Source organism: Bradysia coprophila, unplaced genomic scaffold (genome assembly GCF_014529535.1).
Source record: "Bradysia coprophila strain Holo2 unplaced genomic scaffold, BU_Bcop_v1 contig_70, whole genome shotgun sequence".
Classification (NCBI taxonomy): Eukaryota; Metazoa; Arthropoda; class Insecta; order Diptera; family Sciaridae; genus Bradysia; species Bradysia coprophila.
This window is the reverse complement of record NW_023503941.1, coordinates 1,298,005-1,421,875: the sequence shown is the minus strand read 5'-3', so window position 1 is coordinate 1,421,875 and position 123,871 is coordinate 1,298,005. Positions and strand designations below refer to the sequence as shown.

The 123,871-nt window shown below is 37.5% G+C and overlaps 11 protein-coding genes, 4 long non-coding RNA genes and 1 other non-coding gene across 17 annotated transcripts; 9 read left to right on the top strand and 7 right to left on the bottom strand.

Annotated features, from left to right (window-relative positions):
- The first annotated feature begins 8,060 nt into the window (after nucleotides 1-8,060).
- On the top strand, nucleotides 8,061-14,874 carry LOC119083626 (aldo-keto reductase family 1 member B1-like). Its single transcript, XM_037193361.1, has 5 exons — nucleotides 8,061-8,272; nucleotides 8,488-8,633; nucleotides 11,816-12,221; nucleotides 13,987-14,205; nucleotides 14,452-14,874. Exons 1-5 carry the CDS (start codon nucleotides 8,192-8,194, stop codon nucleotides 14,485-14,487), a joined length of 888 nt encoding a protein of 295 aa, XP_037049256.1. The 5' UTR covers nucleotides 8,061-8,191; the 3' UTR covers nucleotides 14,488-14,874.
- A 5,008-nt stretch (nucleotides 14,875-19,882) lies between these two features.
- On the bottom strand, nucleotides 19,883-27,118 carry LOC119083628. Its single transcript, XR_005088908.1, has 10 exons — nucleotides 26,979-27,118; nucleotides 26,516-26,566; nucleotides 26,268-26,344; nucleotides 25,914-25,985; nucleotides 25,647-25,717; nucleotides 25,024-25,164; nucleotides 23,357-23,419; nucleotides 20,952-20,984; nucleotides 20,664-20,734; nucleotides 19,883-20,035 (listed from the first exon to the last, which is right to left on the bottom strand). It is a non-coding gene; the product is annotated as an uncharacterized LOC119083628 (long non-coding RNA).
- Nucleotides 23,214-23,299, bottom strand: LOC119083944. The gene has a single exon (XR_005088974.1). It is a non-coding gene; the product is annotated as a small nucleolar RNA R38 (small nucleolar RNA).
- Nucleotides 23,818-24,629, top strand: LOC119083627. Its single transcript, XM_037193362.1, has 2 exons — nucleotides 23,818-23,968; nucleotides 24,021-24,629. Exon 2 carries the CDS (start codon nucleotides 24,037-24,039, stop codon nucleotides 24,577-24,579), a length of 543 nt encoding a protein of 180 aa, XP_037049257.1. The 5' UTR covers nucleotides 23,818-23,968; nucleotides 24,021-24,036; the 3' UTR covers nucleotides 24,580-24,629.
- Nucleotides 27,119-29,169: 2,051 nt separating the features above from the next.
- LOC119083624 (transmembrane protein 120 homolog) lies at nucleotides 29,170-45,495 on the top strand. The gene is made up of 8 exons (XM_037193359.1): nucleotides 29,170-29,453; nucleotides 29,532-29,565; nucleotides 29,633-29,717; nucleotides 44,076-44,211; nucleotides 44,283-44,640; nucleotides 44,713-44,990; nucleotides 45,053-45,151; nucleotides 45,225-45,495. The coding sequence occupies exons 1-8, from the start codon at nucleotides 29,388-29,390 to the stop codon at nucleotides 45,309-45,311; spliced, it is 1,143 nt and encodes a 380-aa protein (XP_037049254.1). The 5' UTR covers nucleotides 29,170-29,387; the 3' UTR covers nucleotides 45,312-45,495.
- Nucleotides 39,595-40,677, top strand: LOC119083625 (lectizyme-like). The gene is made up of 2 exons (XM_037193360.1): nucleotides 39,595-39,908; nucleotides 39,980-40,677. The coding sequence occupies exons 1-2, from the start codon at nucleotides 39,641-39,643 to the stop codon at nucleotides 40,588-40,590; spliced, it is 879 nt and encodes a 292-aa protein (XP_037049255.1). The 5' UTR covers nucleotides 39,595-39,640; the 3' UTR covers nucleotides 40,591-40,677.
- Nucleotides 45,496-46,111: 616 nt separating the features above from the next.
- On the bottom strand, nucleotides 46,112-51,164 carry LOC119083617 (augmin complex subunit dgt5). 2 transcript variants are annotated; one of them, XM_037193355.1, is made up of 6 exons: nucleotides 50,719-51,164; nucleotides 49,723-50,647; nucleotides 49,542-49,640; nucleotides 49,318-49,481; nucleotides 47,981-48,247; nucleotides 46,112-46,122 (listed from the first exon to the last, which is right to left on the bottom strand). In XM_037193355.1, exons 1-5 carry the CDS (start codon nucleotides 51,092-51,094, stop codon nucleotides 47,985-47,987), a joined length of 1,827 nt encoding a protein of 608 aa, XP_037049250.1. In that variant the 5' UTR covers nucleotides 51,095-51,164; the 3' UTR covers nucleotides 46,112-46,122; nucleotides 47,981-47,984. The 2 variants fall into 2 exon arrangements, with proteins under 2 accessions (XP_037049250.1, XP_037049249.1); XM_037193354.1 differs by lacking the exon at nucleotides 46,112-46,122 and having other exon boundaries at nucleotides 47,934-48,247.
- A 9,224-nt stretch (nucleotides 51,165-60,388) lies between these two features.
- Nucleotides 60,389-61,501, top strand: LOC119083619 (ceramide-1-phosphate transfer protein-like). The gene is made up of 3 exons (XM_037193356.1): nucleotides 60,389-60,653; nucleotides 60,710-60,921; nucleotides 60,994-61,501. Exons 1-3 carry the CDS (start codon nucleotides 60,532-60,534, stop codon nucleotides 61,287-61,289), a joined length of 630 nt encoding a protein of 209 aa, XP_037049251.1. The 5' UTR covers nucleotides 60,389-60,531; the 3' UTR covers nucleotides 61,290-61,501.
- A 1,727-nt stretch (nucleotides 61,502-63,228) lies between these two features.
- LOC119083621 lies at nucleotides 63,229-63,754 on the top strand. Its single transcript, XR_005088905.1, has 2 exons — nucleotides 63,229-63,334; nucleotides 63,391-63,754. It is a non-coding gene; the product is annotated as an uncharacterized LOC119083621 (long non-coding RNA).
- Nucleotides 63,755-66,050: 2,296 nt separating this feature from the next.
- Nucleotides 66,051-66,675, bottom strand: LOC119083622. The gene is made up of 3 exons (XR_005088906.1): nucleotides 66,569-66,675; nucleotides 66,339-66,502; nucleotides 66,051-66,269 (listed from the first exon to the last, which is right to left on the bottom strand). It is a non-coding gene; the product is annotated as an uncharacterized LOC119083622 (long non-coding RNA).
- On the top strand, nucleotides 66,662-67,600 carry LOC119083620 (ceramide-1-phosphate transfer protein-like). The gene is given in 4 exon segments (XM_037193357.1): nucleotides 66,662-66,900; nucleotides 66,902-66,927; nucleotides 66,988-67,199; nucleotides 67,272-67,600. Coding segments are annotated over 4 exon segments (630 nt in total). The 5' UTR covers nucleotides 66,662-66,804; the 3' UTR covers nucleotides 67,568-67,600.
- On the bottom strand, nucleotides 67,587-68,202 carry LOC119083623. The gene is made up of 2 exons (XR_005088907.1): nucleotides 68,042-68,202; nucleotides 67,587-67,979 (listed from the first exon to the last, which is right to left on the bottom strand). It is a non-coding gene; the product is annotated as an uncharacterized LOC119083623 (long non-coding RNA).
- A 254-nt stretch (nucleotides 68,203-68,456) lies between these two features.
- On the bottom strand, nucleotides 68,457-70,221 carry LOC119083616. Its single transcript, XM_037193353.1, has 5 exons — nucleotides 69,860-70,221; nucleotides 69,510-69,802; nucleotides 69,258-69,444; nucleotides 68,910-69,197; nucleotides 68,457-68,843 (listed from the first exon to the last, which is right to left on the bottom strand). Exons 1-5 carry the CDS (start codon nucleotides 70,103-70,105, stop codon nucleotides 68,523-68,525), a joined length of 1,335 nt encoding a protein of 444 aa, XP_037049248.1. The 5' UTR covers nucleotides 70,106-70,221; the 3' UTR covers nucleotides 68,457-68,522.
- Nucleotides 70,222-77,145: 6,924 nt separating this feature from the next.
- Nucleotides 77,146-95,993, bottom strand: LOC119083615 (ETS homologous factor). The gene is made up of 3 exons (XM_037193352.1): nucleotides 95,233-95,993; nucleotides 77,772-77,952; nucleotides 77,146-77,535 (listed from the first exon to the last, which is right to left on the bottom strand). Exons 2-3 carry the CDS (start codon nucleotides 77,935-77,937, stop codon nucleotides 77,312-77,314), a joined length of 390 nt encoding a protein of 129 aa, XP_037049247.1. The 5' UTR covers nucleotides 77,938-77,952; nucleotides 95,233-95,993; the 3' UTR covers nucleotides 77,146-77,311.
- A 3,507-nt stretch (nucleotides 95,994-99,500) lies between these two features.
- LOC119083908 lies at nucleotides 99,501-100,286 on the top strand. Its single transcript, XM_037193720.1, has 2 exons — nucleotides 99,501-99,631; nucleotides 99,712-100,286. Exons 1-2 carry the CDS (start codon nucleotides 99,604-99,606, stop codon nucleotides 100,284-100,286), a joined length of 603 nt encoding a protein of 200 aa, XP_037049615.1. The 5' UTR covers nucleotides 99,501-99,603.
- A 16,340-nt stretch (nucleotides 100,287-116,626) lies between these two features.
- LOC119083614 lies at nucleotides 116,627-118,515 on the top strand. Its single transcript, XM_037193351.1, has 2 exons — nucleotides 116,627-116,726; nucleotides 116,788-118,515. The coding sequence occupies exons 1-2, from the start codon at nucleotides 116,649-116,651 to the stop codon at nucleotides 118,141-118,143; spliced, it is 1,434 nt and encodes a 477-aa protein (XP_037049246.1). The 5' UTR covers nucleotides 116,627-116,648; the 3' UTR covers nucleotides 118,144-118,515.
- Nucleotides 118,516-123,871: the final 5,356 nt, after the last annotated feature.

Sequence of the window (123,871 nt, the reverse complement as noted above, 5' to 3'; positions counted from 1 at the left end):
CACTTGAATAAATATCATCCTCCGTTGCATAGCGACGACATAATAAATCAGATTTTATCTTAAGTCTTCGTCTCCGTTAACTTCCTCCTTAACCAGAACCAGGACTGCCGTAACCAGCTTCTCCATCATAGCCATACACTCCGCCGTACGAAGAACTATCGAAGCCTTCACATGCAACTTTGCCACCAACGACCGACTCTGCGGCGACCGATTTCTCAACCATTGTCCCAATGAATCTTCCACCTTCGTCTTTTGCCTTCCGTCTTCTGTTTTCTTCTTTTGTTCTGTTTATCATCCTCTCCTCCATCTTCTTATTCTTCTTCTTCTTTTGTCTTCTTCTTCTCTTGTATCCTTTTTCTTTTGCTCAAACTTTGTTGCTCTCCGCTCAAGTTCTGTTGCTCAAACTCTGTTCCACTCTTTTCTTTTCCTTTCTTTTCTTTTCTTTTCTTTTCTTTCGTCCGGTAAACTTTGCCAATGTCGATGCCGTAAATAACACTTGTTTCTTCTTATTTCATTGCTCGCAATCCATTCTTTTAGTCCTGTCGTCAACGTTCCCTCTTTTCCAAATCATATTCCAAATCCTACTCCGTTTTCAGTCCATGTCAGCATACTTTCATTCTCGATTTTATTTCCATCTTCATCTTCTACTTTTCACTGCCCTATCCCCGATCTGGGCCCATAACCTGTTAGAGGTTCCAGTTTGCGATGAGGAATAAAAGCAGTGATACAAAAAAGTGATGTTTATTCAATCGCTGATTCTAACAGAATAAACATAAAAACTGTCTTTCCTCAAATGCCAACTTGATTGATTTAACTCAATTAGAATTTATGAGAATGCCAAGTTCAATCTTCAACACCAGCTGCTAAGAATAAACCTGTATGAACGATCAATTAGACTTGCATTTAAGTACGCTTCAAAAGTTGGTTCACTGCGATTATATATCTCCCGAGAGTCGGGGATGTGGTAAGTGCAGAATTTTTATTTACGGTTTATGGTTCAAGAAAATCCATTTCACCATTAGCATGACGAAAAGTAAAATATAGAAAAACAGAGACAAAAAAAACCCTTCGATCGCCACCGAAACGCAGTTACAGAAAGTAGAGGTCCTCGCTTAGGTCAATAAACACACAAAAACGAGACTTTTATCCAGAGTTATGAAATGGGTGTCACATGCTTTTGTCGAAAGTGGCTTATTACCGAGGGGGACCGCACTGAATTTGCAACTATTTCTCCTCGTGCAACTCTTTGTTTCGGCATGCAACTCTTTTGCAACTCTCTTTTTCCGCGTGCAACTCTTTTGAAACTCTTTATTTTTGCGTGACTCTTATTTTCAGATTGCAACTCTTTTCAGTGCGGTCCCCCTCGCTTATTACACACCTAGGTGTAATATTTAGTAATAAGACACGTGTATGTACTCTTGTACTGTATCAGTAAAAATAACTATTTATTCGACATTCACACCATACTACGATACTACATCCACTCCCTCTTTTTCAAAAATTTCAACAGTTTTAAACATCATGCAATGCAAATACGAATATCGACAAACTAAATAAGATCCTTAACACTTCACCCTTTGATCGTTACTGTCACTCTCACTCCTTCATCTTTTCTTCCTTTTCACATTTGGACTTCAGCTTGATTCTCCTTCGATTCGTGAACCACAACTTATGATTCCTGATTATTTTCTAAAAGCAAAATAAAAATAAAAATTAGTAAGCATATCGGCCCATCCTTTTCACCATTCCAGCCAGCCTCCGAACTAACACCCAAACCGTTTTTCCGTTTGAGGCCGTTTTTCGTGTCAATCAAGACCTATACGCAGTCGATCGCTGGGCTCGTGAAAACTCCTTGAAACTAAATGCCAAGAAGTCTCAAGTTATCCTGTTTGAGGATTCTAGATCCTTGTCGCCTAGCCGACTTCCTCCCGTCCTTCTCGGTGGTATAGTCATCCCGTATGCAGACAAGGTTCTGAACCTTGGGCTTGTTATGGATAAGAGGCTGACCTTTAAAGACCAAGTGCGCGAGATTTGCTCGAAGGTGTTTGCCAGGCTTCGTAGCCTATGGCACCATAGCCACGTGTTCTCTCGGAAGGTTCGGATGATGCTGTTCAAGTCGCTCGTGCTGCCTGCCTTTACGTATTGTGACTCGGTTTACTCGACCAATTTATCTTCCGCTGATGCTAGGTCATTGGGTGGTGTTTTTAGTGCCTGTGTCCGTTTTGTCTTTGGATTGAGGCGCTACGACAGCACTCGTGATCGCGTCGACGAGTTATTAGGGTGTGATATTATGACGTATCTGAAGCGTCGGCGTTGCTCGTTCATGCATGGCCTTGTTCTTTCTCGTGAGCCGGGATTTCTCTTTGATAAGCTGACCGAGGGGAGGTCAGGACGTAGCCGCCAGTACGTCATTCCGAGGCATGTTTCGACCCAATATGGCCGGTCGTTCTTTGTGAGGACTGTAGGTGACTATAACGCGATTCCCGTCGGAGTGAGGATGCTTAGCTCTGTGTCGAGGTTCTCCAACGCATGTCGAGATCACGTACGTCCCCATTGAGTCAAAAACGCTTTGCACACGGGGTTTGCTTGTCGGCTCTGTGACTGGAGTCCTTCGTTTCCTTCGTTTCAAGATTATTATTTCTTTTCTTTATATAATGAATGTTTCTGCGTTGCTTGCGGGCGTGGTGTCTGGTAGCACCGTAGGTGAGTTTATTTGTTCATTTATACTCTGAGCTAAAAATCTTATTTTCCCATTTAATGCCGTCACTTGCTATTTTTTTTATATATTTTTTTATCTCAATGTTTATCTTTGTTATGTTTAATTATCGATAGAGAGAGTTGAATAGTGTTTGTTAAATCGAAAGGATATTTGTACAAGGTTTTTCCTTTTTGTCCTGTTGAATAAAGTTGAATTGAATTGAATTGAAAACTAAGGTGATTAAACTTCCCCAGTAATAACAATTTCAAATTCTACTCCGCTTGTAAATTCGATTTTCTGCCTTTGCTCGGCAACTGACATGCTTATCTTTGCTTGGTGGCTTATCTTTGTGTGGTTATTGACCTCGGCTTCGCCTCGTACCAACAAAATTCACACTTGAACTCTACTTTTCAATTTTTCATCACTTGTTATGTCAATAAGTATTTAAACCTTAACCCCAATTTCTTGTTTTCCCTAGATGTGTAACAAGCCACTTTCGACCCTAGGAAAAAACAAGAGCATGTTATAGCACATTACGTCCGAGGTTCATTTTTTTTTTTAACGACTTGGTGATTGTGATCCTAAGCCGAAGGCGCGGATCATAATCCAACTCTTCGAAATAAACATTGGGCGTGTCATTTTTTATGTGTCGATGCAAAGATAAACCCAAGGGGGTAATCACTAGTAAATCAGTAAATCAAGTAAATCACGGTAAATCACAAAAAATTTTGAAAATTTTTTGAAAATTTTTTAATTGTCACTGGATTACATTTCGAAGTATCGTGGCCGTAAACATATAGGATAAATTTCATGAACTAATACAAATTGAAGTAAATAGATTCAAATTTAGTAGAAACTTCATTTTTGATTTACTTGATTTACTGTGATTTACTGTGATTTACCGTGATTTACCGTGATTTACTGAGCTAGTAAATCAGTGATTACCCCTCGGATAAACCCAAACTACCGCTCCGAGTTTTTGCTTAGCGTTAGCCTTACCAATGACATAATAGTGGGTAAGGGAAGAGCATAAAAGCTCTGTTCGTTCTTGCAATCGAGCTTTGACGATTCGTTGGCTGAAATCCCGTACGAATTTCAGTTGTTTAGTTAAACTTATTCGGCATTTCAGTTATTTAGCTAAATTCGTAGGCATTTCAGCGTTTAGTTACTTGAATTTGCAGGCATTTCAGCTTTAAGCTGCTTCAGTTTGTAGGCATTTCAGCTTTAAGCTATTTCAGTTTGTAGGCATTATTAACCTGTTAGCCTCGTGCTGTAGGTGGTAATAGGTTGGTCTTCATCGTTGTTCGTTTAGTTCGTTGCTAAAGCGCAACGTTAAAAAGACCAGAAAGAAGCTTTATAGCTATCTGATGTGAATCCCACTATTATGTCATTGAGCCTTACCACATATAAAATCTACTACTTCATTTGGGCAAGCTATTTTCTAGTGTGCCACCAAACTAGGTGGACTAATCGCCTATTAATGTGGTGTTTATGTAGGATTGAATCAATCCTGTGGTGAGTTCAGGTGAAGTCGACAAGGCATCGGGGAATCTGGCACACGCGATCATAGTATGCGTCCTTTTACGACATGTAACTAAAAGTCATGACTGTGCCAGATTCGCCCCTTAGAGGTGAATCTGGCACACCATCAATTTGTATGGTGTGCCAGATTACCCCACGCCGTCGACAATAAGTAAAAACTTCAAACTTGCAAAACGTTGATCAGCCAATATCTTTATTAGGACGTTGATATCTATACGGTTTGCCTACAATTTACTTTAATCCGAAAGGATGTCATTTATTCAAATATTCTATTAATTCTATGCTATGTCACGGTATCCAACTAATCTCTGTGGAAAGTCACAATAAAATCGTTTTTCAAAAGCATCTACGCCTCGGTTAACGGCAATTGCTGGATATGTATTTTCAGACCACATTTCAGGCTACATTTGAGTCAATCAACTATCAATATGAGTCTCAGAAAAAATCGAATTAGGTGGAAAATTAAGTTTGTTGAACTTTGTTAAATAAGGCTTACAAACAAACAAATAGAATTTGATTTTCGCTTATTAAATACTTGACCTAAGCATTAGTAAATTTTCGATGGAACGCGTTTGTGTCTTCGAATGTGCCGACATTATTTGTTGTCTCAGTTGAAAATGGCAACATAAATTTAGCTTAATGTGGTTTAAGCTAAGCCTGTTAACAAACGTGAATCCAAATGAGAATCGTGACATTGAAATCTTAAAATAAAATTGTTTGTAGGAAATAGAACTGAATATTGAACATAGTTTTGGATTAACAAATTTTTTGTGGAACACAATCGGTGAACAAACGAATGCTGGTGTTTGAGTGAGGTCTTTTTCTGTAATTGTTCGAAGAAGCTGAGAGCAAAATTCCAGTTTATGCAACGCGCGCAAACTAAGATCTTAAAAGACTTTTGGATGAAAATTTAATTAAATATTTCGTTTTTCATGACAAAGACTAATCAAGTGAATCACGCACAGGTAAGGCAAGAACTTAGTCGAGTCCTTGCAAGATGGGGTGTCAATCTATCAATCTGACTTTAATCTATAATTGTACGAACGTACTGAATAACTCGATTGTCCACCGTAAAGTATTTTGAACAAAGAAATAAGACCTAAAAATGTGAAACGCACCTCGTTGTTTTTCTCGATCGTGTGTTTGGGTCTGCTTTTATTGTCGTTTATTACTTATTATTGCATGTTTCAATCGTCATAATTAAAACATTTCTTTTATAATACCAACCCAAAGACGCATAAATCAAACCATATTCACACGTTACTTTCAGGAACCAGCGGCAGTTATTATTTTTAAACAATTAATGTTCATTGCGGCTTAAAAATGATGGAAAAGTTTTTTTTTTGTTTTCTTTATTTTGTGTAAACGGAGACACGGCATACAGTTTTCGTGAGAGAGAAAATCTCATTTTTTTTTTAAATAAACGAACTGCTTTTAACGAAAGGATGGAATTAATTTATATTCGTTGATCACACTGTTGTATTGTATCTCATTTTTGAAATTTTTTCCGCTTTCTTAGGAATTTGAATTTTTTATTTTATTGCTTAAGCTGGTGTGAACTTTTGAGGGTACAGTGGGCTAATACTTTTCTCCAATTTATTTTTTTTTTTAATGATGTATCTCGACAGATTAAATCCAGGCAGGAGAGATTCATTTCTCGGATGTCAAATACTGACATCAATTGAATTAAATTTATATCGCAAAATATAAGGCCACTAGACAATTCAGGTCCCTAGTCAATTCAAGTGTTCTTGCCTGTATTTACTCTGTCGTGCTTTGGTACAGTGGTAACTTGTAACCATTGAGACGTTCCCGATTTTTACCGGTATGGTCCTACAAAAGGGGACAAGAAAAAATTCTCGGTGAAAAAAAAATGAAAATTTTCGTTGATTTTGTCCCAAATATGGAACAGATCAAAAGGTAGTGAAAATTCTAATCGAATTATTAACAAGAAGTAAGACCGAGAGTCTGACGTTCCAGAAGAATTACCAGAGAAAATGAAGTCCTTTCAGTTCAATCAGTTTACACAAACTAAATGAATATGCAACCAGACACCAGAGCTCGGCGGAGTGAGCAAAACAATAAGTGACTTTGGAGCTCGTTCAGAAACTTAAAAATTCGTTACCCAAAGTGAAGATTTTGACATATTTTATATGAAAGAAGTGTCAAAATCGTCACCAGTGAAACTTAACGAAGAGTTGCTGAACGGGTTCTTGAGTTAAATGATTATCCTGATTGTGAGTCGATCAGAACGTTTGTCGGTACGTGATTCATAAATATAGGAGGGTTGGTAGCAAAGACTAGAAAGGTTAGACCGTGTAACGTTAGTTTCGATGATTAGGCTCAAAGCTTCATACAAATTCGGAATAAATTTCGATTACTATTCCAACTGGAATATTACGAAATCTTACTTCAGGTTTACAAGGCATGAACGCCGCCGAAAATAAGCCGCCGGCCATTTTTGAGCAAGCCGCGCCGCAGCCGAGCCGGTGCCAAAAACACGGCTCAAGCCGGCTTGAAACGGCTGGAAAATGAAATAAAGATTTCGAAAGGTGAATGGGTGAAATAATTTTGAAAACCGAGATTCCTGTTGATCCTAAGCAGCTCAAGTACTTTTTGATTTTTTTTTCTTCAAAATTAAGAAAATTTTGAAAATTTTCTTGAATTTTCATGAATTTTCCAGAATGGTATATTACGTCCTCGCTTCTAAGTTTGTTGTTTTGGCAAGTATGACATTTGCGGAACGAGCCGAAGGCGCACAATCAGTTAATTCACAAATTTGAGAAAACTTTATCGATCTTTGCGAATTTTCTCGATTTTTTTTCTTTTCAATTTTTGCTTGATTTTCGTGAGCTTTCGATTTCTTCTCGAAAACCATTTTCTTAATGAGTTAAATGAGTGTACCGGAGCATGATTATCCATTTAGTTCAAGTTTTGAGGCAATAAAAATGGACGTGTTAGTGAACCTTAGACTTAGAGACTTGCTTGTAACAAGACCAGTTCCACTTGCACTTTGAACAACCTAATCTACCTACATTTTCGCTTTCCGTACAATTTCATTTCCATGCTTACTAGTTCATTTTCCATGAATTTATCTAAACGTTTTTATTTAAAAAAAAAGTTAAAAGGAACCTCCAGCCGAGCCGTTTTAAGCCGGCTCAAGCCGACTTTTTCACCGCCACCGAGAAATTTTTTTCGGCTAGCCGCCGCCGAGGTTTCTCCGTCGGCGCTCATGCCTGAGGTTTACTACCACTTAAACCGTCGACCGTGAAAAATTGTTGCACTTGTTGAAAACCGATTGGTCGAATTCCCAAACAACCCTGACCTATTCTTCATTCGTGAACAACAACACGTTATTTCGTGTCCTTCACATTCACAATGTACCGACCGCAAAATTCTGAAAAAGCGATCATTCATCTCGAATTAAATCCAAGAAAAATTCGAAATATCCTTGTGAGCATACCACATATTTGACATGGTCCCATTCCAAAATTTCTGAATTCAAATTGTAAATATTGTTCTGTTTGAGTGGTTTATGATTGTTCGCAGGTGGTTTGCGATTATTTATGGAAGTGTTTTGAATTTTCGTTATGAACACAAATCGCGCGCGCGTTTTATTATATTTTTGGAAACGAAACAATTAACTTTATATTGAAAGAGTGGGATCCAATCTTAAATTGTATGCGTGTCGCTCTGTTCCACTCGGTCACAATTACTTTTTTTTATCATTTGGTTAATTCAAACAACGCAAGAAGACGAAACAAAAAAATCTTTTCTAAAATCTAAATTTAGTTTTTTTCTTTCCCTATTGTCTTTCGGCTGTATAAATAGTTTGCCATGAGGACTATTACGAGAAATCTCTTTCAATAATTGTTGAACTCGCGTCCGATCCGTACACTCCTTAACGGTTTTTTTTCTTCGTTCTTAAAATTGCGATTCAAAAAGAATAGGATGTCGTCTAAAATACCAAATGAAGTTCTTAATAATGGCGCTAAAATTCCAATGCTCGGATTTTCCTCGTGGGGTTGGGGTGTAAGTTAGAGCCTATTTGTAAGGAAAAAATTCTTGAGTTTCCTGGAATGTTTTCTTGCTAAAGAAAAGTTTTTAAAAAATGTCGTGGAATTCAAGAAGTATCAAGTGAATTCAAGAAAATATTTCTTAGAATGGTCGTAAAAAGCCCTTCATAAAAACCCAGTGAATTGTGACAAAAATATTTTTTTTTTTTTGGTTTTATTTATTCATAATAGGAAACTGGAAAAGGAATAATTGAACAAGCTGTGAAAGATGCAATTGATCTCGGATACAGATATATCGACACAGCCCCAATCAATGGCAATGAGGAAGAAGTGGGAAACGCAATTTTAGCAAAGATAGAAGAAGGTGTAGTGAAAAGGTGAACAAAAAAAAACGAAGTAACTATTCGTCCGCGCGGGCGAATAATATTTTATAGACTTTTCGCACGCAAATGCCCGTTTAGTTCAAATGCCCAGTGAAAGAACGAATGGATTTAAAAATTTGGAGTTACGTTTGGTTTAGTGACACGTGGAGCTTATGTTCCTTTTCATAAAATAGATCGCATGCCAGCCAAGGGTCTGACACTATTAACACTATTCACATATATTTTTTGTCGAGTGTCTAGGATGTGATGCCACCCCTTTCAAAAAATGTGACACAATGTGCTTATGTTTCTTTTGACAAACTGTGACCCAATAAACTTATGCCATGGCGGAGTAAAATGAACCAGGCAGTAGCGCTTGTTTGACTGGTGACCTGAATTATCTAGTAGCCTTATTTATTTTGCGAATTAAATTTTTCAATTTGTTTATTTGATTTCATGTCATACGGTGTAATAGGTCACTTATTTGACGTTTCGAAAATGAACCGCTCCTGCCGGGTTTATTTTACTGATGAGGCGACATAACTACACGTCTAAAAAACGATATTATCGTCCAGGACGATAATATCGTCTAAAATTATAAATTTTAAAATATTTTCAGAACGATATTATCGTTTTCTTGGCGATATTATCGTTTAAAAAAAACAATAATATCGTTTTTAAACGATAATATCGTTTTTTTGGACGATACTATCGTTTTTTTGATGTCTAAAAAACGATATTATCGTTCAAAAAACGATAATATCGTTTTTTTGACGATAATATCGTCCTGGATGAAAATATCCGCTGGACGATATTATCGTTATTTTCTTTTTCTGAACAAATTTATCGTTATTTTGGACGATATTATTGTCCTGGGCGATAATTTTTGGGACGATAATATCGTTTTTAATTAATTTGTTTTTTAAATTTGAGACGATAATATCGTCCAGGACGATAATATCGTTTTAAATTTATTTAAAATAAAAATTCTAGACGATAATATCGTCCTGGGCGATATTATCGTTCTGGATGGTTGTTGAAGACGAAACACAAAATCTTGTAGATAAACACCTTTATATAGACGGCAAATATATATTAAAAATTGGTTCATTTGGTTCCATAAATTTAAATTTTATATAGAAAAATTACACAGACTAATTATGAGACGATGCGAGAAAAAAAAAATTAACTCCTAAGTTCCAACACCGTTCCGGCGCCCGGCTCGCATTGCGGCCCTCCGCTTCGCTCCGGGGCAATGGGCCGGATCGCTAGGCGTGTTAAAACGCTTTTTATGTACAATCAAAGTTGGCATTCATTTCGTAAAAAGATGAATTATTTAGGGACGAACTAAACGCCTTTTTTAAACACTGATGTGTAGGTGATTTCCTCTGACAATTGTTTTTCGATATTTTGGAAGAGAATTCGGTTCTTGCTGCACCTCTGAGTAAAATTGAGTCCTGGACAATATTACCACCCAAAACTAAACGATAATCTCGTCCTGGACGATATTATCGTTTTTTTAAACGATAGTATCGTTTTTTGAACGATAATATTGTCCAGAAAACGATACTATCGTCCAGACAATATTTTAGAATTTTTCAATTTAGACGATATTATCGTCCTGTATGAAAATTTTTTGGGCGATAATATCGTTTTTTTGGACGATAGTATCGTTTAAAAAACGATAATATCGATTTTGAGACGATACTATCGTCCAAAAAACGATATTATCGTTTTTTTTGGACGATACTATCGTCTAAAAACGATATTATCGTTTTTTGGACGATAGTATCGTCTAAAAAAACGATAATATCGTTCCTGACGATATTGACGGTGTGGAAATGTCCCGCCACCATTTTACTCTGTCGTGCTTATACTGCTTTTATCAAAATTTAGGACAATGTGCTTATGCTTCCTTTAACAAAATAAAAGTGAGAGCATTCCATGCACGGATACTCTCTTTTATATAATGTCACATATGGAGCTTATATGCTCCCTTTTACAAAATGTGACAAAATGTCATCCTAACTTACGAATAGAAAGATGCCTTTTAGAAATCGTAATGCAATAAGCTGAAAGAGTGAAGTGATTAAGTTTACAAAATATAACGGGAGAAATTTGAAGTTTAGAAACAAACGTTGTTCACATCAGGCATGAGCGCCGACGGAGAAAAAGTCGGCTTGAGCCGGCTTAAAACGGCTCGGCTGGAGGTTCCTTTTAACTTTTTTTAAAAATAAAAACGTTTAGATAAATTCATGGAAAATGAACTAGTAAGCATGAAAATGAAATTGTACGGAAAGCGAAAATGTAGGTAGATTAGGTTGTTCAAAGTGCAAGTGGAACTGGTCTTGTTACAAGCAAGTCTCTAAGTCTAAGGTTCACTAACACGTCAAGTTTTATTGCCTCAAAACTTGAACTAAATGGAAAATCATGCTCCGGTACACTCATTTAACTCATTAAGAAAATGGTTTTCGAGAAGAAATCGAAAGCTCACGAAAATCAAGTAAAAATTGAAAAGAAAAAAAATCGAGAAAATTCGCAAAGATCGATAAAGTTTTCTCAAATTTGTGAATTAACTGATTGTGCGCCTTCGGCTCGTTCCGCAAAGGTCATACTTGCCAAAACAACAACAGAAGCGAGGACGTAATATACCATTCTGGAAAATTCATGAAAATTCAAGAAAATTTTCAAAATTTTCTTAATTTTGAAAAAAAAAAAATTGAAAATGTACTTGAGCTGCTTAGGATCAACAGGAATCTCGGTTTTCAAAATTATTTCACCCATTAACCTTTCGAAATCTTTATTTCATTTTCCAGCCGTTTCAAGCCGGCCTGAGCCGTGTTTTTGGCACCGGCTCGGCTGCGGCGCGGCTTGCTCAAAAATGGCCGGCGGCGGCTTAATCGGCGGCTTATTTTCGGCGGCGCTCATGCCTGGTTCACATACCACTTTTTTCTTGATTCGTTTACATTTCATCTGGCATAGAGTTTCTACGCTATTTTCCCACTTCCTTAGCATTTTCACTGACAGTATAGATATTTATCGCGTAAAAAATCCATTTGTGGGCGAATATTCTATAAGACACTATCCGCACGCGCGAGCGATTAGCAACGTACAAAAAACTCAAATTTTATTTGAATGTCGCTCAATCATCAGTGGACATCAGAAATATATTTTAAAAAAAAATTATTTTCCTTCAGAGAAGAATTGTACATTGTGGGCAAATTGTGGAATCCGAAGGCCTTTCACGACCCGGCATTAATCAAAGACGAACTGTTATCAACTCTGCGGAATCTGAATTTAACGTATCTCGACTTATATGTGATACAGTGTCCCGAAGGCGAAGTGCAGAATGTGAATGATACGTGGCATGAAATGGAAAAGCTAATAGACAATTTCATCATTAAGAGTATCGGTGTGTCGAACTTTAATGAAGATCAAATCAATTATTTGTTGACCAGTGCACGTTGCACACCGGTCACATGCCAATTCGATTGCCATCCATACTTAACGCAAAAGGAGATGAGTAAATTCTGTCGGTCAAAGAATATAGCGGTTACCGTTTACAATCCATTTGGCTCGTCTGCTCTGCTGGAAGATCCACAGGTATGCTAACGTTTGAATGTAAGTTTCTTTTGTGGATGAAAATACTGTTTTGCACACGTAAGAAATCCCATCACTTTCGCATCGAAGCGGTTCACTGAGTTCTATAGGTTTCTTCCAAGGTATAGTGAGGAGGTAATGCCATTTACAACCCAATCAGATGTGCAGTGGCACGAAAGTTATTTATTTATATAAACGCCATCTCTCAATTTATTTAAAACCACAAAATTGCTTAGAAACCTGTGCCATCTGTTTTGTGATAGGCATAACATTTTGAGAAACACAAATAAATCATAGTCAACCATTTTAGAAAAAGGTGTCATTAGCTTCGAACTATTGTGCTAGGCCGCGCATCTGAATGGCATTACCTCCGTTCATATACATTTGCATTGGTTTCTTCCATCGTACGGTAAAAACGATTTTTGACATGCCGAAAACGAACGAGAGCATCCACAGAGCCATAACCTCAACAATTTTTTACCAGAAAATTTTTGGTTATGGTTCTATGGATGACGATTTGACAGCTCAAATAACCTTCTAAGAAACCTATTATTTGTCATTTGAAATTTCATATGAAATGATTGGAACAGCAGTAACTTCTTAAATACAAAAGTTCGATTTTTTACGTGGGCAGAGCAGTACTAAACTAGAACTTCAATTTCCTTTATTGAGAAAAACGTTCTAACCCGGTGCAGCGATAAATAACTATCTTATGTGTTCGGTATAAAAGTGGGTATTATTCAACACAATCAGGGTTCCGGCATAACGTTATTTTTTTTGTTCCGTGATGTGACGCTACAATAACGGTCAATTTATAACTTTTTTTTTACCGAAAATCAAAAGTTACGACTCGTAACGCTATATACATCTGTAACGAACGTCTGTAACGTCATTTGTACTTCAAACGATATTTAAAATTACGGTTTCAGAATACTGGACGATTTTTAGATATAACATTATAACGTGACATATGTGGTTGTGTCTTTTAACGTTAAGAATTGTAGCGAAAAGACAAAAAATTCAAACGATAACGTTACAACTTGAAACTTTTCTAAATTATTACGTTAAGGAACCCTGAACACAATTGTAAAATTTGAAACGTCGTTTCGGCAAGACATGACTTTCTATCACGTCACGGCTTTACCAGTGGTAAATTACCACCAGTGCAGTGATAAAAAGTTATGTGAAAAGAAAATCGAAGCCAAAAGTTGCACAATTGCATAAAACGTTGCGAAAGTAAGTCTATCCGTCACGCATCTACTGACGAGAACCACTTCATTTCGCAACTTGTTGCATATTAATGTCCTTCGAAACAGCATGACATATTTATTTCTGCAACTGCGCTGCGAAAAGTGAACTTTTTCATGCCTACTTTGATGAGCGTAATGAGGGTCTTTTTTTCACTTCTTTTCACAACTAGTTTTAGTGGCGAAAAGTACTTTTCGCAACTACTTTCAGTGGCGAAAAGTACTTCTATGTAAAATTTGCATTTCAAAAGTTCACTTTTCGCGGTTGTTGCAGAAAACGTTGCATGCAACAAGTTGCGAAATGTGGTTGTTTTCGTCACACGATGTAGTCACATCACATCTAGTGTCGAAAACAACCACTTTTCGTAACTAGTTGCATAAATAACTATTATATCACCAAGTTGCATGAAACGGTTTTCTCAATGAAGCCTTTTTCTCGGAAACTACAACAGTCTTTAGTTTAGCTTTGATTTCCGAGCAATTCAACATGACGATGAAGAAAAATCGATTTCCACTTTCAGATCGAATCCATTGCTCAAACATATCGAAAGACGCCCGAACAAATTTTACTGCGATACCAGATTCAACGTGGACACATTGCCATACCAATATCGATATCCAAAATGAAACTGAGAGAAAATATGGACATTTTCAAATTTGAGCTGAAAAGCCCGGACATGCTTGCATTGGGCAAACTGGATCGCAACAAAAATTACAGTTCACTGAATGCGCTATCTTATGTGAGAAAAGATTTTTTTTTATTTCGGCCAGAAAATACGTCATTACTACCTCGCCTAAAACCGGTTTTTCGCATTTTTCTGGTCGCAAGACAACAAACTACCGTATTGTCTTGCTGGGACATTTTTTGTTAAGACGTGTGGAAACCTTATTACCACACGCCTCAACAAAAATGTTCCAGCAACACAGTACGGTACTATTATCGTCGTGTCATTTCGGCACTTATGTTAATGCTTTACATTCTCCAGGAACGAATGAAACTGAAACTGTGCTTCAGACGGTGATTTAGGCGCATAGTATAAGCGTAGGAAAGCTAAGTTTCCTTATAGTGGACAATTTGCTCATTTATGCCAGTCAGTGTTGCGATGACCGTCAAATATAAAGTCGCCAAGGGCATGTTCACTGGACGATGGCAACAATTATAAATGTTTTTATTTTATTATTATTTTCAGCTATTTTTCTTTCTAATTGATGCTGACACTGCTTTATTGTACTATGTCTCATGTGTGTGGGCGATAAAAGACTGTTAAATTTTCGTCTTTTTTTTTTTAAATCGCACATGCCCAACTTGTAATTATAAAACGGAAGTGAAACGAAAACAAACGAAAAAAAAATGTAAAATGAAAAGAAGAAATGAAAATAATTTTTTATTAAAATAAAACCACATCTTTTGGTTGGATTATTATTCTCTTTATCTGCAACAAGGACCACAATTCTGCGGTCCTAAATACACAGCACAAAATTTATGATAAGTGGGGCTATACCAAAAAACAATTGGGTGTGTTAGAAGAGAGTTTTCTGGGATAATTTTTATCCCTTACATTTTCTATGCAATGCCTTTCGGTCGAAAACTTCAACTGCACACATTTCAGTGTGGATGATTTTTAAACCCCACGAAATCTGAATTCCCTGTTGACTCGTAGAAGTATTTCGAAAGATACAAAAATGAGGCCAGACTATCCAGTTCGTATTTGGCTTCGAACACTTCGTCTATTTTATATTTTGGCGAAACTTCGTCTTGTGTTGACCAATCCGATTGGCTCAGTTCGATGCTGAATTTCCAATGTTTCAAGGGAAAATAGGCATTTCCCCACTGGTAAAGTTGGATCACTTCGGCTTGGGTGTTTATGACACCCTGAATTAACTGTCGCAGTTGATCATCCTCTTTAGCTATCGAAACGTACGGATTCATTTGGTAGGTTGAGTCTCTCAGCCACATGGCAAGAATATCTTGATTTAGGAGTATTCGAAAAGTGAGATCCAGTGATGATGTTCGTGTATGGGATTGAGATGTTGCCATTAGTCAATCTTTCATGAAATAATACGGTGGTATCTGCATCGGTAGCCAGAAACATTAATCAGTGTTACGTACATCGATTCAATGTGAATATATTGGTATAAGGTAAGTGAATTGCATGCGATCGATTAATGAGCGAAGAAAAATGGACTTTCTAACGATGAAGAATATAACAATTTCTGCGTGTGTGCGGTGTGACTAACCTTATTTTCTCCACTCAGAAAATATCTACTTTCTCTCCCGTCCGTGGGGAAAAGCGGTTATTTACACCGTACACACACTTCGGAGAAAATATAAAATTCCAACTCCAGCTCTCGCTTCGCTCTGGTCGTAAAACTTCGCTCTTGTTGGAATTTCCCATTTTTCTCCCATTGGTGAACAAAGAACTATCTTTTACATAGAGTACTGGGAAGGAAGTTGGCGAAAATTGTACGAATCGTATCATCCTTAATCCTTGGTCACGCATCTGGAACCTCAGACTGACCAATTTTAACACCTAGAATTTTTAGCAGAGAAAAGAAACAATGAATTTCACTGCTGAGTTTCTCTTTCACAGACGGCAAGATATCGACAGGCACTGAAGTATAATTGTCGGATGTTATCGCATCGAACTTTTAAATATGATTTGATTCCAAGCATTCCTGTAGAGATGTGCATAAGCCTTCCATTGTCTGTTGCAACGGTCATCGCAACAATTCTTGTATGTGAAAGCCAAATATGAAAACTCTGGAATTTCTACTATTTGATTTGGTTTACAGAAAAATAAGAAATGTATCAAAGCGACCGTTGTGGTGGAAGTTGTTTCGATCGTGTTTATTCCGAGTCGTATTGACGAGTATTCCCATGGTATTCCCATGGTATTCCCATGGTATTCCCATGGTATCACCTTCTTCATGGAAATGAATGAGAACAGCGCCTACATGCAATTGCCTCCAAAACTATTAGAATTTTCGGTATTTTTATCGTTGCGCTCTAGCAACGGACTATAGCAGTACATATGAGGAAAGTCTTCTAATGCAACTCATTTAGTCGATAATGCACTGTAGCAACACTTATTTTAGAAAAAGCTGTTGTCCGAACTCGAATTAAGGAAACTAGTTACCGACACTCATTTTTCGTCGAAGGACCCTTGACCTTAGTCAACTGAAAATGTATAGATGAAACCGCGAACATGACCTGTTTTCTCTAGTAAAAGTTGAATAACTTTGGTGAATAAGCAGCCCCAAACTCTGAACTAGCCCTAAACGTTAAACTAAACTTTCAAGCAGACACCCTGTTTATAGCGTTGAAACCGCCAACATGACATGTTTTTTCGAGTAAAAGTTGAATAACTTCAGTATATGAGCAGCCCTAAACTCGAGACCGATTTCAATCGTCAGCCCTAAACTAGCCCCAAATTATAGATCTACTGGAAACTGAAAAACGTTTTGAATTTACGGACAAATGCTTAAACGACATGTTTCAAAACTTTTTAAAACACTATAACTCACGCTGTTCGACAGCCCTAAACTCGGGACCGGTTCCAATCGTCAGCCCTAAACAAGCCCTAAAAAATAAGCCATAACTCGACACAGCCCTAAATGGTGGGGTGCTAGCGACATGTACCTGGTTTGAACCTGCAAATATTTTATTTCGCAGATTTAAACCTGCGAATTTGGAACGTATGAACTTTTATCCAAAACTTCAAACTTCATTATGGTTTTTCGTAAGTTCAAAACTGCGAATTTCTTTTTTCGCATTTAAAACCTGCGAATTATTTGTAATTCCTAAAATCACTAAAAAGTCATGTAAAATGATCGTCACAACGACCGGACTATAATGTAGAATTCACAGGTTCAAGCAAAGTTCAGACAACCAAGGTTCTGAAAGAACAGGTTAAGTCAACCCTGAGTTGATCACGAAGACGGTGCCACACAATTGCGTCAACGGCTGCGAAGTTTATATGTGAAATAGAACTTGACAAAAACAAAATTCTGAATTTTCGAGAAAAATATTTTCTTCAAGTTGATTTCTCCCACTGTCTGTTTATAAAATTTGGTGTCAACCGCCTTCGTTGTTGTCTTAACCTGTTCTTTCAGAACTTTGCAGACAACCACGAAGGCGGTTGACACCAAATTTTATAAACAGATAGTGGGAGAAATCAACTTGAAGAAAATATTTTTCTCGAAAATTCAGAATTTTGTTTTTGTCAAGTTCTATTTCACATATAAACTTCGCAGCCGTTGACGCAATTGTGTGGCACCGTCTTCGTGATCAACTCAGGGTTGACTTAACCTGTTCTTTCAGAACCTTGGGTTCACGTTCGCAGGTACTTCACAGACATAAAATGACGTGTTTAAATCTAGCTTATTTTGATTTTAAAAGTGTCACACAAATTGTGAATTTTTAGACATTACAGTAGATAAATTGCTTTAGTCCGACCTTCCATTTACAACTCATTTTTAGTTCGTCAACCAGCACTGAACTCACATCGTTTATCATAAGAAAAAACGAGCCGTCAGAACAGTCGGAGCGTTCGCTGCGACTGAGCCCCATACGAACCCGTACATCTATTGTGTACGTGACCCTAGTTCGTCGGTCGCCCTATTCTTACCCTAAGCCTACTGAGACCGTAAACGTCGTTAAAGTAAAATTCTTATGAAATGTGCACGTCTTAAAAATTGCGCATGGCGCAATTACGAAGCCCCGTACGACGTTCCTTTCAACTGTAACTAGGCATGGGCGATAATATGAAAATGATTATCGAAAATTATCAAAAAAATATCGATAATCGATAATTATTGATATTTTGATAATTATCAAGATATCGATAATTCGATATATCGATATTTCGGTCCGAAAATCCGATATTTATCGATATATTCCGATATATCGGTATATTATCATGAATTTTCAGATAAATATCAAAATATCGATATTTTGATAATTATCGAATTTCGATATTTTGATAATTATCGATAATTATTAAATTATCGATAACGATATGATTAATCGATTATCGATAATTTCTTTCGATTGATATTATCGATAATTTTGAACGCCTCCCATTCCTAACTGTAACCCATAACCCAAACTTAAAAATTTTTGCAACATTTTACTGATAAATATGCTAGTATATAGCTCAAAAGAACTATCTACACCGTTATATAGCTCAATATAGCTGTATATATTTATAAATAGATATCCATATTTGGGATGCTTGAAACACCCCACACACATAACCAATCACTTCCCACTGATCAGTAACTTTGTAAGTATCATTTTCACCGATTTCTATTGTTTTTACAAAAATCCAAAATGGCGGCCGACGGTCATTTTGTCAGGAGGTGGAAAGTAGTACGCCTGCTTTACATTCGTTAGTACCTTTGCAAACAAAAAAAAATTCATGAAATTCGGTCAAAGTTTACTCGAGATATTGACAAAATACTCCACGTTCACTGTACGGCCGAGTAGCCACATATAAGCTCACTCCAAGAGACCTAGCTCACGCTCCGGTAAACCGAATTCCATGAACTTTTTTTTTCCCTGATTGGTACGGTCAAATCTAATAAAGCCAAATCCATCTAAATGCGTTCAAATTTGGCCAACCTACAAGCAAAAACGTCTTGCCGCCCTGTACCTAGTTCACACCAAGGGGTCTCACTAACGAGTCGGTCATCCGATTTCCATAAACTTTTTTTTTGTCGATCGGTATTGTAAATATCTTTTATTTGACGTATCACTTACATGTGTAGCCTTTGAATGGCCGCAGATATCTTCGGAAAACGTTAAATCACTTATGGGGCCCCAGCTCGGGAAGGGTCGACCCAAAATCGCCCATCTGCGAACTTAGCCTCACTATTTGGACTATCTTTCAGGGATTTTGTTTTTTTGAAATCGGATTTGATTTACTCAAGATATCGACGTGACAGACAGACGGACAGACGGCCCAAATTTTTATTGCGGATTCGTCATCTATGAACATAGGCAAACACTTTGCCCTTACCGTCTGCTTCGAATTCCATCAATTACACACGGCATCGTAATCCTATAAGCCCCTTCGTTCTTCGTACGGGGCTAAAAAATATTTGTCCAGAACTCGGACTGGCCTCATCTTTGACCTTTTGCGGCTAATCGTCATTCGGTAAAACTTCAAAACTTGAAGCAAAACCTTCGTATAATTCGTTCGAGGCTTCACCTTCTAATTAGCTTGTTGTAAAAGACAATAATTTTGTGTCAGCCAGTCAATACAGCCGATCCTTTTTTAGACTCAAACTTTTGATGTCCAAACGAACGAAACATTCGGTGGACGACGAACAGGTCAAAGTTGGGTTGGATGGCTGAAGTCCCAAAACACTGAGTAAAACGAAGTTATTTAGAGAGAAAAAAATTGATTTATTCAGCAATTCGATTTTTTCGAACAACTCTCTTTTTTTGGTCGTGGACGTTGGAGCCCAAACAAGCCTAGCTTCTTGCTGACCTCCAACGATTCCGATAGCTTCTCGTAGGATTCACGTCCATCGATCGCAGCGCTGAATGCCAGAACATAGAATTGCCTGTAATCGAAGAGTAAAAACGGTTGAAATTAGTCCGGAATGCAAATTTGAGGAAAAAAAATCGGTTTTCGAAATGGAAAACATTTCAGAGAGGGCAAGTTGAAATCATTTTTGTCTTTTCGAGAAAAGCAAATATTAATAGCGTATATGTTACGATCATCATTGGTTTGGTGGGTTTACTGTTACAAAAGTTTGATCGCAATTTAATTCAATTCAACTGTCGTCATTCAACGGTTGAGAACAAAACTTATTTGAAGAAATCTTCGTTTCAAAGTTACAGAAAACGGGGTAGGGTAATCTCGCACACCACACAAATTCATGGTGTGCGAGATTCACATCTAAGTGGTGAATCTCGCACAGTCATGACTTTTCGTTACATGTCGTAAAAGGACGCATACTATGATCGCGTGTGCGAGATTCCCCGACACCCAGAAAACATCTAATTTCCAAAGAATGGATTTTTTTGGTAAAATTATCTGATTTCACCATCTAGAGTTCAAATAAACTAAAATTCTGTAGCCGATGAACTACGCGACACTAAATACGAAATGCAAACGCGTTCCCGGTTGAATTGAAATAAAAATGATCCGACAATTGGGTGGAAAAGTGAAGTAAGAATAAAAATTACCTGCACGGTTCTATTCGTTTCCTGTGCGTACGTGTCACACTGCAATATCATTTGACCCATGTAACGGACATCTGTAAACAAACAATTCATTTGAAATGCATCTTAATCGGTGAAATCTGCTTAAAATGGAATGGACTTGAATCAGAGAGGGCAAAATTTAATCAACGTCATACGAGTACGGTGTACGATCATAGCGTATATACTAAAACATCATTTCAAAGGAGAAATCAACACGAGCTTCGTAACTACGTGATTAAGTAGAATGGACAATGGATTTTGAAAACTTACCTCTTGTTTCACTGCCGCAATTCTATCGTCAATCTGCAAACACAGACAAAAAGAAAATGTCATTACGGGACGTTCTTTAACAATTTAGCTTCACATCATGCATTGGTGTATCAACATTCATGAATCTACTTTTGAACGACTTCATGAGCCTGGACGCAACATTATCTTCGTGGTTTATGCAAAATAGAATAACGTCGGCGCTTGACGGTACAAATGTGAAGGTTATGACAGAATATTAGACGCTCTGCTTCACAACAGTAGCATTTTACATAACTAGGGATAAAAAGATGAAAAGTAGAATTTTCGTGAGAACTTTTGTTGATCCGAGGCAAAGCCGAGGTTAATTAACTCACGAAAACGAGACTTTATCCCGACTTATGTAATGGCTTTTACATGCTGAGGGCGCGCCGAAAGAAGTTCTTGAAACATGAAAAGTACGGTTTTCGATGCATGTAGCATGTAAAAATTCTTTTTAAATTGATTTTCCTGAGCAGAAATGTCCTTTCAGCTAAATATATAATTGCCTTTGCAATAACAATAACGGAAGGAGATAAGTCTCTTGTTTCAGTTATCGTCATTTGGCTTCACTTTTCAAAACGAAATGATTTTTTACAAAAATCTTGGCGAATGGAAATTTTCAAGCGATAACCTAAACAAGATGGAAGTTACACTCCAACACAAATTCATCATTGAGTTTGGTCTGCATTTCTTTCGAAATTTGCAACAATAATCCGAGGCCTTAACGTCAAATTTTTGTCCTCTAAATTGTTCCGACTATTGGTGACTATTCACGTCTTTTGGCAATAGGGCGTATCGAATTTTGCAAATTTTAAGGACCGCGATAGCCTGTATGCGGAAAACGTAGATAATCGAAAACTGTGTCCGGGCATGTGGTTGATGAATCCGATGGAGCCATGGAAGAAGTCCCCCCGGGCGGCTTTAAGTTTCCGATGGTCATAATTCGGAAAGTTGAGAGTATTTTTGAAAACAATGTTCTAGCGGGATGTAGAGCTTTGAAAACTCTACAAATCTACCGAAGAAACCTATGGTCCAAAAGGTGCCATTGCCAAGATTGCCTAACATCGAAAATAAGACCTTTTGGTTTTTGACTTATATTTCCTGAGAGACAAATGATTTTTTTTAGCCTGTGGTATGAGGTGGTAGAGGAGGTCGAGCACTACCAGTACACTAGGCATGTCCCGATCGGATATACTCTTGAAATCACTTTTATAACATTTGTGAATGGAATTTTTAAGAGTGGCCACGTCGCCCACGAAGCAAGTGCAGACACTGCAACCGGTGCCACATCGAAATAACAAATATTTTGTGAAAGAGTTCAGCTACTGTCATGGAATATTATGCATACTTACTGGCCAAGGTGTCCTCGACTCACCAGTACCGGTTGCAGTGTCTGCACTTGCTTCGTGGGCGACGTGGCCACTCTTAAAAATTCCATTCACAAATGTTATAAAAGTGATTTCAAGAGTATATCCGATCGGGACATGCCTAGTGTACTGGTAGTGCTCGACCTCCTCTACCATCTCATACCACAGGCTAAAAAAAATCATTTGTCTCTCAGGAAATATAAGTCAAAAACCAAATGGTCACATTTTCGATGTTAGGCAATCTTGGCAATGGCACCTTTTGGACCATAGGTTTATTCGGTAGATTTGTAGAGTTTTCAAAGCTCTACATCCCGCTAGAACATTGTTTTCAAAAATACTCTCAACTTTCCGAATTATGACCATCGGAAACTTAAAGCCGCCCGGGGGGACTTCTTCCATGGCTCCATCGGATTCATCAACCACATGCCCGGACACAGTTTTCGATGATATACGTTTTCCGCACACAGGCTATCGCGGTCCTTAAAATTTGCAAAATTCGATACGCCCTACTATTCACGTCTTTTGGCAATTGACCACTTACAATTTCAATAGAAATTGTACCGACTATCCCAATATTTCCACTATCAGTCACTAATAGACACCAATTGACGAAAATAGGCACTAATAGTGGCCAAAGGAAACCAATAGGCACCATCAGTGCTTATTGTCAATTGGCGCGGCATCTACTGCTGCCCTAGTATCGTCGTTCGGACGTTTATTTGGATTTTGTTGAAAATCTACGAATTAGTGATCACATCACGAATTGTAACCACATTAAACCGTGGGCTACTTTGAACACAAACTCCAAAATTCTAGAGAAGGCCGTAAGAACGAAAGCGTTCGCAGCGTTAATCAATCGACGGGATTCATGAATGTTATAAGTTTCAGAAAACAAATTTCATCAACAAGTCTTATGACAGGGATAACTGTTTGATATAAATATATTCATCACGATAAACACCTCTCCCGTTTCTGGGAAGTAACGAGATAAAAATAAAAATAAAAATATTTGTCACTCACCTCGCTCATAATATTTCTGCTGGTCGTAATGAAAACAACATCTCGTCAGTCATCGATTAAAATCTGCGGAAAACGGAGAAAAAAGACAATTAAAATTCGCTGCGTCTTAAGGCCATTACTCTTAAAAAAAATTGAAAAAATTTTATTCGAAATTTTGTCAGACGAAGTGGTTGTCAACATAATACTTCAGGTATATGCTTGTCTTTAAATAGATCATCATGAAATTCGAATAAAATTTTCTTTGTAGAATTACGAGAGATATACAAGGTCTAGTAGTATGGTCACACCATTGTACATCCGGCCAAAATCATGTGTGAACTATCATCACAGCCGATTACCAAAATTCATCAAGTCCCAGCAAAAAAAACTGGTCGTCTTCTATCGAGTCAGTTACGGTCATATGGTTTTCAAGGTATACGCATAATGATGAAAACAGTAACACCAAGAACAAACACACACACACACACACACACACACATGTGAATGCGTGAGGTGAAGAATAAGAAGTTTGTTGAATTTCGTCATTAATCATCATTCGGTTCAAAATCTTTCACCGGTACGGACCATTCGCGTACACTCGTTGAAAGTAAATTTAAGGCGTCGAATCACAGGGTAACGACTCATATCAAAGGATCCACGTTCCGATAATCAAATCCAATTTTAGAAAACAAAACATTCCAATGCAAGCGTCTTCCGCCACCACGACCAGATTTCGATACGTCCTCGACTTTTGGTTCGGTAAGCCGTCCGACGCGGACTACTTGAAATCAAAATCATTTTGGTACGGTGACGATGCAGCGGATAATCATGTGCGGCAACACTTGTCCGATGATTATGAAAAAGCGAAATGCGGTCAGTACAACGACTGGTCGGATTCGGCCGACGGAGCACTGGCATTGGTAATTTTACTGGACCAAGTGCCGCGGAATATTTTTCGCAATACAGCGCAAGCGTATGCAACAGACGATAAGGCATTGGAAATTGCAAAGAAAATAGTGGCCAGCGGCTGGGATGAACATCAACCGGACATCGTTCGGCGGTATATGTATTCGCCGTTCAATCATTCGGAGAATTTGGAAGATCAGAGACGGTCGGTGGAACTGTTCACGAAATTGGGCGATCGGGAGCACTTACATTGGGCGAAGAATTTCTACGAGACAATTAAAACGTACGGACGATTTCCGCACCGTGATGGAATCTTAGGGCGACGGCCATCTAGTTAGTGTAATTCAAAAGTGTAATGCAATAAAACGGCACAGTTTGACGAACGAAATGTCCCGTCTTTATGAAAAATGAAACCCGATTTTGCACGTCGTGCAATACCCTGAATATGAATTTGATGGAAGACAATGTATTCTGCTGACTAATGCTTTCGTTGGTGCTGCCATGGTTTGCTTACACACAACTGCGTGTGGCCAGCACGCACCATCGAAAAATTTATTTGTGTGCGTGACCTTGATCACTAGAATTTTGTTGTTGGTAGAAACGTTAGAGATTTGAGCTAAACTCACACGATTTTCATGTGAATTTACGACGGGTAAATGCTGTATGGGAACATTATGACATTATGAGTGGCTTTGGAGTGAACCGATTTGTGCTCATCGAATTCAAGCTGGACTGGACAGTCACTCACTTTGTAGATTTTATCTTAGCAAAAATGAACTCACCATCGATCTTGACGAAGACGACCCGTTCCAACGAGAATGAAACATCTGTTCAGCGACGATTCTATCATGTTTGGACCAGATAGGATGGCATACCAAGTTCGCCTCAATCCAGACTCCAGGAGATAAAAGGCAATCTGAAATCTAGACAAATTTCCGCGTTAATTTCATCTGAACCGACGGTCGCCTACCATCGAAATTGGCAACATTTTGGTTTCAGAAATATCCGATTCCGCATGGAAATTCCAATTTTGGTCTGGGGCGGTAAAGTTCATCACTACAAATTATCAAGTCTAATAACTTCCGATAGGTTCCGCGGGTGACACAACACCTCTCGCCACCAGTGCCGCACTGGCCCTACGGGCGTTCGGGCGATTCCCGAATGGCTTTTTGATTTTTGTATGGATAAGGGGCAAAGAAGGGCCTTTTGAACAATTTCTTCATACAACGCCCGAAGGGCTTTTTTGAACCAGTCCGGCACTGATCGCCACCGTGATCACGTGGTGAATTTTTTTGAACGTAAAATCATCAGAAGAGGTGTCTTCCCTCGTATCTAACAAAATGGCAATCTGCGTGACCTCTTCAACGTACACAGAATCGACAAATATATACGACAATCATCTTACCTGAGTGTGACAGCTGTTAATTTCTCTACGGGGTCCATTCAACGGCAAGCTATCGCAAATTGAGCCAACATCTGGAAAGACGGAACAAAAGGGTTTGGGTTACAAACGGGAAATGTTCGCTGGAAAGTTTTCGAAATTTCGCGAGACTTTGTTTTCAGTAAAATCCGATTCCGCAATTAAATTCAAAAATTTGGCCTGGGGCGGTAGAGTTCATCAAGTACAAATGACAATAAAATTGATCTCCCGGAAACAAACGACAACGCTTACCTGTTTATTCTGCAACGAAATGGAACAGCATTTATAAGATCAGCACACTAGACCCCATCACCAACGATTGTCCTGCAAAATTCAATCAAATTATTCATCTGGAAGCGTAGCCCAAAAATCGAACATTTTTCATGCGAATGGAAATGTGATTCTCTGGTTAGTAGGGCATCGTAAACGAATTATACTGACACTCTGTGGAGTGATATGAGAAATCAAATTGCTTTGCCACTTTGTAATTGAAATTGTCGACAGAATAAATCAACAATCTTACTCAACGAAATGGCCTCGTCTTTGCGCACACACACATGTTGGACCATGCGGACATTTTTAGAAATTTTCACTTGTTTGCCTTACCTTAATGAATTCATGCTTAACATCGCGACTGGCGTCTCTCCATACCATTTGTATTAACCGACTGAACCGAACACGGTCTGGAAGGAAGAAAATGCGATTAGGGCTGGGCATTACACTGAGGTAAATCCACGTGTTCGGAAATCATTTTCAGTGGCTTCCGATTCCTCATACAATCAATTTTGGTCTGGGGCGGTAGAAATCATCATTCGAGATATAAACGCGATAGAAACATTGCAGAGTACACCTACCTAGTTATGTGAGTCACGATGCAGCAAACCACATCTCTGGTGCCGGCATTCCTAAAAGACGAAAATTCCTAAATTAGCGAAAAATCCTCGATGTGGAAGACGAGACAGCCTCGTTTCGATAGGTTTTGTGATTCCGTGGTTAGTAGAGCATCGTCAATTTACAATTAATACGACGACACCCTGTGGAGTGATAAAAGAATCTCAATTTTGCTATTGCCATCCTTTTTTTAGGGTTATCGATGTGTGGTTTCGAAAACCCTGACCAAGACATGGCAACCGACTTTATCGGAATCGTTTCTGATTGAACAAATTTTCAATAAAAAATCGAGTTTGAAGAACTCGTTTCTCATCCGGTTTACGAACAACGTGTTTCGTTGGAAAAGTTGGGTTATGTATAAACAACGATGTCATAGAAATGTTCACACACAAAAAAACATAAAGCGAAGCGCCTATTAGGACTTACCGTACGTGATGCGGTACGATGTTGCACAATTGCGTTATTCTCAAAATTGAATTTATTTTATTTATACAAAAGTCGAACCTCACGTTCTTCAACACACGTCTGTTCTGCGCGAAGCTACAAATTGAAAAGAACAAAATATGGTGGCAAGCCTGGCAGGCGTGACAAATAATGCAAAAGACCCAAGCGAAAAAACATTGTCAGCAACTACTGGGTAAATTTCGCCCAGTCAAAATGTAATCGTTACGAACGTGCGGTAAAATTTGAAAATGTTGTGTATGTGCAGGAATTGGCAAATTAAAATCTTATTTACGGGTGTTTGTATAGATCATCTTCAAGATACGGAGCTTTCAAAAGTAACCGCACTTTAGTTTCGTTGAATGTTTCGTATGCGATTTTTTCAACGTAATTTCAAATCAAACGTAATTGAAAATGATCTATGGAAGACATTCATTTATAGATCTATGTTGCTGGCAAAACTGAACCCAGTTCACTCTTTGATGATTTTGATTTTAGAAATTTTCTGTCATGAAGTGACAGTTTTGACACTGGCATTTTTGACATCTGAAAAATTTCGTTATAACCTCAATTTAAAACGTGAACTGGACACAAAACTTGTCTTAAAACAATTAATTTTAAATAACATTACAGTATTATCGTATATTTACGATAATATTTTACAATAAGGATACGATAACACTGTAATATTATTCAAAATTAATTGTTTCAAGAGAAGTTTTGTGTACAGTTCACAGAATATTTTTCATATTCAGGTGGACTAAAAGTGTCACGTCACATTCTCTCACCATGCAGATAGTAACCCAAAACAACAACTTTCTCTCTCATTTTTATTTTTCATTTTTTTTTCCAAGATGTTACAATTTTTGTGTAAGATACGTAAGATATCAACTCGATAATGACAAACATGATTTGATTCTCGCCCTTACATCGCCGAAGCTTGAAAACTAATCGCTATGATTACTGTTTGAAACTGTTTGTGATGAGGCTATTTACGCTATTTACTGAACAGCACAGTTTTTTGTTGTATTGGAGATTTGCAACAAAGGGTTCGACGCAGAAATAAATTGAAAATACTTATGTCCGATGTTCAAGTTTTGTCAACAGAGAAAGTGGGTGTAGTGAGCAAAAGTCAAATTTTTCCAACATAGAAAGTGGTGTCATGTGTGGAACGTGAAAATTGCGGAAAATTTCGAAAATTAAGGAATAGCGATTTCGAAATATCTCGTCAAAATTACTGGCACTTCCGATATACTGTAGAAAGCTTCAATTTTATATGAAAAAGCAAAGATCAGAAGTTGTTGGTCTATCTCATTTTTTCATATATTTTTGACGTATCGTCAAAATCGTCAATCGTCTTTGTTAATAGCGTTGCCAACCTGAAGTGCCATTAGAAGAATTCAATACAAATTAAAACGATCAATTATTTCTGTGTATTAGGGGTTAACTGAGAGATTGATATTTCATTGTTAAACATTTGACGTTGCGGTTGCATTCAAACCTCAATCAATTTGGACCGAAAACGGGGGTTTTGCAAAAATGTTCTCGGATTTTTGGCCCATTAGATGAAAGATAATGTGCGTATCTGTCTTAGCGGTCTTGGCCGGCTGTTTTTAAACATTTTTAGACCCGAAAAAACCTAAAATCCGCTGGCCAAGACAGACACGCATATTACTATTCGTTAACGGTATATTTAAATATAATGTGGTATTTTGGGACCATTTCATAAATCCCGTCCTTTCTTGCAGTTTTTAGTGTCTCTCCCCAAGTAAAAATGAAAGTCTCAAAGGTTCGAAAAGAGACGTCTCACGGTCTCAAATCCTTTGTATTGTGAGACGTGAGACGTCTCTTTTCGAACCTTTGAGACTTTTATTTTTACTCGGGTCCCCTTATCCGCATATAGAAACATGTAGCTTCTCTCAAATCAAGGTTCTGAAAGAACAGGTTACGACACTTCTGAATTGATCACAAATTTTGACAAATAGATGCTTTTTATTGAACAGACTCATTACAGATTGTTTGAAAAGTCAACTTGATAAAAACTATTTTTTTCTTCAAAGTTGACCAAGTTGACATTTCAAAAAATCTGTAATCTGTCTCAAATAACCTAAAATACATCATTCTCTGCAGAAGACAAAATCATGTTGACTGGGACACCGCCAACCGTCATATTTTTTTTCCTTTTTCCGTGTTCTGGCAACACTGTATCAGTGGTAGAGAGCGTAACATCAACATATATTTTTGACATTTTCCAATTTCCAAAAAAAAAATTATATTTAGACATTCCGTTCGGCCTACATACTGTCGCGATTAAGAGCACTTTTACCGAAACAAAAAAACCATTTGTTCGGCCGAACATTTAAATGATATTTTCATCTTAAATTGAACACAACAATGACCAGCCTCGATCAATTAACGTCCGATTGGGAAGAGTTGTCCAATGAATACAAGGATCTCGAAGTAAATTTTCCTTCTATTTTGGATTTTTTGTCGATTTGTTTTTGTGTTCGGCTAATAAAACAGTGATCCTCTTTCCAGGTGGTTAACACCAATTATTTGGAACTGTTAGAAGGTGACATTTTTGTGCTATCGGATTTACTTTGAACAGAGAAATTTACCAATTTGTGTTTTTACTGAAGGTCTATACTCACTGCAACAGAAATGTACAAAAGACATCCAACATCAACGGTATCGGCTTAGTCAAATTTCCAGCAACCTAAAAACGTAAGTGATCCCAAAAAAACGTTGATTTTCACTTTTTCTATTTTTCTGACGGCATTATGCAATGAAGTGTAGCACTAATTACTGATGATAAAGCGGTTAATTTTGACGAGTTGTCAGTCGCGTTATCTCATAGACGGATTTTCGGTCTTTATACCGAACTGTGCTGTGATAAGATAACACTTGTTGTTCGAACATCTGTTATCGACAATAAGTGAACGAAGAGCTGTAGCTAATGTTCTCATAAAACAAACGAAGTAGAAGAATCTGTGCCAACAAATCAGGCGATACTTCCAACCAAAGGAAGTGGAAAATTTATTGCGATACGTATCCGTTAGCTGAACCATGTCAACTGGGTTTGCATTAGAATTTCAGGGACTAATGTCGAAACCGTAATCTCTGATACTTTGCTCCCTGGTTCATGGACCTTATTCATCGAATCTTTAATTTTAGCAAGAAGCTATTCAAACGTACAGTTCCTAATGGTGTTATGTCTAAGTATGAAATTAACGTGCAGATTTAGCAGATCTGAAGAGTAGGCCGTGTCACTTCGACGTTCTTTTTTGTGAAGGTGATCATTAAACTTGCAGTGGCTGGTTATGGCCATAACATCACAACTATACCCGTCTTAATTACCCTAAGTTTTACTCCACAGTACGGTGGGCTTACTTTCAGAAGTCTTCCTTCCTGGAACTTAAATCTATCAAAGACAAAGGGTTTTCGTATACATTTTGCTGTTTATAACGCCTCGACTGTCCGAACTTAATGTTTATATTTTTGCAGTCGTTGTCGATAACAGATTTGTATTCTTGAAGTCACGGCCTCAAAAGAAATGTTGGTGGCCTAACATGAAAATCCGGTCCTAGCACGTCACTGAGAATCTTAATATGTAGAAATTCTGCCGTTGAAGGGCAGCGCATTTTCTTCATTCAAAGTTGAGCTAAGGATTAGGAATTTTTATTTGTATCGAATCCAGAGAACAGCTTGGTTTAGAAACGTACCGACAGTGTATTCGTTGGGCGTATCAGTGTGTGTATCGATGAAATGTTTCTATCTTTTCAATCACGTATGCTACTTCTCTCGAATAAGAGTCCTTTTAGAAAATTAAACAGGGCGTTTAAAAGAGATCTCTCTGTTCGTAAATATGTCTGCCGATATACGCCAAACAAATGTGAGTTTGGCTCATTTTCTACCAATGTGTTTAATGGGGATTTCAACAATGCCGAGAAAAATAAATTTCACAGCATGACTGAGCTAATCCTCTCTATTGTCGTTCTTCTCGCGTTGTTATACTGTTCAACTCGCAATACTTTTCGAGAAAGATTTGAATTCTGAATTCTGTCGATGGTTAAGGTAACACCAGGCCAGTTCATAAGAAAACAAGGCATCAGAACAGTCGGAGCGTTTGCTGCGACTTAGCCCCGTACAACCCGTAATCCTATTTCGTCCGCAACCATAATACGTCCGTAGCCCTAATAAGCCCGGAACCCTAATACGTCTACAACCCTCTAATGCGTCTGTTACCAAAATTCAAGTCAAGTTGGGAATTGTCAAATTTACTGAAAGTGTTCATTTTTAAAATTGCGCATAGCGCAATTACGAAAGCCCGTACGAAGTACCTCTCAAATAAAACCAACAATTTACGACATTATTTTAGAAACCCAAATTTTTTTGCCAACTTTCCATTGGGTATTCAATTACCTCTCAAATAAAACAAAAACTAGCAAAATCGGTTGAGATTTACTCGATTTATGTGCAAAAAGCACTTAGGGCCGAGTAGCGGCCTTAGTCCAAGGGCGCAAATTTGAAACTTTTTTTGCCATCATTCTATTCGGCATTCAATTATCTCTCAAATGAAACAAAAACTAGCAAAATCGGATGAGATTTACTCGATTTATGTGCAAAAAACACTTAGGGCCGAGTAGCGGCCTTAGTCCAAGGGCCCAAATTTGAAAAAATTTTCGCCACGTTCTTTTCGGTATTCAATTACCTTCCATAAAAAACTAAATCTAGCACAATCGGATGAGATTTACTCGATTTATGTGCAAAAAACACTTAGGGCCGAGTAGCGGCCTTAGTCCAAGGGCCCAAATTTGAAACTTTTTTCGCCACGTTCTTTTCGGTATTCAATTACCTTCCATAAAAAACTAAATCTAGCACAATCGGATGAGATTTACTCGATTTATGTGCAAAAAACACTTAGGGCCGAGTAACGGCCTTAGTCCAAGGGCCCAAATTTGAAACTTTTTTTGCCATCATTCTATTCGGCATTCAACTATCTCTCAAATGAAACAAAATCTAGCAAAATCGGATGAGATTTACTCGATTTATGTGCAAAAAACACTTAGGGCCGAGTAGCGGCCTTAGTCCAAGGGCCCAAATTTGAAACATTTTTTGCCATCATTCTATTCGGTATTCAATTATCTCTCAAATAAAACAAAATCTAGCAAAATCGGATGAGATTTACTCGATTTATGTGCAAAAAACACTTAGGGCCGAGTAGCGGCCTTAGTCCAAGGGCCCAAATTTGAAACTTTTTTCGCCACGTTCTTTTCGGTATTCAATTACCTTCCATAAAAAACTAAATCTGGCAAAATCGGATGAGATTTACTCGATTTATGTGGAAAAAACACTTAGGGCCGAGTAACGACCTTTGAGCCCTCCCAACAAGCTCGCGTTGCATCCTACACAAAAACAATGTTCAGCAACTTTGTTCTACTCGTCAATACCTTTCATTTGATATATCACAAGCAGCTATTACGTGCGTATTTCGGTAGATATCGTCGAAAGACTGAAAAACACCTATAGGGCCCTAGCTCTGGAAGGGCCGACCCTACCATGCCCATTTTCGAACTTGACCTTACTTTTGTCGATACCAATCGGGAAAAAAAAGAATTTTGAAAAAAGGTTGTGATTTGCTCAAGCTAGAGGGGTCACGGACGGACGGACGGACGGACGGACGGACATTTTTTTTATTGCGGATTCGTCATCTATGAACATAACCAAAAGCTTTGCCCTTACTGTCTGCTTCCAATTCGACGTGTTACAAACGGCATCGGTCCGTCCGTCCGTGACCCCTCTAGCTAGAGTAAATCACAACCTTTTTTCAAAATTCTTTTTTTCCCCGATTGGTATGGACAAAAGTAAGGTCAAGTTCGAAAATGGGCATGGTAGGGCCGGCCCTTCCAGAGCTAGGGCCCTATAGGTGTTTTTCAGTCTTTCGCCGATATCTACCGAAATACGCACGCAATAGCTGCTTGTGATATATCAAATGAAAGGTATTGACAAGTAGAACAAAGTTGCTGAACATTGTTTTTGGGTAAGATGCAATGTGGGCTTGTTGGGATGGCTCAAAGGTCGTTACTCGGCCCTAAGTGTTTTTTGCACATAAATCGAGTAAATCTCATCCGATTTTGCTAGATTTAGTTTTTTATGAAAGGTAATTGAATACCGAAAAGAACGTGGGGAAAAAAGTTTCAAATTCGGGCCCTTGGACTAAGGCCGCTACTCGGCCCTAAGTCGTTTTTGCACATAAATCGAATAAATCTCATCCGATTTTGCTAGTTTTTGTTTCATTTTAGAGATAAGTGAATGCCGAATAGAATGATGGCAAAAAAAGTTTCAAATTTGGGTCCTTGGACTAAGGCCGCTACTCGGCCCTAAGGATTTTTTGCACATAAATCGAGTAAATCTCATCCGATTTTGCTAGATTTAGTTTCTTATGAAAGGTAATTGAATACCGAAAAGAACGTTGCGAAAAAAGTTTCAAATTTGGGCCCTTGGACTAAGGCCGCTACTCGGCCCTAAGTGTTTTTTGCACATAAATCGAGTAAATCTCATCCGATTTTGCTAGATTTAGTTTTCTATGGAAGGTAATTGAATACCGAAAAGAACGTGGCTAAAAAAGTTTCAAATTTGGGCCCTTGGACTAAGGCCGCTACTCGACCCTAAGTATTTTTTGCACATAAATCGAGTAAATCTCATCCGATTTTGCTAGATTTAGTTTCATTTGAGAGATAATTGAATGTCGAATAGAATGATGGCAAAAAAAGTTTCAAATTTGGGCCCTTGGACTAAGGCCGCTACTCGGCCCTAAGTGTTTTTTGCACATAAATCGAGTAAATCTCATCCGATTTTGTTAGTTTTTGTTTCGTTTCGTTTGAGAGATAATTGAATACCGAAAAGAACGTGGCGAAAAAAGTTTCAAATTGGGTCCCTTGGACTAAGGCCACTACTTGGCCCTAAGTGTTTTTTGCACATAAATCGAGTAAATCTCATCCGATTTTGCTAGATTTAGTTTTCTATGGAAGGTAATTGAATACCGAAAAGAACGTTGCGAAAAAAGTTTCAAATTTGGGCCCTTGGACTAAGGCCGCTACTCGGCCCTAAGTGTTTTTTGCACATAAATCGAGTAAATCTCATCCGATTTTGCTAGATTTAGTTTTCTATGGAAGGTAATTGAATACCGAAAAGAACGTGGCTAAAAAAGTTTCAAATTTGGGCCCTTGGACTAAGGCCGCTACTCGACCCTAAGTATTTTTTGCACATAAATCGAGTAAATCTCATCCGATTTTGCTAGATTTAGTTTCATTTGAGAGATAATTGAATGTCGAATAGAATGATGGCAAAAAAAGTTTCAAATTTGGGCCCTTGGACTAAGGCCGCTACTCGGCCCTAAGTGTTTTTTGCACATAAATCGAGTAAATCTCATCCGATTTTGTTAGTTTTTGTTTCGTTTCGTTTGAGAGATAATTGAATACCGAAAAGAACGTGGCGAAAAAAGTTTCAAATTGGGTCCCTTGGACTAAGGCCACTACTTGGCCCTAAGTGTTTTTTGCACATAAATCGAGTAAATCTCATCCGATTTTGCTAGATTTAGTTTTCTATGGAAGGTAATTGAATACCGAAAAGAACGTGGCTAAAAAAGTTTCAAATTTAGGCCCTTGGACTAAGGCCGCTACTCGACCCTAAGTATTTTTTGCACATAAATCGAGTAAATCTCATCCGATTTTGCTAGATTTAGTTTCATTTGAGAGATAATTGAATGTCGAATAGAATGATGGCAAAAAAAGTTTCAAATTTGGGCCCTTGGACTAAGGCCGCTACTCGGCCCTAAGTGTTTTTTGCACATAAATCGAGTAAATCTCATCCGATTTTGTTAGTTTTTGTTTCGTTTCGTTTGAGAGATAATTGAATACCGAAAAGAACGTGGCGAAAAAAGTTTCAAATTGGGTCCCTTGGACTAAGGCCACTACTTGGCCCTAAGTGTTTTTTTGCACATAAATCGAGTAAATCTCATCCGATTTTGCTAGATTTAGTTTTCTATGGAAGGTAATTGAATACCGAAAAGAACGTTGCGAAAAAAGTTTCAAATTTGGGCCCTTGGACTAAGGCCGCTACTCGGCCCTAAGTGTTTTTTGCACATAAATCGAGTAAATCTCATCCGATTTTGCTAGATTTAGTTTTCTATGGAAGGTAATTGAATACCGAAAAGAACGTGGCTAAAAAAGTTTCAAATTTGGGCCCTTGGACTAAGGCCGCTACTCGACCCTAAGTATTTTTTGCACATAAATCGAGTAAATCTCATCCGATTTTGTTAGTTTTTGTTTCGTTTCGTTTGAGAGATAATTGAATACCGAAAAGAACGTGGCGAAAAAAGTTTCAAATTTGGCCCCTTGGACTAAGGCCGCTACTCGGCCCTAAGTGTTTTTTGCACATAAATCGAGTAAATCTCATCCGATTTTGCTAGATTTTGTTTCATTTGAGAGATAGTTGAATGTCGAATAGAATGATGGCAAAAAATGTTTCAAATTTGGGCCCTTGGACTAAGGCCGCTACTCGGCCCTAAGTGTTTTTTGCACATAAATCGAGTAAATCTCATCCGATTTTGCTAGATTTTGTTTCATTTGAGAGATAGTTGAATGCCGAATAGAATGATGGCAAAAAAAGTTTCAAATTTGGGCCCTTGGACTAAGGCCGTTACTCGGCCCTAAGTGTTTTTTGCACATAAATCGAGTAAATCTCATCCGATTTTGCTAGATTTAGTTTTTTATGGAAGGTAATTGAATACCGAAAAGAACGTGGCGAAAAAAGTTTCAAATTTGGGCCCTTGGACTAAGGCCGCTACTCGGCCCTAAGTGTTTTTTGCACATAAATCGAGTAAATCTCATCCGATTGTGCTAGATTTAGTTTTTTATGGAAGGTAATTGAATACCGAAAAGAACGTGGCGAAAATTTTTTCAAATTTGGGCCCTTGGACTAAGGCCGCTACTCGGCCCTAAGTGTTTTTTGCACATAAATCGAGTAAATCTCATCTGATTTTGCTAGTTTTTGTTTCATTTGAGAGATAATTGAATGTCGAATAGAATGATGGCAAAAAAAGTTTCAAATTTGGGCCCTTGGACTAAGGCCGCTACTCGGCCCTAAGTGTTTTTTGCACATAAATCGAGTAAATCTCATCCGATTTTGTTAGTTTTTGTTTCGTTTCGTTTGAGAGATAATTGAATACCGAAAAGAACGTGGCTAAAAAAGTTTCAAATTTAGGCCCTTGGACTAAGGCCGCTACTCGACCCTAAGTATTTTTTGCACATAAATCGAGTAAATCTCATCCGATTTTGCTAGATTTAGTTTTCTATGGAAGGTAATATAATACAGAAAAGAACGTGGCGAAAAAAGTTTCAAATTTGGGCCCTTGAACTAAGGCCGCTGCTCGGCCCTAAGTGTTTTTTGCACATAAATCGAGTATATTTCATCAGATTTTGCTACTTTTTGTTTCGTTTGACAGATAATTCAATACCGAAAGAAAGTTGGGATAAAAAAATTCGGATTCCTAAGATTACATCGTAAACTTTTGTTTTATACTTGAGAAGTACTTCGTACGGGCTTTTGTAATTGCGCTAAGCGCAATTTTAAAGATGAACGCTTACAGTTTACAATTTGCAAAAATAGACAATGATGTCAAGTACGCAATAAGGTTACGGAAGCATTTTGATATCGGACGAATAAGGGTTACGGGCTTATTAGGGCTATGGACGTATAATGGTTTCGGGCTAAATAGGTTTACGGGTCGTACGGGGCTCAGTCGTAGCAAACTCTCCGACTGTTCTGATGCCTTGTTTTTATTGCGGATTCGTCATCTATGAACATAACCAAATGCTTTGCCCTTACTGTCTGCTTCCAATTCGATGTGTTACAAACGGCATATTAATCTTATAAGCCACCAGTACTTCGTACGGGGCTAAAAACCCAGAAGGGAGCCAGAAAAATCGTCTGAATCAGACAAAAACCTCTTAGAAGAGGAAGGGTGACGCAAGTCCTTTACTTACAAAAGTATTGATATCAGAAAGGGTGACGCTCAAGGCTCCGATACGCAAAAATTTAACTTTAACACCAATTCTTTATATTAAAAAAATTGCGTCACAAATGGCAGATGATTTCGGTTCTATTTCAAAAGTAATTCTACTTTCGACTCTACGAGAATTCAGTTTTCTCTTTTTTTATTTCCATTTATTTAGTTTATTTTCATTTGCTTTTTTTTATTAAAATTAAAATTATAAAGATTGAAGTTAGACGCTTTCAAGAAACCTCTATGGATATTCAAAATGTTTGCGAAGTTTTAAGAGGTATTAATTCGGATTGCACCTGTGTAAGCTTAACTTCTTTTATGTTAAAAATTTATAGTTGTAGAAATAGTTGTAATAGTGCCACGACAATTAATCACTCAGTTAGGAGGATGACAAAAATAATTTTTAATAAATTTGTTGTTTGGTTGTCCTCATCATCTGCCATTTGTGACGCAATTTTTTTAATATAAAGAATTGGTGTTAAAGTTAAATTTTTATGTATCGGAGCCTTGAGCGTCACCCTTTCTGATATCAATACTTTTGTAAGTAAAGGACCTGCGTCACCCTTCCTCTTCTAAGAGGTTTTTGTCTGATGTCAGTACTTTTGTAAGTTTTAAGGTTACAGCGCCAGTTATAACATATCAAAACCACATTTGAAACAGAAAAATCCAACTACCCGACAATTTTCATATTTGCCACTGTTTTCTGCTTCTAAAACACTGAGACTTTGTCGAAGACACCAACCTTAAAATTGAAACACTTTTCCAGTTTTGGTCATTTTAAATGACTCATTTCGCCCGTATTCTACTTCCAAAATTCTGAGACTTTGCCGAAGACACCAATTCTCCATCTGCCATACATTTCGAAAAATGTCTAAAAACATAAAATTGAAACACTTTTCCAGTTTTGTTCATTTTGCCCGTTTTCTACTCTCAAAACTCTAAGACTTTGCCGAAGAAACCAACCTTCCATCTGCCACAGTTCTCCAGATAAATCTAAAAACTGATAGTGACCAAATTTTTCCAGTTTTTGCACATAAGGCCATATTCTACTTCCAAAACTCTGAGACTTTGCCGAAGAAACGAACGTTCCATCTGTCATAGTTCCTGAGATAAATCTAAAAACTGATAGTGACCAAATTTTTGCACATACGGCCATTTTCTACTCCAAAACTGAAAGTAAAAAACATTCCAGTTTCATCTCCAAACAGCCTACATATCATAACATATCGAGAAACACATGCAAATACTTACACACACATATAAAACGTTAATTTTACATTTTAATATATGGGGCTTGTATGGGAACTTCCGAAAGCCCTAGCTCCTAAACGAGATCATGTCGACCCAAATTTTTTTTTGCCAAAAGTCTTAGAATCATGCCCAGAAAGTACTCCCAAAATTTCAGCAAAATCGTAGGCGCCGCTCTCGAGATAGATTCCACAAGCAAGCAAACAAACAAACAAGCAAAGGTTGGTAAAATTCATCATTTCAGAATGGGTCAAATATGACCTTTACCATAGAAAAATCTAGACTTTGAAATGCAATATCTCGGCCAATTTTGAACCTTATGAGACGTGCGATAGCTCGTTGAACTCGTATTGACGCCCAGAAAACGATTAACATACTTTAAGAGTCGTGGGAGCCAAGGGGAAAAAGTCAAAAAGTTGCTGTATATAATATGTTCCTTAGTCCCTAAAAATTTTTTTTTATTTTTTTGTAGTGTGGACTTGCGTCACGCCTGCTTACTAACGTGCAGGCATGATCCCCTGCAGTTCTATGGTTATAAGATAAGGAAGACAGTTGACCATGAAGACGTCCCTTATTCGTTGAAACTTTTTAGAGTTCTGTCCAGATGTTAGTCGAAAAAATGACCAAAAACTTAAGAAATATCGAGTGTCTAGAACAAAGAAGTGGTAGAAACGTCAGGATTCGACATTTTATGTTACACGAAAAAGCTTTTGTAAAAGTGAATTGAAATTTGTATAGGGAAACTTTTCATAATCCTTGAACCGAAATCAGGTAGAGGGGAAGTAGTTGCGAAATGTCTGTGCAAGAACCACTGGTTTTAGCATTCCGAATTGTAGCTTGTAGCCTCGCTTGTAGCTTTCAGATAACAGCACTTTTATGAAAAATAAATTGGAAATGGCCAGGGAAAATGGCCTCAAAGTTGATGAATTTTCCGGGACAACTGATGGTCGTACCATATCAGTGAACGTTTACGAGAAGGGTATGATGGACCGTGTCATAAAATGCATACAATTTTATGCATAAATTCACATTGGCTACCAAATCTCTTACTCTGTGAACTAACACAATTCAGGACCACACTAAATTGTGCATTGATTCCCGTTGTTCCCGTTTCTTATAAGTTAAGCTGTCGTGTATTTTTATCTGCATCATTGCCGACATCATCGTGAAGGAAATCTAATTAAAAACCGAAAATACAAAATCAATCAGTGAACGTGTGGACATTTTCAAGAGATAATCGACACCGATATCACTTTGACAATTTAAAAGCAATCAGATCACATCAATTGAAGTTTCAGTTTATCTTCGTTCACCGTATCGAATAGTCGCAAAGATGAAAATTCAATCAATTCTTGTCCTTGGTGTTATTCTGACAGCACAAGCTGCTCGCTTAACATCCCCACTGTTCAAAATTCACAATGGCATTCTTGTTCCAACTGGTAAAGGATCCGCAAGTGGATCTTCATCGCATGGACGAATCGTAGGTGGCGGTGATGCCGAGATGGGAAGTGCACCGTGGATGGTATCATTACAGTGGGGAATTGTTAGGCCATCTCATTTTTGCGGCGGAACGATCATCAATCCTAATTGGGTGTTAACCGGTAAGGTTCAGACTGCATCTTTCTACTCATGTGGTACATCGACACGTCTTTTTTTCCCCACTCATTGCTAGCTGGTCATTGTGTCCAAGCATTTCCAAGTTACGGAATAGCAGTTGTGATCGCCGGCTTACATAATTTGAGCGAATTTGGGGGAACCGAACAAGTGCGACATGTGACACGAAGCAATATGTGGTCACATGAAGAGTTCAATGACGCTGAGAATTACTACAGTCCTCACGATATCGGTCTCCTGGTATTCCAAACACCGTTCGCATTCGACTACTTTGTCAATGCGATTGCACTGCCTTCACCCAACGAAATGCATACCGGCATGGCCACCCTGCATGGATGGGGCAGTAATTCGAGTTCGTTCTATCCGACTTTCCCAGACATACTTCAAACGGTTGACATGCCCATCATTCCGATCGAAACATGCAGGAGTGCTTGGAATCTTGAGCCGGAGCTGCTGCACGACAATCACATTTGTGGCGGTTTGCTAGGAGGTGCAGTCAGTGCTTGTGATTTGGATAGAGGTGGTGCACTAACACAGAATGAGGAAATTGTTGGAATTGTTAGTTTTGGCCATTTTCCCTGTGCTCAGCCGGATATTCCGTCAGTTTATGTACGTGTTAGCGCCTACATATCGTGGATTGAAGACACCATCGATAATGTTCAGCTTTGAAAACACGCTAGATTGTGACGGACATGTGGTTAAATAAATATGACTCACAATGAAGATATGCCACAAACGGAGTTTCAGTTTCTATTTTTGTAGCATTTTTCGTGCTGTGATGATGCGACAAAACTTTGCCACTCAACATGTAGTAGAAGCTGATATACTTACAGAGAATGATAAATTAGTCTGCCTTACGTTATTCGACGACCAATCTTAACTCTTATGCAACAAACAAGCCATAGTTTTAAATGTTGGATGAGAATCTGTTTAAATTGTTGTGATAAAACACATTGACATGACGTAGGAACTTGTCGGACGTTATCATCTCTACTCTGAATGAAAACAAAACTTAGTAAGCTTTTCTGAAGAATATGTGATAACGGAAACGAGTGGCGACATTTCTACACCGTCAATATCGTCAGGAACGAGATTATCGTTCTAAAAACGATAATACTGTCCCGTGGACAGGACGTTTTTTGGAACCGATTTTGTCATAAAACGATAGTGTCGTTCAGAGAACGATATTATCGGCCACAGGCACAGCACTGCTTCTAGCATGAACATAGAAAAAATTCGGAGGCTGATGAAATCACACTAGGTACTGAGTTTCTCCTGCAAAGATAGATGAAAATGAGTTGTTTCATTGTATGAGTTGGAACATACAAAACAATCCTAAGCGGTAGCTGTTATCACTAAAACTTCCAAATGTGACACTTAAAAATTCAGTGTTCATGATGGGAGCAGTGATGTGTCACAGGCACTATTCACGCTACTCGCCTATATTTTTTGTCGAAGTGTTTAGGGGGTGGTCACAGGACAATTCCAGGTGACGTGCAAGGACATGATTTTCACATAACTTGTTTCTTCATTTGATATCGACAACGACAAGAAAAACATAGCTAACGCCGACCCGTACGAAACACCTATTCGTATCAAAAGCCTTTAATGTGAAACTCTTCATTTCTCTTACTTCATTTTCTTCTCTGCTGAAAAACTATTCTCCCTTTAAAATCACTTACATTATCCACTCTTTGCCTTGTTATCATATACAACTAAATTGCCGGAGGCAATATAGACAGCCCCGTACGAAGACAAATTTCATAAATTCCTATTTAAACAGCTATATACCGCTATATTTAACTATATTTCACTATAAATAAACATTTCACAGAGGAATATATGCTATTATATAGCTCAATATGCCTGTATATAGCTCAATATAGCTGTATATAGGTATATATAGATGTCCGTATATGGGATGCCGAAAACGACCAACACATATAATCAATTCCTTCTCTGTTAACAGAAACTATCTAAGTACCATTTTTCCAAAGATATATCACTTTTACTAAAATCCAATATGGCCGCCGACAGCCATTTTGTTAGGAGACCGGAAGTAGTACTGACGCTTTACATTCATTAATACCTTTCAAACAAAAAAAAATCATGAAATTCGGTCAAAATTTATTCGAGATATTGACAAAATACTCCACGTTCACTGTACGGCCGAGTAGCCGGATGAGAGCTCACTCCAAGAGACCCAGCTCACGCTCCGATGAACTTAATTTCATAAACTTTTTTTTCCCTGTTTGGTACGGTCAATACCTGGCTAATAAAGCTAAAATTGTCGAAATCTGTTCAAATTCGGGTTTATGAGAAGGAGAAAAGAAGGTTTATGAAATTATGTTCTCCGGAGCGTGAGCTAGGTCTCTTGGAGTGAGCTCTTATCTGGCTACTCGGCCGTACAGTGAACGTGGAGTATTTTCTCAATATCTCGAGTAAATTTTGACCGAATTTCATGAATTTTTTTTTGTTTGAAAGATTACAACGAATCTAAAGCGTCAGTGTTATTTCCGGTATTCTAACAAAATGGCTGCCGGCGGCCATATTGGATTTTAGTAAAAGTGAAATATCTTGGTAAAAATGGTACTTTCTGGTAACAGAGAAGGAATTGATTATATGTGTTGGTCGTTTTCGGCATCCCATATATGGACATCTATACACAACTATATACAGCTATATTGAGCTATATACAGGCATATAGAGCTATATAATAGCATATATTCCTCTGTGAAATGTTTATTTACAGTGAAATATAGGTAAATATAGCGGTATATAGCTGTTTAAATAGGAATTTATGAAATTTGACTTCGTACGGGGCTGTCTATATTGCCTCCGGCAATTTAATTGTATATGACAACAAGGAAAAGAGTGGATGTTGTAAGTGATGTTAAAGGACGAATAGCTTCTTAGTAGAGAAGAGTATGAAGTAAGAGAAATGAAGAGTTTCACATTAAGGGCTTTTGATACGAATAGGTGTTTTGTACGGGTCGGCGTCAGCTATGTTTTTTTTTCGATTTGGCATCTCTAGACAACCACAATATGTTTCCCCTTACTCGGGGAGTCCAATTCGACGTGTTACAAACCAGGCATGAGCGCCGACGGAGAAACCTCGGCGGCGGCTAGCCGAAAAAAATTTCTCGGCGGCGGCGAAAAAGTCGGCTTGAGCCGGCTTAAAACGGCTCGGCTGGAGGTTCCTTTTAACTTTTTTTTTCAAAATAAAAACGTTTCGATAAATTCATGGAAAATGAACTAGTAAGCATGAAAATGAAATTGTACGGAAAGCGAAAATGTAGGTAGATTAGGTTGTTCAAAGTGCAAGTGGAACTGGTCTTGTTACAAGCAAGTCTCTAAGTCTAAGGTTCACTAACACGTCAAGTTTTATTGCCTCAAAATGGAAAATCATGCTCCGGTACACTCATTTAACTCATTAAGAAAATGGTTTACGAGAAGAAATGGAAAGCTCACGAAAATCAAGTAAAAATTGAAAAGAAAAAAAAATCGAGAAAATTCGCAAAGATCGATAAAGTTTTCTCAAATTTGTGAATTAACTGATTGTGCGCCTTCGGCTCGTTCCGCAAAGGTCATACTTGCCAAAACAACAAACTTAGAAGCGAGGACGTAATATACCATTCTGGAAAATTCATGAAAATTCGAGAAAATTTTCAAAATTTTCTTAATTTTGAAAAAAAAAATTCAAAAAGTACTTGAGCTGCTTAGGATCAACAGGAATCTCGGTTTTCAAAATTATTTCACCCATTCACCTTTCGAAATCTTTATTTCATTTTCCAGCCGTTTCAAGCCGGCTTGAGCCGTGTTTTTGGCACCGGCTCGGCTGCGGCGCGGCTTGCTCAAAAATGGCCGGCGGCGGCTTGATCGGCGGCTTATTTTCGGTGGCGCTCATGCCTGTTAGAAACGTATGCGTAAACCTATAAGACCCCAGTACTTCGTACGGGTCTAATTATAATATCGGACTGTCGAGACGTTATGTATACGAAAACCAAAAGAGTCACAGACTTTGCATCGACCACTTTAAACAACAGAAGGAACAGATTTACATCTCATTAACCTGTCTGTTTCTCCATTTTTGCAGTCCATTTAATAATCGCTTCTGTACAAGACCAATAAACATTTTCTATCATTCGTTGCAGTTATCAAAACAAAAACATCACAACACCAGACGACCGTGAAGTGTTAGCTGAACTTAAGAAAAATGTAATGAAAAGGAAGGCACAACTGTACGAAATCGAACAATCGTTGCCGCAAAAGAATAGCTTGTATTTGAAGGTATAAATTGAAAACGCTGCCGAAAAAAGGTTCCATTATTTTCCATCCGACAACAATCCATCTGTTTCCAGATCATTCTGGGCAATGTGAACGTTTCCATACTGAATCGCAACGACAAAGTGCGATACAAAGACGACTATGAGAAATTCAAATTAATTTTGAATGGAATTGGCCTGTTCATGGCCATAATTAATTTGCTGTTCAACAACCGGGCTCTGGAGCTGTCGTTCATATTCCTGTTGGTCTGGTATTACTGTACGTTGACGATCCGCGAATCCATTTTAAAGGTGAACGGTTCACGCATCAAGGGATGGTGGCGGGCTCATCACTTCATATCAACAGTCTGCGCAGGTGTATTACTGGTATGGCCTCAGGGTGAACCGTGGCAGCTGTTTCGGCATAAATTTATGTATTTCAATGCATACATCAGTGAGTCACACTCGCATTTCGCTGTCCAATTATAATCGTAATCGGTGGTGCTCCCTTCTCCATTTCACACAGGTTTCGTTCAATATCTACAGTTCAGGTACCAGAAAGGCGTACTGTATCGATTAAAGGCACTCGGCGAACGTCACAATATGGACATTACCATTGAAGGTTTTCATTCGTGGATGTGGCGTGGACTGAGCTTTCTACTGCCATTCCTATTCGCTGGCTACGTCTATCAAGCTTACAATTCCTGGACATTGTATCAATTATCATTCCACAAAGATGCGCCCTGGCAGGTGCTTGCGTTGAGCATTTTGTTTTTCATACTGTTCGTCGGTAACACAACAACGGTAAGTTGAATGTGGGAATAGTTTTCAGCCCACATGCTAATCGATTCGTCTTGAAATGGCAGACACTGCTGGTCGTACCACAAAAGATCCGAGAAAGAATGAAGGAACGCTACCGTCTGATGAGCTTATCATGGTCGATGAAGGCAAGGCGGAAAATTCGGGTTCGTTTTTCAAATAAACAAAAAATGCAATTGAACGGATGGTTGAGTTTTCTGTTTTGTTGGTGACTTGCAGGGAGACAAAGGTCTTTCCAGAACCTCGTCAGATGCCAAAGAAGAACGGAAAGAGTTCACAACAGAAGCTGAGAAGAAATCTTCTTAAATGCAGTGCGATATCAACTTGGTCTTTTGTCTCTATTCTACACAAATTTAATGGTACCGGCGTCGTTTTCTGATCGTAATTTATTGAATTTGGTTTTATTGTAATTTTTATTTCGTTTTTTTTTAACCTGAAATTTGTTTAATGTTTTGCAATTTAAAATACAATTTGAAAGAAACAAAAAATGTCGTTCGTGCAGTTGTTTTCCAATGTTGTTGTGATGGATTCTTTTGAAAAACAGCCTACCGAAATCGGACGCATTTTCTAGTGGAATTTTCTGCATGTTCCTAGAAAGGACTTCGACTCTAGAAGCCAAAACCACTTTCAAAAAAATTCTTCGAAGTTTGTGTAGCTGGTGAAGGGTGAGCAAAAACCGAAAACTTGCACTTTTCTTACAAAGATTTCTCCAGTTACACGAGCCGTACAGGGTCGTGTGTCATTAGAAAGGTATTCACATGTACTATCGAGCCGAATAGGGTCATATTGGGTTTAAAATTCATCCACGCTGAAATATGTGCAGTTGAAGTTTTCAACCGAAGACTTACAGTGTCCTTACAGATATTTCTGGAGGTACACAAAACGTACATGGCCGTGTGTGGTATCATTTGAAAGGTAATTTTATGTGCTTTTGGGCCAAATGGGGTTTTAGGTGGTTTGGATGCATCTACGGTGAAATAGACGTTGAACTGTTTAAGTGCCCATATTTCGTCGCATCCAAACCACATGAGACCATATTTGGCTTAAAAGCACATAAAATTACCTTTCAAATAATACCCCACACGACCCTCGAATTTTTGTGTACCTAAAACTTCAACTGCACATATTTCAGTGTCGATGAATTTTAAACCCAATAAGACCCTACTCGTCTCAATAGTACATGTGAATACCTTTCTAATGACACCCCACACGACCCTGTACGACTCGTGTAACTGGAGAAATTTTTGTAAGAAAGTGGTTTTGGCTTCTAGGGTCGAAGTCCTTTCTAAGAACATGCAGAAAATCCCACTAGAAAATGCGTCCCATTTCAGTAGACTGTTTTTCAAAAGAATCCCTCTGTCTAATCATCACTGTCGTCGACAATGACTTCAAGAATAAACGATAAACTGTTGAAAGTAACTAGACTATTTACTCTCTCTACATTCTGTGGTGAGATTTAGATACTTTGTATTAGGGTAAACTCATGAATATATTTTAGTTCTTTATTAACTTTTTTACATCGAAATCACTTTTCGGTGCCATAGTGCACGACTTTTCTTAGTTCTATATTTCCGATTTTCAAATAATTTTCGACTCTTAATCAAAATTACTTTTCTGGGCCCATAACCTGTTAGCAGGGAGTAATTAAACGACCGATGATTTAGAGTTTTAACAAAGAACTAAAATATATTCATGAGTTTACCCTAATACAAAGTATCTAAATCTCACCACAGAATGTAGAGAGAGTAAATAGTCTAGTTACTTTCAACATAAACTATGCGGTCTTACATAGGTTTCTTCCAAGGCTGTTCAAAATGTCAATCGTCATCCACAGATAGGCCAACACAACCTCACTTTGAACTTTTAACGAACAAAATTTGTTTAAGTTGCGGTTATATTTGCTTCTGTGGATGACGGTCGGTTGTTTTCGGCTTGTCAAAATTCGTTTTTACAGTACGATGGAAGAAACCTATAGCAGAAAGTTGTGTCGTGAAATATCATTTTAAAAAAATCGACGAAATACACGCGCGGAATTTTGAAAACCGACACATTTTTTGTTTCGTGGTTTACTAGTTTTTTGTGCATTTTGTGTCGGTTTTCAAAATTCCGCGAGTGTAACTTTGGAGATTCTTCTAATTTTGGCGAATTCTTTGGTGATTCTTCGCACTTTGTCGATTTAAAAAAGTGCGAATAGCCAAAGACAAATGCTTATATAACTTCTTGCAAAGGCCCGTGAATCTGACACATATAGATTGGCTTTTTAACGTTACAAATTGGCAACGGACTACATGCAACAGTAGAACACACCCACAGCGCAAGGCTACCAAGACTCCCCGGGTGAAAATAAACTATCGAAGACGACAATAAGGACCAATTATTTGTCATAGCCAAATACGCGATGAAACGACGACGAAAACAAGTTTTTCAAGTAATGTTATCTCTAGAGTACCTAAAGACACCGTTTCGTTACGCTAAATTCAAAACGTCGGAGTTCATCTTTACAATTCCAGTGAAATGTAAAGTGAAGACAGACACATTGGGGACGTCAATGCGTGGCAGTTTTTCAATTTATATGCGTTCGACGCGACGGTAAGGTGGGTAAACTTTATTATCAAGAAAGTGAAGCAGAAAGTAAATCCAAAATATCAATCGAAAAAACGTTTTAATTTTAAAAGTTAACGAAATTCAGACTCAGACCTCAGTTTGCGCATCCATTCATTGTGCAAGAGTACAAAAACTCACTTCAGAGGACACTTTTGACAAACTCTTCACATCGAAAAACAAAACTGAAAACTAAATAATTGGAAAATGGAATTTTTGATCCGATAGCGCAAGCGACTTCATTTTTGAACAGCAATTTGGTTCCTCCTGAAATATGGTTTCAGACCGACATGAGGAAGGGATATGCACTTTGCTTAGATACGAAACATTTGTGACAAAATGCAAAATTAAATTTATTTTCCGATGAGCAAGACTTGTTCAGTTTCTTTTCATCGAATTAGCTATCAAACTGCAAGCGAATAGAAACTCTTCTTCGTAATCGCGGAAAGTGCGCCGGTTTATCATGAGACTTTCCGGTATAAGCGATCCCAACGACGTGTCCAGTAAAAATTGTAAATATTTCCGAATTTCCGCAACGGTTTGATTTCCCGTTTGGTACATGAAGCGAATTTCGTCCACGATTTTAGCCATTTTTGTATTTTCTGCATTCAAATTGGCGGCAACTGACTCCGCATCAGCAACTGGAAAACGTAGAGAAAATGATTTTCCTTTTTTGCTCCACAAAATAATTTTGTTTTTAAGAGTGATATCGCCAAATCTTCAGGTGATTGGGAAACAAGCGGTCTCCGATTTTAATGAGTGATAGCTCGTTGGATTCGTCTTTCAATTCTAGGAAACACGTATCTTTCACTTTTTCTTAAAAAAAATTTGTTTTCTGTGAAAAGCGCTCAAAAGTGCAGACATGCCAGAGGGTACCGAAAACAGTTTTTCGGCAATAACTCAAGAAAAAATTATTTTAAATGGTTGTAATGTTGTACGATTGTCGGCCTTGAAAAGACCTACAGGTAGAGTATACGCACCGCTTGGTGCTAGTTGATCCACTAGAGTTATGACTAGAAATATAGTGAATGTTCGGAGAGTCCGCCTTCTCTGCAGCTTCGATGTACCACGGAACTGAGTATGGGGTGTTGTAGCTGGCCTCACCCACTATCGTTGCACATGAAAATGAACCCAGTACTTTTGGGCTGCAAGCCTACAGAAGTCTTGAAAAAAAAGTTGGTGCCAAAATGTAGATTTTTTCCTTCTTTCTGAGGGCCCAACTGCCAGAAGAGCATCTTGCAGCCCAATAGTGCTGGGTTCATTTATATTTGCAACGATAGTGGGTGAGGCCAGCTACAACACCCCATACTCAGTTCCGTGGAACATCGAAGCTGCAGAGAAGCCGGACTCTCCGAACATTCACTATATTTCTAGTCATAACTCTCGTGGATCAACTAGCACCAAGCGTTGCGTATACTCCACCTGTAGGTCTTTTCAAGGCCGACAATCGTACAACATTACAACAATTTAAAATAACTTTTTCTTGAGTTATTGCCGAAAACCTGTTTTCGGTACCCTCTGACATGTCTTCACTTTTGAGCGCTTTTCAAAGAAAACAATTTTTTTTAAGAAAAAGTGAAAGACACATGTTTCCTAGAATTGAAAGACGAATCCAACGAGCTATCACTCATTAAAATCGGAGACAGCTTGTTTGCAAAGTTAAAAAAATCACCTGAAGATTTGGCGATATCACTCTTAAATCGCAGCCTACCGTGAGGAACCGATATATTGACATCTAACGACTGCGTAAGGATTTCGATGGCCTTATGCCAAGTCCATCGATTCTTCAACAGCTTTAAGGATCCGTTAGGTGTCAACAGTGTGTAGAACGGTGAAATTGCTTCGTTGGGTCGTTGACATTGGACATCCATTGAACTGAAACGAACGGAAAATGGTTTGAGCCTGACGTCTAGACACGGGAATAATTTTGCTTACGCAGGCAACTGGTTCCAATGCTTGTGTATCAAATTGGAGAGGAGTAAAAGCTCGTTTTTGTACTCAGCCGATTTCAACGTCATCGAAGATACTACTGGCCTGTGGGATCGGTGAATGTGTAAGTCGAGCTCGATTTTTGTATGGATTGAGACTCGTTGAGATTCTAAAGACTGTCACTTACCCTAATGTAGCATTCAGCAGATTGGTTGATGGATTGAATTTGCTCCGCTGTCCGAAACTGTTGATCGTGTAGATACACAACGCCTGCAACTGTTTCAAGCTCTTGGTGGTGTCGCCCAGCACCACAATATCATCATACGCCGCACTGTACGTCTGTTCGTTTATCTGATACATGTTCGTCAATTCTGATGCCACCACGTCGTAGCCTTTCAATTGATCATCACGCTCCGTGACGCGTTGTTGAAGATTCGACAATTTTTGCTGTTTAAACTGTAGCATTGCCTGATTGCCGATCGACGTACCGTATTCCTTCAGATAATCACCGCAAATGGAATCGGCAAACAGCTCCACGTCCGGCTCGTTGAAGGAATTCATTTCGTTCACCATGCGTTCCAAGTATTGATCGTACAACTGAACGTATTGCTCTACACGAGCTGAGTACTCGTCCTTCAGTTTCTTTCTTGCTAGGTGGTGGTCCACGTACATTCGGACACGCGATTTGGTGAGTGCCACATCAAAGGCTGATGGAATGGGAGCTTTAGGCGGTTGGTAAATTGAATTAAAGCGGGCGACATTCATTTCTTGATAGCTTTTCATTGCTTCGTAAGCTGTCATGACTGGAAAATCGGCCAGGGTCTTCTTGATTTCCCGTTGCACTTCATCTCTGTCGGCTTTGGATAACTCACGGTCGCCAATTTCTGCATAGACACTCCTCAGATATTGCAATGACTTCCTAATCCCGTTCTCAGTTTCACTTTTGCAAGTCGTAGTGACGTCGTTTGGAACAGCCATACCGCTTGCTAATATTTTTTCGAATCCCTTTTCCACCTCGATTTTTTCGATCAACTGAGCATGTTTCTGTTCCATCTGGATGGATTTGGCTTTGGTGCTGCGATGGGTTCTCTTCACTTCCGTCAATTGCTCAGCTAAAGAATAAAACAGCAGATCAAACAATGTGAACCAATTTCGACGGGACGACTGAGCCTGCGTCGTATACCTTTTCCGAACAAAGACGATTTCTTGTCTCTGAACTCAGCCCTTAGCCGCTCAGTGCGCGGTTTCAATTCGTCGATCTGACGGCTAATCTTTTCCTTTCGTTTCAAATCGTTCCAACTATTTGGCTGATTCTGTTGCCTCTCCAACAATCCGTTCGAATTCGGCACACTTGATACCAGCAAGTTGTCTCGACATAGTTTCACCTCAGATCTGGGTCTCCAGCCAGTCATCAACTTTTGCACGTCTACCAGATTCGACTTTATTAATCGATCCAACGCTGCATCACCAGGTAATGCATTTACTGGGCAGCCCATCTGCAAAGCCCATGATTTGAAACCGTCCATTGGTTCTGTAGCGGCCAATAATTCTGAATTCATTTCGAGAGAAAAACACCCGTTAGAAACGAAGTTCAAGACTTTTCAAGATTTGACATGAACGTCATGAAGTTAGCTAAAAATACAAGTTCTTTCCAACCAGTGTTGCCAGTCAAAATATAATTTGATCTTTACTACACATAAAGAGGCAACTGGTGGTTGTGGTCCGTTCACTAGCCAAAAATCAACTTTCATGGTTGTATCAAGGTTCTTTCAGAACCTTGAGTTGTATATACCATGTCTGCTCCTATCAGTATGAAAGTATGGTCTATCATCCGCCCGGGAGACACAATGATTAGAAATTCTTTCTCATTTTCATATTAAAACGAGCCATCAGAACAGTCGGAGCGTTTGCTGCGACTGAGCCCCGTACAAACCCGTACATCTATTGCGTACGTGACCCTAGTGCGTCTGTCACCCTACTTTGACCGTAAGCCTATTGCGCCGGTTAATGTAGTTAAAGTAAAATTGTTATGTAATATGTACATCTTACAAATTGCGCATAGCGCAATTACGAAGCCCCGTACGACGTTCCTTTCAAATGAAACAAAAATTTCAAATCGCCCTAAAAATTTTATTTTTTTGAAGGGCCTAGTATCGGCCTCAGTCCGAGGACCCAAATTTAAATTTTTTTTCACCTACATTCTATTCGGCCTTTGATTACCTTCCAAATGAAACAAAAATTACGAAAAACGGATGAAATTTGCTCGAGTTATATGTAAAATACACATAGGGCCCTAGTATCGGCCTCAGTCCGAGGACCCAAATTTAAATTTTTTTTCAACTACATTCTATTCGGCCTTTGATTACCTTCCAAATGAAACAAACATTACGAAAAACGGATGAAATTTGCTCGAGTTATATGTAAAATACACATAGGGCCCTAGTACCGGCCTCAGTCCGAGGACCCAAATTTAAAATTTTTTTCAACTACATTCTATTCGGCCTTTGATTACCTTCCAAATGAAACAAAAATTACGAAAAACGGATGAAATTTGCTCGAGTTATATGTAAAATACACATAGGGCCCTAGTATCGGCCTCAGTCCGAGGACCCAAATTTAAATTTTTTTTCAACTACATTCTATTCGGCCTTTGATTACCTTCCAAATGACACAAAAATTACGAAAAACGAATGAAATTTGCTCGAGTTATATGTAAAATACACATAGGGCCCTAGTATCGGCCTCAGTCCGAGGACCCAAATTTAATTTTTTTTTTCAACTACATTCTATTCGGCCTTTGATTACCTTCCAAATGAAACAAACATTACGAAAAACGGATGAAATTTGCTCGAGTTATATGTAAAATACACATAGGGCCCTAGTACCGGCCTCAGTCCGAGGACCCAAATTTAAATTTTTTTTCACCTACATTCTATTCGGCCTTTGATTACCTTCCAAATGAAACAAAAATTACGAAAAACGGATGAAATTTGCTCGAGTTATATGTAAAATACACATAGGGCCCTAGTAGCATTTCACTTCTAAGGCCCTAACTCACGGTCCACTCACCCGATTTTAAAAAACTTTTTTTTCCTGGATTGGTATTGACAATACCTATCATTTGCCGTGTCATTTACATTTCCATCGTTTATTTTGGCATAAATATCACTAAAAGACCTTAAATCACTTAGGTGGCCCTAACTCACGAAGGGCCGACCCGAATATGCCCATCTTCGAACTTAGCCTCACTATTTCGACTATCTTTCAGGGAAAAAAAATTTTTGAAATCGGATTTGATTTACTCAAGATATTGACGTGACAGACGGACAGACGGACAGACAAAATTTTTATTGCAGATTCGTCATCTATGAACATAGGCAAACACTTTGCCCTTACCGTCTGCTTCGAATTCCATCAATTACACACGGCATCGTATTCCTATAAGCCCCTTTGTACTTCGTACGGGGCTAAAAATAAATTGTGAGTGCGTTTAAGACGGAATCGGTTGATCGGCCACAAAATCAAGGTTCTGAAAGAACAGGTTAAGACCAAAGTAGATATATGGGCGGATGTAATGTCATATGTCAGATTTTCGTTTCAATGGGAAATGTTCAGAGTCACTTTCATCCCTTACGTGTCCCGAGGATGTTTCGCAACGTTTTTCACAGGACGAACTATAGATCATCAGAACAAAAACATCCTTTTTTTGGAGAGCAAACAAGAGACTTGTATTGCAAACAGTCCAAGGGGCGAAAGCGACTGTTTGCATGCATGCGACTTCTTTTGAATTCATGCATTTACGAAGGTGGAGTTCATTCTCTCACACTCTTCACTGTTTTTGTTTTGTATCTTTCGTATCGTAATGCTTTAGTTTCCTCTTACCAAAAAAGTACTCAGTGTGAGAGACAAAATTGATTTTTTTCAATTTTTCCTTTGTTTATTTGACGGTTCGCTCTCTCACGGAGTACCTTTTGTTGAGTGGAATGGACACTTTATGCGTGTAACAATTTTTGCATAATAAGAGCGATGCAGTATGCGTGCGAATTCGTAAACTCCTAAGTGATGCAAATATCTAGTACGTAACTCGAACAAAAAAAAAATGAAAAGTCCCGTTTTCGCGTGGTTAATGACCTTGGGTTGGTGTTTCCTCGGATCAACAAAATTCAGGCGAAATCTCGACTTTCAACATTTCCGTCCTTGTGACTTAAGTATAGTTTCCACTTAAAAAGAGCACTCCGTTTAGTCTCCGTCTACATGACAGTTGTAAAATAGAACAAAAGAACTGTCACGCAAACGGAGTGGAAATTGAATTTATTTCAATTTTTTACTCCGTTTACGTGACAGTTCCTTGGTTCTATTTTACAACTGTCATGTAGACGCAGGCTGAACGGAGTGCTCTTTTTAAGTGGAAACTATACTTTAAGTTTTCAATTTTCAATTTTCAGCACTGACTTCAGTGACAGATAGTGAGAAATGTCACAATATTTTCATATTGTGTTGTCCATCAATACACCGATTTTTCATATTCTACGTACAGTGTGGGTCGGTGCGGTTCGACCATGTCAAAATCGGCGAGTACTATCCACTCAATGCACCAGCAGACCAAAATTCAGGTGACTTTCAACATATCCGTCCTTGTGACTTAAGTATAGTTTCCACTTAAAAAGAGCACTCCGTTCAGCCTGCGTCTACATGACAGTTGTAAAATAGAACAAAGGAACTGTCACGTAAACGGAGTAAAAAATTGAAATAAATTCAATTTCCACTCCGTTTGCGTGACAGTTCTTTTGTTCTATTTTACAACTGTCATGTAGACGCAGGCTGAACGGAGTGCTCTTTTTAAGTGGAAACTATACTTTAAGTTTTCAGTTTTCAATTTTCAGCACTGACTGCAGTGACAGATAGTGAGAAATGTCACAATATTTTCATATTGTGTTGTCCATCAATACACCGATTTTTCATATTCTACGTACAGTGTGGGTCGGTGCGGTTCGACCATGTCAAAATCGGCGAGTACTATCCACTCAATGCACCAGCAGACCAAAATTCAGGCGACTTTCAACATTTCCGTCCTTGTGACTTAAGTATAGTTTCCACTTAAAAAGAGCACTCCGTTCAGCCTCCGTCTACATGACAGTTGTAAAATAGAACAAAAGAACTGTCACGCAAACGGAGTGGAAATTGAATTTATTTCAATTTTTTACTCCGTTTACGTGACAGTTCCTTTGTTCTATAGAGTGTTATGATGAAAGAGAAAGAGATATTTTGACAAGTACCCCAAGGCAAGTTAAAATAAACTGGTCTTCTGTCCTCTCGCTCTCTACGTACCACGTTGAAAGAGAAGCAAATACTTTGACAAGTACCCCAAGGCAAGTTATAATAACTAGTCTTCGGTTTTCTCTCTCTGATCATAACAGTCTATTTTACAACTGTCATGTAGACGCAGGCTGAACGGAGTGCTCTTTTTAAGTGGGAACTACCCGGGTAAAAAAAAAAGGTGTCGGTGAGACCTTTTTGAGGCTGAAATTTTTATATGGAGATGAGACTCGATGAGGCTACGTATTTCGAACCTTTGAGACCTAAAATTCATCCAAAAATTCATCGGAATTCATCCGAGAGTGATGAGTAGTCTCATTTCCAAAATTTATGGAGGATGTTCGAGACTGGATGAGTGGTCTCATTTTGGATTTGTTAGACGTTGTGAGACTGGATGAGTGGTCTCATTTTGGATTTGTAAGACGTTGTGAGACTGGATGAGTGGTCTCATTTTGGATTTGTAAGACGTTGTGAGACTGGATGAGTGGTCTCATTTTGGATTTGCTAGACGTTGTGAGACTGGATGAGTGGTCTCATTTTGGATTTGTTAGACGTTGTGAGACTGGATGAGTGGTCTCATTTTGGATTTGTTAGACGTTGTGAGACTGGATGAGTGGTCTCATTTTGGATTTGTTAGACGTTGTGAGACTGGATGAGTGGTCTCATTTTGGATTTGTAAGACGTTGTGAGACTGGATGAGTGGTCTCATTTTGGGTTTGTGAGACGTTGTGAGACTGGATGAGTGGTCTCATTTTAGATTTGTTAGACGTTGTGAGACTGGATGAGTGGTCTCATTTTGGGTTTGTGAGACGTTGTGAGACGTTGTGAGACTGGATGAGTGGTCTCATTTTGGATTTGTTAGACGTTGTGAGACTGGTTGAGTGGTCTCATTATGATGAGAAGAAACATACGCTCTTATTTAAACCATTTTTGAGGATAAAAAAGACCGTTTGAGACTTCTCTTTTTTGAGTTTTTTCTAGACTTTTTGAGACTTCTCTTTTTTGAGTTTTTTCTGGACTGTTTGAGACTTCTCATTTTTGAGTTTTTTCTAGACCGTTTGAGACTTCTCTTTTTTGAGTTTTTTCTGGACTGTTTGAGACTTCTCTTTTTTGAGTTTTTTCTGGACTGTTTGAGACTTCTCATTTTTGAGTTTTTTCTAGACCGTTTGAGACTTCTCTTTTTTGAGTTTTTTCTAGACTGTTTGAGACTTCTCTTTTTTGAGTTTTTCCTAGACCATTTGAGACTTCTCATATTGCTTTTTGACCATTGAGACATTTCTTCGTTCGATATTATTTATTGGAAGATTTTTTTTTGTGAATATTTGTAATTCTCTGTTGAGTTCATAGATGGCCACTGCCCTTTACTTTTCTTATAATTCGCTAGACCAAATTGACTGAAATTATGTAGAATCATTAGTAATATTTTTTTTTTACCTTTTTGTAATGTTTTTTCCGGTCACCCATCCAAGTACTAACCGCGACGAATGATGCTTAACTTTCAACTCGGACGGCCATCGATGTTACACGTGCTGCTAAATCAGATATATCTATTTGGAGTTCTAATTTTGAACCGTTGTTACAATTTCCGAGGCTAGATGAGTAGCCTCATTGCTGTCCTGTTCGTAGACCCGACCGCTTGAGCATGAACAAGTAGTCTCTTTGCTAAAACTTTTGAGGTTGGTTGAGTGGTCTCATTTAAAGAAAATATTTTCTTCGACTTTTGAGACCGGTTGAGTGGTCTCGTTTGAAGAAAATATTTTCTTTGACTTTTGAGACCGGTTGAGTGGTCTCGTTTGAAGAAAATATTTTGCTTCGACTTTTGAGACCGGTTGAGTGGTCTCGTTTGAAGAAAATAATTTCTTTGACTTTTGAGACCGGTTGAGTGGTCTCGTTTGAAGAAAATATTTTGCTTCGACTTTTGAGACCGGTTGAGTGGTCTCGTTTGAAGAAAATATTTTGCTTCGACTTTTGAGACCGGTTGAGTGGTCTCGTTTGAAGAAAATATTTTCTTTGACTTTTGAGACCGGTTGAGTGGTCTCGTTTGAAGAAAATATTTTGCTTCGACTTTTGAGACCGGTTGAGTGGTCTCGTTTGAAGAAAATATTTTGCTTCGACTTTTGAGACCGGTTGAGTGGTCTCGTTTGAAGAAAATATTTTGCTTCGACTTTTGAGACCGGTTGAGTGGTCTCGTTTGAAGAAAATATTTTGCTTCGACTTTTGAGACCGGTTGAGTGGTCTCGTTTGAAGAAAATATTTTGCTTCGACTTTTGAGACCGGTTGAGTGGTCTCAATTGAAGAAAATATTTTCTTCGACTTTTGAGGTTGGTTGAGTGGTCTCATTTGAAGAAAATAATTTCTTTGACTTTTGAGACCGGTTGAGTGGTCTCGTTTGAAGAAAATATTTTCTTGGACTTTTGAGACCGGTTGAGTGGTCTCGTTTGAAGAAAATATTTTGCTTCGACTTTTGAGACCGGTTGAGTGGTCTCATTTGAAGAAAATAATTTCTTTGACTTTTGAGACCGGTTGAGTGGTCTCGTTTGAAGAAAATATTTTGCTTCGACTTTTGAGACCGGTTGAGTGGTCTCGTTTGAAGAAAATATTTTGTTCGACTTTTGAGACCGATTGAGTGGTCTCATTCAAAGGAAATATTGTGTGTCCAAGACGAAGAAATGTACACCGATGACGTTGACGTCAACCACTTTTTACTTATGAAAATGCAATCGGCCGACGACAACACCGAAGACAACACCGAAGACAATGCCGAATCCGGATAGGTATTTACGTGAACGACTTTTCCTTCGTTAATTTAAATATGTGAAGAGTTTCAGCTCAAGTAGAGCGTTTATTTATAATTAATAATATTTCTTTGTAGCGCGTTTAGCGTTTTTAGTTTATATGAGAACTTCAGCTTAAATAGCGCCTTCCTTTAAAATATTTAATTTTAATTACTTAGTTTCTTTGTAGCTCACATGGGGCATTTACTTTATGTATTTAATTGTATGGGATAATAATACAAATCGTTCGTCTCAAAAGTCGATTTTTTTTTTGAATGAGACCACTCAACCGGTCTCAAAAGTCGAAGAAAATATTTTCTTCAAATGAGACCACTCAACCGGTCTCAAAAGTCGAAGAAAATATTTTCTTCAAACGAGACCACTCAACCGGTCTCAAAAGTCGAAGAAAATATTTTCTTCAATTGAGACCACTCAACCAACCTCAAAAGTCAAAGAAAATATTTTCTTCAATTGAGACCACTCAACCAACCTCAAAAGTCGAAGAAAATATTTTCTTCAATTGAGACCACTCAACCGGTCTCAAAAGTTGAAGAAAATATTTTCTTCAAATGAGACCACTCAACCAACCTCAAAAGTCGAAGAAAATATTTTCTTCAAATGAGACCACTCAACCGGTCTCAAAAGTCGAAGAAAATATTTTCTTCAAACGAGACCACTCAACCGGTCTCAAAAGTCGAAGAAAATATTTTCTTTAAACGAGACCACTCAACCGGTCTCAAAAGTCGAAGAAAATATTTTCTTTAAACGAGACCACTCAACCGGTCTCAAAAGTCGAAGAAAATATTTTCTTCAAAAGAGACCACTCAACCGGTCTCATAAGTCGAAGAAAATATTTTCTTCAAATGAGACCACTCAACCGGTCTCAAAAGTCAAAGAAAATATTTTCTTCAAAAGAGACCACTCAACCGGTCTCAAAAGTCAAAGAAAAAAATTTCTTCAAATGAGACCACTCAACCGGTCTCAAAAGTCGAAGAAAATATTTTCTTTAAACGAGACCACTCAACCGGTCTCAAAAGTCGAAGAAAATATTTTCTTCAAAAGAGACCACTCAACCGGTCTCATAAGTCGAAGAAAATATTTTCTTCAAATGAGACCACTCAAACTGGTCTCAAAAGTCAAAGAAAAAAATTTCTTCAAAAGAGACCACTCAACCGGTCTCAAAAGTCAAAGAAAAAAATTTCTTCAAAAAAGACCACTCAACCAACCTCAAACGACAAAGAAAATATTTTCGTCAAATGAGACCACTCAACCAACCTCAAAAGTCGAAGAAAATATTTTCTTTAAACGAGACCACTCAACCGGTCTCAAAAGTCGAAGAAAATATTTTCTTTAAACGAGACCACTCAACCGGTCTCAAAAGTCGAAGAAAATATTTTCTTTAAACGAGACCACTCAACCGGTCTCAAAAGTCGAAGAAAATATTTTCTTTAAACGAGACCACTCAACCGGTCTCAAAAGTCGAAGAAAATATTTTCTTTAAACGAGACCACTCAACCGGTCTCAAAAGTCGAAGAAAATATTTTCTTCAAAAGAGACCACTCAACCGGTCTCATAAGTCGAAGAAAATATTTTCTTCAAATGAGACCACTCAAACTGGTCTCAAAAGTCAAAGAAAAAAATTTCTTCAAAAGAGACCACTCAACCGGTCTCAAAAGTCAAAGAAAAAAATTTCTTCAAAAAAGACCACTCAACCAACCTCAAACGACAAAGAAAATATTTTCGTCAAATGAGACCACTCAACCAACCTCAAAAGTCGAAGAAAATATTTTCTGCAAATGAGACCACTCAACCGGTCTCAAAAGTCGAAGAAAGTATTTTCTTCAAATGAGACCACTCAACCGGTCTCATAAGTCGAAGAAAATTTTTTCTCTAAATGAGACCACTCAACCAACCTCAAACGTCGAAGAAAATCTTTTCTTCAAATGAGACCACTCAACTAACCTCGAACGTCGAAGACAATATTTTCGTCAAATGAGACCACTCAACCAACCTCAAAAGGCAAAGTAAATATTTTCTTCAAATGAGACCACTCAACCGGTCTCAAAAGTCGAAGAAAATATTTTCTTTAAATGAGACCACTCAACCAACCTCAAAAATCGAAGAAAAAAATTTCTTTAAAAGAGACCACTCACTCCATCTCATATGGTCTGAAAACTTATCCACAATGAGACTGCTCACTTAGTCTCGACAATTCCACCAAAGAATACTCGAAAAGAGACTACTCGTTCGGACTCACGCGGTCTAAAAACTTATCCACAGTGAGACTGCTCACTTAGTCTCGACAATTCCTCCAAAGAATACTCGAAAAGAGACTACTCGTTCAGACTCAGTAGATCTCAAAAATGACAATTTGTTCATCCAAAAGTTTCATCACAAAAAATAAATAAATTTGAGACTGGATTGAGACTACCAACCATTTTTAGACCGAAATGAGACCGTTGAGAACACTTTTTTCGTGGTCTCATGAGACCGAAATTTTTACCCGGGTATACTTTAAGTTTTCAGTTTTCAATTTTCAGCACTGACTTCAGTGACAGATAGTTGAGAAATGTCACAATATTTTCATATTGTGTTGTCAATACACCGATTTTTCATATTGTGGGTCGGTGCGGTTCGACCATGTCAAAATCGGCGAGTACTATCCACTCAATGCACCAGCAGACCAAAATTCAGGCGACTTTCAACATTTCCGTCCTTGTGACGTAAGTTTTCAATTTTCAGCACTGACTGCAGTGACAGATAGTGAGAAATGTCACAATATTTTCACCATTGTGTTGTCCATCAACACAACAATATTTTAGTAGGTGCGCGAATTTATTTTTTTCGTTAAATTCTTAGTTTTCATTCCATTTTCGTAAACGATTTAATTTTAAACAAACAAAGAAATGGCTCAAGATCGATTCGATTTAAGTTTAGTGCATAAAAAGTTTTCGGAGTCGTTGCACGAAATCAATGACAATGATATTTACGTGGACACCTACCTGGAAGGCTTCACCGAACTGAACAAGTAAATTTTCCATTGTCTTCCTTTGTTGTTCTCTTACAATTTGTAATATAAAAAAGGTTCTTCTCACTAATGGGCACCGTATTCGGCTTTGTCAGCAGCGACGTAAAGTCGAAAATTGAAATCTTAGAAGAATTCCGTAGAAAAGAAAATAACGAAAAATTTGCCACATTCAGTTCGATGTTGAACTACGAAAAGACAACTGGTTTGCTCAATAAAAGTGATTATGTGTCTGGCAGCCGGACATTGCTTCGACTACATAGAGGACTAGGTGTGCATTCTCGTGCCAAAAATATTGTTTTCGTTTCGATGACATCCGTTTCCTTTCTCTCGCTCATTTCAGATTTCATTCGAGAATTTCTGTTTAATTTGGGCAAATTGAATCCATCCGAGAAGACTAGCACGGTGTGCCAAGCCGCCTACACTCAAACACTTGCTCAATATCATCCCTGGTTAGTTCGCAAAGGTGCCATGGTGGCCATGTACACAATGCCGACGAGAGATCAATTGCTGAACAAAGTTTGCTTGGACGTTGAAAGGGCAATCGAATTGCTACCCGAAATGCTCGAAACGACTAGGAATGTGTACGATCGGACTCAGCAATTGTTTACGGATTTCGATCTGCATGGACTGCCCTAGTAAAACGACAATTCTTAGCGCGAAAATGGAATACAAATGTGATCGGCTTGGTATCGCAAACCGGAATGCACCGAAAGGCTGAACCACCAAAAGATCTTGATTCGTTTTATTGCTTTCGTTGACGAGGCACAGTCTTTGGTTGGCCAGTTATTTAGTTGGCTCTTTCAGTGCATTCGGTTCGCTAAACCAAGTCATGAAACGTGTTTGACGAACAGAGGCTTTTAATTTATGAAATTTATGCAAATTGCTATCGCTATATCCGTTCAATAAACCAAAATTTATCCTCGAAATTGAAATTGAATTCGAATTCACGACTTTTATCATCCCTTCAAAGCTTCGTAGGCTGAATTGATCCGTTTCATAACTTCTTGTTTCTTCAAAAGTTCATCGGTAGATAAATCCATGTTTTTATCTGCAACGAATACAGACAAAAACATAGCTAACGCCGACCCGTACGAAACACCTATTCGTATCAAAAGCCTTTAATGTGAAACTCTTCATTTCTCTTACTTCATTTTCTTCCCTACTGAAAAGCTATTCGCCCTTTAAAATCACTTACATTATCCACTCTTTGCCTTGTTATCATCAACAAATAAATTGCCGGAGGCAATATAGACAGCCCCGTACGAAGTCAAATTTCATAAATTCCTATTTAAACAGCTACATACCGCTATATTTACCTATATTTCACTATAAATAAACATTTCACAGAGGAATATGCTATTATATAGCTCTATATGCCTGTATATAGCTCGATATAGCGGTATATAGGTATATATAGATGTCCATATATGGAATCCCTGAAACCCCACACACATAACAAATTATTTCCATGTTAACAAAAACTCTCTAAGTACAATTTTTCACAAGATATTTCACTTTTACTAAAATCCAATATGGCCGCCGGCAGCCATTTTGTTAGGAGACCAGAAATAGTACCGACGCTTTACATGCGTTAATACCTTTCAAACAAAAAAAATTCATGAAATTCGGTCAAAATTTACTCGAGATATTGACAAAATACTCCACGTTGACTGTACGGCCGAGTAGCCGGATAAGAGCTCACTCCAAGAGACCTAGCTCACGCTCCGGAGAACATTATTTCATGAATTTTTTTTGTTTGAAAGGTAATAACGAATGTAAAGCGTCGGTACTATATCCAGTCTCCTAATAAAATGGCTGTCGGCAGCCATATTGGATTTTATTAAAAGTGAAATATCTTGGGGAAAATGGTACTTAGACAGTTTCTGTTAACATGGAAATAATTTGTTATGTGTGTGGGGTTTCAGGGATTCCATATAGTGACATCTATATATACCTATATACAGCTATATACAGCTATGTACAGGCATATAGAGCTATATAATAGCATATTCCTCTGTGAAATGTTTATTTATAGTGAAATATAGGTAAATATAGCGGTATATAGCTGTTTAAATAGGAATTTATGAAAGTTGACTTCGTACGGGGCTGTCTATATTGCCTCCGGCAATTAATTTGTATATGATAACAAGGCAAAGAGTGGATAAGTGATTTTAAAGGCTTTTGACACGAATAGGTGTTTCGTACGGGTCGGCGTTAGCTATGTTTTTGTCCGTATTTTGAGGCTCCATATTTTGTGCGTCCTGACTTTGGCCGGGAGCCGAAAATCCAGCGTAGTATTCACAAATTTGAGCACCTTTTTATGAAAACTGAATTTTATAAATTTTGATTGAAACATATTTGTGAATATTTAAACTTTGGCTGAGTGTTGTGTTAGTTTATTTCACAAATAAACAACATAAAACCAACAATAACATAATTTAGAACAACAAAATTTTTAATTTACAATTTTTTTGAATAACAAAATTTGAAAGTGACCGCCACTTTACAGAATTCACCACTGAATAAATAAATTGTTTTGATTGGTTGTTCGAAAAAGTGTGAACTGTCAAAATTATCTGTATTTGTACGAGATTTTTATTTTATTTATCTATTAATCATTTGAGCCTATCGTATGTTAAATAAAAGTCTTAGAATCAAACTTCTCTACAACAAGATGGCAGGTAAAAAATGAAATAAAAATCTTCACTCGATATGGCATAATTTTTATAATTATTAGCCAGACCATTTGATTTTGTCACCATATCAAGAGAGGTTGAACATTGGCTGCGAACATACCCAATAACAGTTTCACAATGTGAAGAAGTGATGCAGCTTACCCGAGATTGGAATGAAAATACAGAAAGTGATGAGTCATCATCTGCGTCGGATGAAGGAAGAGATTCTCCTGGAGAAACCGCGAACGAATTAGTAGAGGGAAAGGATATACTAATTAAGCAGGTCAATGGAGGCCTTCGACTTCTTCAAACCAAGTCACAAGGCTATCAGGCGACCGGCTTAAAGTGTCTGTATCAATACATCGGAATGGATCCTAAACAATTAAAAACTCGAAGAATTTAATGAATTAAAGATGAAGAAAGGAACTAGATTGTGTTTTTGTGCCTGCCGGAAGCAAGTCTGATACTCTGTGATTGTTGCAGACAAGAATTACTTGGTGCTTGAGACCCCGAAGCAGTCATTCTACTTTGTAGACACGTTTGTTCGACACCGACAGCGTAGCGCAAAGCGTAATTTTGACAGTTTTCTCGCAGAGACCATTTCTGTTTGACGCCACTTATAGATTCTGTACTTTGGTTAATTTAGTCAAAGAAATTTAAGGGCCCATTCATGAAAGTCGTCATTGGTGATTTTCGATTTCGACCTATACCGTACGAAGAAATTGTATTTCGAAAATTACTATGATTAAGGGAACTTAGTCCGCTAGATGAAGAAAAGTTAATTTGTCGCTTCGGTTGATAGTATCTATAAATAGCGTCTACATTGCATGCATACACATCGGACAAATGGCAGGAATTTCATTTCTTACAGGCAATCAAACTAAAACAGCAAAAGCATCACATACTAAAGATACAGGCAGGAATAGTCGATTTGACGAGGGACCTAAATTGATAAGAAGACTTTTGATTTTGGTGTTAAACGCGAATTTCACGGTATTCAGGTCTCTTCTTTGAATGTATTTGCTTCGACTCCTCCTGCCTGTATCTTTACTATATGTCGTGGCAAAAGTGAACCAAATGTTCTAAAGAGAAGTCTACGAGAATCTTGTTTCAGTTAAGTTTTCACACAACTCTGTTTTATTGGCGGATTACTTTTACAATAGGTAGGCAGGTTACTAAAACAGTTCTAAGAAATTATAATTTTCGGTTGATAAAATCGTTGAAGTTCCAATAGTAGCCTGCTCGTACAAGATTTTATGATGAATGCTATTAGGAACATTTTCGGGCAGCGCAAGCTAAGGTTTACCCTACAATCGCCTTTTTTATGTACTCAAGCACTGCATTCCGAGAATATTTCAACAAAAGAACATAGCTAACGCCGACCCGTACGAAACACCTATTCGTATCAAAAGCCTTTAATGTGAAACTCTTCATTTCTCTTACTTCATTTTCTTCTCTGCTAAAAAACTCCCTTTAAAATCACTTACTGTTCTAGAGCAAATGAAAAGAATGTTCTGTCAATATGACGAGCGCATTTCGCATCTTTATCGGGGAGCAGCCATAAATTTGCTTAACACTTCACCGGAATTGATTGGACAAGCGGTGAGCAGAACTATTAAGGACGGTTTTGTGAAACACGCCGAAGAAAATCTTCGCATCACTTTCGATTCCGATTATCAGATGGTCAAAGATTACATGGGGAAATTTGCTCCACGATTAGCAACTGATTATTTCGTATTGGGATTTTGTCCGATTCCAACATTTTACTAAAATAATTCTGTCCAATGCACGGTTCAAAAATTATTCAAATTTATTTGCATTAAAACGTAGCCTATTTGACAACACGTCTATTTGGGTTTGTATTTTCGTTGCTGCGACTTCATATACTCGGTAAATCTCGACAGATTTAATCGAACTGTACAAACAGCCGAATACCGGTCGCTCAAATCTTGTTTCTGTTGCTGAATCTTATTCTTGAGCACACGTTCCAACTGTTTCGCCTTTGCCACCAAGCCCAACTCATAAACAATTTGTTCCCAGTCATTGTCCGAGAAAATGTCCATCGCCTCCGATTTAGCTCAAGAATCCTGCTCTTGTAAACTGGCGTCCACAATGAATGCAATAATGGTTTTGACTAGAACTTCTGCCAATCTCAGCCAATTTGCGCGAGTTTCTGGTTCGGTACAATTTTGTACGCCATTAAGCATAAGCTGCAGGTCGTCGTTGGTCATTTTCTCGAATAAAATCGGACTGTACTTGAGATGATCGAGTGCCCCTCGCATCAGTGATGTGGACGCTTCCAGAATGTCGGTGTTCTGTGTTCCCTGGAAGACCTGTTGACCCAAATCTAGCCAAACATTGTAAATAGCTGTATGTCCACCAAGATCTTCTGTGGTCATCAAATTACACAGATTGTGTAAACAGAGGAGCGACGAAATCCGCATTTTCTTCACTCTAAACTAAAAAAAGGATTCGATTCGTCAAGCGGTCAGCGGTCGGTTTCGAATCAAATTTCGTGGCTCATGTAGCACAAGCGACTTCATTTTTGAACAGCAATTTGGTTCCTCCTGAAATATGGTTTCAGACCGACATGAGGAAGGGATATGCACTTTGCTTAGATACGAAACATTTGTGACTAAATACAAAATGAAATTTATTTCCCAATGAGCAAGACTTTTTCAGTTTCTTTTCATCGAATTAGCTATCAAACTGCAGGCGCACAGAAACTCTTCTTCGTAATCGCAGAAACTACGTCGGTTTATCATGAGACTTTCTGGTATAAGCGATCCCAACGATGTGTCCAGTAAAAATTGTAAATATTTCCGAATTTCCGCAACGGTTTGATTTCCCGTTTGGTACATAAACCGAATTTCGTCCACGATTTTAGCCATTTTTGTATTTTCTGCATTCAAATTGGCTGCAACTAGCTCCGCATCAGCGACTGAAAAACGGAGAGAAAATTACTTTCCTTTCTGCTCCACAAAATATTTTGTTTTAAATCGCAGCCTACCCTGAGGAACCGATATATTGACATCTAACGACTGCGTAAGGATCTCGATGGCTCTATGCCAAGTCCATCGATTCTTCAATAGCTGTAAGGATCCGTTAGGTGTCAACAGTGTGTAGAACGGTGAAATAGCTTCGCTGGGTCGTTGACATTGGACATCCATTGAACTGAAACGAATGAAAAAATGGATTGAGCCCAGCCCGACTTCTAGACACGGAAATAATTTGGCTTACGCAGGCAACTGGTTCCAATGTTTGTGTATCAAATTGGAGAGGAGTAAAAGCTCGTTTTTGTACTCAGCCGATTTCAACGTCATCGAAGATACTACCGGCCTGTCACAATATTTTCACCATTGTGTTGTCCATCAACACAACAATATTTTAGTAGGTGCGCGAATTTATTTTTTTTCGTTAAATTCTTAGTTTTCATTCCATTTTCGTAAACGATTTAATTTTAAACAAACAAAGAAATGGCTCAAGATCGGTTCGATTTAAGTTTAGTGCATCAAAAGTTTTCGCAGTCGTTGCACGAAATCAATGACAATGATATTTACGTGGACACCTACCTTGGAGGGCTTCACCGAGCTGAACAAGTAAATTTTTCCATTGTTTTCCTTTGTTGTTCTCTTACAATGTTCAATGTACCAAAAAAGGTTCTTCTCACTAATGGGCACCGTATTCGGCTTTGTCAGCAGCGACGTAAAGTCGAAAATTGAAATCTTAGAAGAATTCCGTAGAAAAGAAAATAACGAAAAATTTGCCACATTCAGTTCGATGTTGAACTACGAAAAGACAACTGGTTTGCTCAATAAAAGTGATTATGTGTCTGGCAGCCGGACATTGCTTCGACTACATAGAGGACTAGGTGTGCATTCTCGTGCCAAAAATATTGTTTTCGTTTCGATGACATCCGTTTCCTTTCTCTCGCTCATTTCAGATTTCATTCGAGAATTTCTGTTTAATTTGGGCAAATTGAATCCATCCGAGAAGACTAGCACGGTGTGCCAAGCCGCCTACACTCAAACACTTGCTCAATATCATCCCTGGTTAGTTCGCAAAGGTGCCATGGTGGCCATGTACACAATGCCGACGAGAGATCAATTGCTGAACAAAGTTTGCTTGGACGTTGAAAGGGCAATCGAATTGCTACCCGAAATGCTCGAAACGACTAGGAATGTGTACGATCGGACTCAGCAATTGTTTACGGATTTCGATCTGCATGGACTGCCCTAGTAAAACGACAATTCTTAGCGCGAAAATGGAATACAAATGTGATCGGCTTGGTATCGCAAACCGGAATGCACCGAAAGGCTGAACCACCAAAAGATCTTGATTCGTTTTATTGCTTTCGTTGACGAGGCACAGTCTTTGGTTGGCCAGTTATTTAGTTGGCTCTTTCAGTGCATTCGGTTCGCTAAACCAAGTCATGAAACGTGTTTGACGAACAGAGGCTTTTAATTTATGAAATTTATGCAAATTGCTATCGCTATATCCGTTCAATAAACCAAAATTTATCCTCGAAATTGAAATTGAATTCGAATTCACGACTTTTATCATCCCTTCAAAGCTACGTAGGCTGAATTGATCCGTTTCATAACTTCTTGTTTCTTCAAAAGTTCATCGGTAGATAAATCCATGTTTTTATCTGCAACGAATACAGACAAAATTAGTATTTGAATCATGAAAACGATATTGTTAAGTCCATACCTGGATGATGCTCTCTAGCCAATTCACGAAATTTCTTTTTAATGTCAGCCTTTGTAGCCAGTTTAGTCAAACCCAATACATCGTAGTGGATCATGGAATCATTTGATCCACCGGATTGATGTGATCCACCGGATTCATTTGATCCACCGGATTGATGTGATCCACCGGATTCATTTGATCCACCGGATTGATATGATCCACCGGATTGATATGATCCACCGGATTCATTTGATCCACTGGATTGATGTGATCCACCTGATTGATGTGATCCACTGGATTGATGTGATCCACTGGATTGATGTGATCCACCGGATTGATGTGATCCACTGGATTGATGTGATCCACCGGATTGATGTGATCCACCGGATTGATGTGATCCACCGGATTGATGTGATCCACCGGATTGATGTGATCCACCGGATTGATATGATCCATCCTTGTTGTCACCCTTAAATCCCGAATCATAACTAGATCGACCCGATTAGTATGATCCATACGATTTTTTGAATCCTTCGTAATCAAATTTACCACTGCTACCCGGTCGTGAACCTCTATTATATCCTGATTGTTGTGATCCATAAGATCTATTGTAGAAATCTTCATATTTACCACGCCCAGGCTTCGATTGTTGACGATGACTTCCATACGTGTTCGAATGTCTCAATGATTTCAATATTTTCGTCAAAACATCTCTCTCAGAGCGTCCACAAAGTGCGAGCCTTAGCTCTACAGTGTCTTTAATTCTTTTAGAGAACGAATTGTAGTCAACCCAATTGAAGCGTTTGAAGGTGCTATGAAGTCTCTGTTGCATAGGACGATAGTATTAGGTAATGTTACGTGGATGGAGGTCATTAAAATTAAAATTTACCTCCAATGAATCAACACACTTGGCGTCGGTATTCATGGCTTCGATGAGCAGATCGACCGACTTTTCATCGTTTCCATTTGAAGATGAATACACAGCGTTCAGAATAAGCATTTCTGTGTAATGCTTCCCGATTTTGTGAGCAGGATCCAACAAAATTTCCTTAATTTCTGCTTTATGCACTGGAATATTTTCCATATAAACTTTTAACAGATCCACCGTTGCGAAAACGTTTCTTGCGTCATTTTCTACAGCTTTCTTGAGATATTCCAGCGCAGCGCTTGGAGAGTTCTACAACAATAGAATCGTTGACACGAGTCACTTTTCATTATAAAATGATGTCTGACTTACCGTCGATATTGACAACACTGCCATTCTATGGTTCGCTTTGCTGGAGTTCGGATTGAACAATAATGCACGTCTGACACAGACCATTGCAAATGCAGTGTCGCGATGAGCGTAAGGAAGTATCGACGAGTATATTTTTGCCACGTCAATGTTTGATCTAACCGATGTCGGATCAATGGCCAAGACATCACTAGAAGCAATCGTAAATTAACTGAATGATTAACTCTGCAATGATCTTGAAAGTTTAAAACTCACTCGACCTTTGCTCGAATGCATTCCAATACGTCTGATTCACGATGGAAAACTTTTCTGCCATATTTTATGGGCACGAACTTTCCAGAACTTTTTAGAATTTCTGCTAGACAGAATGCATATCCCAGGCATATTCGGGCATCAAACATGGCATATCGTTTGTCCATTGCTTCAACAATAACATCAATTTCTTCTTGTGATGGGGTGCCGAAGCTTTTGCTTGCTGCTTTCTTGAAACGAAGTACCGAGTACAAACAAAATCTCCATTCTAGGTTTTCTGGATCCATTCTTATTAACTGAAAATTTTAACCATTCACTGGTCCGTTAAGCAGATGTTTTTTTGAAAAACTTACGTTGCGAATAATTCTCAATTGGAAGTCGTGACAGACGCCTTTCAGTAGATTACCAGCAAAGTACTGTTTTATAGCGAAAACTCCGACTTGATGGGGAATACTCGTGGAGCATTCATTTAGTGTATTTAACAGGCCCTTTAATGCAGATGCACTGACTTGCGTAGCATCCTTCACCATCTTCTTTTTGATTTCTTGGATCTTTCCCTTGATTGCCAAGCAATTGGCAACGTATCGGAAGCCAACCATATTTTCTTTGTCAGCATAATAAGCTTTGTGTGAGTTAATTAATTTAACAAGAGCAAATGCATCTGCTGCTTGAAATTCATCTTTTCGAATTTGAATTTCGATTCGAAGACATCGCTTAGCTATCATTTCGACAACTGAATACCTCAAAGCTACTGCATCGTCACCCGGTGGATTCGAGAAATCGTCCTTGTTGTGCGAGATCAATTTATTTAGTTCTTCATCTATCACTGATCCGTAATCGTTCCGTAGCTCATCTAACCACTTGGAAGTCGTTTCGTTTGTCTTTAATGCAACATTGATTTCTTCCAAATATTTCGCAGCATCTTGGTTGTCCGAAGGATTATCCGAATTTATTTTCAGATTGGAAAAAATACTGTCCAAGTCATCCATAATTTCAAACAAAACACTCAATATAACAAGAAGCACAAATGTGAACTGATGCCACCCGAAAAATGATTTTCGATTCTACTCTGCTTGTGCTAATGAAGATGACGTTCAATGTATCTTTTTCACAATAGCTGAAGAACAAGAGGATATAGATTGCAGTTATACACGAGTATGACTAATGACTAACCATTGCATAATCTGCATCACGAGCATAATACTTTAGAAATGGCAATATATGATATGATCAAGTTTTGACTTACATTATGTGCATTAACTATAGGTATCTAGATGTGCAGACGTACTCGTGTATATAGGTCTCTTCCAAGTGCAACATCGAAATGTCAATCGTCATCCACAGACTACATAACCAAACAATGTTGTTGACAAAATGTATGGAAACCCGTTGAGGTTATGGCTCTGTGGATGACGTTTGACAGTAAACTGCACTTTGCACCTGCGCTTGGAAGAGATCTATTGACAGAGGCATTTTTAGATTAGGGAGGCTTTGGTGAAAAGTCCCACCCTACGAGAGCTTTTTTCAATTGATTTTTTGAAATATTTTTCGGAACATTAATAAAAACCAAAAATGCTTTGATGTGATGGTTCATAGTTAAAATATTGCAACAAAAGAGTGATTAATAAGTAGTTGGCTAACAATGGTTTAAGTGGTTTGAAACAATTAAAGTAAATGGATAGGTATGGCCAAACGTTCAAATTTGTTCTAGTCGGAGCACATACGGATTTGTATGGCGCCACCTCAAACGAACTCGTTTCTAGTGCAAATTTTCACTAGAAATGAGTTCGTTTGAGGTGGCGCCATACAAATCTGTATGTGCTCCGACTTGTATGGACTGGCCATACCTACTTATCTACTTTCATTGGTTTGAAATGCTATTTGAATAAGTGAACAATAATATCGCACACTAAAACTCAGTAGGACAATGTCAATGGTATACGCTGAACGGCCTCTTCTTCGTTACTCTTATCGCCACAATTTGTTTATGCTCATTCTTCTTTGATACATTCATTTTAGCTGTGTATGCGTTTTTGTTTTGTAATTAAATATAACTACAACAAAGTATAATAATCAATGAAAGTTTAGTTCTGTCGTCGGCTGAAAAGTTCCCTAAGACGCAACAACTATACAAGAACAAAGTAGTATAATGATAATGCTCGTGTTTATGGCGATGAAATCAGAAATTTGAATGGGAATATATGGGAAAAAAAATTTGTCCATTCAAACTTTGACGATTTTTCCGGACCACTAAAATGATTTCAAAAATTCCAAAAAAAATTTTTTTTTGGAATTAGCTAGTTAACACCATATTTTGAGGCGGTTTAAAATTGAAATTCTCAGACATACGGTGGTTTACTATTGCAGACTTCATCTTGTGAAAATTTTTTCAACGACTTTGATCAAGGATTGAGTTCAGAAAACTCTAATCTAGCGCCTTACCTAGTAAAACTTTGTTCACAACGCGAAATGAATGGAAATTTGCCAGAGCAATCTACACGCGCCCGGTAAAATATTTTTGATGATAAATTTCTATTATTTTTGTGCCAAAATATGTAAAAGTTTCAAAAGCCACTGGAATTGTTCGGATTGATTCAGTGTACTCCGAGAAAACTTAAGGTGTAAGTTTACCCTGTATTTTAGCAAATTTCTAATTAATATTTGCAATTTTAATTAACGACTTTACGAGAATATGTAAATGTTCTAGATAAACATTTAGGAGTCGGAGATTAATGATCACAAAACTGATTACATGTGCTAACATTAACAGTAGCAAATTCAAGCGATTAGTTATACTAACATATAGATGTCAATCAACCTGAGAGTTCAATTTGATTTACTGCAAAACATAAATTATATAGAGCATATAGCCTTTTCACGTCGAAATAAATAATATTCAAAATGTATTTACCTATTACCGTCTACACTTTAAATCAAAGGAGCAAATGAAATGGAAAATGTCGTCATTCTATGGAAGTTTCGTGTTCCCATTTCTTCAGAATGAAACACCTTTCTCTCGCAGATAGTTTCATCTTTAACGGTCAAACTTTGAATTTATACCTCAAAGGAAAGGACGATGTCAAAGTCATCAAACGTGCGAAAATTTGTATTTGAGTCAGTAATAAATCGTACTGGATCTACGGATTGGATTGTGTATCGAGATCGACGATTAGTAATAAGTAGGGAATGCAAACCGATTTGAACCGATTTGGTTAACCATTTCGACATGAAAAAACCGCGTTCTGTTTTAATCACAAAGAAACCGGTTGACGAATCTATTGAATTTCCGGGAATGACAGTGAAACGTTTCTACTAAACTTGGACCCCACAATTAGGTGTTGAAAATTTGGCATAAAAATCGAAGAAGAGTCGCTAGCAGAAAGTTTTTGTCCTCAGACATCTCGGGATACAATTCCACTGGCATAAATCGAAGAAGAAATTTCAACACAGAAAACTACTAAGTTTGGTGACTTTGAAATCGGTTCGGTTAATCGGTTGATCGCGGTTTTTGAACGAGAAAAGATCGAAACCGTTGTTTCTGAATTCGGTTCCGGACAACCGATAATTTCATTACCGATAAAACATTACCGGAAACCGGTTTTATGATTTACATTACCGGTTCCATTACCGAAATTTTATAAAGCCCAAAAATTGATCTTTTAATTCATCGAATATCTGGTTAATCTGACAAATAATGACTCGATTAAAGTCTGACACTGATTTCTTTAAAAAAAAATCCTGTTGGACTGTGAATGTTATGTTCTTCCTTTTCGAACCCTAAGAATTGAATTTATCATAATGGCAAAGAATTGATCGTGGAATTAGAAGCGGTCATAGCAGACATGAATTGATCATAAGATCCAGGTGCGTTAATTGAATGTGAAGTGAAGTGTATCATGGCAGAAATTGAATTGATCATGGCGGAAATAGTGGACTATACACAACATCTGCGGCACAATGGAATGTGGAAGAGAGCGGTGATTCGATGTTAAATTACAGTGTCAGTGGTGTTGGGAGTGGTGTTTACCATAGTCCAGCTGATACAGATATCGAATGTAAACGATTAGTTCACAATAGCAATTGGCGAGATCGGACGTAAGCACTCTAGTAATTGAACAACACGTCAAGCGATTAGGATAGTGAAACTTTTAAAGAAGATTACTCGATGCAAATCGTTCGAATTGATGTCAATTAAAGCAGCCTAGATTTCGGAAATTATACCTGTGATGCAAGGAGGACGGAGGTGTAGTTGAGGAGGTGTGTTGGTTTACACCAAGGCTGTAAACTTTGGATTTATACAATCTCACGATCTAGTATTCGAAGAATCGGTTTTAGTATGCCTCGTTAAATTGAAATTGATCTGGTCATTCCGTTTATATTCGTCAGAATCTTTGGACGTTTTTACAATAAAGATTATATTTTCTACTGTCGTCGTTTCTCTTTTGTTCCTTCGAAGCCTGCAAAGTCAACATTAATAACTAACACAATCAACTATAGTCGCTTGATCTATGCGGTGGGCTGGGCACAGCTACTACATTGATTTGCATTGCAGAGAAAAGATGTAATTACTTCTTCAAAGCAGTTTTTAACCTGTTTCCATTCGTCCGAGTCTCACCCTGTCATTTTAAGCGTACCAATGAATATATTTGCTGCATATTAACAGTTTTACTATCGGATCTATTACTTCATTTGATCTTAGTATTTACAATAGATCGATTCCAAATTTTTTACTTCATTTTTTTAACGTGCTCGTTGCTGCTTGAGACTCGCACTACTAGTCAGAGTGTGCTGTTTATTTGTGGAGTTTTTATTGACAACAGATGATTAGATTTTGGTTTTTATTTATTTATACGAATCTTGCTGTATGACTAGATATTACATTTTGCTTAGATTAAAAAGAAAACACAGAAAATGATCGACGAAAATTAGACTTAATTCTAATGCTGTGTCTTAAAACCAAAAAAATTCTTTACAAAAATATACGTAAACCAAAATTCTAACTGAGATGCTTGAATATTAAGTAAATTTTTATTAAATATTGTTTATTACAGATATTACAGACAAACTTAAAGAAAAACGTTTAGGTAAAAATCATCTTATCTTCGCAATAGATCAGTGTCAAATAGCGGTTTCTTCTCTCAAAAAGTGTCAAATGAGTTGTCAATTTCACAAAGCTAACCTTAAAAGATGTTTCGTTCACAGAGCCGCCCCTTGAAATGTATGAAAATTTGTGTGGCGTCTCACAACCCAATACTTTTTTTGTTCGATTTGAGGTTAGCTTTGTGAAATTGACAACTTATTTGACAGCTCAAACGACATTGACAATGATCTATTATCGTTTTTTTTTTCTTATCTACTTTATGTGACATCATAAATTTTCGGTATTTTCATATCACAAACCAATTGTTATTAAAAGCAATCATTCGCTTCGCTCGGACACAAACATCGTCCCTGTGTACGACTTACAAAAATAATGTTTTACCATTGCGGAGTGATTTTATGGTGAGCTAAAGTTTTACAAATGTAGGCAACATTGATCCAACACCCAAATTAGACTGCTGATTGATCTCGCCTGGCTGTCAAAAATATCTCGAGGCGTAGGTCTCGCATTTTTTGTTCGATATATTAGTTATTTAAATATCGCCAAATCTTCCGGTGATTGGGGAACAAGCGGTCTCCGATTTTAATGAGTGATAGCTCGTTGGATTCGTCTTTCAATTCTAGGAAACATGTATCTTTCACTTTTTCGAAAAATAAATTGTTTTCTGTGAAAAGCGTTCTAAAGTAAAGACATGATTCTTTTGAAAAACAGCCTACCGAAATCGGGCGTGTTTTCTATTGGAACTTTTTATAGGTACCTAGAAAAGACTTCGACCCTAGAAGCCAAAACCACTTTCAAAAAAATTCTTCGAAGCTTTTGTGGCTGGTGAAAGGTCATCGAAAACCGAAAACTTGCACTTTTCTTACCAATATTTCTCCAGTTACACGAGCCGTACATTGTGGTGTGGGGTATCATTTGAAAGGTAATTTTATGGGCTTTTGGGCCAAATAGGGTCTTATGGGGCTTGGATGCATATGCGATGAAATATAGTCACTTAATCATTTCAACTTCTCGTATTTCATCGTAGATGCTTTCAAACCCCCATAAAACCCTATTTGGCCCAAAAGCACATAAAATTACCTTTCAAATGATACCCCACACGACCCTGTACGGCTCGTGTACCTGGAGAAATTTTGGTAAGAAAAGTGCAAGTTCGGTTTTCGATGACCTTTCACCAGCCACAAAAGCTTCGAAGAATTTTTTTGAAAGTGGTTTTGGCTTCTAGGGTCGAAGTCCTTTCTAGGTACCTATAAAAAGTTCCAATAGAAAACACGCCCGATTTCGGTAGGCTGTTTTTCAAAAGAATCCCTCTGCACAGAGGGTACCGAAAACAGTTTTTCGGCAATAACTCAAGAAAAAATTATTTCAAATTGTTGTAATGTTGTACTAATGTCGGCCTTGGAAAGACCTACAGGTATGACACAAAAGTACTGGGTTCATTTATATGTGGAACGATAGTGGGTGAGGCCAGCTACAACACCCCATACTCAGTTCCGTGGAACATCTAAGCTGCAGGGACGTCGGACTCTCCGAACAGCCACTATATTTTTAGTCAAAATTCTCGTGGATGTACTCGCACCAGCCAGTGCGTATACTCTACCTGTAGGTCTTTCCAAGGCCGACATTCGTACAACATTACAACAATTTGAAATAATTTTTTCTTGAGTTATTGCCGAAAAACTGTTTTCGGTACCCTCTGACATGTCTTTACTTTTGAACGCTTTTCACAGAAAATAAATTTTCTTTCGAAAAAGTGAAAGATTCGTGTTCGCTAGAATCGAAAGGAGAATCTAACGAGCTATCACTCATTCAATCCGGAGACCGCTTGTTTCCAAAGTTAAAAAAATCACCTGAAGTTTTGGCGATATTACTCTTAAGCTTTAAGCTTCGCCATACGGGATGAATCTCAAAATAATTAACTTTTAAGAAAATGCTTGCCACTCCAGTATTTTATCGTGCATAGACGTTGGAATGTCGGTGAAGAAGTAGTGAAAATAAAGAAAGGATTGAATCTTCTACCAAACAGTTCAGTTCAGTACCTTATTTAAAGTACCACTCATGTTTGAAGTGCGTTGCATCAGCCAAACAAAGAAACTTGGAATAAAGGACCGTTTTATAGATCATCTTCAAGGCCGTTTGAAATGTCATCCGCGTTAAAAATGATGAATTAACCGAATAGAGGTACCATGAGTAATTATTGATTGATTGGTTGATCAATGAAAAATCAATTATATGGTAAAGTTTTCTATATTGTTGTCACAATTTGTGTCCAAGCTCAAGTAAACAATGCTCTTAATGTCCCTAACCGAACTGCGCTTGCATGCTTACAATAATCATTTCGTCAGTTAGCTGCATCAACGGTATTTTTAATCATTCTCCTTCTTCTCATCTGATGGAACTTCCAACTCTCATCATAGAACGATCAGGAAGCAGAAATTAAAATGAAAGTTCACTGAGTTCGTAATAAATAGCCTTAAAATACTTAACAAACTTCCAAAGCCGCTTAGCCTTTTAAAAACGGCAAGCATATCGCGGTACAATCATTTACACTGTTACTTCCATCGTTTAAAAATATCGCCGAGTGTTTAATACAAATCTTTTACTTCACTTGTTTTGACATTCATTTTACTATTTATAAGACCACATTAACCGTAGGTCATCCTTTATAATTGCGTCGTTGCTGGATAGCCGTTAGAACCGAATTTTACGACAGATTTAATGCTCTGGCCAGTCGACATCGAAAGTCACGATACAACATTTTGCCGCCAATCGGAACCCGAGCCAAGTACATGTCCGGCGTCATCAAACACAAAGCTTTGCCATTCATCGGAAACTTTTGTGCCAGTTCTGGTGACGGTTGTAATCCCTCGGACAGGGCTAAATTGGTTAACCATTTCCATACGTCTGCACGGGTCCAATCTCTGGGATCTGACGAGTAAATTGGAAAAATCAAAATTAGGACATTTGATCTAACAGCGCCGAGGACACACAAATTATTTGCATGAACAATTGTATTTAACACTAAGCCCTGATTTCCACAACCTACGAAAAAGTACTCCGTTTTCTTTCTGTTTACTCTTTAAACAGAAGCTTGGTTTAGGTAAACTGAGGCAAAACAGAGTGGTTTTTTGTAAGGGGAGACCATACTTAAGATTAGATCATACCTATGGGAAGTCCGTCAGTTCCTATTCTGTTGTCGTAATTTTTCTTTGAAATCGGCTGTATTTTGTGCCATCGTTTTTCCGTTTCACTTGGACAAACACTGACGTTCGTTAAATCTAATGGAGGGACACGTCCAGACCATTTCGGTAGGCCTGTTTCGACTTGCATATTGGCCTATTGGATCCTGTAAGAAAGGAGAGAGTTAAATGAGTTTCATTAATTGTAAACAGTGGATGTGGGTTGAGTGCAGATTTTTATTTGAGAAAACTTTGATTTAATGTTCCTATGTAGGAAACATCTTTGGAGAGAAGCAATCATTAAACGTCTAATGTACCTGCCAATGGGACAAATGACGGAAATACGGTCTTCTTGTGTGTTTCACCCAAGATGTACCATTTCCATCATTAGCATGATTGGTAAGTAAATTCAATAAATTCATTCAGCAGCGTATGAAGCTACAGTGAAATTAAATACCCGCGTAAAGTCGAGACAATTTCGAAACATGGAGTGATTTTATTGATAATTTGATATTCATAAGAATCGGTACGAATGAAAGATAAAATAAGAATGAAAAGACAAGGGAAGAGTATATATATATATCATCATCATCATCGCCATCATCAGTATATTAATAGTGATCCATAAATAATTAGGCACATGTGCGTCCGTCTAGTATAATAGTGAGTAAATGTGTAAACATTTCAGACCACTTAAAAATCATTTCCTTTCTTTTACGTCTGTGTGTAACAGATTTTTGGAAGTTTTTCGAGACAAGATATAAATAAGTTTAGTCGTTAATTTGGTCACAGTACAGTCTTAGTTACAGATTGTTTTATAACCCCGCACAAGTAATTAAACTTCCCCATTTTTAGTCGATTTTCTAATGTAGGTAATGAAATAGGGAAGTATTTAAAGTTTAAATTTTAAACTGTTAATTCTGAAAAGACCGCAAGAAAAGAGGAGTTGATCTCAGAAAAGCAAGAAAAAGAGAATTCGATCGCAGCATACATTTTCCTTGTACTAAATGATTGAATTTTATGAGAATTTGTTATCCAACGGAAGAAACCGAAGATAGACCAATAGTAAGAAACGTGGGATCGGAGGATATGCCCGACATAACTGTTGATGAAGTCAAGGCCGCAGTAGCCGAGATGAAAAACAAAAAGTCTCCCGGAGAAGATGGTGTTCCAGTGGAAGCCATTAAACTAGGTGGAGACTCCTTATTAAAGGCAATCACGGCTTTGTTTAATCAATGTCTCCAATGGGAAGAAGTACCAGAAGCCTGGGAAAATGCGGTAATTACATTGCTGCATAAAAAAGGAGACATAACAAAGCTGGAAAATTACCGACCCATAAGCCTATTGTCAACACTCTACAAGTTGTTTATGAAAATTATTACGAAGAGGAACACTAACAAGTTCGACTTCTACACCAACCATTTGCAGGTGATGAGAACGCTTATTGAGAAGTGTCGTGAATAAAACATCGACATAGTCTTGCTATTCATAGACTTCGAAAAAGTTTTCGATTCAGTGGAAACATGGTCGATATTGGCCGCATTAGACGAATGTAGAGTAGACTCAAGGTACTCCAACACAATTCGATATGTGTACAAAAATGCTACTTGATGTATAAAACTTCATAAGAGCACGGAGAAATTCAGAATTGGCCGAGGTGTACAGGGTGACACCATTTCACCAAAATTATTCACGGCGATTCTGCAGAGTATTTTTAGGAAGTTAAACTGGAGTAAAATGGGAATAAAGATAAATGGAGAGTACCTGAGCAATCTACGCTTCGCTGATGACATTGTACCGATAGCAGCGAATCTAGGTCAGGCTCAGCTTATGCTACAACAGTTAAGTGAAGAGGCAAGCAAAGTTGGCCTCAAGATGAACTTATCGAAAACGAAAGTCATGACCAACATCGGGGACGATAGAGAAATCAAAATTGGTGACAATGTCATTGAACGAGTCGACAGCTATGTATATCTAGGACATAAACTGAAGTTAGGTCTGGACAACCAAACTGCAGAAATAAGACGTAGGATTGGTCTTGCATGGGCAGCGTTCGGAAAACTCAGACTAATTTTCAAAAGCAAAATGAATAATTGTCTGAAACGCAAAGTTTTCGACACTTGTGTCCTTCCAGTGCTCACTTATGGAGCGGAAACGTTAACTTTAACGAAAGCATCCGAAGATAAATTGAGAGTGACCAAAGAGCCATGGAACGGAGTATGCTTGGAATAACACTCAGAGACAGAATGGCGAATCAATGGATTCGACAACAAACCAGGGTCGTTGATGTCATGGAAAGAATAGCATCTCTGAAATGGAGCTGGGCGGGACATATTGCAAGAAGGACAGACGAACGTTGGACCAAAAAGATCATGAACTGGCGACCATATAAAAGACGAGCTATAGGTAGACCACCAGAGAGATGGACAAACGGAATTAAGAATATTGCAGGTACAAACTGGCAGCAAATGGCAATGGATCGTACGAAATGGAAAGAAGTTGGAGAGGCCTACATCCAGCAGTGGATAGAAACAGGCTGAAAAAGAAGAAGAAGATGTCTTGGGTCATCAGTGGGCACAATGTATAAATTTTCTGTTCTACAAGAGTGTTAAAAATGCCAAATATTTTTGGATGTTTGTCCACTTCCTGTGATGTTATCTCTTAACCTTTCGACACTGAGGAAAAGGAGTTGAAAATCTCACCTGTAGCTGGTAATTTTGGCTTCTGGTAATCTACAATAGCTGCGACAGCTTTATTTTTTGTATGTAGCGCTACAGCTGTGGCAGCTATTGTAGGTTACATGGAGCCAAAATTACCAGTTACAGGTGAGATTTTCAACTCTTTTTCCTCAGTGGATGTTTATTAATTTCTTACAGTCGTTTTAGGCTGGTTGCAGTGCGTTAGGGCTTACGTATTATCTGGTCTTAATTTAGAGTTTTGAAATTAATATAAACGTCGATTGATTAATGAACTTATAGCCAAGTGACCTGACCCACCCTAAAGGTAGATCCTGGTTTTTATACATCAGTTTTTAATTTCGAAGCTCTGTTTATAGATTGAAAATTATCAAAATTCCCATCATCAACCGACACACTTTACGAAAGCCTTGAAATTTGAAAAAGAAAAAAACCTCAGACTGTGTACAGAGCTACAAAGTTTTGATTCATTGGAACATTTCTAAGTGTCGTCGAAATCCCGGAAATTTCTTTTGCACTTAAAATTAAATGGATGAAAAAAATGCATAAACGAAAATGTGTGCCGTCGTCTTACATAATATTTTTATAAGCGGGACGACACCATCATATATACTCTTCTTAGTTTGATGTGGTTTGGCTTATTTTATCAAATGTGAATGTTATAATGCTACATCATATTCAAAATATTAAATAAAGTTCAAAGCAATAACTTTTTTGCTGGTTAAATGTTTCTACTTAACATTCCAACATGTTTACAGCGCCGTTATTTTATGTTAGAATCTAAAAATACAAATTTTAAAAACAAATCCAAAATTTTAATGACGAGTTAGAGAGAGGGGCGATTTGTTTCCAATTTAATGGTAAAACCACTTTTAATGGAGATCATTTTTTTTCGGGACATCAACATCCGTAGAACATACAGTCAGCGACTTTCAAATACCACTCATACGAACAAATGTGCCAATGTAGTGTGGTGATGGTAAAATCGTTTAAAGACGCAAAACCATATTTGTTTGTAATGAGTGGATCAGATTAGAAATTAATTTCTGTCGATGGAAGCAGGCAAATTACTATGATTCAAGCGATCTGTTTTTCTTTGTTATGCCAGGCGAAATAAATAACTTGGCAAGAAGGAGATGACTTTTCAATCTTATTCTATTACCCGGAAATGCAATTTTCTAGAAAAATATTGTTCTTGCATGAACCTGTGTTGAGGGGCCGTAAGGAAATACGTCACGCTAAATCGACGCTTTTCAGACCTCATCGTTCTATCACACAAAACCTTCATTTCTTATGTAAATACCAGGAAAAATGTGTGTTTGCCGCAGAAAATAATATTCAGTTTTTCCGAGCGATGTTGAGTAAAACATAATTCGATAAAATACTCAATTCATGAAATAAATGAATAACGAACGGCCCCGGTTCCCGGACAGCAAACCATTAAGTTAGTGAGTTGGATACACGAAATTTACCTGAACCAAATTATAGAATTCGCTCGAAAATCATTAACCAACAGAATTTTATCAAATTACAAATAAGTAAAATGCTGAAAATTTCATAAATTACACTTCGTACTCAATACCCGGATGTCGATATGGTATGTAAAGTAAATGTACGTGTAGGTACATGCGCGCGTGGTATCTATTTAACGTGTGTTATTAGACAGGATGTAGATTTATTATGTCGACCTTATTTTAACAAATTTCCGAATCAAAATTAGAGATACTGAGCTAGTAAATGAAAAGGTTTTATGCAGCGGGTATCCACAAACTGTTATTCTGATGTCATGGTTTTTAGTGATCCGTGTGAAGATCAAGGGGTTATTAGGTTTATGAAGCCATTTGGGACATTGCGAAAACAGACATTTCCCCGAGAGCATTTCGTAAACACCGAATTGTGTAACAATGCACTATCTCGTGCCTGTTTATAGCAAAGTATTTTACGTAAACACTGAAGGTAATGGAAACCCTCAGCGGATCAGTGACATTATGGATTTTCTTGTGACCAATGTTGTTTTTTCTGCTAAGTGTTATGGAATCGAATTCACCTCCCCACTAGCTGCAACTTGACGCAAATTAATTCAATATGTGTGCAACATTACGATCGTTCCGTAGCTGCGCATTGCATTACTTTCATTGTTTATATACTTTGATCGAAGCGGCCATCGAAGCGACGGGCAACGCAGTCCAAAAAAGGCACAAGAACAGATTTAAAATAAGGGGCCTACTCGACGCACTGGTCAGAGTTTTTCATATAAATTTAGTTTTTTATGTTGGTATAATACCACTGCGGGGACCAAAATAAGAGGCTTTTTGACAGTTAAAATCTGTTCTTGTGCCTGTTCTTGGAGTGCGTTGACACTTCGAATGGGAAGATTAGTTAGGCCTTTATTCAGCAGCGAATCGCTGCCAGCGATTTAAAAGTAGGTCGTTTAAAGGAAGTAAAAGGATGTAAGAGACAAGATCTAAATCACGTCACGTCACATTAGGGCGTATCGAATTTTGCGAATTTTAAGGGCTGCGATAGCCTGAGTGTGGAAAACGTAGATCATCGAAAACTGTGTCCGAGCACATGGTTGATGGATCCAGGGAAGTCCGAGAACAAGTCCCCCCGGACAACTTTAACTTTCCGATGGTCATAACTCGGAAAGTTGAGAATATTTTTGAAAACAATGTTTTAGCGGAATGTAGAGCGTTGAAAACTCTACAAAACAACCGAAGAAACCGATGGTCCAAAAGGTGCCACTGCCGACATTGCCTAACATCGAAAATGTGACCTTTTGGTTTTTAACTTATATTTCCTGAGAGACAAATGATTATGTTTAGCTTGTGGTATGAGGTGGTAGGGAGGGTCGAGCACTACCAGTACACTAGGCATGTCCCGCGCAACAATCCACCTGAAATCACTTTTTTAAAATTTTTGAATGGACTTTTAAAGAGTACCCACGTCGCCCACGAAGCCAATGAAGACAATGCAACCGGTACTGCTGAGTCGAATTTGAATTGAATTTCAGTCGAAATCATAAATATTTTGTGAAAGAGTTCATCTACTGTCATGGAATATTATGTATACTTACTGGCCAAGGTGTCCTCGACTCAGCAGTACCGGTTGCAGTGTCTTCACTGGCTTCGTGGGCGACGTGGGTACTCTTAAAAAGACCATTCAAAAATTTTAAAAAAGTGGTTTCAGGTGAACTGCCGCCCGGGACATGCCTAGTGTACTGGTAGTGCTCGACCTTCCCTACCACCTCATACCACAAGCTAAACATAATCATTTGTCTCTCAGGAAATATAAGTCAAAAACCAAAAGGTCACATTTTCGAGGTTAGGCAATGTCGGCAGTGGCACCTTTTGGACTATCGGTTTCTTTGGCATCTTGATAGAGTTTTCAATGCTCTACATTCCGCTAAAACATTGTTATCAAAAATACTCTCAACTTTCCGAGCTATGACCATCGGAAAGTTAAAGTCGTCCGTGGGGACTTCTTCCCGGGCTTCTCCGGATCCATCAACCATATGCCCGGACACAGTTTTCGATGATCTGCGTTTTCCGCACACAGGCTATCGCGGACCCTAACATTCATAAAACTCGATACGCCCTACGTCACATACTTTAGGAAGTTGGTCGATCATTTAATAATTTGTTCGTTTTTACATTAGCGAGATGCAAAGTGATTAAATTGGAACAACTGATAGCACGATAGCACCGTGTAAATATGTCGAGCGAAATTATTGCGTATTTACCGTCGTCTTTAATAATACAAAATTGTGTGTTTCCATTATGAAAGAATTAGCTAAAGGAAAAGAAGAAGAAAAAAATTATTTAACTATTTCCACTTCCTTTGGCTCAATTAATCCAACACAATTACTTCTAAAACCCAATTTTAGTAGTTCCTTCTTAATGTAATTTCCAACAACAAAACATACAAAATATTCCACAAAAAAACCCAGCATCCGGACCAATTTAACAATATCATAAATTACAATGGTACACACACAGAGGCCAATTGTTTGTTCATCCGAAAAAAAATCCTGATTTTCATGTTGGTTTGTAAATAAAGTTATATTTTTCTGTCTCTCTTATGTTGTTGTGCCGGTCGTCGTCACATATCCCAGTTTATAATTTGTTATTCCTTTTTTTTGTGTCATTTCCGACAAAAATTGTAAATTGGTATAGATTAGATGGGTTTTGTATTGTAGTTGAGCTTAAGCCTCAACATATTTAGAGGAAATAGTCATGTGAATGCACAGTGTTTGGAAAAAACGAAGCGACAAAACACGATAGGTAGGTATAGAGGCAAATTTAATTATACGTGCTGTCGATACGAACGTTAATCGCATGATTAGATGCATTAGAAAAATAGCATAAATGGTAAGCTGGTGCAAAGATTTTATTATTGTTTATGGGCTTACTAATCTGAAGTGATTTTTCTTTAAATGTTGAGAGATATTTGAGAACAGACCTTGATTGATTGTTTATTTGGCTGCAACAGATAATTCCTGTACCTGGCATACTCGAGCTGCTCGAGGAAACTTTTAACTCTAGGCTTTCGATGGTAATTTTTAGTAGTAGTTTAGTCTATCTAACAAAATAAAAACTTGGAAGAAGATGTAAGTGACCCCCGAGAAACTACTATTATGCTACACTTATACATAGATCAGTCAATAGAGTCTCGAAAGTATTTGTCAAAATGTTGAATTAACACCAAGCGCATCATTAATCGACAATTCAATACAATGATTAATATTTAAAAAGTTATTGATCCGGAAACATCCCTAAAATTAGAACCGTTCAGAATCCGTAGTATTAGGACTCAGAATTTCACCGAATTTCATTTAATTTGAGCATTTTCAAGGGATTGATTTCAAATCTTCTACTTCGTTTTGTAAACATTTTTTTTGTTTAGAACCTTGCAGCTTGTCGTTTATACCTGTCGATAACGAATGATAGCCGTCAGCAACAGGATTACTCATAAATAGCAAATGCAAATTAACTGCTAGAGTTTGGAGGATTTTGTTATTCTGTTTAGAGGGATTTTTTGAAAGTGGACCAGGCTCCGTCGGAGCAATTTTTTTCGACGCTTCGTTTACATGCTCAGATGCCCATGCTTGGCCCCAATAGTCTAAAACCGCAGTCGTTTAATTTTAATATTCTTTTATTGGCTAGTAAACTTCCACCAAAAGTCGAAAATGGGTGTTTGTTGTCCGTGATTTACTGCCGCTACCAGGCTATGGACATACAAATGCGGGGGTTCACTCGATAGGTATTGTCCAGGAGATACGGGGCAAGCACAGATATCTTACATGTTCTGCACCATTGTTCGAAAATTAAAAAAAGAATGTTTCAGTCAAAGGCCGGAAATTTTGATGCACTTCAAAAGGTGATATCTCGCACCTGGCGAATGTTTATCTTCAGATCAACAAATTTTGTGTGGAATTATTAACAAACCACAACAACGTCCAAAACAGTAAACATGGGAAGTTTAATTTTGCTCCCGGTAGCAGCATCTTAAGGATTTAGTAAATAGCCGAAACGAGACGCGACTTCGAGTTTGCGCACAAAAATTCCATTTATTCAAAAACGTGAGGTAAAGTTAACTTCACGGCTCAGATCCAAAACTTTACCTCAAGTTTTTGGATAAAATATCTTACTTGGCAATGGGGTAAATGATGGAAATGGTACTTCTTGTGCGTTTCGTTTCCCGACCTCGGCTACGCCTCACACAAGAAGTACCATTTACATCATTTACGCCATTGCCAAGTAATATACTATTATTAACATCTATTCCAGTCCAGAATCTACAATAAAACGACCAGTTTGTCGTCTCGAAAGAGACTAACTTTATTCAGACAAACACACCGTACTTATATGCGTTAGAGACTTAACTAAGGTTACTATGTCGTTCTTATTTAGTTGGACTACTAAGTCTAATCACTCATAGAGTTATTCAATTGTAACTTCTAACATAATAACATTGGATAATTCTGTGAATTTACTCCCACTTGAAACTTTAACCATCGAAATCAACTTGTTGACAACTTATTGCCATCGACTTGTACCATCGATCCATTGCTTGCGCTCTATCGAGTTGTCGACCAGTTTGCCGTCGTATGTCATCTTGACCACCTTTTTCATCTTGATCACCTTTGTCATCTTGATCACCTTTGTCATCTTGACCACCTTTGTCATCTTGACCACCTCTGTCATCTTGACCACCTTTGTCATCTTGACCACCTCTGTAATCTTGACCACCTTTGTCATTTTGACCATAGTGTGCCAATTTATCCATTGTGTGCCATCTTGACCATCGTGTGCCATCTTGACCTCTACCGGTGACCTCCTCCTCAGACGAAAAACGATGCCATATCAACCGTCATACTTGGAGTCTCCATCACCGCTGCCATAGCACCAACCAGCACCACAAATTTCCGCAGAACACACAACAACCACAATTCAATCATACAGCGAGTGTTACTGACACCCTTTCCAGTGCAAACTGGCGCTGTGGATTAATTGCCACAGTTCAATGTGTCTGGGCCCATAACCTGTTAGCGATTGGAACCTTATTGGATTCTACAATATTAAACTTTCAGGATAGACCAAACACAAAACGACTTTATTCAGTGGGATAGTGTTAAAGTACAGTTGAGTGAATTGCTCAAACTCAACAGGTACAACATTCTTTGCTACGAAGGAATTTCACAATTTCATTACTGCACTGATAGTTATATGAAAATCCATTATAACCTACGGCGAAAATGCAATTTACATGATTATGCACGGTAAAGTGCACTTACCGTCACTGTTTGTGACCGTTTAAATGCACGTACCGTACACAAGCATGTAAGTTTTTGCTTTGGCTTGTGTGACAACTCCACTCGCCGTCGGCTCGTTCCGCAAAGCTCACACTTGCCAAAACAACAAACTTACAAGCAAGTACGTAATATATATACTAATTACCACCCGCTGACATACATGCAATCATGCAAAATTCTCGTGAAAATAGAAACAAAAAAAAAAACTTTTCATCATTCTTCAGCAAAAATTTGTTTTGCAAAAAGGCAAGAGAAATTGTAGCCACATGGGAATTGAATATAACGTACAAACCGGACGCTCATAAATTCCAAACAACTCTCTTCACCGGAAAAACTATTTTTAAAAATAAAACTTCATCCCATCAAACCATCAAGTGATGTTTATTAAACGAAAAAGATTAGCTCAAATTTATTGATTGAGTAAGCGAAAATAAATAAACCGCATCTCGTGTATGGGTAATAAAATGAGATCGCTAAATAAAGTTGAATATTTAGTCCAGAGCATTTATTGAAATATTAGATTGTAAATATTATAAATATAAATCCGTAAAGGTAGACGGTTGTACTCAATTAAGTGAAAATTACCGGCACAAAATTTACATATATGCCTGGCACTAAAACCATTTTTTTTAAATAAATTATTTACAGCGACAATTAGGTGTAAGCAAACCAAAATTATCAATTGAAAAATAATATGCGGAAACGGTTATAACGTAACAATGAAAATATCAAAAGGAAATCCCAACCATAACAATAACTACAAAAAAAACAAGCCGATCATTTAAGTATACAGTAAAGCATTCATGTATTCAATAGGGCTCAAGGTCGTATTTGCATTTATTTGTTGGTGTTTTTACATTTTGTAACATAGAACATAGAACACACATTCTATTTTGTTGTTGTTGTTGTTGTTATCAATGAAAAACGAGATTTACAAATAATGTTTGTTCATAATATCGACCAAAATATTTATCATCATCATCATAATGTAATACCATAGCAGCTAGTCTGGGCTGCTATGTCAGAAAAAGTCGTCTCGCTCGCTGGCGAGTTTTAAAGTATTTTGACTGCAGTATATGATGTGTGAATGAAATCTAGCCAAGGATTTTAAACAATTATTTTATTTTCATATTTAAGGGGTCAAAGTTTCCGAACTAAATTTTTTTCTTGGCCATCACGAATCGGTAATAACCGGTTAAAACCGATTTTACTGTAAAACTTAAAACTCGGATATCTCCGTCAAATCGACATATTTTTTAGTGGTCTCAACGGTTTCAGAAACTTTGATCCAATACCTAAAACTCATAGAACAACTTTTTTGTCAAGGGACCAGAACTGCCCGGTCTATGGAGAATTCCCGGAAAAGTGGCCCAAAAAAACCGCTACCTTTGAGACTCAATTCCCTGGCCATTTCTAATTCAATTTTGAAGTTAGGTGGCTTTTTGGAAAGGTAATTTCATACCCAACCAACGATAGCTGGCCGAGATAGAGACCTCAAACGTTCCTTAAATCAAGAAATAAGCTTAAAAAAACTGATGAAAGTACTGGTCATTCTTAAGTTCTGGTATTGGGAAGTAGATGGAATTCTAGGAACTGACCTCCAGATACCTCAATCTTTCCTCAAATCCAGAGGAGACTAGAAAAAAAACTGCTAGAAATGTTAATTGTCCTTGAATTCTAGCTTTGGGAAGAAGATGGACCTTTCGCAGTGATGTAATTCTAGGAACTGACCTCCAGACACCTTAGACTTCCTTCAAGTCCAGAAGAAAGTTCGAAAAAACCGGTGGAAGTATTCACCATCCTAGAGTTCTAGCACTGGGAAGAAGGGTGACCCTTCGGAGAGATGCAATTCTAGGAACTGACATGTAAACACATCAATATTTCCTCAAATCCAGAGAAGACAACAAAGAAACTGCTAGATATACAGGTTTTCCTTGAGTTCTAGCTTTGATGGGATGCATTTGGGAAGACTCAGACCCAGTCATATAGTTGCATATCATTCAAAGGTATTATAGTCTTGTAATTTCTTGAGTAAAAATCGTTTAAATCGTTCGAAACGCTTATGAATTCCTACATTTTTCTGTGAAAAAAAACTTGTGAGAAAAGTACTGGTGCTTCCTAGAGCTGTGGCGCCCGATTCTTTGATATGTCAGAGCTCGGCCAGCTATTGTTGGTAGAGTATGAAATTACCTTTCCAAAAAGCCCCGACACATCTAAATTGAATAAGAAATGGCCAGGGACATGAGTCTCAAAGTTAGCGGTTTTTTTGGGCCACTTTTCCGGGAATCCTCCATAGACTGGGCAGTTCTGGTCCCTTGACAAAAAAGTTGTTCTGTGAGTTTTAGGATCAAAGTTTCTGAAACCGTTGAGACCACTAAAAAATATGTCGATTGGACGGAGATATCCGAGTTTTAAGTTTTACCGTAAAACCGGTTTTAACCGGTTATTACCGATTCGTGAGGGCCAAGAAAAAAAATTAGTTCGGAAACTTTGACCCCTCCCTTAATCATATACTGCAGTCAAAATACATTAAAGGTCGCCAGCGATCGAGATGCCATAGCAAAAAAAAGAAGCGGAAAACGGTAGCGGTTGAGTTTCCGCGACTATTTTTTTTGTTTTGTTTGTTTTCAAGTTAAACAGCGTAGACGCGTATTGCATCTGAAAACCAGTCAAAACTGTGCCGAGAACTTATAATTTGTATTCCATTGACAATTTAAAACAATAAAAAGATATTTAAAGAAAGAGACAATGCAACTGTCTCGGTCCGAAATGTGAAGGATGTAGTCCTTAGATGGTGTTAGGGTAAATTAACAATGATTATGCATCTCAACGGTCGTTGTGTTGTATTTAGCCTATATAGTACCTATATATAGTCAACTAAATATAAAACTAGCGTTGTACCGTATCCCCTAGAAAACTAAGTCAAAGTGAATTTGACACCACGTTTCATCAGAAATAATGAGAACACCACAGAATCTTCATACATACGCACACTAGTGTGGTACCTTTCACAAATTACTAGGGAAAGGAAACCGGTAATTTGATTACCGGTAATGTCGCATTACCCTTTACCGGTTTTCTCGTTTCATTACCGGTTATTCACCGAAATCATGTAAAGCTTGGAAAACGAATCTCGAATTTTACAATTAATTTTTGCCGTAATTGCAATACAAAACTAAAATCGATTGGCATAGGCTTAAAACGTCAAACTTGCATTTTTGCTGCTAAATTGTCTCAATTGAATTGAATCAATCAGGGGAAATTAATAGCAAATGCAACTTTGCCATTTGAAATCAATGCGAAAAGAGCTGGAAACAAAAGACATTTTTCGTTAACTTTACAATGCTATGCCAATCAAGGGTTAAGTTGCATTCAGAGTCGTCCGTTTAGCTCTCCGTTTACTTGACAGATGTCATTTTTACAATAGAATGGAGGCGTGGCCTGACATTTTCGCTATTGTTTGAACCTATCTGTCACGTAAACGGAGAGCTAAACGGACGACTCTGAAAGCACTTTTATTCTTTAAAAATAGCGGAGATATCAACGTTTGAATGACGATTTAGCAACGGACTATTCGAACATATTATGCTTACCCAACGAACATAGGCAACTCGGTTATACTCGTCAAACCCTTGACCTGAAATGCCTAACGAAAAGCATAATCTCAACAAAAGTTACATTTCAAAAATTGCATAGCTAATCTCCGCTCATCATTTTCCCTCGCTCATTGTCACGTTAAGTGAATTACAGAGAACAGATAAGTTGGTACGCCTGTGGCAAGATAGAAGGAGCATGTCGAAAAAATTGGCATCTCTCTTGAGAGAATTCGTATGTAATTCTCTCCCATACCGTACACAATTTTTAACCTCAGATATTCCTTCTATCTCGCCACAGGCGTACCAGCTTATCATTTCTCTGGTGAATTATGATTGAATCAATACTCTCTCTAGCAACCAAACTATCAACTCTCTGCGTCACCTTATTTTACACATTTTGACTGACTACGCTGAAATTTACATGTAAATTCCAAAGGCTACTTTGTACTTTCACCGCCTTAATAAAAGTAGTTTTTTGCTAGAGAGAGTATTGATAGAATAAAGACTATCGAAACGGTGAGACTGTATCGGTACAGTTTCCGTTTACCGGCAATGCAAAAACCTACCGGCTATCCCTTCCCTACAAATTACGAAGGCTCTAACGGAATTCCACCCAGATATTGATCTGAGATTCAGACAGTGATAATATAGAGAATACAACTCGTCGGAAAATAATGAATTATGTATCTCTACAACTTTGTTATAACCATCCCATTCGATCACATTGCAATGGTTTATTTTTTGACCACACCATGTGTCTTATTTCCATGAAAACATTTTCCGTTAAATGAAATGACCATATGTTTGTATGGCTTTATGTTATAATGATGGCACGCGTGTGTAGCAGAGTAAAATGTTTTTTTTTTATTTTCACTGAAAAAATGTTCTTGCCGTTTGTGTTTATGTTTTAATATTATAATATTTGTGCGCGCCATACCATCATCATATATATGTTTGTGAATTTTGTATTTTTCTTTTTAAATTTGTTAAAAATAAATATTTATTGTTTCCGTTTCGTTTTTATCTCGTTCGAATTTACCAATCCAATATTTCATATCTAATCTATTTTTGATGACTCGACTGGCAAACCGACATATCTGTAGCCTAATTTGAACGATTTGTTTCAAAATACTTATTATGTTAAACGGGCAATCCATCAGTCGTTTGAAGGGTCTAAATAAATATTTTGTAAAATCATAACGAACAACTCAATTGCATGAAGATATGTGCATTGCCAAAGGAGGAAATCATTAATAAAACCAAATGACAGAAAAATAACTTAAGGGTCTGCAATGCCATCAAGATATTTTCACCATTTTTCAACAAAAATCGAATAGCTCAAATGTTGTTGCACCAACGATCCATCATTTTTCGTAGCCCGATCAGATGGTATAAGAATAGTTATTTGTTCAACGAGAGAAGAAAGGTTGGAAATTGCATTTCGATGGTGTTGTCACCAGAGAAAAAAACAATTTTTAATTTTTTTGCCGATGTAAACGTTTTTCATATAAATTACCTTGATCCGAGGCGAATCTGAGGTCAACCACCACAAGAAAAAGAGACTTTTCAAACTTTTGTCCCGAGTTTTGTAATTGATTTTACATGCTTTTGAAACCTATACCAATTTCTTGTTTTCCCTAGGTGTGTAATAAGCCACTTTCGACCCTAGGGAAAACAGAAGCATGTAATAGCACATTACGTCCTTGTTTGGAGATTTTAATTTTGCCTAGAGGGAGGTTTGTAGCCAGAGCCGAAGGCGAGGGCTACGATCCCTCGTGGCAAAATAACAATCTCCAAACAATTACGTAAGGTATTTTACTTGCGAAGCCCTGCGAAAGTGAAAATTTTCGCAAGTGTCAACGGTGTGCCCCTTGCGAAAATTTCATTTTCGCAGGGTGCTGCAAGTAAATGACTATTTTAGCGCCTGCGTTGTGAAAATGTACTTTCTTCATTCTTAATTCTTAATTTCATTCCGTAATAGTACACTTCAACATAAACATACCCGAGAGGTTCTGCTATTAGTAAAAGGTCTCAAAAATTATAGCGAGCACAATGGGCCCAACGGAGGCCTCCGTGCGCGACCCTTACTAACCAGATAAGGGCAGCTATCTTAATAAAAAAAAAGGTCTCACACTTCTACCATACCTACGAGACAAAGAATGGAAATACGGCTTCTCGTGCGACCTTCCCCGAGACTTTCGACATATTGTCATTTGTCCAATAGATATGTAAAGTGCTGCCTATTCAACAGAAAGAGATAAAGTCTATTTTAGGTTGTAGTGAACCTCTCACTTTTGAGTAACATTTGAAGTTCGACGTATCAAAGAAAAGACTAAAGTGTCACTTTGGAAGTATTTCTTTCGGGACGAGAGGTACAGCTGGAACAACTAAATGCCGTAGATTGCAGTGAACGGCACTCGGTGCGGCTGAATGAATTTTAACTGATCATTTCGATGCACTTTTGATGTTTTTGGATACTATTAGTCAGCTCGGAGCCCTGAACAAGGTTCCACAAAAATTTTTGATTTTCATCCGTACCGTCGGTGACAGTGGTGCATAGCTCATACAGAGAGACTGGTGGAAAACTGGTTGTGGTTGCAATCGGTCGTGCCTGAAATTCTAATAACAATTGTACAAAAATTTGGTACCATACGTGCAAGGGAAGCCGACAGAGACACTCTAAAGTTTAAAAAACGTGATTTTCAAACAGTCATAGAGGCGTGGATACTTGTGCTTGACGCAACATATCGGCACTGTTGACATGAGTCATTGCAAGTGTGGAGTCGATGGACAGCTGAGACTTCCAGCATTTCAGAATAACCCATTTTAATTAAAAAAAATTTGAATAAGTTTGTTTCAGGTGCCTCAGAAACTCGCAAATTTTACCAAATATGAAAGCAAAAGTTTGAGCTACTGTCGGCCTCTACGTAGACTGTCTCCGAAAATAATTGTTTGGTCATTGGTAGAGGAAATGTTGCTCTACTGCGAGAACTATTTATTAGCTTCATCCCTCAAGTATCCACGCCTCTATGACTGTTTGAAAATCACGTTTTTTAAACTTTAGTGTGTCTCTGTCGGCTTCCCTTGCACTTATGGTACCAAATTTTTGTACAATTGTTATTAGAATTTCAGGTACTACCGATTGCAGCCACAACTAGTTTTCCACCACTCTCTCTGTAGACAGGATGGGCTATGCACCACTGTGACCGACGGTACGGATGAAAATCAAAAATTTTGGTGGAACCTTGTTCAGGGCTCCGAGCTGACTAATAATATCCGAAAATATCAAAAGGGCATCGAAATGATCAGTTAAAATTCATTCAGCCGCACCGTGGGCAGTGAATGTAAATGAATGAGCATCAAAGTGATACGAATTTTGCCTTCACTGGAAGCATGAACTTAGCATAAAATTTATCTGGAATATCGAACCGAACCGATATTACACCGTTTACCTGGCTAAGTTATATAACGAGCGATATCTCACCAACAATACTTCTGTCGTTTCAGGTATCACGAAACGTTTGATACCAAAGACAATCACTTATTGTTGACTTTGTTTTCAACAACAGATGATTCATTGAATCATTGATTCAACTATGATTCGCTAGACTTGTTCGTGTGCAAATCGGTATAGTGTTGTTAGAGCATTGTATCGAGTACCACTGTCGCCATGGCCTGATGAGAAAAGGTATTTTTGAACTGCATATTAATGCAAAACGTCAAAAGACGTATTGGAATTTTCTCTCAGATCGAAACAGTGGTCGAATGTCTTATGTTAGATGATTAGCCGTTTATAAAAGGTTAAATAGGATTCTTGACAATCGAATTCCAATAAATTCGGTCACCCATCGTTGATCTGTAACTGCAGAGATTCATTGACATTCATATTGTATTGATGCCAAAATGTGCAAAATACATCGTCAAGACAAGAAACGGAAAATCAACGTTGCAAAATGCAACAGATATGTTTCTGAAGCAACAAATCGAAATGTCCGTGACACAAATTCGATTTATAAATTGGATTGGCTTATAAGAAAAAAATTGCAATAAACGTTTAAGATCGAAAACGATTTTTTGTTTTCTATTAAAAACGTCTTCTGTTGGCCGTCTTGACATTAAAATCTTGCAATAATTCGATAATAAATTCAAGTCGAAATATCGATAATGAACTGACAAAATCTGAAGAAATAAGTCGATTTGCCGTTATAATCAAAAATAATTGATAAAAGTGTGCTGTTGTGTACCCACACGTCGTGAAGTTTTTGGGTTTGAGCACAGGAAATGGTTGAATCATGCACATATAATTACATTGATCTGCCGTTTGCTTTTTTGAGACTCACCGTTCCGAGAATGTAGTGAAATTGAACAGACGGTGTGTGTATGCTGCTGCTACAAGGGCAGATGTTGAGTATTTCTTTTCGTCTTCCGTTTTTTTTTAGTTGAGTCGAAAAACTCTAATTTTCGAATTATATTGTTGGGTTGATGGTGTATCCTTTGTTCAATATAATTCGAAATAAATTTACTTTTCACTTGAACCGAAAATGGGTAATTACGCGAGGCATGTATAACAGTCAATGACTTATTGAAATTTTTCTCACATTCCCACAGCCAAAAATTTAATTTTCAATTGTTCATTAGACAATAAAATGTAAATCTTCCGTAAAAGAAAGCCACGTAAATCCAAATTAAAGAAAGAAACAGAAAAAAAACTCAAATAAAATCAAATTCGAAAGAGTGTACGTATAAGTTTAAGGTAGCGTTACACAAACAATTAGTCACACGACACTGATTTTCTCCGGATTTCCTTATTAAAAACCGTCTATAAGTTCAAGTTATTATTCTCGTAGTTGAATCGTGGTTGCTTTTTTATTGAATGGAAAATTAAATTGCGCACCAATTTTTTTTTTTTAATAATTTTGCTTCTCGGATAGAAACGATAACAAATAAAAACAAAACAAAAACCCGATTGCGTGTTGAACCTTTCCTTCGTCGAAAGAAAATATATCTTACATTTCACAAATCGAATGAAAATATTACAAACATTACAAGATGCAATGCAGTCCGCTCACATGCATGATCCAAACTAAACTGATCTGTGTATTATACTCACCATATAAATTTACCATGCTAACCATACATACCACTATTACCACTATATTACAGACGTGTGTATACGATAGTTTTATACCAACAGAGCATTTCTTACGAGCGATATATATAGGTGGGTGAAGATAAATATCTGGAAACGAAGAGAATAATAAAATCAGCTGACTGAAGAGGAAACTAGTTTTTCTTACGAAGAGATCGTGTGAGCAGAGCATATAATCGATTAACAATCAGAATCACATCATTTTATTGTCCTCTTTTAGTCCTATTGAGGATCTTTCTTATGTGGAAGCTGCGGTTTATTTGTAAATGATTGAATGGACGCAATTTTTGGATGACAATTGAAGTTTGATTTCTTAAATTAATTAGGATGATGAGAAAGATTATCCAACATGGTAATGGTCTCTTTTGTGTTATATATCTTCAGATTCAGAACTTCAGAAGTATACAGACTCTGTATTGCAGGAGGCAATAAAAGAGTTAGGGCCAACACAAACTACCATCTAGTGTCTGTTGGAAGTGGAGGACTGGCTGCAGGATATTTCGGATAAGACCTCTATCCGGACTTACAACAAAACACAACTTTGCCTTTCGGCTGTTCATTGAAAAGTGACTAAACACAATTGTCTTCTTAACTAGGGTTACTTAGTCCTGATATTCATTCGGACTACTTCTCTGAATTATCAAGTAGAATTATAGCAAGCGCATATTCCAACAGTGTCATCGGGAATACGATATTTCTATTGTTTAAATCAGCTAAAATTGGTTAAAACCGGTTTTAACAATAGAAATATCATATTCCCAACTGACACTAGATGGTAGTGTGTGTTGGCCTTTAACATTAGACAAACCAAATAACTTTGTTTAATCAACGGTATCACGGCGAGTTTGGTAGAAACTTAAATGAAGGTGTGTCTACACCTCTACACCGTCTCGTACACAATGTAGGACCTACTTCTATTGATTTTTGTATTTACAAGTGATAGTAGACCCACAAAAATGCAAAATTCTGTGGGAGAGCTACCTACAGTCAAAGAAAGTCAAAATATTAAAGATTTCGAGAGATGATGTTTCCATGACTGAGTGATTGCGATAGTCTATCTGTAGTAGCATTGCTATCAGAGGACATTTTTCCTTCACTTCAAGCTAGCCAATATTAATTTTCAGCAACCTCGGCGAACTTATGATACTGATACATCCTACCTGTTATAAAAATAATTATCATTGGTGCTTAATCACTATAGTTCTCTTCTTTCAATCAATTGTCCTCAATAAGTAATCACTTTTGGACGCCTAATATTTAAATGATTCAAAGTTATTTGTAAACTAAATTTTGGTAAAATAAAATTTTAAGAAAAAAAGAATAAATCATTTTCAATTATACATAAAATGATCATTTCCGGACCTACTCTCAAGGTTCTGAAAGAATATGTTAAGACAGCCACGAAGGCGGGTGACACTGGGTACAAAAGTACTGGGTTCATTTATATGTGGAGCGATTGTGGGTGAGGCCAGCTACAACACCCCATACTCAGTTCCGTGGAACATCGAAGCTGCAGGGAAGGCTGACTCTCCGAACATTGACTATATTTTTAGTCATAACTCTCGTGGATAAACACGCACCAAGTAGTGCGTATACTCTATCTGTAGGTCTTTCCAAGGCCGACATTCGTACAACATTACAACAATTTAAAATAATTTTTTCTTGAGTTATTGCCGAAAAACTGTTTTCGGTACCCTCTGACATGTGATCACTTTTGAACCCTTTTCACAGAAAACAATTTTTTTTTTCCGAAAAAGTGAAAGATACGTGTTCGCTAGAATTGAAAAACGAATCCAACGAGATATCACTCATTAAAATCGAAGACGGCTTGTTCCCAAAGTTAAAAAAATCACCTGAAGTTTTGGCGATATGACTCTTAACGTGAAATGTGTGAAATTCACAGCGGGCTGGGAAGAGCATAGACTCTGTTAAGAAACGAGCCAAGAATCACGAATGAACGATTTTAGTTAAATTTTATTAGGCATTAACAGGTGCAGTTTACGTTAAATGGAGTATTTGTATACGACGAGTACATTTCATTAAATTGTCAATGCGAGCATCAAAGAATTTCCCGATGGTCAACCTTTCCATGATTCACCTCTCTATGATTCATGACATTATTTATATTAAGAAATTTTAGATTTTCCTTGTTTTAAAATACAGATTACAACTTAAACGTTTTGTTTGTCAGATATAAAAAATAGATTATTGAGATTACAATAACTAAATGAAATTATTTTGATTCCGAAGAATAAATCATAATCGGCGATTTTTATTAGCTACCCTGAAAATGTTAGATTAGCAAATTTCCAGGAGCAGTAATCGACACGAATTACAAATGAACAAGATAATTTATTGAAAACGTCCGAACAAGTTGACTAATATAAACGAACTGTATGTGTACACTATGATCAACCATCAATTGAATTACAGACAGGGAACTAGATTTCACTGAATCTAACACACCCCCTTAATTCAATTGATTAACAGCAAATCCAATTTTCTATTCATGCTAAATTCTGATCCCATGAATGGTCGCCTCTGTCTTCAAACTGAATTCTCAAGTTCGTACATATTCTTCCACCTCCAAATCGGTTTCCCAAATGCGTATTCCATTCATATGTCATGATCTTGTCTGTGTCCATTGCTATTGTCCGCACCAAATTCATTCTGATAATCGAGTGCACCCGACTTCCTGTTTCGTGTTCTCCTCAAAACTCCCTTCTCTTTTGTCCTCTTCTTAAACTCTCAACTCCACGAATATCAGCTGGACTACGGTGTAAGCCGCTCCCAACACCACTGATACCGGTATACTGTCATTTCAACCCACCATTCCGCATTCACTTGTTTCTGCCATGATCGCTTCGGTTTCCACGATCAATTCGGTTCAGCCATGATCATTTTCCAAATTGTAAGTTTCATGTTCCATCGTCAGTCCACATATCATGACGACTCTTTCAATCCATGATCAATTCTATCAGCCATGACTACTTCAATTCCATAGTCAATTCAGTATTCCACAATAAACAAGTTTCCGCTTCCAGTATTTCCTATGCTCCTATTTCGATTACGTTATACCCGATTCTTCATTCCATATTCGAAGCGTTGCCATTTCCGACATAATTTTGAATTCATTTCTTTTTGAATTCTATGTCCAACTTCCTTCATTTATACTTCTTTTAGAAACATAAATTTTTACAATTGCTCCTCACTATCTTGATTTTGCGTCCTACTGTGCCCATAACCTGTTAGATTAGCAAATTTCCAGGAGCAGTAATCGACACGAATTACAAATGAACAAGATAATTTATTGAAAACGTCCGAACAAGTTGACTAATATAAACGAACTGTATGTGTACACTATGATCAACCATCAATTGAATTACAGACAGGGAACTAGATTTCACTGAATCTAACAGAAAAGAATCACCCTATGCGTGTTTTGATTTTGAACAATAGTTCTGCCACTGATCGTTGTTTACGATTTAGTAAATATTGATTTGAACGTCAAGCAATTTGATAATTTTATATTTTAATCACATTGCGATCAAATTTTGATATAATGGCCGAAGGACCGTCATCGTCATCACGTAGGATTTTGATACATCTATGGAATTTTTCGTTTCTCTCGGGACACTCACCAAAAATTTTTCCACACATTTGTTTGCAGGCGAACTTGCTCGAAAGATAACATTCGAAGAGCTGTGCGATGATGTTGCAGGTAGATTTACAATACTAAAGGGGGAATCAAAAAAACAGCTGACCGATCCGAATTTCACCGGTCGAACAATTTTATCCGTATTCGGCCAGAGTATGTCCATCCTAGGATGCAAGGAGGTGGTTGGCAAAGAAGTGTGTGACGTTTCGATCGCAAGATCGAATGATATAATGAGATTGCGAAATTCAAACGGTGACCGAAATGTACTGGCAAGAGTTATAAGACCTGAAGGTCAACGTGGAATTGGATCCAAAGATTTTATCCTGAAAGTCAAAACTAGCGTTCACGTCCCACAAAACCCACAAGGTCGAGGACACGACCTAAAAACTAAGTACACCGAACAGAAACAAAGAACAACGAAGAAAACCACAGAGGTTGGTCAAGTTACTGCCGAGTATTTCACAACTCGTCGATACGTTTTTGGCGAAGATATGTTGTTGGAGCATGTAATTGCCTACATCGCCAATAAAATTAAAGACGCTGAGGCCGAAAAAACGAAAAAGGTTTCAACGGTAGACATCGTTTGACCGAGTGTATGTCATTTCATAAGAAATCTAATAAATTTTCGGTGGAGTTGATTGATAATTGTTGTATTTTTGATATAAAAGTGATGTACATGTGTTGTAGAAGTGAGGTGTTGGGTTGTATTAATGTTGTGTTTGTGTGGTGTAACTGATGGTACCCCGTTGGATTATTGTTGTGTGGGATGGGACCGTTGTTGTTCCAACCTTTAAGTATCCGACCATCGATTTTACAGCACCTACACCACACTGTTTCTCTTTAAACCCACATTTTCCCACTTTGATCAAACACTTGCGTGGTACTGGTGGTGTATTACTGTTGTATCAGTGCGGTACGAGTGATGTAAAACCAATGAATAAATGTTGCGTGGGTGGTGTGATTGTTGTATAAATTGTTTATAATTCAACCATCGCTTCACCTCACCCACACCCCACTTTACCACTTTAAACCCACGTTTTCCCACTTTATCACCACACTTCTCCATATGATGTGTAGCTCTGGTGGTGTACTAGCAGCGTGGAACTGTTGTATCAGTGTGGTGTGATTGTTGTATAAATTGTTTATAATTCAACCATCGCTTCATCTCACCCACACCCCACTTTTCCACTTTAAACCCACATTTTCCCACTTTATCACCACACTTCTCCATATGATGTGTAGCTCTGGTGGTGTACTAGCAGCGTGGAACTGTGGTATCAGTTTGGTGCGACTGATGTAAAACCGATGGATAATTGTTGCGTGGGTGGTGTGATTGTTGTATAAATTGTTTATAATTCAACCATCGCTTCATCTCACCCACACCTCACTTTTACACTTTAAGCCCACATTTTTCCACATGAAAGCAACACTTATACATCAGTAATATATCGCTTTTACAACACTCTCCCTGTGAGATATTTATGTTACTAGAACTGTGAAACGGTATCTCGGTTCGAGATGGAGTAGTAACCTTGTTTACGAGTAGCATAAATAGTTTTAAATATCGAGCGACTTAATGTTCGCTTGCTCTACCGTTAAAAGCACTTTAAAGTAGAGATATATAAACACAATAACAGTACTGGTATGGTGTGGTTGTTTCAAATTATGCAACTCGTATTGTTGGTGATTTATTGGGAATGTTGCGGAATGTTGCCTGAAGAATGTTAGTTATTTACGCAATCGAGGTGCAAAGTACTTTATTAGGCTCTAGATGTATGAGGCTGCAGGCCGTGTGTCATAATCGTCATAATGCACATAGCGAGCCTAATTAAGTACTTTGCATCGAGTTGCATACAACGTGCTTCACAATTCCGGTCCATAATCATCACCTTTCCATGCATCCATTTAATGTCGTTTTGAAGGTATTTATTTCACAGTGCGTTTTTGATCTTTTTTTCGCACTCGGGCTTTTTCACATTTTTTTCGCACGCTATAGCCCTATAGAGCTTAGTATACCTTTAAGAAAGACTAAATTTTATAAATAAAAACGTTGCACAGACCAGGATTTGAACATCCAACACCAAAATTTTTCTAAACACAAAGCAGCGACTATAGCCATTCGGCTATAGAGTCACACAATTATACCGAACGTATTTTTGAAGCGTATATACTAAGCATTGACTACTCGATTTCATTCGACGCGTCTCTTTACATCACATTGCAATGTGTATTATAACGCAGCCTTCTTGATCGTTCAAATGAATTTCTGTATAAACAAGAATTTTGGAACAAAATGTAGGACATGTTTTGCATTGGAAAGGTGATTATGGCCCGAAATTGCGAAAAACGTTGTATCTACCACGGTAGGTATGCCGGTATTTTTTCGCACACGACGTCTTGTCGACCTCGGCTTCGCCTCGGGTCGACAATCGACATCTAGTGCGAAAAAATACCTTCATACCTACCTTGGTAGATAAATAACTATTATGCAACAGATGCGTCTAAAGTTTGCAAAATTGTGCATATTATAACGAGTGGCGTAAAATATTATTCAGCATTTTGATGTCAAGGGTTAGAAGACGATTAACTCGATAAATTATTAAATACCTTATCATCCTCCTTAGAAGACGGTGACGCGTTTCATATTTAATAATAAGTGTAAACAATAGTAGCAGACTTACGGAAAGTATATTTTGCATCTAGAAGTCCTCTTTCTTCTAAATAATGGCTTTTCTTGTTTCTCGTTATGCACTCCACATAATTTTACTAACAAAATGTTTTGTCAACTGAATCAAACTGTTTTGAGAACCTATAAAATGTAAAAATATTTCAACACAACGACGCAACCGTAATTTCTGCAAATTCTCGAATGCACGTTTTAGCGGAAACAACCTCATCGCGGCCGTATAATCACGTATTTAGAAGTTGCATAGCCTTCCTTTTACATTAATATTATAGAACCGCATTAAACCAAAATAAATCGAATGAAAATATTGCAATAAATTAATGTCACTAGAATTTTATAACTGAAAAAGCCTGCTGATGCAAAAGCTTTAAGCGAAACATTTAAGTGATTTCAGTGCATGTCACTTCACTTTAATATTGCAAAGTGATGCTGTTCACACCAAAAAAAGGTGTTGTCACTAAATGAATAACGAAATTTAAAAATTAAAATCGACTGCAGCAGGGCCTGTCAATAAAAATTTTATTTTTCAATTTCTTTGGACATTTGGGATCAATACGATCATTTTGCACCAGTTTGAGATTTATCAGTTGCCAAGACCAAAGTATATAAACACTGAAGGTAATGCAAATGCGCAGAAACATGCGGATCCATAGTTTCGGGTGAATTTGTGGTGAGTTTAAGGTTTACTTACAGCACGTTGTAAATATATGTATTAGCGTCATAGGAAATTCACCCGAAAGTTTGGATCCGTATTTCTTGCTATTCCCTGAGGGTTTGCGTTACCTCAGTATGTTTATATACCTTGGCCAAGACATACTTTTCGTGTGACGATATAAGAAACGTAACTCACCATAAAATAGTATATTACTATACCAGTGAAGGAATTTGATTATCTTGTATCTAGATATGAGTAAAAGAATCCGAGGGCGTCAGCCCGAGCTACTTTTACTCATCGTGATACGAGGTATCAAATTCCTTCACGTGTATAGTATGGCGTTTTACTTTACGAGCGAGGGAAAAGGTTTTCACTAGTGAGCGAAAGGCCACATTCCCTCACTAGTAAAGTAAAATGTCTTACTTCTAATGTCATCAGAAGTTTCAAATTATAAATAATCTGAAGACAAAGCACTCTCAGCGGATCACAAAAAATACGGAGCTAAAGACGAGTGAATTTACTATATTATATATTTGCAACATGTATATGTATGTTATCACTAATTCTTCTTAACCTAGGGTCCAGCGAGTTTTTGTAGATTCACTGTTTATATACTTGGATCAGTTTAGGGCATAAAAATGGACTAAAAACTGTAACAAAATACAAAAAGATAAAGAGCTGGGAAGTAAAAAGAGCGGATGAACGCAATTTTGAGTCGTAACAAAGCACTTCAAACAAAAGTGACCATAGATGACAGCTGCCAAATAGAGTACTATATTGTATGAAATGGTTTTTTACAGCGTTTTGCAGTTGTGTGTGACAGACTGTCAAGATTCAGTACTCTATTCAGAGTACCACTCAGTACTCTATTCAGAGTACCACTCATGCTTGAAGTGCGTTGGTCTTATTTTTTTAATTTCTTTCAACTATTCTTTACTTAAATTACGCAGATGCGGAAATAATGTAAAAGAATATGTAGGTGTCGTCGATATTAAAAATCGAGTATTCGGCTCTCTACCTGTAAAGTTATATATTCTGGTACATCGAGCGAAAATGCCCAAATCAATCATCCAAAACAATCTACGATTATCGTTACGTTGTCTTATTCGTACGTTTTCACAATATTTTGGCAATTGTTATGTGAAATATGCAGACGACCAACGCACTCCAAGCAAAAGTGATCGAATTTACAGCTGCCAAATAGAGTACTATTTTGTATGAAATTTGATCCCCACTCTTTTTACAGTGTAAAATTTTGTATGGAGCACTGTCAAGTTTCAGTACTCTATTTACAGTACCACTCATGATTACAGTGCGTTGAGACGACTCAACTCTCAACGGAGACGAAATTTTTATGGATAAAAAACGAAATAGCAAACAACCATCTCAACCTAATGAATGTGCCGAAATCTTTGTAATTTGGATCTAATGTAAAAATTGAAAAGTTTCTTTGGAAGTGCCGGGAATAACGATTCACCCCACTCAGCCATTAATGCAGGAGAAATGGTTAAAGAAAAATTTTAAATTTTACTCAAATTCACACAAATTTTACGGCAACAATTCGTCCGTACCTTTTTGGAAATTGAGAAATTCTGTGCTTAGTTCCTTTTCAACAAAGTTATGATGTATAATACGAAGTGATCTATCCTTAGTAACGGTGTGTAAGAATTTAAATCACACAAGAAATTGTTGCAGAATGTAACTTCTTGAAAGGTGGTCTGTCTACGATTCCAATGCATTCAAAATTTCTTCTGTAGCAAATCATCGCATCATTGCCAAAACACAAAAATTATTTTCGTAAAAATTCTCTAAAATTTTTTTTTCTAATTTAAAATTTACAAAACGACCTGTCGTCATCGTTTAAGATTCAAATAAAAACTAAAAAACGTTTCATTTATTCCTTTTGGAAAGTACGTTAGAACCCAAATGGTATTGGAAAATATTATTGGAATTGAAAATTTGTGTTCTTCTTTTGTCTCAGGTAGCAAATCTACTCGACGTGTCCTAATCGTTCCATACATCGCTTCGTAAAAAATATATCAGTAGATAACCTTCACTCGTTTCAGGTTAGAGTCAAAATTAAATCTCATTACAGCCTAGAATAGCTAAGGAAAATGTTGAACATAAGTAATCGGAAGTATGCAGCAAATAATGTATCAGATCCGTTTTTTATTGATTTTTACTAATTGAACTTATCTGAATTCGATTTCCACACTTGTCATCCCAAATATTCCCGATTTCATCCAGAATCGGGAATATTCTGAAGCCCCGACGTAGTCTGCTCCTCACATCAACACATTTCAAATATTCACAAAAAACAAAAATTTATAGCAAATCACTTTCACAGAACGCATTAGAATATGTTTCCGATTAATTTTATTGATGATTTATTTGCAAATAATTGGGAAACCGTCGTAAATCAATTAAATTAAAGTTCGTCCACCATTTATCTGTTTACATTAAATTTAAATCTCTGTAACTGTCAATGACAATTCACAAATTCGAATATGTTACATATCCCAACAAAAATCTCTTCGAGAAAAGTGTGACGCAGTCTTTGAAATACAATTTCTAAAATGAATGATATCGCTAGAGTTGACGCTTTTAGCTTCGTTACGCAAAAATTAAATTTTACACCCAATTAGTTCAAACAAGCTGGCTTAGTTTTTCTCATCATCTGCCAAATAATTTTTACCAAAAAAAAATTTGACTGGAAACAACCAAAATTTTACCAAAAAAATCTGCGTCGCAAAGTGGCAAATGTTCAGGAACAGACCAGCAAGAAAATTTATCTGCCACATGCGACGCAGATTTTTTTGGTAAAATTTTGGTTGTTTCCAGTCAAAAAATTTTTTTTGTAAAAATTATTTGGCAGGTGATGAGAAAACCTAAGCCAGCTTGTTTGAACTAATTGGGTGTAAAATTTAATTTTTGCGTAACGAAGCTGAAAGCGTCAACTCTAGCGATATCATTTATTTTAGAAATTGTATTTCAAAGACTGCGTCACACTTTTCTCGAAGAGATTTTTGTTGGGATATCAGTCGTTTTAGAAGTGTAGTCAACACTGCTTTTTATAACAGTTTACAGTTTTAATTCAAAAATTTTACGAAAATCGAAAATTTGACGAAATTTGAAAATTTGACGAAATTTAACGAAATTCGAAAATTTGACGAAATTTGACGAAAATCGAAAATTTGACGAAATTCGAAAATTTGACGAAATTCGAAAATTTGACGAAATTTGAAAATTTGACGAAATTCGAAAATTTGACGAAAATCGAAAATTTGACGAAAATCGAAAATTTGACGAAAATCGAAAATTTGACGAAATTCGAAAATTTGACGAAATTCGAAAATTTGACGAAATTCGAAAATTTGACGAAATTCGAAAATTTGACGAAATTCGAAATTTGACGAAATTTGAAAATTTGACGAAATTCGAAAATTTGACGAAATTTGAAAATTTGACGAAATTCGAAAATTTGACGAAATTCGAAAATTTGACGAAATTCGAAAATTTGACGAAATTCGAAAATTTGACGAAAATCGAAAATTTGACGAAAATCGAAAATTTGACGAAATTCGAAAATTCAACGAAAATTAAAAAATTTGACGAAATTCGAAAATTTGACGAAATTTAACGAAAATCGAAAATTTGACGAAATTCGAAAATTTGACGAAGAAAGTAATTCTCTATCTGCCACCATTCAAGAAATATCTCCAAAACCCCAATTGACCCACCCATTTCCAACTTTCGACATTTTTCGCAAATGCCCTTCTTTTCTACTCGTAAAACTCTGAGACTTTGCCGAAGAAAGTAACTCTCTATCTGCCACCATTCAAGAAATACCTCTAAAAACATAATTGACCCACCCATTTCCAACTTTCGACATTTTTCACATATGCCAATGTGTTCTACTCGTAAAACTCTGAGACTTTGCCGAAGAAAGTAAATCTCTATCTCTCATAAGCCAAAAAATATTAGTCCTTTCATCCTACGCTCGAGTAGCTCAAAATTTGGTCACTCTGACCACTCTAGCTCAACCAAATCTGCACTAATTTTTCTAATTATTTTTTTGTTCGATTCGTGTGGCGAATACCTTTCATTTGATGGGTCACACGCCCCTGCAGGTTTCAATACAGCTGAGCTACAGCTGAAAACGCGTTCCCGACCCTCGAAAACCACACTCAGAAACCACTTCGAGGCCAATAAAACAAAATTCTGGTTTTTCCTGGGGTAGTGGCGTATCACATTTTCATTTTTATGCCCACCCTGAGGTTCCTGCAAAATTTCATGGAGATTGGCTGACTAGTTTCCGAGATCGACCGTCGATAGATAGACAGATAGACAGATAGACAGATAGACAGATAGACAGATAGACAGATAGACAGATAGAAACATACAGAGTAAGTTGAAAGATTTTGATTGTTTGGAAAACGTTAATTTGGTGCATTTTCTATCAAAATGACCAACTTCAAAACGATGTATCTCCGGCAATTTTAAAGTTACATAGTCGAGTGATAGCTCGTTTTGCTCGTATTTGAAGCGCGAATAAGATAGAATAGGATTTGTGGTGATACAGGCCAAAGGAAAGAAACTTAAATTCTCGCCTATATATAGTTGCCGCGTCTCAAAAAATTTTCTTCGTTCTTTTTTTGGAAGTTAGACTGCGTCAAGTCCTCCGCTATCGCTCCGGACATGATTACGCATTGTTACGTATTGGATATAGTCACAATTGGCACTTAATTTGAATAATTCAAATGAAAATTAGGATTCTAATTGAAGTTTTTATTTTAGAATATTTCTTATTTTTTTTCTTCTGGTATATTTGGCAGTATCAATATAGTTAATACGTTTATTTTTATTTTAGGTTATAGGTAAATTGCGATTTAACGAAATACGCTCTTTCACTGTTTGGTTGTAGATCCTTTGGATAAAACCTTTCCTATATAAAGAACAGATAAATTTACATGTTATGTTTCGTATTTGGTTTGCAAATTAACTGTCGGTTGAATAGAAACTAAAAGGTTGTGTGGTTAATGTAGCCGTCATGTAAGTAGTGTCTGTTCTAATTTGTCGATTGGTAAATAAAAAGGTAAAGTTATTGTCCTACTTGTTCCACTTTATTTTCTGATTTTACTCAAAAATCAGTCGGAAATTACATTCATTAACACACGTGTAATTGAGTGAACAGAACACTATTCATGTCATCAATATCATGAGCAGCTGTCGCAATGTCTGCACTCTGCAATATAATTACCCAGAGTACCACTGCAGCGTAAAATAAACCAGCCAGGAGTGGACGATTTGACGAGAAACCTGATATATTCATAAGTAAGTGGTTTATTTTACGCTCCCGTGAGAGTACCATAATTGCCCTGTATTCGACCAGACCTACTATGGCTCGATCGATTTCCTCTTATCACTTACCTATCGTTTGTTTTCATAATATGAGTAGAGTTATGCACTAACAATCATAAAAAACCTTTCCCAAATAAACGAGCCGTCATAACAGTCGGAGCGTGTGCTGCGACTGAGCGATGTACGAACCAGTAGGTGACCCTAGTGCGTCTGTCGCCCTAATTTGACCGTAAGCCTATTGCACCCGTAAACGTAGTTAAAGTGATAAATGTAACATAAATTGACCTAAAATTTTAATTTATTGAGAATAAATACACATAGGGTGCTAGCAGCGGCCTCATCCCTAGAATCCAAATTTAAAATTGAGTTGAAATTTACTTGAGTTATTTGCAAAATAGACTTAGGGCCGAGTAGCGGCTTCAGTACAAGGACCCAAATTTAAATTTTTTCGACAACATTCTATTCGGTGTTCGATTACCTTCCAAATGAAACAAAAATTTAGAAAAACGGATGAAATTTACTCGTGTCATATGCAAAATACACTTAGGGCCGAGTAGCCTTTCACTTCTATAGGGCCCTTACTCACGGTCCACTCCCCCGATTTTAAAAAACGTTTTTTTCCTGGATCGGTATCGACAATACCTATCTTTTGCCGTTTCATTTCCACTGTTTCCCGAAAAGACCTTAAAACAGTAAGGCGGCCCTAACTCACGAAGGGCCGACCCGAATAAGCAGGGACTAAACTAAGGAACATCGCAGGTGGGAATTTTCCCACCTGCGCCCCTCTAATTCCCACCTGCGAATCCAGATCTGCCCACAAGAAAAATTACAATTATCTGACTTGAAATAGTCAAATGAATGTAATCTTAATACAAATTTTTAGCAAATATTGGTCCAATTGAAAAACTAATTACTGTTCCGGAGTTCTGAGGTCATTTGCTATACGCTAACTCTTTATTTGACTAAAATCATCGGAGAAAATTTAATGATTTTTCTCTTGATATTACTAACATTGGATCTGTTTCAACGACATGTATTCGTGACATATCGAAGCGTTTTTCTATTGATAAGGTAAAAGAATAGTAGACGATAAAAAATGACTGCCGTAGTACCGTTCCAGATGCTGTTCCAGCTGTAGAGCCACCGGAAAGAAGGAAACAATTTTTTTTTAGAAAAAGTGAAATATACGTGTTTCTTAGAATTGAAAGACGAATCCAACGAGCTATCACTCATTAAAATCGGAGACCGCTTGTTCCAAAAGTTTAAAAAAAATCGCCTGAAGATTTGGCGATATGACTCTTAACGTAAAAATCGGTAGAAATTCTTAAAAATGTCTGTATGGAGGGTAAACATCCGATATTTTTTCAGATTTTTTGGACCCCTGTTTAACGATGAAAAAATTCAATGATTTTTTTCCATATGCTAGACAAAAGTGCTACTACCGTTTTTGGTCACTTGATTTGTCTTCATGGAGTGTGCCTACATTATGTAATTTACTCAGATTTTTTTTAAATGGCGATACACACCCTAATTTAACGAAGAATATTTGAATAAATATTTTTACCTCTAAGTAGGAGTCCAAAAATTCTGCAAAAATCACAGATGTTACAGACGTTACTTGAGAATTTTTTCAGTTACATCCATTGAGATATATAAATTATAGACAAAACTCACCCTCATACCCAAAAACTCACCACTATTGTGATTTTTAGGGCTGATATTCTACCAACTCACCTTTTAGTCCAGTAAACCGATAATAATCTGCAATTTTCTGGAATTTGATTTTTAGGTCATATTGTGGACGCATTTTCCACAGGTAAAAATACACCCCTAACATGACCGAAAAATTAAATTCCAGAAAATTGCAGATTATTACCAGGTACGATCGGCAACTTGACTAGACTTTACATTTTGACATTTTGAATGATTTTTTGGATGAAAGACCCTAGACTTACGGTCAGGGGAATAATTCCCTTTAAATCGTAATACAGCAGAGCCTATGTAAATGAGTAATACATGTGTGCGATGTTTGTGGCGTGTGAGCCGAAGGCGAACCGCCTAATTTCGCACACATGTATTACTCATTTACATAGGCTCTTCTGTACTGTTCTTTAATGTGTAGGCATCCTGTGCGTTGTATTTACATTGTCTAAGATGAAAACTACGAAACAATTTTGCATAAAACAGCATTTCGGAACCTTTCCACTTCTAACCATTTTGAACTAAAATTTTATTTTCATTTAGTAGGCATCGGTTGTGCACGCCATTTCGGATATATTTAATTGACTTCTTTGTTGTTGTCATTCTCAGTTTCAGTGCAAAATTTTTGATTTTGTTGTTTTAAACTATAAATTCAGTGTGATTTTAGTGTTTTCCTAAAGTTATCGATGGCAGGTGTACCAAAAAATAGTTCTGCCTGTGTAGATTCTAATTTATATCGTGGTTTGTGTGAAGTGAAAACATAAACAAAATCATCGAAAAATTTCCGACCAGCGCATGTAAATGATCGCGCATAGCATGTAAATCATCGAAAAACCTAACATGTAAGTTTCATTTACATTCTCATCGCAGACAATGTAAATACAACGTACAGGATGCCTACACATTAAAATATATTTACGTCAACGTCCTGAACGCATGATATTATTTTTGGATAAAAAATTGTTACTTTGGCGCCCAAGATTTTGTGTTTAGGCGCCCCTTCGAAAAGTTTCCCACCTGCACTGAAATCCTTATTTTAGTCCCTGCGAATAAGCCCATCTTCGACGGACATAAGACGGTTAGACAAAATTTTTATTGCGTATTCGTCATCTATGAACACACGGCATCGTAATCCTATGAGCCCCTTTGTACTTCGTACGGGGCTAAAAATTTTCGGTTCATGCATATCTCTCATCATATGCTAACATTGTAGTTGGTGAAGTTATTTGTGTTATGGAACGGGTAGTTGCATACCTCGCCTTCGGCTCGGATATGCAAACTCTACCCTTGTCAAAACAACAGTTTTCAAACCTTGGCGCTTAAACACCCACTCGTGAGTTTGGCTCGTATCACAAAATTGATCCCTCATGATATGCATACTTTCCGGCACACCCAATGTAATATACTATTACGTTCATTTGGTAACGAAGGAAAAAAGAATTACACTTTGTTTGGTTCAAATCCATCAAGTCGAAAATTAATTGTTTTTGTTTACTTTCATAAGCAACCAATGTCCATTCATAATTACACAATTTAAGAGAAGTGTTCACATATTCATTCTACCTGTGAGGTGAGCGTAGCGCCACCTGTTATCATTTCTCTGATTTAATGTTAGAAACGTTGTTTGTGTTTGGTTTTCCTCATCATCTGCCATTTTTGACGCTATTTTTGTTGGGTAAAATCAATTTGTTGTAAGGTTGAAATTTTGCGTAACAAAGCTTAAAGCGTCACCTCAAGCGATATCATTCATTTTAGAAGAAGCAACACACGGACTGCGTCACACATTAATCTTTAAGAGATTTTTGTTGGGATATCAGTCGTCAACTTGTCAACTTTTGCGCCTTATACTTCCATGGGCAAAAATGATTCAAATGACTCCTCCGTGTTGGTTTATGTAATTGAAATGATCAAGAAGCCTTTAAACGGTATTGGTTTTAGTATGCCTTGAACTTTGAAATTGTTCATTTATTCACTCTGAAATATATTATTTTATACGAAGGACGCATTTTCTAATCGCTCTCAAATAAATAATCCTTCCCGGAATTGCGCATAATTAACACTCCGACCCCAACTTCTATTCATTAAAATGATGCCCACAGCATTCCCTACAACATATCAAAAGTTTTTTTTTGACACTGCGCCGATGCCTTAAAGTGACCAAATTTTTCCAAGTGCCCAACATACTCTGAAAGTGACCAAATTTTTCCAGCTGCCCAACATTACCCTGAAAATGACCAAATTTTTTCAGCTGCCCAACATACACTGAAAGTGATCAAATTTTTTCAACTGCCCACCATGTAAACCATAATATTCAAAATGTTTAAATTTTGAAATTTCCACCAAATTGCAACCAACTTGACTATCACAATGATCACAACAACTGTCATCACAAAATGGCCGTTCATTTTTATATGAGAGAAATCGTTCCGAAAATTGATTAATTAATTCCACAAAATTCTGATTTTCTCTGGGATAATGATGAATGAAACTTGAGTTCTAATGGCCTGACTGAAGTTCCTGCAAAGTTTCATGGAGATTGGCTGAGGTTTTTCCGAGATCGATCGTTGATAGATAGATAGATAGATAGGCAGATAGACAGATAGAAACATACAGAGTAAGTTGAAAGAATTTGATTGTTTGGAGAATGCCATTTTTCATGTATTTGTACTGTAATGGTCATTTTCAAAATGCAATATCTCGGGTATTTTTGCATCGTTTTCAACGTGTGAAAGTGCGTTAGTTTCGTATTTTAAAAATAATTTTGTAGCGATATTGGCCATTTTGGCCAAACTAAAATCTTCGACTATACATAGTTGCCGCGTCTCAACAAATTTTCTTCGTTCTTTTTTTGAGGAGAGGACTGCGTCAAGGCCTCCGCTACCGCTTCGGCCATGATTCATTCCTAGGGTTACTAGCAATAACTTTTTTACTTCTCCGAAGTTGAATGTTTTAAATTCGATTTTGTTGGTCCCTACAATTTTCGAAAGTAAGGACAAATAGGACATTCCGAACAAACGGGACCCCTGATTAAACGTCGGCGAAGAGCTAGTCGGTTAACAGATGTATTACGCAAAAAGTACAAAATGAATAAAATTGTGTGCTTTGCATATAAAATTGTGTTACTACCCGCAATGAATACTCAACTAAACATAAAAACAAAACTTTGAAAGAAGTTGCAATAACTGAGGAATCTATGCGGTTCTGTGAAGCTCTTATAATTTATGAAAATTTGATAGGAATTTCGTAGCCGACGCTGTTTTCTACAAGACTGTGTACTTTGAGGAGGTCACGCAGATACAGATACGCGGGTTACACACCACTATTGATGATAATATGGCGGATTTTCATACAAAAAATTCACCTATCGTGATGGTAATCATCGCCGTGATGATGTGGTGAATTTTTTTATATGTAAAATCATCAGATGTGGGTTGTTCCCGCGTATCTAATAAAATGGCGGTCTGCGTGACCTCCACAACAGCCTTGGTTTTCTATCGTTTTAATATCAAATTTTGAGAGGAAATAGCTGAAGGTCTTCGTCATGTAGGCTACTCTTATTTATTTTGATACACTACTCGAATTTGTGGTTTCGCTCGAGACACTCACCAACGTTTTTCCTACCCATTTCTTTGCGGGTGCATTTGCTGAATGTATAGAATAGGCGTGGTCAATGGTCGGTCCGGAGCACATACAGGTTTTGTAAACGCACTCATTTCTATAATATTTCGACATAAATTTACACAAATTTTGAGTGCGTTCAATATTAATCGGCTCATTGGCCATACCTAGTCATCTACTTTCATTGAAACAAAGGATATTATGACGTATGTGCGATGGTTAAACCCACACTGTAACTTCAGGCGTAAGACCATCTGTGACACAGACCGATTCTGTGTACTACTGAAGCCCAGAGCCGGATTATAAGGCGGGCCAAGCGGGCCGGGCCCGGGCGCTGGGAAAATTAGGGGCGCTGAGAAAGTAAGACTAAAGTACACAAGCAAAATGTACACCAATCAAAGTGAGTTTTAGATCTCGGTTTTGATACAGTGTTCTTGCTCAGTTATTATCAATTAACGTCATTTTTTTCTGTATAAATGGAATTCGTTTGAAAACGGTCCTATTGAAATCGGACGCACTTATATGTGCCTAGATAGGTAATAATCCATAGAAGCCAAAACTATTTCTTTTTAAAGTACTCAACTCTTGTCCAGTGGTATGAACTGATGGAATACTGAAAACATTCCTTTTTCTTGTGGAGGTATCTCCATATACATGAAACGTACAAGGTCGTGTGAAGTGGCATTACAAAGGTGCATGCACTTTCGGGGCAAATGAGGTCTTAATTGGTTCAAACTTCATTTGAACTGAGATATGAACGGCTGGAAAAATGCTAAAAATTTGACTACATCGGTGAACATCTGATGGTTACTATGCATACAAAAAATAACAAAAACATCAAAGGCTGTTGACCCTATTTGCTACTGGTCTTAGCTTTCCAATCACACCAAACATGCATGGGTTGTGACATGATGAATGTCCCTTTGAAGTGTAAATCGGAGACTCGGTTAATGTACTCGAATATTTCCTGACATTGTCAAAACTGTATCAAAAAATATTTTTTCTGTGGCAGTAACAGCTGCTGACTTACGTTTGTGATATCAGCGAACATAAACAAATTTAAAACTGTTTTAAGTAACAAATTTCGGTTCACAATTACCTTTCCAATGACATGTATCTGGAGATGCATGTTTCCTGTTTTCGATCAGCTTCCACACAAGAGTTAAGGATTTTTAATAAAAATAGTTTTGCCTTTTATGAATTAATACCTATCTGGGCACATCTGGTAGGACCGTTTTCAAAAGAATCCCTTATAACTGTTCGGGTATTAAATGAGTTGCAAGCGATAAACCTCGCGGGAGACAAATTACAAAGAAAAACGTTTGAAAACCGGAAAATCGGGTAATATATTGCGAACGTTTTTCACTAAGTCGAGTTGGTAACCCAACGCTCGCTCCGCTCGCAACTCTACGTTCATTTCTATCACAATAAATCCAAGTAGGACTTTATTGGTCGCTTAAAATTAAAATTCACAAGCAAACATAATTTAGACAACTTTTCTTAAAATTTAATTTGATTTTGTTTCTAAAAAAATTGATAAATTTCGTTTTTCACATTTTTGAGTGGCGCTGTAATCTTACGGCCCAGAGCGCTGGAAATGCTAATCCGGCTCTGCTGAAGCCGAACAGTGAAGGTCCTCGCCTCGCTCTGGCTCCTATATATATTGACTATATATTGACTATATACATAGATTCAGTACCGAAGTGTCAACATTCTTTCATAATATTCAAAATGTTTGGCGCAGTAAATATAGTCAATAGACGCCGTAAGTCCGCGGAAAATTCAAAATTAAAAGTGGCAGGTCCTTTTCAAACGTAGCGTTGTGAAAGGACAAGACGCGGTATTCTCATATCAGAGTGCGTTGACATTTATTTTTCAATTCATTTGTTCATTCGCTGGTTCATCCGAAATTCAAATTCTGAATCGCACTTACGCGGCGTGAATTGAGTCAGTAATCAAATGTTAAGTCAATAAAGACATAACAAATGAAATCCGAAATTAGTTTAACATTTATTTTGTATGTCGTACAATAAATAACGAATTCCTAAATAAAATTACCACAAATGGGAACGAAAAGTGACGTGATTTAAAGTGAGAGAAAAAGTTGTTGTTTTGACTCTCTATCTGGTGAGAGAATATGACGTTTTTGGTCCGTCTGAATATAAAATTAGTTATATACAATTATCACATCGACGTTTAGTGCTCAAAGCAAAAAATGAAAATGAATGTGTGACAAATACAACATTATCACAAACACCATCAAAATTTATTTTGTTTGCGCTAAGATTTCTGTCACTTACGGACGAAGTACATGCGAATAGAATGCATTCATTACGAAATAAAAGAAATTGGAATTGTTTAACCACGTTTTTAACATTTTATAAATTATTTTATATTCGATCCTTAATTTCTAAGAATTTAAAAAAAAAACTCAATTTCTTCATACAAAACTGCGGCGGAGCCGCAAATTTATTTGTGCGAAACGAGAGGGTGAATTTGTACACAGATAGAATAGTTGTCAATATGCATCGGGTAGTGTCAACGCTGTCAATCCCGATCGGTTATAGAGTAAATGTTAATACTTAAATTTCAATTAATATTAGCGTTGTCGGAGTAGTTCAAAATAAAGACATTGTTTTAAATTTGCCAATATATTTCGTTTTCACATCATCAGGGCTGTAACAAATAATTCATTGATAGTAACAAGTTATAACATAAACAATGTGTATACCTATCATTACATTCAATACATAAATATACAATCATCTATTTTATTCATCATCGTTCTGTGCATGTTTCAAGAAACAAAAACAAATATCTAAATAAAATTGACTAGAAATATTCTATCACAAAAAAACTTACAAACAAAACAAATTTCAATTAAAAGATTGAGGAATGACATCGAATTCTCATAAAACGTTTGTAACGATGAACGACTTACCGAACGAGCTTCTCATATCAATTTTCGAATACCTCAAAGTCAAAGACCTAATACAATGCAGTTTGGTAGGCTTAATTATGTTTAAAAAGATAAACGATCCATTCGATAAAAAATCTCATCCCCCAGGTATGCAAGCGTTTCAAGTTACTCTGTCAAGCCGTTAAAACACCTGAGCTGATCATTAGTAGCACAAACGATAATGTCAAGGGCTACTGGTTCTACACAAAAAAACAATTCAACCTTCAGGATGCTATCAACGTGACAACATTCAATTCTTATCGGTCGAGATTAAGATTGGATAAGTTTAGACGACTTTACTTCGAGGGTTCCCAGTCAGAATACGCTCAGCTGAAAGTGAATGATTTAACGCAGCTCGAACAAGTGAAAATTAATGTTAAAATTGGTGGTATTAAGCATGAAACTCAGATCAATCTACCAAATGTGAAAATGGTCGAATTTGACACTGCCAGTCACAAATTCTTTATTACGACACCTAAATTGGAAATGTTAAGGTGCAATGACTTTGATGAAATTCATCTCACTCATCCCAATTCCATTAAACACCTAGAGACGAATCACTACAGCGAAAGTTTACCCTTGCTGCAAAATTTACAGTTCCTCCTAGTTGAACATCTCGGTGAATTCGATTGGTCAAATACTTTGTCAGATTTACCGAAACTGACATCATTATTATGCAACGGAAGCTGCGGCTATATTCCTAGAGCAATTAAAAGTTTGGTCGAACACAAACTCGGCCATCAGCGGTCTGAGCCGAAAATTTACTTTCTATCAGTTGAATTGGATGAGTTGAAGAAAATCGATGAATATACCAGCAACAACAACGATTTTCTTTTCCAAATCAACAATTACAATTCACTAACTGAAACTGTTTTTAATACCCGTTTGACTAACCCACACCAAATTGATTACAATACACTGGTGGATTCGATGAAAGACAAAGTACCTGACGATTTTTTCAAGAAATATTTCAGTACTCGAAGCATTTGTGTAAACGGAAAAGTGGAGAATCAAGAGCATCTGTTCGAGTTTCTGAAGAATTTTGACTATTTGACCGAACTACAATTGTACAACGCCTCATTGGATCAATCCTTTTACAGTCGACTAGGTGAGTTGGACCAATTAACATGGTTAACCGTGGCAACCAATTCACAGTCGCCTCTCGCCACTTCAGTATCGATTTTCAACTTCGATTGTCTGTTAATGTTGAAGCGCCTAACGCATTTTTATATAAGCTTTGACTCTATAAATTATTTCGATTTGACGCTTGAATTATTCACACATTTGAAGTATTTCGAGTCCGGTAGTTTTAATTTTAAAGAAAGTAAAGTATTTATCTCGAAAAATATGGAATTTAACAATTACAAGTTGAGGTATGACGGTCACGAAAAGTGTCGACTTGATTTCAACGGACTAATTCGTGAAGTGGAGGCGATCAAAAATCGACATATTAATCAAGATTGAACACGTTACACATTCGTCGTTCCGATCTGAAAGAACAGGTTAAGACAATCACGAAGTCTAAATTTAAACGGTTCAGTAGATTTTCTCCATAATTTTTTTTTTAAACATTCTCTACTACGTCGGTTGAGTCGGCAAAACACTAAAATGTGCTGCCCAATGATTAACTCAGAGGTGATTTAACCTGTTCTTTCCGAACCAAATAGTATCGTTGAATTGTTCTGAACTTTTTTTTTCCCTAATTTGAAAATACTTTTATTTGATCACTTTAAATTTTTGGTTGTGACAAAGCAAAAAAGTTAGTCAAATATGTAACGTTAATGAATTACTGCTTTGTATGATATTGAATAGCTAACAAGTACATGAATTATATGAATGAGGTCTCAAATTGTTTTATTTTTTTATATATTCTAAAGGATTGACTAAACTAGTACTAAATAGGGAGATTGCAATTTTTACTTATAACTATAAGTTAACTTAGAACTTGTGATTTAAATGTAGACCCCTCAAACATTTTGAATGGCCAAGTTAAAATTCATTGTTTTTTAATTTATTTTAAGGTAAATAGTAGTTGTACTCAAAGCTGTAAAAAGCAGAGATGTTTACTCTTTGACAGCCAGTCACCGACTAACGTATATCCCAACAAAAATCTCTTCGAGAAAAGTCTGCGTCACTCTTTGAAGTGCAATTTCTAAAATGAATGATATCGCTAGAGTTGACGCTTTCAGCTTCGTTACGCAAAAATTAAATTGTACACCCAATTAGTTCAAACAAGCTGGCTCAGTTTTAGCTCATCATCTGCCAAATAATTTTTACCAAAAAATATTTGACTGAAAACAACAAAAATTTTACCAAAAAAATCTGCGTCGCATGTGGCAGATAAATTTTCTTGCAGGTCTGTTCAAGCCAGCTTGTTTGAACTAATTGGGTGTACAATTGAATTTTTGCGTAACGAAGCTGAAAGCGTCAACTCTAGCGATATCATTCATTTTAGAAATTGCACTTCAAAGACTGCGTCACACTTTTCTCGAAGAGATTTTTGTTGGGATATCAGTCGTTTTAGAAGTGTAGTCAACACTGCTTTTTAGACCAGTTCTAATGGTTCTAATTCAAAAATTTGACGAAAATCGAAAATTTGACGAAGAAAGTAATTCTCTATCTGCCACCATTCAAGAAATATCTCCAAATATCTCCCAAACCCCAATTGACCCACCCATTTCCATCTCCCGACATTTTTCACATATGCCCTTCTGTTCTACTCGTAAAACTTTGAGACTTTGCCGAAGAAAGTAACTCTCTATCTCTCATAAGCCAAAAAATATTAGTCCTTTCATCCTACGCTCGAGTAGCTCAAAATTTGGTCACTCTAATCACTCTAGCTCAACCGAATCTGCACCGATTTTTCCTAATTATTTTTTTGTTCGAATCGTGTTACAAATACCTTTCATTTGATGGGTCGCACGCCTCTGTAGGTTTCAATACAGCTAAGCTACAGCCGAAAACGCGTTCCCGACCCTCGAAAACCACACTCAGAAACCACTTCGAGGCCGATAAAACAAAATTCTGGTTTTCCTGGGGTAATGGCGTATCACATTTTCATTTTTATGCCCACCCTGAGGTTTCTGCAAAATTTCATGGAGATTGGCTGACTAGTTTCCGAGATCGACCGTCGATAGATAGATGGACAGATAGACAGATAGAAACATACAGAGTAAGTTGAAAGATTTTGATTGTTTGGAAAACGTTAATTTGGTGTATTTTCTATGAAAAGTGCCAATTTCAAAACGATGTATCTCCTAGAGATGTGCGGGCCGCCCAAAATTCATCTACCCGACCCGGCCCAGCCCGGCCCGACCGGGCTTGGGTCCGGGTTTCAAAAATTAGTCGGGCTCGGGTTTCAAAAACAAAGATTCGGGCTGGCTCGACTTTGTTCGCCTTTTAAAAAAATGTAAAAGAAAAATTTAAAGAAAAATTGCAATGAGAGATTTTTTTGAAAGTGGACACGGCTCCGTCGGAGCTATTTTTTAGCGACTCTTTGTTTACATGCCCACATAGCCCTTGCCACCAATAGTCTAAAACCGTAGTCATTTCATTTTAATATTCTTTTATTGGCTAGGAAACTTCCACTAACAGTCGAAAAAGGGTGTTTTTTGTCCGTGATTTTCTGCCGCTACAGGCTATGGACATACATGTGTGTGGGCTCATTGGATAGGTATTGTCAAGGAGATACATGTCCTGTACCATTGTTCGAAAATGACAAGAATAATGTTTCAGTCAAAGGCCGGAAATTTTGATGAACTTCAAAAAATGATATCTCGCACCTGGCGAATGTTTATCTTAAGATCAGTGGATGCCCTGATAGAAGCTTAACCTTGCTTTACAATGATACCCCACTTGCCATAGAAGTGACAGGCTTAGGATACTTTTTTGGGTACAAATTGAATAGTGTTCCAACACACGAAAGCAAAATATTAATTTTAGAAAAATACACGAAGTATGCTGTTTTTGATGTCTACATCTACTGATTTAAAGATAAATATTCGCCAGGTGCGAGATATCACCTTTTGAAGTTTATCAAAATTTCCGGCCTTTGAATGAAAAATTATTTTTGTTATTTTCAAACAACGATACAGGACATGCAAAGATATATGTGCTTGACCCGTATCTCCATGTATGTCCTTAGCCTGTAGCGGCAGTAAATCACGGACAAAAAACACCCTTTTTCGACTTTTGGTGGAAGTTCCCTAGCCAATAAAAGAACATTAAAATGAAATGACTGCGGTTTTAGACTATTGGGGTCAAGGGCTATCTGGATATGTAAACAAAGAGTCGCTAAAAAATAGCTCCGATGGAGCCTGGTCCACTTTCAAAAAATCCCTCAATACAGTCCGAGAGTAAGTTTCCTTTCAAGTGTTCGATAGATTTGTGAGACTACATTATTATAACGATAGGTAACCGAACGATTTCCACTTCTTAGGCGCGCCCAATTTTAGGTTTTTTCGCTCAATAAAAAAAATACGGGCCGAGTCGGGCCGGGCCGGGTTTTACTACAATATTCTCGAGTCGGGTCGGGCTCGGGTATTAAAAATTAGTCTGGGCCGGGCTGGGTCGGGTTTTGAAAATAGGTCGGCCCGCACATCTCTAGTATCTCCAGTAATTTTAAAGCTACATAGACGAGTGATAGCTCGTTTTGCTCGTATGTGAAGCGCGAATAAGATAGAATAGGATTTGTGGTGATACAGGCCAAAGGAAAGAAACTTAAATTCTCGCCTATATATAGTCGCCGCGTCTCAAAAAATTTTCTTCGTTCTTTTTTTGGAAGTTAGACTGCGTCAAGTCCTCCGCTAACGCTCCGGACATGATCCTTGTTTTGGCAGCTCATCACCAACTGAAGTATGTCCTTACTTTAGAAGCGATGCTTAGGTTTTTGTCTACGACAGCTGATCACCGACTGAAGTTAGATTATAGCATATGAAAAAATAAATTAGAATGAAATGTAAATTTTTGTGTCAGAGATAGTGATTTAAGATGCTTCGGAAAATAACATTGCGAAAACTGTCAGTCAATGGACCTGACCCGCCCAAAAGATGGGACCTAGTATTGTGTAAGGGTGTTAAATGTCCGACCTTTTCATCATTTATTAGACTCGCACGATACGAAGTAAATCGTGAGAGTCTTTATGTTTTGCCCACCATCGTGTAAGTAAGTGAAATAATCGAAAACGGCCTATATCGTAGTGGGCAATTATTATCAGTATGATATTATAAGACGATTGAGCCATGTCCGTCCGTCCGTCCGTCCGTCCGTCCGTCCGTCCGTCCGTCCGTCTGTCCGTCCGTCCGTCCGTCCGACCGTCCGTCCGTCCGTCCGTCCGTCCGTCCGTCCGTCTGTCTGTCTGTCCGTGTGTCGTAACTTTAGAAAAATATGAAAGGACGGTTGAAGCGACACGCTCAAACTATCCAAACTTTTGATCCCGATCTTTTTGACTCTGCCCATCTACAATTATCACTTGAGTCTGGTATATTGATGAAGGGTGAGCCTTTTCGATCAGACCTCAAAAATTTATAGGTCACAGCGTCTCGCGCAACGACACACATCACTCCATTAAGATTTTTAGTCCCAATCGAATTCACTCTGCCCAACTACCATTCTCACGTATGTCTGATATGTGATAGAGGGTGAGCCTTTTCGATGAGAACTCAAATATTTATATTTGAAAGTTGTCAGTAGTGTTGCTGTAAATTTCTGTAATAAATTCAATTACGCAATATATGGAAATATTGCGAAATCACATAATGGTGTGATAGTTGACATTCAATAGTTGACTATCAAATGTCGAACAATCTAGTAGCTAGCGGATCATACATTTTAATCAGTCAATATATGACGCTCGTCCAGTTAACATCTCCGCCAAAAAATTCTCCCTCAACTATCAACTATTGATAGTTGTCTATCAATATTGGATAGGTAGAATGTTTAACGGTGATGTCAACTGGACAAGAGTCACGAATTGACTGATTAAAATGTATGATCCGCTCGTCCAGTTAACATCTCCACTAAAACATTCTTCCTCAACTATTGATAGTCAACTATCAATAGTTGATAGTTGAAAGAGAATGTTTTAGCGGAGATGTTAACTAGGCGAGCGTCAAGACTTGACTGATTAAAATGTATGATCCGCTTGCGCCTACGTTGTTCGACATTTGACTATCAATATTTAACTATTAATAGTAAGTACTCTTCATATTAAGTGATTTCACAATTGTACCATTTTCGAAATTTAATTTATGTAATAAGGACTACTGTGATTGTAATAGCAGTTACACTCAACTATACTAAATGTGTGGAAATATTGCGAAAATTGTAGTTTCGGAACGTGCGAGTCTATTGCTAACGCGCCTGCCGCGTCAATCTCCTCTTGTTTTATTACAACTTGGGATATGACTGTACCACATTCATTTATTTATTGGTTTATGATCTCGCATATTTGTTTTGGGTGAAAAAAAAATTCCTCAAATAATCTATCTGTATAGCCTCCAACGTGTATAACATTATCCCAAAGTCATTGCACAATATGTCACGCCTTAAAACCCTGATTGAATTACAACTGTTATTGGTATACAAAACCAATATAGACATAAAATTGAAAACACATTTTTCATTGCATTTCGAATGTCGACGAAGGAAGGGTAATTATGTTGCCCATTTCCTTTGTCAATTTTGGCTCTCTTACAACGTACGCACAATATTCACTTACAAGTTGAAACAAAATTTACCTCGATCGGGGCGGTACAGGAAAGTGTACGTTCTGTTTAGCGTTTAAATGATATAAATAGAGCATAATAACACGTCTAACGTCTATTCTTGATGAATTAAATGGATGGACGAAGGATGCTCCAATTAAATTAAAAACGGAAGTTTAGTCTGAATTATGTTTAATCTTCCAGGCGCTAGCACGATGATATTTTTATTTCAAATACAATCGTTCTCATAGGCCAGTGTAGAAAGCATGACCCTTGCATCGATTGATCCGTTTGTTTAAAGATTTTGACAATAAAAATGACAAAGGGGTCAGTGATTAATTGTCGTGGCACTATTACAACTATTTCGGTCAAGTATGTTTCGTGAATGTAAATTTTTAACATACAAGAAACTAAGCTTACACAGATGAAATCCGAATTAATACACGGTGGGGTTGAACAAAACTTAAATAGAGTCGCGACTAGGCATG

Excerpts from the sequence above, each read along its gene's own strand:
- LOC119083626 (XM_037193361.1), top strand. The coding sequence starts at position 8,192 with ATGTCGTCTAAAATACCAAATGAAGTTCTTAATAATGGCGCTAAAATT. Across the intron at positions 8,273-8,487 it reads TTTCCTCGTGGGGTTGGGGT|GAAACTGGAAAAGGAATAAT; the intron begins GTAAGTTAGAGC and ends TATTCATAATAG. Across the intron at positions 12,222-13,986 it reads CTCTGCTGGAAGATCCACAG|ATCGAATCCATTGCTCAAAC; the intron begins GTATGCTAACGT and ends TTCCACTTTCAG.
- LOC119083627 (XM_037193362.1), top strand. The coding sequence starts at position 24,037 with ATGCAAGCGTCTTCCGCCACCACGACCAGATTTCGATACGTCCTCGAC.
- LOC119083624 (XM_037193359.1), top strand. The coding sequence starts at position 29,388 with ATGACCAGCCTCGATCAATTAACGTCCGATTGGGAAGAGTTGTCCAAT. Across the intron at positions 29,454-29,531 it reads ATGAATACAAGGATCTCGAA|GTGGTTAACACCAATTATTT; the intron begins GTAAATTTTCCT and ends TCCTCTTTCCAG. Across the intron at positions 45,152-45,224 it reads AGGCAAGGCGGAAAATTCGG|GGAGACAAAGGTCTTTCCAG; the intron begins GTTCGTTTTTCA and ends GGTGACTTGCAG.
- LOC119083625 (XM_037193360.1), top strand. The coding sequence starts at position 39,641 with ATGAAAATTCAATCAATTCTTGTCCTTGGTGTTATTCTGACAGCACAA. Across the intron at positions 39,909-39,979 it reads TCCTAATTGGGTGTTAACCG|CTGGTCATTGTGTCCAAGCA; the intron begins GTAAGGTTCAGA and ends ACTCATTGCTAG.
- LOC119083617 (XM_037193355.1), bottom strand. The coding sequence starts at position 51,094 with ATGAATTCAGAATTATTGGCCGCTACAGAACCAATGGACGGTTTCAAA. Across the intron at positions 50,648-50,718 it reads ATCGTCTTTGTTCGGAAAAG|CTGAGCAATTGACGGAAGTG; the intron begins GTATACGACGCA and ends TTTATTCTTTAG. Across the intron at positions 49,482-49,541 it reads CATTGGAACCAGTTGCCTGC|TTCAATGGATGTCCAATGTC; the intron begins GTAAGCAAAATT and ends CGTTCGTTTCAG.
- LOC119083619 (XM_037193356.1), top strand. The coding sequence starts at position 60,532 with ATGGCTCAAGATCGATTCGATTTAAGTTTAGTGCATAAAAAGTTTTCG. Across the intron at positions 60,654-60,709 it reads GGCTTCACCGAACTGAACAA|GTTCTTCTCACTAATGGGCA; the intron begins GTAAATTTTCCA and ends AATATAAAAAAG. Across the intron at positions 60,922-60,993 it reads TCGACTACATAGAGGACTAG|ATTTCATTCGAGAATTTCTG; the intron begins GTGTGCATTCTC and ends CGCTCATTTCAG.
- LOC119083616 (XM_037193353.1), bottom strand. The coding sequence starts at position 70,105 with ATGGTTGGCTTCCGATACGTTGCCAATTGCTTGGCAATCAAGGGAAAG. Across the intron at positions 69,803-69,859 it reads AATTGAGAATTATTCGCAAC|TTAATAAGAATGGATCCAGA; the intron begins GTAAGTTTTTCA and ends TAAAATTTTCAG. Across the intron at positions 68,844-68,909 it reads AGTGTGTTGATTCATTGGAG|AGACTTCATAGCACCTTCAA; the intron begins GTAAATTTTAAT and ends CCTATGCAACAG.
- LOC119083615 (XM_037193352.1), bottom strand. The coding sequence starts at position 77,937 with ATGCAAGTCGAAACAGGCCTACCGAAATGGTCTGGACGTGTCCCTCCA. Across the intron at positions 77,536-77,771 it reads AACTGACGGACTTCCCATAG|ATCCCAGAGATTGGACCCGT; the intron begins GTATGATCTAAT and ends TTTACTCGTCAG.
- LOC119083908 (XM_037193720.1), top strand. The coding sequence starts at position 99,604 with ATGGCCGAAGGACCGTCATCGTCATCAC. Across the intron at positions 99,632-99,711 it reads AGGACCGTCATCGTCATCAC|GCGAACTTGCTCGAAAGATA; the intron begins GTAGGATTTTGA and ends ATTTGTTTGCAG.
- LOC119083614 (XM_037193351.1), top strand. The coding sequence starts at position 116,649 with ATGAACGACTTACCGAACGAGCTTCTCATATCAATTTTCGAATACCTC. Across the intron at positions 116,727-116,787 it reads ACCTAATACAATGCAGTTTG|GTATGCAAGCGTTTCAAGTT; the intron begins GTAGGCTTAATT and ends CTCATCCCCCAG.